General features: G+C 40.0%; 2 protein-coding genes across 2 annotated transcripts in view; both read right to left on the bottom strand.

The window, feature by feature from the left end:
• Positions 1-34,168, bottom strand: part of LOC137148011 (mucin-5AC-like) — a 56,951-nt gene extending 22,783 nt beyond the window's left edge. The window contains exons 1-29 of the mRNA XM_067540419.1: positions 34,159-34,168; positions 23,006-23,077; positions 22,264-22,525; positions 21,749-21,863; positions 20,825-20,915; positions 19,613-19,719; positions 19,158-19,374; positions 18,376-18,501; positions 17,716-17,833; positions 17,121-17,259; positions 16,371-16,481; positions 15,336-15,405; positions 14,502-14,639; positions 14,249-14,413; positions 13,586-13,680; positions 12,809-12,935; positions 11,693-11,948; positions 11,093-11,145; positions 10,517-10,617; positions 9,503-9,654; positions 6,554-6,692; positions 6,346-6,459; positions 5,584-5,763; positions 4,010-4,249; positions 2,772-2,928; positions 2,369-2,497; positions 1,666-1,810; positions 601-644; positions 302-499 (exon numbers count right to left, since the gene is read on the bottom strand). Coding sequence (XP_067396520.1) covers positions 302-499; positions 601-644; positions 1,666-1,810; positions 2,369-2,497; positions 2,772-2,928; positions 4,010-4,249; positions 5,584-5,763; positions 6,346-6,459; positions 6,554-6,692; positions 9,503-9,654; positions 10,517-10,617; positions 11,093-11,145; positions 11,693-11,948; positions 12,809-12,935; positions 13,586-13,680; positions 14,249-14,413; positions 14,502-14,639; positions 15,336-15,405; positions 16,371-16,481; positions 17,121-17,259; positions 17,716-17,833; positions 18,376-18,501; positions 19,158-19,374; positions 19,613-19,719; positions 20,825-20,915; positions 21,749-21,863; positions 22,264-22,525; positions 23,006-23,077; positions 34,159-34,168 — 3,871 coding nt within the window. The remainder of the gene's footprint in view (positions 1-301; positions 500-600; positions 645-1,665; positions 1,811-2,368; positions 2,498-2,771; positions 2,929-4,009; positions 4,250-5,583; positions 5,764-6,345; positions 6,460-6,553; positions 6,693-9,502; positions 9,655-10,516; positions 10,618-11,092; positions 11,146-11,692; positions 11,949-12,808; positions 12,936-13,585; positions 13,681-14,248; positions 14,414-14,501; positions 14,640-15,335; positions 15,406-16,370; positions 16,482-17,120; positions 17,260-17,715; positions 17,834-18,375; positions 18,502-19,157; positions 19,375-19,612; positions 19,720-20,824; positions 20,916-21,748; positions 21,864-22,263; positions 22,526-23,005; positions 23,078-34,158) is intronic.
• Positions 34,169-78,164: 43,996 nt separating this feature from the next.
• On the bottom strand, positions 78,165-134,225 carry LOC137148068 (mucin-5AC-like). The gene is given in 51 exon segments (XM_067540562.1): positions 78,165-79,609; positions 80,305-80,410; positions 81,044-81,101; positions 81,940-82,065; positions 83,037-83,135; positions 83,243-83,365; positions 83,801-83,841; positions 84,043-84,147; positions 84,944-85,121; positions 85,923-85,957; positions 86,902-87,002; positions 87,344-87,413; positions 88,128-88,306; positions 89,070-89,271; positions 89,686-89,869; positions 91,573-91,823; positions 92,011-92,185; positions 93,647-93,879; positions 94,090-95,874; positions 95,877-96,869; positions 96,872-104,491; positions 106,097-106,300; positions 106,401-106,444; positions 107,599-107,743; positions 108,111-108,239; positions 108,951-109,107; positions 110,165-110,404; positions 111,258-111,437; positions 111,706-111,819; positions 111,924-112,062; positions 112,663-112,814; positions 112,961-113,061; positions 114,449-114,498; positions 115,091-115,340; positions 116,015-116,141; positions 116,902-116,996; positions 117,888-118,052; positions 118,740-118,877; positions 119,927-119,996; positions 120,655-120,765; positions 121,988-122,126; positions 122,989-123,106; positions 124,159-124,284; positions 124,634-124,850; positions 125,081-125,190; positions 125,624-125,714; positions 126,405-126,519; positions 127,485-127,746; positions 128,032-128,106; positions 129,960-130,025; positions 134,127-134,225. Coding segments are annotated over 51 exon segments (16,917 nt in total). The 5' UTR covers positions 134,200-134,225; the 3' UTR covers positions 78,165-79,359.
• Positions 134,226-144,179: the final 9,954 nt, after the last annotated feature.

Below are 144,179 nucleotides of genomic sequence, written 5' to 3'. Positions count from 1 at the left end.
GGGATCTCCAGGGCATAAAGATGCACTAGCCACACCAGCTTTCTTCTGGGAGCATCCTGTGCTGGTGTTACCCATGGTAACAGTGGGGGCTAAGGGAGAGAATTTGTAGAAGCTGCTGTTGTATCTCTGCACCAGCTGTGCAGAGAATCCTCAGGGGCCAGATCTTCCAGCTGAGTTTCTTACTGTTTTCATAGAAGTTACCAACTTACAGTACAAGCATGTGCAATTAGAGGAGTAAGTGGCCCTTACCCCCAGGCATGCAAAGATTTTTTCAGATATTTTGAGGAATGCACAGAAATACCTGCAGTACTTGTAAGTAGAACTGTACTAAATGTACTAAATGGGGTTGTGGTTGCAATTCCACTGCATTCAAAGAATTTTCTGGTTATTGTTCCGTTGCTGTCACAAGTTGCACTCAAACATCCTCCAATACCATCTGTGGTGTTATAAATTACATCCTTATATTTATACTTGTGTCCTTCATAATAGCAATTACATGCTGTAAAACAGAAGAGGTGGAATGACATTGTCAGTCACCTGTCAAATGAAATAAAAGCCCACGAATTTGTTTTCATTCATAAATCTTCTTTACCAACTTACCTTCAGCATCAAACTTGCATTCTGTGCCTTCCATTGTGCATGTACTGAAAGAAATGACAGAGAGGAGAAATGTGAGACTGAAGATTCATGAAGGGTGATGAACTCATTTTACTACTGTGGTATTTTCACTGAATTTCCAGCAGAAACAGAGTTATTCTGAATTAGGGTGTGACTGAAATTCAGATAGGTGTTTGTCTAGATTCCAGCTAATATTCTGATAGTGAGCTCTGATTCAATTACCTATTTCAAATTGAATAGTTAGGAGGAGGTGCTGCTCCATCTCCACAGTACCTGCAGCATGTCCTGCTTAGAGGCTGCTTCTTTCTTCCTCCATAAGGCCAATTCTGCCATTGGAGCAGCATGGGTCAGAGGGAGGTTAAGAAGAGGGAGGTCCATTCCTTCCCCATCCCTTTACTGTCAGACTAACCTCTTCTTATGCCCTCCCCTTACAGCCAATTCACGTCAGCTCCTCTGACTGCCATTCTTTTCCCAACCATCTCCCTGATATCAGACTACAGCTCCTGCACAAGAGTGAAGTCAAAGACCATGCAAAACTGCAGAAAGAAGACTTTAGGGAAGCTACTTGTCACTTTCCTCACTCTTCCAATGATTTTTGGCCCTGAGGTTAGAAAAGGAAAAAAAGTCTGAATATTGGAAATTATATGTGGATGTAGAATAAACCTCAGAAACAAATCTATATTATATATTATATAACTAGGTTTATTCTATTCTATATTCTTATATCATGGTGATGAATGACCTTACAGGAATATCACCATGATATAGGAGCACAGAATAGAACAAATCTGGTTATAAAGTACATAATATTTTTTTCTGGGCACTAAGCTGAAGAATTTACTGTGAAACTGAGAACAAATTCAACAGAATCGAAAATTGCTTCAACAGAATGGAATTGCTCACTAGTCATATGAAAATTGGTACGTGACAATAAGGGATCATTTTTTGCACAGGTAACATGAATTCACCTCACTGTGGGACTGCGGCACATAACTTTCAAACACTGCTTTGATCCTTTCCCCTTAACATAGTCAGACTGTACATTACCATGACTGACAGTTGTCCCGTGAGTAGAAGTTCATTCCTGGTTTGTGGTAGTTTCCTTCAGCATCATAACAGCCACAGTTATCAACACACTTCATCTCATCCTCATTGAAATATGGCTTGTTCGCTGGACAGTTTGGATAACAGCCTGAAGCGAAAAAGAGTTTAAGCTGGAAGAGTTTAAACTGGAACTTTATATAGAAGGTAATTCTTTTTTATTTTTCTACTTTTAGCTATCAATTTCTTGGGCACAAGGGTTTTCAAAACTTGTACTCCTTCCCCTGGCTCACTTTCTTTGGCTTGCACTCTTTATAATATGATGAGTCCTTCCAAATAAACTACTGCTTCTGGATTCTTGTTAATGGCTCCTTTGTTGGTTGGAACGAGTTATTATTTAGCAAACGAGGCTCCCCTGACCCCTAAGCTTTGGATGTGATACTAGACTATGAACCAAGATACTAATACAGTTCTCTGTTGTGACACTGACTATTACTATTAGCAGAGCCCACAGAGACTGGTCCTACAAATGTTTTCAAACCCAATGGACCAAACTCTACCCTTATACCAATGCAACCCACTGAAGAAAATAAGATTGTATGGGTGTATCTGAATGGAGAATTTGATCCAACAAAGTCTGAGCTGGAAAAAAAATGGTAACTAGTTGTCTATTCTACAGCAAGAAAAATATACCGTCAGCTCTTTTTACCTTCTAGACCTTGTAATTTATGAAGGCATCTTCCACTTGGATTCCTACAGGTCTTCATGCAGGGAGCTCCACAAGGCTTGTAGTGCCACTCGCATCCCCCTTTGGGGTTGTAATAATCACAGAACATAGCTGAGAGGAAATAGGAAAACAGACATGTTCAGAACAAAATGCCTCAGTGTTTTTTTCATAGCTCTGCATTATATCACTACCATATTATTTGGATAGTCTTGAAAGTCATGAATCAAGAGCTGAAACAACATAATTGTCAACCCAGTTTAATATGAAACAAAGGCTTGAGAACAAATTGTTGTCATATATTTAATAACATTTTCAATAACGTTCTCAGAACAATTGCCTTAAAACTGATGCACCATTCTTTCAATCTCCATTGGCTAATACTCACGACAGATAGATGGGGTTCTCCATGCAACACAGATGCCAGCCTCATTACATGCTTGTGCATATGCAGCTACTGCTGTACAGAAACATTCACAATCTCCCCCAGTGTCACAGGCACAAGCATCAGTCACACATGCTTCATAATATTTAGTTGGTTCAACCTGTTAGACAAAGAAGACAGTAAATGTAAGTGTTACTTTCTCTGGGGTCATCTTGCTTTGCCAGAGCAATTCTTCTAGAATCTTAACATGCCACAAGAAGGCAAAATCTGTAACTTTCGTTTTCTTGTATTTGCATTGCTAGACAAACTAGGCCCAATTTTCTCACGTGGATGCTGAAACAGTATATCTAAATCATACATTTGGTCATGCACATCAGCAAATTTGCAAACAATTGCAGATTTGAGCCCCAAAAGGTGGGCTTCAAACAGTTAGGCACCTAGCTATGAAAATTAGGGTTTGTATCTAAGGAAAGAATTAAAATATAAAGAACAGAGTTAGGCTGCATTGTTTTACATATGCCTTAGCAATGGCTGCTCATATCTAAATTGAGGTTTTTTTCCCTTCTACCCCAAAATGTTAATAATTAACTCAGGGACAGAGGTTGTATTCTGTACATGTCAGATGAGGAAAATATTAACTAACCCATATTAAAAAGAAAACTCATACTGACTTGAGATTATCCTTCTTTTACACAAGAAAAACAAGGATGCTTCCTATAAAATAAGCAATGTTATATTGTTCTACAGGCCCATTCCCGTTGAGTAGAATAATCCAGTTTGAAATTTACCTGTGACAGTTCAAGATGAAACATTTTAACTGACGAATTGTGTAACTGTCAGAATATATGAGAATAAACTTCAGAGGGGGTAGTTCTTTTGGAATAAGGAGAAAATGGACCCAAATGAAATTTCTGGATAGTCAGAAATTTGGTTAGCAATTAGTTCTGACTCCCATCTTCTAATGGATGGGTTTCTTCAACAACCTAGTGTATATATTAGAGATGAGCCTGAGTTGTAAAATTCAGGGCTGGATCCAAACAGCCAAGGTTTGAGGTGTGGGACTGTATCCAGTTGCTCCTATTCACACCCATGTCTAGGATATATACACCAGCATGCTAGCAGACCACTTATAGTCAATGGAATGTAGGGAGTGACAACTCAATGTGAAGTGCACAGGCATCTATGGAATATAAAAATATAGTCTTTATTTAGGAGAATTTCACTCTAAGGATTTGTTATACCTGAGAGTGACAGGCAGCGAAGACTTCACTGTTGATGATGCTGCACTGTTTCTGTGACCACGACTTCCTATAGGGGTTTGTAGAGCATGGGTCCTTTGTCCTGTTGGTATCAGGACAAGTAAGAGACGCTTTCCAGCTGTCTCCAAACTCCAGCACGTCCCCTACCACAGACTGACTCCTGGTGGTAAAGTCATTAATGGCGTTGCCATCGTAGTTTCCACACAGGCCACAGACCTGACCCTGCACACACACACACAAAAAGAGGATGATAGAAAGTTTGCAGCAACATTGCAGACTAAAAGAATGTCTGAAATTCCCTATTTTCCATGGTCTCTGTAGCTGTTTGGTAACATCCTGACTCTATCCTGGAAAGTATGTTATCTTAGAAAAACAATCTGCTTTTTTTCTCTGTAAAAGGACATGATGACTGGTCTGAGGGCTATACTCCTAGTAATTTTTTTGTTTAAGTTTGAAAAATAAGAAAATTGCATGGTTATTGTGCCCCATCACTGGTGAGTTATGACACCACCATGGAAATGACGAACCCACAGTTAGCTAACTGTATATACTTTTGTTAGCTAACTGTATATTCTTGTGTTGTACAGGTATACAGTAGACCTACATAGATAAATAACCATAGAAAACTATCATGAAAATGACCAGCCTAGGCACAAAACCTACCCACTTGCTCTTTATTAAAATGAATGACACTGATAAAAAATGAATATTTTGCTTGCCCATCTCAAAAATGTCACCCTAGGCAAGTGAGCAAGTAAAATTTAGAAAGGCTGACATAAATACTATGCTGTATGTATGAATCTAAAACACATATATTCCATATTTGTGGGAAAACTATATAGTAGAACCTCAGAATTATGAACACCTTGGAAATGGAGGTTGTTCATAACTCTGAAATGTTCGTAACTCTGAACAAAACATTTTGGTGGTTCTTCCAAAAGTTACAACTGAACATTGACTTAATACAGCTTTGAAACATTACTATGCAAAAGAAAAATGCTGCTTTCCCTTTATTTTTTTAGTAGTTTACATTTCAGTCCTCTACTGTATTTGCTTTTTTTTTTTTGTCTCTGCTTCTGCCTGATTGCAAACTTCTGATTCCTAATAAGGTGTATGCTTGACTGGTCAGTTCATAACTCTGATGTTCATAACTCTGAAGTTCTACTGTACTTGTTTGATTCTGGTATGCTACTTAGGTAAAGAACTCATGGCATTAGAACATACTACATACATTTCTGAAGCTGGTTGAACCACTCCTTGATACATTTCCCTAATGGAAAAGTCAGTGCGGTATGCAAATAGGACGAAAAAGTTCCCATTTCCTAGGTATATAATATCTTTCTCATACATCAATAACTCTAGTATAGTACCACACACTGCCTTTAACATCTGTATTTGAAACATGATTAAAAATATTTTGTATAATTTTACAAGAGACTTTCAGACATATTCTCGTTTCATTTTAATCAATGTTGCTTTCTCACTGAAGAGCTATGATAATTCTTCATTTGTGTCAATGACAGTTAGCTGCAAACTCCTGGCTTCTTAAGCCTTACCATGAAATCAGGGCTGAGTTTGATGAAGATGCTAGTTTTCTTATCCCACATGAGGATCAGTCCATTGTTGGTTTCAATAACCAGGTACATGCCCATGTAGCGGACTTGATATGGCATTTGTCTTCCATTTTTTCTTTCTACCACTTCAAGATGTTCCTCACTGAGTATCAACTCATAGGCCTAAAATGAGGAGAAAAATCAAAGAAATGATGAAGAATCAGCTTTTCAGTAACTAGTTTGATTTGTTATAGGAGGCACCTGCCAACAACAAATGTACGGGAATAATATTAATTATGTATATTTTCCATTTTAAAAATAACAATACTTATTTATCCAGCAAAAATGATGAGTAATTATTTATTTTTGAGGCAAATGAGATAAAGCTAATTTATATTGTTCAAATCATATGACCATGCAACCATTTTCAGAACATACATTTTAAAATGTTTAAGTTAATCAAAGAAAAGAGTATCTACAATTATAGAGGCCCTATAGGGTGTGCCATAAGATGATTTATTTTACATAACTCTCCTGGATAATTGAATTTGGCCCAAGTACTACATAGGATAGCTTTGCCACCAAATAAGTAAACAAATAAATAAATAAAGCTCTGAACTCTACCAAATATTTTGTTTGCTTTTGACTTTGCGTTTTACAAACCTTGGAAAGTCTTCTCTTTAGAAGTTTCTGGCTACTCTTGAGTCTCAAATGGATACACAATAAAACTGTTCTTTTCAAACAAGTACCAGAAAAGCTACTCACCCCTAGGAAGACTTTAATAGACTTAGAGCATGTGGTGCCGGTAGAGCCACAGGGGATGTTTTCAGTGACAACTCGGAAGGTTCCCTCAACTGTGCTGTTTTTCCCACAGTAGTCCTGAAGACAGAAATGGAGTTAGCAGATGGATAATTGCCATATCGAGGATATGGGTGACTCCACAAATAATAATGCAAAGGGAAAAGCTCAGTACCTGGATTAATGTGTATTCACAATCTCCATTGAAGTTAAACCGTTTGTCATCAAATGTAATGTAATGCCCATCTCCATAAACAGCACATGTACCCAGGCATTGTTCACTGGAGCATATCCACATTCTGTTCTTACACACGCTAAGAAGAAGAAAACTTTTTAATAATAAAATTACTCACTTGAGGTACAAATTCCCACCACACATTTATTTAATACAGGATATATCAGTCCTGGTAAATGTTGTGTTTACTCTAGTGTTAAAGTTAGAATTTCTCCATGCAAACAATTAATGCAAAAGCTTTATACCATTAGCATGACGAAGTTAATCGGAATATAAAAAATACTGCATGAAAACACAAGGTCTGGTAGTAATGGGGGAACTTTAACCACCCAGACATCTGCTGGAAAGGTAATATGACAAAACACAAAATGTCCAATAGGTTTTTGGAATGTATTGGTGACCGCTTTTTGTTTCAGAAGGTGAAGTAAGTAACCAGGGGTATAGGTATTTTAGATTTGATTCTGACCAACAAGGAGGACCTGGGTGCAATTTGATGGTTGAAGTCAATTTGGGTGAAAGTGATCATCATGACATGATGGATTTCATTATTCTAAAGAATGGAAGGAGGAAGATCAGCAGAATAAGGACAATGGACTTCAAAAGAGCAGACTTTAACAAACTCAGAGAACTGGTAGGCAAGGTCCCATTGGAAGAAGCTGTCAGTTTCTTGAGGAGACAATATTAAAAGAGCAACAGCAAACTGTCCTGATGCAAAGGAAAGATAGGAGAATAGTAATAGGCCAATTTGGCTGTATCATGAGCTTTTTAATTAACTGAAAATCAGAAAGAAATCCTACAAAAAGTGAAAACATAGACAAATTGCTAAGGATGAGTACAAAAGAATAGCAGAAGCATTTAGGGACAAAATCAGAAAGGTTAAGGCACAAAATGAGTTACCCCTGGCCTGGGACATAAAAGGCAATAAGAAGAGGTTCTATAAATACATTATGAGCAAGAGAAAGCCAAAGGAGATCCTCTAGTTTGCAAGAAAGGAGAGCTAATAACAGACATCATCAAGAAGGCTGAGGTGTTTAATGACTATTTTGCTTCAATCTTCAGTAAAAAGATAAATTGTGACCAGATAGTTAACATAATTAATATTAACAACAAGGAGAAAAGAATGCAAACTAAAATAGGGAAAGAACAGGTTAAAGAATGTGTAGATAAGTTAGTAATATTCAAGTCGGCAGGGCTTGATGAAATTCATCCTAAGTACTTAAGGAACTAATTGAGGGAATCTTGGAACCATTAGTGATTATCTTTGAGAACTTATGGAAGATGGGTGGGTCCCAAAGGACTGAAGAAGGGAAAAGGGGAACAAAGAGGACCTTTTTATTGAAGTCAGCCTGATTTCAATACCTGGAAATAAATTATTAAACAATCAATTTGCAAGCACCTTGAGAATAATAGCGCTATAAGTAATAGCCAACATGGATTTTGTCAAGAACAAGTCATGCCACATCAATCTAATTTCCTTTTTGACAGGATTACTGGCCTTATGGATAGGGAAGAAGCTGTAGATGCAATATATCTTGATTTTAGAACGGCTTTTGACAAAGTCCCAATGATATTCTCATGAGCAAACTAGGGAAATGTGGTCTAGATTAAATTGCTATAAAGTGGGTGCAAAACTGGTTGAAGGACTGTACTTTAAAAGTAGTTATGAATGGTTCGGTGTCAAACTCAGGGGAAGGAATCTAATGAGGTCCCACAGGGTTCTGTCCTGGCTGTGGTACTATTCAATATTTTCATTAATGACTTGGATGACGGAATAGAGAATATACTTATAAAATTTGCCCATAACACCAAGCTGGGAGGAATTGCAAGCACTTTGGAAGACAGGATTAGAATTCAAAATGACCTTGACAGATTGGAGAAGTGTTCTGAAATCAACAAGATGAAATTAAATAAAAACAAGTGCAAAGTACTACATTAAGGAAGGAAAAATCAAATGCACAACTACAAAAAGAGGAATGAGTGTCTAGACAGCAGTATTGGTGAAAAGGGTCTGGGGGTTATAGTGGACCACAAATTGAATATGAGTCAACAAGGTGATGCAGTTGCAAGAAAGGCTAAAATCATTCTGGGGTATATTAACAGGACTGAAATAATTTTCCCATTCTACTTAGCACTGGTGAGGCCTCATTTGGAGTACAGTGTCCAGTTCTGAATGCCACACTTTAAGAATGATGAGGACAACCTGGAGAGAGTACAGAGGAGAGCAGCAAACATGGTAAAAGGTTTAGAAAATATGAGCTATGAGGAAATGTTAAAAAAAACTGAGCATGTTTCATCTTGAGAAAAGAAGATGGAGGGGAAACTTGCTAACAGTCTTCAGTATGTTAAGGGCTGTTATAAAGAGGACTGTGATCAATTGTTCTTCATGTCCACTGAAGATAGGACAAGAAGTCATGGGCTTAATCTGTAGCAAGGGAGATTTAGGTTAGATATTAGGAAAAACCTATTAACTATAAAGATAGTTAAACTCTGGAATAGATTATCAATAGAGGTTTTGGATTCCCCTTCTTTGGAGGTTTTAAAAAGCAGATTAGAGAAACACCAGTCATGGATGGTCTAGGTATACTTGTCCTGCCTCAACACAGGGGGATGGACTAGATGACCTCTCAAGGTCCCTTCCAGCCTTATTTTTCTGTGAATCTGTTTCTAAGAAAACTTTAAACCTAAAAATTTCCTGGCTCCCACTCTTTCCTTTTACCATTTGCCTTGAATGACAGAAAACCAGCTTGTTATGGTTAATATACTGAAAAGTCCATCTGCCAACCCAATCCACAATGGAAATTTCTTTTCACTGTTGTGCTGCTTATATATGCATCTTTGGAAAGGGAAATGTGATGGCTCCATGAACCATGCAGGTCAATGAATACATACCAGGTGTTGCAGTCAACTTTGATCTCTTCCCCTGGTTTGTAGGTAGCCTCGTTGTGAATACATGGACATTCATCTTCAGTAATACAGCCACCATTACCATCTGACACTAGCCCAGAAGGGCACAAGCAGCCAGACATACACTGTGTGCTGTACTGTAAAGCCAAACAGAAAATATAACTTACTTACTTGAGTACAGAGAGTAAGGTTAGGTTCTTAGAACCTGTTTTTGGACTGGGTTTATTTCCATCCAGTTTAAATCAGAGGAAAATATGGATTGCTAAAACATAAAGTTGGTTGCTAAATAAAAATTTAGTGGAAGATAAAACCTGTTACAAGTAAACTTTTCATGTGTCCCAGTTTTAATAGGTGGTCATGGATTGTGAAAGTGTGAAAGGTATTGAACTGGGTACCAGCCTGAATTGCTGATTGAACTGTGGAATTTTTTTAGGTGATCTGTGTCTGAGCAGATGGAAAGTTAAAAGAAATGGTTTAATACATTTTTTTTCTGATGCATTTGTTGGATTGCCATTTATCTCATGTGATACTGTCTCATAAAATGACACAGCCAATCAGGCTGTTATCATGGTCCTAGCCTTCGTAATATAATTGGATGTGTAAGAGATTATTAAAAAAATGCATTATGGCACAAAAGATATTAACAGTTTCAATCAAGACTACATCCAATAATTGTCTACTGAACAGATTGTGTATATGACAGACCTCTGGATGTTTTGCTGAGAACTAGTTCTTGCTAGGTATTGTCTGAATTAGCTCTACAAAGTCTGATGCATCTCCAGTCAGTACCTCAAGTAGAGATTCAAGTAAATTTGGCTTTTTTTTGCTCATGAACTTGACCTTTAATTATCCCATTGTTAATGCTTCATAACACACTTCCAGGGTTTTTTTGCAGCTTCAGGACTAAATTTATGAACAATGAACACTTCTAGTCTACAGGAGTATGAACAAATATTAGTTTTCTACAAAGGCTATCCTGTCCAGCCACTTCATACTTACACATTGCATATCAAGAGTTTGGCAGCTCTTCTGGCATTCGGCTCCAGTGGTGCCTGCAGTGACATTTCTGCAGTCAAAGTAGACCATGGGAGGAGCACAAACTAGGGGAGAGAATGATATGAGAGATATGAGAAAAGGCACCAGAGTTTCAATAGCAATAGAAACAAGGTGAACCTTCTGATGTTGTGGGTGCTTTGGGTTCTACACATTTTCAATTTGCTATAAGGAGACGAGGCTCTTCGTATGCAGTACAATGAAAAAAAGAATGCAGTGGCTTATGTGACAGGATGCTGTGAATTCTATAGGAAGTAACGGTTTTTAATTTCTATAATCTTTTAGAAATTACATGTAATTTTTATTGCATTATTTTTGTGTTAATTTTTGTGTGCTTTTTTACTAGTCACACTGTATAAACTGATATTTTATTTAAAAAATAATACATGAAATTAAGCAACAATTTCCATTCTATTGAATTTCCTGTGTGTTTCAGGTTTGTTCTGTTGCAACAAGAGGGAACACACACTCATAACCAAGGACAGGCTAGAGAACAAAGACAAGCTAAAGAAGGGTTTTTACCTGGCATTTGGTTCACAGGTCCAATGCAGCTCAGCTTACTCTTTGCACAAGTGCTATAAGAAATGGAAGGGAATAATAATATTTATTATTTTGTATTACTATAGCACCTTCTGTTTTAAGTTACACATATTAAGACTGAGAACAGCTTCTTTTCTGCTGTTTCAGAACTTTTCAAGAGGACATGGAATTCTAACATGCTACCTTGTGGTTTCAGAAAAAATGTTCTTGTCAACACAACTGCTAGTGGTATTAGACTATGATCTCAGCTATAGATGTCGAGGAAAAATTGTGACTGAAAATGGGACGATGTCTTTGTGAGTCTGATGTTTATTATACTCTAAAACCTGTCTCTATTCGTGCATTTTTGTATTTTATGCTGAGAATAATCACTGAATACAATAGAAATCTTACCTAAATACAATAGTTTTCATAAGCCTGAAAAAATGCACAACTCTCAAAGACTAACAAAAATATTCTGTGGACAGAGCATTGTACTGAAAATCAGGCAGGGCTGGGTACAGCCAGCTTAACTGAGGTGTGTTCTTTTATTAAGAAAGTTTATACAATGCAGCTTCAGTGTTTTATAAAAGAATCTCTTACCATACAAGGCCATCCTCATGAACAGCTTCCCCAGAGGGAATGGGAGATCCTTTGTAATAACAAGGACATTTGCTAGCAGGCACACATTTGCCATATTCATCCATGTACGTTCCTTCTTTACAGGTGCAACCATCAACTGGAATGAATCTGATGTCACATGTGACATCAGTCTCACTCAGAGACCGGCAAGTGGGTTGACAGGAACTGATGTCATAGCTGTAGCTCAGGGATTTAGGACATGAGGTTGTGTATTTGGCTTGACAAGGAAAAACAAACAAAATTACATTAACAGATTTGTTATTTCCAGATAATATTATATGGTGGGGGGAGAGAGGGAATATGTAGAATGTAGAATATATAGAGAGGGAATAGCAGATAAACAACAATACTAAACTATTTTTTTGTGTATCACATTTTTCATATAAAATGTATCCCTGAATGCTTTAAGAGTTAAATAATGCACAGTATTATATATTTTTAAAAAGTAACAGGAGATGGGAGACAAATGAAGTGACATATGCAACTGACAAAAGATGTGTTTTCATATGACATTTGGAAAAAGAAACCACACATCATGCTGGCAGTTATAACAGATACCTATAAACTTTTGGTGCACTCTGAGGCATGAGGCCTCCTGAGGTAGGTCGATATTCCTGCTGCTACATTGGAAACAGGAACGTTGGATCAAAGAAAACAGCTTGGTGACTTTAAACAACCCTTTGTTTAAACATTTGCCATTTTTGAAGTGTTCTGTTTAGAACTAATATTAGTTCTGTGATCTGACACATTCATTTCCATGGCAACTGGTGACAGAGGAAACCCTAGTTAACTTCAAAGCCTCTGCAGAGAGAGACAGAGCCACTTCAGCAGCAGTTGTCTCTTTCCTAGCCACAACTGTGTCTTCCATCTGTTTACATTTACCATAACTAACCTCCACTACATTATTAAAAAAATAGGGAATTATTGCTAGAATTTTACTTCTTAATACCTTTCCCTCAAAACTTACTGGGAGAGCCCTGGATTGGCTAGACATTGATATAAGATAATATTTGATTGATAAATTCTACTGCTGGTTCTTTCAGAATAGAAGACCTAGGGATTGGCTATAACACTTACAACAGACATCAGTCCTCCATCCCTCCAGCTGGATTCCTTTGGCAGCACAGGCTCTCACATAGGAAGAGAGGGCAGCACACATGCAATCCTCACTCTTTCCACAGTTGCAGGTGTCAAAGAGACAGTTCTAGGAGAGCAGAAACAAACTAATTAAGAATCACAGAACTGCCCATTCAAAGACCGGTCCTGTGAACTTCTGGTCTTATGTATCAGCTTCTTCTCTGTATGCATTCATTTGTGAGGCTTGCCAGCCTACCTTTAATGTTTTCCCACCTTCTTTTAAGGTTTTGTTCATATGGCGATAATAGAGACCCCCCAAATATTGGCAGTTATTATTGTAAAATAAGAATCAAAGAATCTGCTGTATGTTTAGTAATCTCCCATTTCCCCTAAATATATGGATTATTCTGGAGATATTATACTTCAGTAAACAAAAAATTATATAGAATTAGTGTAATTTATATGCTTATATATAAACTTCCTATTTAAATGTTTACATTTTATTAGTTTTCATGCTCTGTGGCAAATAGCAGTTCTTGTTTAACAAAGAGTTTAAAAGCAATTCAGGATGATGAAACCAAGATTGCAGACTGAAATAAGGGTAAGAAATATACAAATAAAGTTAGAAACATATATAGAGAAAAAGGAGTGATATATTATGCAGATTAAATCCAGCATAATCTGGGAGACATGTCTGGGACATTTCTTTCCAAACAGTTGGTTTTAAGCATCCATCTTCAATTGGATTTTAAAGGAGAAAGAAAAGTAGCTAAGTACCATGTGGTAAACATTTGGATTGACTGTGGATTGGCAATTGGCAAAAGGTCCTGTGCTGTCAGTCAGCAATCCGCACCAGTGCTGGGCATACTTTTCTGTGAAGAGAGGAAATGAAATGAATCCATATTACTCTTTTTATTTCACTAGGTTCAAAAACCTGCTTCTAACGTGACCTTGTATAAATCAAGAACTATTGTAAACCTAATTCTGAAACTGTACCACAGCAACCACATTGTTTTGCTCACTGCACCTTGTGGCAAAGGCTTGTTAAAACCAAAGCCAAAATTATGAAAAAGCAGAGCTCACCATGGCTTGAACAAAGAATTCATTAAAGCCTTATAAATATATAGCTACTGTACACTCATTCTGCACTGAGTTGTCATCTTGTGCACTAAACCTAAATCTGTGCAGATTACAGTTTCCTATTGTTGGAAAGTTTCCATTATTTTTCAAGTTATTTTATTACTTATCTTCTCTCGGATTTTCTTCTCTTATGAACGTTTCTTTCTGATTCCAAATGTATGTTTTACTATGTTTAAAATCCTTAATTATTCTAAATTTTTCCTAGATGTCAAGTGTTTTCAATTAGCTCTATAGGGAAAAACTAGAAATCTAATTTCAAATTGCCTGTATGTCATGGAAAATTTTCTATAATACATTTACCATTTTCTACGCTGAGGGCACAAGGATTCTCAAAGTTGTTTTTGATGGGAAGGCATGAAGCTTGTGTTTTCCAGGTATTAGCAAATGAAGCTGCTGTTCCTTCCACTACACCACTCATGACTTTGAAGTCATCAGCCTCAACATTGTTGAAGTTTCCACAGAGACCTGTTGAAAAAGCACAAGATTTGAATCACTCATACAAGATCAATGTGGATTTCAGGGAGGTCATTAGTTTTCTGTTACATTCACTTACCACAGGTCTGCCCTTTGAAAGATGGATCCAATCGCACAAACACTTGCATGATGGGTACGAGTTGGATTTCCAGCTGGAGTCCAAAGTTTGTCTCCACAATGATGAAGAAGGATGAGGGTCTGAAAATGGTGACATTAGCTATGGACAAAGAACAGGATAATCAGTTTTCAGAAGAGATCAAATGCTGGAAACACCACTCCATTGTTATGGCTCTTCTTCTTGAATTACTGTTGTAACTACAGTGAACCCTAGTGTGGAGTAAAGTCAAGATATGCTTAAAGTTGAATGAAAAATACAATGCAAGGTTTGCTTGTGAATGCTTAGGAGCTAGCAAGTGAAGTTTGTATTAAAGTTACACAGGAAGAAAATGATCCTTCTGCCTACTCCTTCCCATAGAATAACTAAGGGGAAAATTGGTTTACATCAAGCATTAACAAGAATAATTTTATTTTAGTTTCTAGTCTTGTATTTTGATCATTGCACAAGTCCATTGTGAAAAGGAGAATGAGCAGGGTCTGGGTGGCATAAAAATCTTCAGTGAGGATCATTCGTTGGGAGGATAGACAGCAAAAAACCTATTACTATCTTAATGAGTTGGACAACAGACTGTAATGTATCATGACTCTTTTTGTACACCAGATTTTGGATTTTTATTGCTGGAATCGTCACTTGGGTCACAAAGCATGGTAGTGAGAATGTAGGTGTGAGCGTGCTAGGCTCTAGAATTCTTCATTATACTGACACCACATCACTCCTTTGAAGTTTAAAATAATAAGCAGAGATTTAGGTGAAATTTTGAAAATGTCACCCATTGGCCCTGGGAGAGAAACATACCTGCTGAGATGGGCAACTGAGTGTAGATCCAATTCAGAAACACGCTGCCTCTAGACTTGATCTCAACAATCTGGCAAGGAAGATAAAGATAAAGGAACATTATGTCATAGGTTGGTAATATCAGTATGATAATACCCCAATGGGTCCTGATGAATTTAACGGAAGGGGATTGATTTTCTGATTTTTTTGCCCTTCCTTTAAAAGCTTAATTTTCTTTCCTTTTTATCTTCCCTTGCCTTCCATACCAAAAAGGAATTGTTTTAAAGACTCATTCGCTGTCCTTTATAGAGCTGCAGCATTTGTCAGCCTATCTTGGTTTACAGGGAGGCAGGGCTTCTGTGTCTGAACTGACATACATCCACTTTTGTGCAGCTGGTAGTTTTAGCCAGAAGACAAGAAGATCATGGTCTCATTGTTTAGTTGACAGAAAGAGAACTTCTCTCCTGTTTTGTGAATAAAATATCTTTTCTGACTGAACTTGCATAAGGCTGAACATAATACTGATCTCACTATTATGATAAAGAAAGATAACTTTATTTTACCTTGATTTTAAAAAGTAATATGTATTTTCCAGACATGCAGATCTTTAGAAAGATAAATGCAACTCCCTGACTAGATGTGGGTGAAATTTTTTAGATTAAACTTTTTTTTTTTTTTGCTGAGAAATGCAGATTCGCATCTACGAACAATACATATTTATATTAATAAAACAAATAATACATTATATTTTCCAAATAGTTTCTGTTAAAAAAAAAGTTTAAACCTTTCTTTCTGACATGTGCACAATGAAATATTTAGACTTGTCAACTCAAAATGACTTTTTAACTTCAGTTTTATTAATTTTTTTCAAAGATAAAAATCTTGAAAATTAAACATTTTTCATTTTGTCTCAAATGAAGCATTTTACAATCTGAATAAAAAAAATCATTTATTAACATAGTTCTGCCCCTGACTCATTCTGGCTTAAACTCTTTGCTCCCCACATTTTTATAAAGTATTCCTGCAGCATTTTCACCGCTTGTTTTGGATACTTACAGTTTGTCCTCCATTAATGTTGAGGACTACTGTCTTTAAGCATGTCTCAGTGTCTGTCAAGCCACAGTTACGCAGTTCTCCCAGAACAGTGAATGTGTCATTTTCACAGAGCTGGAAAAAAAAATACCAACAACTATTGCTTTAAAGACTTGTTCCCGGGTCTGAAATATAATAATTTTGTAGAGGTGGGTCCAAAGTTTCCCAAAACTCATGGTTACCTGTAACTAGTGTTATTGTTATAGAGACTAGAACTAGTCACTGAATTTGGATCTGGTCTGGTGTTTAGATTAAAAATTTTGATTGAACCCCTTCTCAAAAATGTGCTTCAGCTCCACTCTCTATCACCATCTTTTCCTGCCTGACCTGTGATTACCAAGGATTGTAACATGGCAAAAACAGTTGCAACAAAGCAACTGTGAATTGTATCACAGTTATGAAAATAGATCCAATACAGCAACTGCTTTTAAAAATTCAGCATTTACCAACAATTACCACATCCTGGAATCTGAAATACATCAGTATTTACCTTACATCTCAGGACTCCCAGTATCACAACCAGTTAATACATTTTGCATGAATTGCTATGTATTCTTGCTCAATACAGTACTCTCCTGCTTTAACAAGAGACTATCCAATGTTCTTTCCTAAGTGTGGTTAGCTTCTCCAATCCTGACGGAGGCAGCCCTTCCACTCCTTCCTCCACATAACTGTACAGGACTTTATGACCTATTAAAACCTGATGGAGCTTACCTTAGACAGAATATAAGTACAGTCTCCATGGATATTGTATTGCTTTTCATCATATGTGGAGATGTGTGAACCTCCCTCTACCGTACAAGATCCACGGCATGGAATGTCTTTGCAATTCCACTGGCCTCCATTGCAAGTACTGGAAGAAAGCAGAGAAATTAATCAAAATCAATGATAATAGCTTGGAGGAAAGCAGTTACAATGCCATTAAGTTTTGTTGTTTTGCCACTGATGTTCCCATCATATTATTCTTGGCTTCTTCAGAGGAAATAAATGTTTGCAGATATGTGAGTGGCTGCAGTTTATTTTGTCTTGGAAAAGTCAAAACACTTCCAGGAAACAAACAAAGAGAGAGAACTGTAAGTTAGAGGTAAGAAATCTATATATCATACTTCCTTATCTTAACTTGAGTCAGAATGCAAAACATATTAAACAATGACACTAAAGGAGACAAACGCTGTTTTTCTGAGATGGTGTTAGAACTGCAGTGAGGTCAGTAATATGCACTCAGAAGCTGTTAATGATAAAAATTGTGTATAATGAACCATTACATTAGTTCATGCCACAAAAAGAAACAGCAAAGTAGGTAAATTACCAGGAACGGCAATGGGTTGCAAAAGATGTCCCTGGAGCATAAGAGTTTCTATTGTAAGTACAGGAGCACTCCTGAAGAGGGATGCAGCCAGCGTTGTTAATGTCATCAAACACAGTTCCTAAATGAAGAAAGACACTAGTCAATTAAAAAGATATTTTACACTTATAGACGATATGCAATTTTTCTTGTTGACTACAAATATGAAATACAGGCTTGGAGCCAGATCCTCAGCTGTTGTGAATGGTCATAGCTCCATTGAAGTCAGTGGAGGTATGCTGAATCATGCCAGCTGAGGATCATGCCCTTGGAGTCTTAAAATTCCATTGGTCTTTCAAGGGATTTCCTGCCCTGTAAAATGAATTCAATTGAATGATACAAAATTGCTGTAGAAAAGCCACCTATAAGACAGGCAGCATTTTATGTTGTATTTTGGCCCCTGATTGTTCCCCAGTACTTTGCAGATATTGCACATCTACAGGAAATTAATTATTCAGTCATGTGTTTTGTCACGTCTTGTGCATCGGTAAAGGCCTACCACTTGAAGCCGTGAAGAGTGCATTTGGAGAAGCCCTGACCTAAGAAAACTGCTAAACTCCTACACGTAAATCTGCTATTGCTCTTTTTTGAGACTATGAAAGATGGGAGTAAATGAAAACTTGCCTGGGGGGCAGAAGCAGCCATCCATACAATGATCTTCACAGACTTGAGATCTTTCAGGGTTGGTGCAGGTGTCAGTGCAGGGGGATCCACATTCCTGGTACTGCATGTTGAAAGGACATGTCTTGGCTAGAATTTTAAAGGAAGACAGATTTCTGAATTCAAATTTAATCCCCATTTGCTATATATTAGAATGCATATTCAACTTTAGCCACTAGAGATGAGGCCGCACCAAACCCGAGGTCCCAGAATCCCTGGGAGTTTGGAGCTCAGTAATCCCAATCCATATTCTGTAGTTCAGGTTTGTTTTTCAAAATCCTGTGCATCAGATAGAACTGTAGGATGCTGAGTTTGTGACTTGAAGTCTGGAATTCTATGGATTCGTTAGTAACTGTCTCCTAGGGCTGTGAGACTTATACTCTGGCACATTTGTGTTGCTATCCTCCCTTTTCAAGAATCTAAATTTCTAGTGAAATGTGGAAGAGTTAATTTTCTAGTGCATATGCATATTTGAGTTCTGTGGAAATCACTGAAGTACCCAATTATATCCTGGGGAATTTAACTCAGGAATTAATATTGATAAATATTGGTGTCCCAGGTTTAACCCTGAGGAGATCAGCTGCACCCCATGATCAGGCCCAAAATATGGAATTCATATTAGAACCCTCTGGAAACCACGTCAGTACTTAATAACATTTAATTCCCATGAGTCCCTAACAACCTACAGGAATCTATTGCTAACTAATTGGCAAGCACAGATGAAGGCCAGTTCCAGAGACACTTACAACACTGTTCTGGGGTTCGCCAGTTCAGAGGTTTCCCACCGGCATGGGCGCATTGCCGGGAGTATTCACCAAAGGTGTTACAAATACAGAAGGCATTCTTAGACTGGTCACAGTGGCACAAGTCTTGTTCACAAGACTTAATGTACTCTCTAACCTCAACTAGTGCATTACATTCTGAAAATGCAGGGCCAGTCAATATTTCATGGCATATGTCATCCTAGGGAGAAAACAAAATAAAACCATTTATTAAATCCACAAATTCCTCAAAATGGAGAGGATCACTTTTTAATACTGTTATCCATTTGTTAAAATGATTTTTTAATGATATCTTATATTCCTCTTCTTCATCCTCCAATCCCGTCATAATTTTCTCCAAGTGTCCCTCCTGAAACAGGAGACGAGAGTGGACAGATTTAAATGAAAGACACATGAATAAACAAAAAGATCCTTACAACATTGTCAGTGCAGTTGTATAGGGGGGATGCTATGGGATCCTCACAGACTTCTGTTGGTCCATCCATCTTCTGCATATTCCCAAACTGCATGGCAGTCAGGTTGGCATCTGCAATAAATAAATTAATAATATATAGGATTTTTTAATGGAGTTGGTTTTCTTTGAGTCCTTTCATGTAGACATAATTTTGTCCAAAGTAAACACTGTGACACCATAGACTCAATTTACTTTGAATGACATCCTCCTTACAACAGAAAACAATTTCAGGAACGTGTAAACTGAAATTTGTGTTGGAAAATGACAAACTCAATCAAGGTTAGATGGGCCCATGGCTAGATAACAAAATAGAAAGTTTTAGACAGGTTATGTATAGATGAGACTATGAGAGAATTTAGGAGAAAGGGTGAGATTGAATATATTGCCTAAAAGTTTTGTAAACAAATGATGTTACTGACAGTGGGAAAAGAGAGATGGATAGAGACGGATAGAGAGATAGAGGCCTAAATCCAACTGATTGGAAGAATATATAGGAGAGGAGGAAGTGAAAGTCAGAAAGATCGGATGGGAGAAGATAGTGTAAAGATTATGTAAATCAGTAGGCAAATCTAGAATTACACTGTGGAATAAGATTGGGCAACTCAGGATTGAGATGTTGTGTTGATGCTTGCATGTTAATTATAGACAAAAATGTGTTTGTGAGGCTTTGCAAATATAGTTGCATTTAGAGGTGACATCTTGTAGCATATTAAAATAGAACATTCTTGACCAGAAATTGTTGCGATTGCTTTACTTGGTATTATTATTATTTTAGTCTTTTAGTTTGTGGGTGTATTTCTATATTTAATCATGCTTGAAAATCAGAATTTGGCTCACATCTAACTGGGTAACAAATGAAATAAATAAACAAATGGCATACAGGGAACATACAGTCAATTTTAACATCAGTACTATATATAATTCACATTTTAAATACCATTTAGCCAAATACATATGCAGGTATGTTTGTACTTGATCAGGTTATCCCCGCTCTGTTCTATATATAATTCAAGTTACTAAAAATCCAAATGCGCTGATGGTCTAAGCAAATCCTTAAGCAGAATGGAAAAGAGTAGTGCTGAAAAGGGTATTGCCAACGGAACACAAAATATGGATGATGTAGAAATTGGAGCTATTAGAAGCCAACAATCAGTCTGTCATTATTTTTAACACTTACTGTTTGAAAAGAACTCATTGTAAGTTGGAATACCATTGAAGTCCCCACAAAGCCCACAGGTATAATTCGCATATTTGTCATTCAGTTCCAGCTAAAATTATGGGGGAAAAGTTGATAGAAGTTAATATACACATTCCACAATGTATTCAAAATCAGTGAAAGCAGCTGTGCCTGCTACACCTAAATAATTTTAATCAGTGCTGTGTAAATGTTTTAGCAAACCAATTCAAACCTGGCTGATAGGATCTGGACTGGGTTTGGATTTGATTTCTGCTTCATAGAATCAAAGTAATTTATGTAGACCTATTTTTCACTGTAATATCTGTATTATATCCAGCATTTTTCTATCTATTTTTTCTTCAGAAAGAAAATCAAATCCACTGTGAAACTGAAGTTCTATGAAAATGGAATTCTACTGGAAAATAAAATTTGAGGAGGTGAGTGGCATCTGATGTAATGATGCTAATATGTTAATGAAGTGATGGAAGTGCTTTTTCCCATTTTAAGTGGGGGCCTAATTTCCACTAGGAACACAGCATACTTGCTTTCTTCAGGATTTCATGAATGCAAACATAACTCTGTAAAGGGAGAAATGATCAGCAGTATAGCAGGGGAAACAGCGGCTCCCAAGCTGAAGTGGGCAAGTATACCCAAGGTCTAACCATATATCTTCATACCACCCCTCAAGATTTAAGGTTAGGGCCAAATATTTAAGCAGTTTCTCTTTTGTACACATTAACCTACTTGATTTGCATATGCCATGGCTGTTTGTGTGCACAAGTGTGGAATCAGTGCATGTAATGATGCCCAAACAAATTCTGTGATCACATAAAAAGGAGGCCAGTGGAAACTTTGAGTCTAAATGTTTTAATAGACTGTTTCCTATAGTATGAATTCTCTGATGCATCTAGAGCTTATTCTTACCAGAATGCTGTCATCTTCATTCCACATGAAAACCAGGCCCATTTTGGCAGTCACTTTCGTATATGTGCTGCTTCTCTCGGCCATGATTCCAGATTGACTATAAGTCAGTTGAACCCTGGAGAAAAAGCATCAGGGATGCTAAGTATTTTTATGCCATGCAGAAGAAGAAGAAAAGGTTGCTTGTGTTATCACATATTCATGTGGGTTCTTCAGCAATGCAGTATTGTGGAAGAAAAAGTATTTTAAAGCAGCTGGGCCTAAGCTACAAAATATGGATCTGAATCTGGATCCAAGGTTCCTCAAAGTTCAGGGGTTTTTGATCTGGCATTTAGATTTGGGCCCATCTCCGAAGGGAAAGAGTGTGACATCTTAACAGAAGAATGGTTAGATGGTTGTATGATTAAAGTTACATGGTTTATGAAAATACACAGAAGTTTTTCTAAGAAGATGTTGAAACATATGCCTGGTTTGACAATACAGCTATGTTTACCACATAGTGATATGCCTAAACCTACCTGTTGCCATTGACAACAACTAAGTTCTTTTCCATTTCAAAAACCACCCCATCGAGCTTCATGGTGATATGTTTGATAGTAGGAGCATTTTCCACCACAGCGCGCCTGATCTGGATGTTAAAGTCCTCATAGGCAGCATTGCAGTGGGATGCAAAGACATAGTTGCAGAGCCCGGGGAAGTGAAAGATGTCCCCATCAAAGGTCTTGAAGTGGAAGTTGCCCCACGTGCTGCACACGCGTCCATTGTGGGCAGGGTTGAAGGCTGTGGATTGAAAACAAGCTGTAAGAATTTACTGTGAATTCCCTGACTTAACATGATTATTATTTCAGTCCTGCCCAAATCTTCATTTCTTCAGTTTATTCACTGCTCTGTCCACTTCCATTTATTATTTTCTGTCCATTTATCAACTGCAACACTCTACAGAATCAATTTGTCTACCTATCCACCTACTTATTTAATCTATCTCTGTTCCTCCATCATCTACTGTCTGCCATTTACCATGTAACAACCTATCTGTATATCTGTTTCTACTTATCTATCATATGTCTGCCCACCTATCTATCTCTACTTATCAATCGACTCATTGTTTTACCATCCTATCATGTTTATCCAGCTATTTGTTCCCTACTCCATTAATCTACTCATCTTTTCATTAATCAGTCTATTTCCCTATTTATTTTAGCTTTCTGACCAGCACTTCATAAAGATGGAGAAATTATTGAGACTATTTGCTTAACTTACATTTTATTACTGGGTTTGTTGTCAATGGCGGGATAAAGTTCACAGTTCCAGATGGAGTATTAGTAGTAAGAGCTGCAGACAAATAAGAAATACCCCCCCACCACAATTAGTGTAAAAAGTTCATAAATGTAGTAGGTAGAATCCATCCACCTTAAATTTTTCTAATTGAGCAGGATTACACCCTTATTTTGTAGTAACTCTACTCAAAGTATGTGAGAAAGAGGCACTTGCTTAATAGTAGGATGCAAGAGAAAAGGAGTTTGGTCACCTCAGCTTTGCCTCGATCTGTCCATATCACAAAGCCACTTGTCAAGTTATCATTATCCAGTAGAAATAACTTTCTCTGCCCAGAAGAGGCCCTGGGCCAGAATAGCAAAGCATTAGTGCTGAGATACTGAACTCTAAATGAAAGCTAGCACAATTCCTGCCTGCTCTATTTTATGCCTGACTCAATTTGCTGCCTCCTCTTACTTTTTATGAAAAACAAAGTTCACTGAAAATTATTATATTTACACTTGTCAGTGTTTAGAGAATGGTAAGCAAGAAAGAGAAAATTTACATTAGCACAAAGGATTATAGGAACATTTCTCAAGAAGCTAACTGTAGGATTTCTTGCACTTTCCTCTGAAGCACCTGATGCTGGACCATAGGATACTGGACTTGATGGACTATGGATCTGATCAAGTATAGGGTAAGTCCTACATTTTTATACAATCATAAGTATAAAATTCAACAACAGTTCTAGTGTAAAATTCACCAAAAATAAAATGTTTAAAAATTTTTTAAACTGATCGTGAAATTGCAACATTTCAAGAGATGGATAGTTATTCTGTTCGATTTGATCTTCAAAGCTATTTTCATCCAAATGTTATTAATTGTACTGGCTTGAAGCAATATGAAATTAAATCAGTCCAGTTAATACGCAAACATTAAATATTTAATGGAAATGGTACAAAAGTAAAAAGGCACAAAGAAATCTCATTTAAATGCAATCATTTAGAAGGCTTGCAAAATGAAAGAAATAAAACTGTTTAAAACATATCAATAGAGCCAATTATATTAGACATTTTCTTTTCTTTTCTCAGGACAAAATGAAAAGTTAATGAATTGTTACCTTGTAGTTGGGCACAGCAGACACCTAACATAAAGGCCCATATTGAGACCAATATCCCCCTACCAAACCCCATCTTGAGTGGAGTTTGGCACAAGGAGGCTGAGTCAGATGTTGGTCAGGAGAAATAGTTCACCTGTGCTGGCTGGGTCTTATATAGCAGGAGACTTTGGCTTTGCTCCCAATTTGCTCACAGGGTCTGGCAAGGTGGGGTTTTGGGGATTTTAGCAGATGCATAGATAAACAGAGGATGCTCTTTCTTTCTCAGGGGCTGACCAAGCGTATTTGCATTTTGGGAGGAGTATTATTTTTCTAAAGGTTCTGTCGAATAAAGGAACATAAAATGAATGGCAGTAGAACAATTCCTCCCACATTAACAGTAGATCCTGGAAAAAATTCAAAGATCTTTTGAGGCACTTTGTGGTTTTTTGAATGACAGGCAGGTCACCATTTAGGTTTCTAGTTACTGTAAATGATACCACTCACCTCTCTGGTGAAAACTAGTTCTTCCTTAACTCTCAAGAGGATGCAACATTTCAGGGTGGGGGACCCTCTTTGCATTAGAAACAATTCTGTGCCTCATGATGTGGATATTATTTTTGTGATAACGAAGAAGCCTATAGCCTTAAGGGTCCTGTGTTTATCAGAGGGCAGGTTCCTTGTGAGCACGTATAATGAGAATTTCTACATGCTGCATAGCCAACAAGCATTACGTACATTCCTGGGGAGCTTCAAGCTGTCTTTATTCACGCTTTACCCTGATAATATTGAAGATTGGCCCAAACCCTGAATCCAAACTCTTCAGATTTTCCAGTTGTGTGACCCAGGTCTATCTACCAAGCTTCTCGAGCCCATAAAAGGCTAATTTCTGCTGCCAAGGTTTGAAAGTAGAAATTAGGCTCTGCTTCTGCTAGGTTATACACTCAGTTCTGCCCAGCACAATTTTCCCAGTGCCCCATTTCCACCGTAGCCCTTGACTCAGGATTGTTGTCTTGTGGGAGGAAGCCCATGGGCCTCCACCCCCATCGTGGACTGTTGAGGGGCATTAGTTGGGCATCTCCCCAACATATTTCCTAAAATATGCCTCTTTGGTACATGGAAATTCAGGCCACTATCACTATCTCTCTAATTTCTCATTGAAGATGGAACCTGACCTGACCTTCATATTGACATGGATGGTGAGAAGCATCGCAGTCCACCCGCCCCTGCTATTGCCACTCACTGGATCTTCAGGTTCCAGAAACACTTGTGTGGGAAGTGGACTCCCAACCCAGCATACTACAATGGTGAGAGGGAATTCTGAAAGAGTTGAAGTGAATGTGAGAGACATGAATACTTCTCCACGTGGGCACCAATGACACTGCCAAGAATGATCTTGAGCGGATCACTGCGGACTATGTAGCTCTGGGAAAAGAGATAAAGGAGTTTGAAGCGCAAGTGGTGTTTTCATCCATCCTCCCTGTTCAGGGAAAAGGCCCAGGTAGGGACCGTTGCATTGTGGAAGTAAATGCGTGGTTACGCAGGTGGTGTCGAAGAGAGGGCTTTGGATTCTTCGATCATGGGATGATGTTCCAGGAAGAAGGATTACTAGGAAGAGATGGGATTCATCTAATGAAGACAGGGAAGAGTATCTTCGCAGACAGGCTGGCTAACCTAGTGAGGAGGGCTTTAAACTAGTTTCGACGGGGGACGGGGACCTAAGCCCCAAGGTAAGTGGGGAAGAGGGACACCACAAGGAAGCAGAAGGAGGAGGGTGCAGCAGGAGAGGCCTCCCGATTCATACTGTGAAAGTAGGCCAATTGGCTGCTTATCTCAAGTGCCTGTACACAAATGCAAGAGGCCTGGGAAACAAGCAGGAGGAACTGGAAGTCCTGGCACTGTCAAAATACGACATGATTGGAATAACTGAGACTTGGTGGAATAACTCTCCCGATTGGAGCACTGTCATGGATGGGTATAAACTGTTCAGGAAGGACAGGCAGGGGTGAAAGGGTGGAGGAGTTGCACTGTATGTAAGAGAGCACTATGACTGCTCTGAGCTCCAGTATGAAACTGGAGATAAGTCAGTTGAGTGTCTCTGGGTTAAGCTCAGAAGCAAAAACAATAAGCGTGATGTTGTGGTGGGTGTCTGTTACAGACCACCAGACCAGGAGGATGAGGTAGATGAGGCTTTCTTTACTCAACTAGGGAAAGTTTCCAGTTCACAGGACCTGATTCTCATGGGAGACTTCAATCACCCTGACATCTGCTGGAAGAGCAATACAGCAGAGCACAAACAATCCAGGAAGTTTTTGGAGAGTGTCGCAGACAATTTCCTGGTGCAAATGCTGGAGCAACCAACTAGGGGCTGTGCTTCTCTTGACCTGCTGCTCACAAACAGGGAAGATTTGGTAGGGGAAGTAGAAGTGGGTGGCAACCTAGGCAGCAGTGACCATGAGATGGTCGAGTTCAGGATCCTGACAAAAGGAAGGAAGGAGAACAGCAGGATATGGACCATGGAGTTCAGAAAAGCGGACTTTGGCTCCCTCAGGGAACTGATGGGCAGGATCCCCTGGGAAGCTAATATGAGGGGGAAAGGAACCCAAGAGAGCTGGCTGTATTTTAAAGAGACCTTATTGAGGGCACAGGAGCAAACCATCCCGATGTGCAGAAAGAATAGCATATATGGTAGGCGTCCAGCTTGGCTTAACAAAGAAATCTTTGGCGAACTTAAATGCAAAAAAGAAGCTTACAAGAAATGGAAGCTTGGTCAGATGACTAGGGAGGATTATAAAAACGCTGCTCGAACATGCAGGAATGAAATCAGGAAGGCCAAAGCGCAATTGGAGTTGCAGCTAGCAAGGGACGTGAAGGGGAACAAGAAGGGTTTCTACAGGCATGTTGCCAACAAGAGGAAGATTAGGGAAAGTGTGGGCCCCTTAGAGAATGAAGGAGGCGACCTAGTGACGGAGGATGTGGAGAAAGCTGAGGTACTCAATGCCTTTTTTGCCTCTGTCTTCACAGACAAGATCAGCTCCCAGACTACTGTAATGAGTGGCACAGAATCGGAAGGAGGCGAACATCCCGCAGTGCTGAAGGAACAGGTCCAAGATTATTTAGAAGGATTAGACATACACAAGTCCATGGGGCCAGATGCGATGCACCCGAGGGTGCTGAGGGAGTTGGCTGATGTGATTTCAGAGCCATTGGCTATTATCTTTGAAAGCTCGTGGCAACGGGGGGAGGTCCCTGAGGACTGGAAAAAAGCAAATATAGTGCCCATCTTCAAAAAAGGGAGGAAAGAGGATCCAGAGAACTACAGACCGGTCAGCCTCACTTCAATCCCTGGAAAAATCATGGAGCAGGTCCTTAAGGAATCCATTTTAAGGCACTTGGAAGAGAGGAGGGTGATCAGGAACAGTCAACACGGATTCACCAAGGGAAAGTCATGCCTGACCAATCTGATTGCTTTCTATGATGAGGTGACTGGCTCTGTGGATGTAGGGAAGGCGGTGGATGTGATATACCTTGACTTTAGCAAAGTTTTTGATACTGTCTCTCACAGTATACTTATCAGCAAGTTAAAGAAGTATGGGTTGGATGAATGGACTATAAAATGGATAGAGAACTGGCTAGAGGATAGGGCTCAACGAGTAGTGATCAATGGCTCCATGTCTAGCTGGCAGCCAGTCACAAGCAAAGTGCCCCAGGGCTTGGTCCTGGGGCCGGTTTTGTTCAACATCTTTATTAATGATCTGGAGGATGGGGTAGATTGCACCCTCAGCAAGTTTGTGGATGACACTAAGCTGGGGGAGTGGTAGATACCCTGGAAGGTAGGGATAGGATACAGAGTGACCTAAACAAACTGGAGGATTGGGCCAAAAGAAATCTAATGAGGTTCAACAAAGAAAAGTGCAGAGTCCTCCACTTAGGAAGGAAGAATCCCATGCACAGCTATAGACTGGGGACCGACGAGCTAGGCAGCAGCTCTGCAGAAAAGGACCTGGGGGTAACAGTGGATAAAAAGCTGGATATGAGTCAGCAGTGTGCCCTGATTGTCAAGAAGGCTAATAGCATATTGGGCTGCATTAGGAGGGGCATTGCCAGCAGGTCACGGGAAGTGATTATTCCCCTCTATTCAGCATTGGTGAGGCCGCATTTAGAATATTGTGTCCAGTTTTGGGCCCCCCACTACAAAAAGGATGTGGACAAGTTGGAGAGAGTCCAGCGGAGGGCAACAAAAATGATTAGGGGGCTGGAGCACAGGACTTAGGAGGAGAGGCTGAGGGAACTGGGCTTGTTTAGTCTGCAAAAGAGAAGAATGAGGGGGGATTTGATAGCGGCCTTTAACTACCTGAAAGGGGGTTCCAGGGAGGATGGGGCTAGGCTGTTTTCGGTGGTGGCAGATGACAGAACAAGGAGCAACGGTCTCAAGTTGCAGTGGGGGAGGTCTAGGTTGGACATTAGGAAAAAGTTTTTCACTAGGAGGGTGGTGAAGCACTGGAATGGGTTACCTAGGGAGGTGGTGGAATCTCTATCTTTAGAGGTTTTTAAGCTGAGGCTTGACAAAGCCCTGGCTGGGATGATATAGCTGAAGTTAGTCCTGCTTTGAGCAGGAGGTTGGACTAGATGACCTCCTGAGATCCCTTCCAACTCTAATATTCTATGATTCTATCATTCTATGAATTGTCTTCACAAGATTTCCTTCCATTTTGTTTTAGATGATGGATCTAAATTCAGAAATGAGTTACTGTGAAAGTTCAGATAAAAATCTGGACCCCAAATTTTTACTTTGGAAGCATACTGATCAAGATTCACACCCATATACAGCTGATTCATCCCATTGTCAGTTATGGATCAGAATCTGCTCTCACTTACTCCTATCTAAATCAGGAGTAATTCCACTGAACTCAACAGCCTAACACCAGTTCAAGGGAAAGGAGAATAAGGATGATTATGTTTATGGAATTCAATCTCAAATGTGTCACTCCACTTTTACTCCAGCTTAACTCCATTCACGTCATTGGAATTACAACAGCTAAAAGTGGCGTCATAGTGTGTTGACTCTGGCCCTGGATGTGTATGTTGTGTGTTAACAGAAATCTGTCAGGACCTATTCATGTATTTATCATAGATGGGACCTGTAAATCCTTTCCACAATTGTTATATTCAATATTAATGATTTATCATTTTAAAAATGTGAATTAATTTATATTTAAAGAGACAATGCCAACATTTCTGGGCTCCTGCTTTGTGTCTTTTAAATCTTCCTTTTTAAAATTTATTCTTTTTATTTAGGGGAAAATCCTGTCAATCTTCAAAATTAGGACTTTGTCATTTTTTAAAACCCTGATGAACCGGGCAAAAGCCAACACACTGCCCAGTACATTGTGTTGGTCAGGATCACAGATCTGGTTATATATCTGCCAAGTATAACACAAACAGTGTAACATCATCTGTAGTACCTATTTGCTGTGTTTTTCTGAGCCAACAGAAGAGTGAACTGATGATATTCCTGCTCAGAGAGCATATTAGAAAGTGATTCTCATCATTTGCAGTGTCCTGCTAGTTTATAAGACTGGAACTGGCAGACAGAGCCAGGAGTCAGCACCATGTGCATGTAATCCCTCTTGCCATGTGCACGCATGTGTTTGTGTGTTCATTGTGTAGGATGGGGTGCGAGGACTATTGCACCAATGAGAGACTGAGTTGGGGGCAGCTGAATTATCTCATCTGTGATGTATGTAGGGGGAGAGGAGAAGTCACAAGGATGCGTATAACTTCCAGGTGGCTGGAGGAAAATCATTCAGATGAGGATTTATGGAAGTGGGATATTTATTAGATGTAATTTATTACAGCTGAGATAGTCAAAGGAAAATAAGGAAGTTAGGTGCTGAATTTCAGTCGGAGTTTCAAAATTCCTGCTTACAATTATAAATTGAAACACATTCTCCCTAATCAGAATGCTTTCAGTTATAACACTCTGCGTGTTACTGCATTGCATCTTGGCTCCCTTTTACATTCCATTAAGTGCTGTTAGTATAACTCTTTTATAAAACAGTTCCATGTAATGCGAAGAACACAGATTCCTAATGGAGGCACTTAATGGAACATTTTATTATACTAAAATGAACAAAACAGAATAACAATTTATAACTTATTCTAATAGATTTTTGGACTGAATTCCAGAGGATGTCCAAATGGGCCAGGGTTAGTCATAAGGTCAACATGCTAGCCTTTCTATTATACCACGGTATCTGATCCCTATCGAGACATCCAGGATGTATTATGAAATCACATCTGAAGAGTCAGTAATACATTGTTTAAACACCCCAGATTTACATCTTCATGGTTCAGAAACCCTGGAAAATGGAATAAAGAAAAAAAAAAAAAAAAAACCAACCCTGGACTTCCTGCCCATAGCACATTAATTTACTCTGTGCCAGTACCTATAATTAATGTAAATACATCTATGTGTGGACAAGGAAAAAGCCATCTAGTTTTTGTTCCAGCTCAAGCTGGTTAAATGTTTTAGATAAATATACTTTAGGCTTGTTTAGACATTTGAACAAGATATGTACAGTATGTCTATTAGGCATCCTGCTACTGTTGAACATATAGTTCTAGTTAATCTAGTGTTCCATGATATGCTCAGAAGTGGCAAAGTTGACATTTCTGTTTGCCTTCTTCCATATTGGTACCCCATGCAGCTTCTTATATTATTGATTACTAGGGCCAGTCCTGTGTCTGATACACTGCGGTCTGCTTCTCCGCTTGTGCAATCATTTATATTTGTGAAAGGGGACCAGAGGCACCACTACATTACTTCAGTTTTAAGACACTATCATTCCATTGAGTTCAATGGAATTACACTGGTCTAAAAGTTGAATAACATAGTGATGAATCAGACCTGGGGAGTGTGAAGTGGATGTAAAAGTCTTCCACCTACATATAAATTCTAACGGGGGTAGTATTTTTCAGCTGCTTTGCATAGCTGTAAATGACTATATGAGGTACATATCAGTAGAGAATCAGGACCATTGTTCTGCAATTAGATGTTTAGGGCCAAAATCTACTCATATTGGTGTAAATATGGAATAACTCCATTGACTTCAGTGGAAGAGCAGAATTTTCAATTTACTCAGACACACACAGAAATAGAGGGTCAGACCCTCAGCTCTTCTATATTTGTTTCTTTTTATAATAAACCTTTAGTTTTAGTTACTAAAGGATTGGCTGGCAGCATGGTATTTTGGGTAAGATCTAAATTTATATTGATCTGGTACTGTGGCTGACCCTTTGAGGTCAGGAGAAACCTTTTTGGTAAAGAACATAGAGTTTTAAATAACTGGTCTCTTTACTGGATCTAGTGGCTGATTGGGAGCCAGAGACTGGAATGCAGTAAAGGGGGCTGTGTTTTTGTTTTGTCTTCTTGATAACCAGTGTGGGGAAACAGAAGTGTGGCTAATTGGGAAGTCTGACTTCAGTGTCATCCACCAGTGCTGGGAGAATCTACTCTCCTTTTACAGCCTGCCCTGACCTTGGCATTTTCAGGTGGCTACCCGAGGCACGGAAGGGTCACAATGATTTACACACACTTTGTGGTCATTTTGCTTGGTGTAAAGGACTACACAAGATGCAGGTGAGTGGAGAATCTGGCTCAATGTCTTGGCAAGAGAGAAAAAGAGTGGCAAAAAAGGCAAAACCAAACGTTAAAAAAGTAAAGAATGCTGTCTGTAGACCTCACCATGTCATCACCAGACAGAAAAATCACAGTGGCCCATTCTCCTCTCATTTACACCAGTTTTACACCGGTGTAAATAAGAATAGAAAGAGGCACATAGTCTTCTGGAAGATTCATCTATTACTTTAAATCCTTGGAGACAGATCTTGTCTTAGTGGGTGGAGAAGAGGTGGTGGGGACACAAGAGAGCCCTTCCTTCATTGAGCAGGAGATAGCTAAAATCCCACAGGGTGCATGCTAATCTCAGGTGGGGAATGCATGGATGAGAAGGGTGTTATTTACAAAGTATTTTGGCTTATAAACACCAGCTCAAACAGTCATTGGCCAATGGAGTGCCTTTGACTAATAGACTATTCAAAAATAAATCTTTGCTCTTCAATACGGTAACAACATCCAAGTGAAATTCCAATGTCCACCCCACCCAGTTGCATAGACCTTTGTTTCCAGTCTTCTCTGCAATAAGGAGTCAGGAACTTGTTACTCATGACTGAGAGGTCTGGAGAAATTTCAGTTCATTCCATCTGATGGAAAGTTAAAGGCAAAAACTGTCAGGCTGTAAGAGTTGACTGATTGTAATGGCCTCAGATCAAGTAAAGAGTCTGCAGCAAAACAAAAGTTTATCAGCCAAATGGGTAGTTGCTTAAAGTCATGTTTGTAGGTTAAACAATAAGTTATCTTAGATGCTCAAAGGTGCTCCATTATTATGGTGAGCAGGATCATAAAAAGCCTAGATAGATAGATATGGTAGAATAAATTACCAAGGAAAACACCCTGAAAACAGGATTGAAAGTGTGCTAGTAATAGACGTTTACTCTGTGTTTATAAAGATCTTATCTTGTTTATAATTGAGGTACTCTGAATCCCTTTTTCAGGGGCTGCCTTCCAGTATTACAGCCAGCCGTGAGAAATAAGTGGCTTGTGTGAGGGAAAGTTACTTGTTCAGCCAGGTGCTGATAATTTTTCCTTTTCTTTCTTGTATTTTCCATTTTTCTCATTTTAATGTTTCAAGAAACCTAGGGCCTTAGAATAAGATTCTCATTGTCAAAATAACATGTAAGATTAGTTTGTGCCAGGTCGTTGGTTGGTATAAATTAACATGACTCCATTGAAGCCAATGGAACTGAGCCCAGATAGTTTTGACCTTTTAAATCTAGACCTAACCTCTAAAACCTACAATAATAGCTATTGATCATTAACATTGTCTTGAATAACAATAAATATAACATTATCTGTTCCTATCTGATCAGTAGTTCCAACACCTGACATACTCTTTCCTACTTGATTCAACTTTACTTTTTTCTCTTTAGTTGAAAACATACAAGATAAAGGGCATAATAACTTAATACAAAAGTTCAAAAATCACTTAAGGTGTTTATATCACCTTTAAAACCATGTATAGCACAACTACTTCCCTCATCTAATCATATGTAAGTATAATGGATAAAGACCCATTTATGTCAAGCCCTCTCAAATATGAAAATTTGAATAAATGGGGCTTGGATTCTAGGTTTCACAAAATCAGCACCAGCTCCATGTTTGACCATCTTTATTTTTCTGAACTTGCAGATGCTTAAAGGAATGTATTTAAAATGGGATCTGCATTCAATCCAGGTGAATTAGCAATACCCAAACGTAAGCCATTTAAATTTTGCAAAATCAAACCACACCAAAGTTATGATTGTTTCTTATCCTGGATGTGTGGTGGGATCTTAGTGAAACTTGCTGTGTGGTTGATCTTGGAGAAAGAAGAGGGGAGCTGCTGCCCAGATGTTGTGAAAATCATTTGGCTCCCCCGTCTACTGCCTCATCTTACATTGCCCCTGCAGTCATTTTGTAAAGAGAAAATTAGAAACTGCTATGCTATGGTTGGCAAAACCACACAAAGAAGTCAAAAGGTCTTCTTTTCTGAGTGTTTTCATTAGGAATATTAAATATTATTAGCCCAAGAATAGCCTGGACTCTCCAACTTTGTTTGCACTGAATAAGGTTTCCCAAGCAAATAAAGATGAGCAATTCATGGTCCACCCTTGAATACTTCATCATGGTGATTAAAACTGTAAATCACAGACAAATATACACCCTTCTTTAAAATAAAACTATTGACAAACCATAAAGAAACATTTATACTTAACAATGACACATTCACTGTTAACATCGGACAGCAAAGCTGGTTAAATTATTCATTGTATAGAAATTATCCGACAATTGTAGCCCTTTTAAACAAATGTAGCCATTTTTTTTTCTGTTTGGAAATCATTTGGTATCAGATTCTGATTTCATATATATATGATAGTCTATTAGCTAAATACCCTTACTCACTCTGGGCCATATTACCAGAGTTTACTCACACAGATTAACATTTAGAGAGAGATTTGCCAAGATGCACAGGATTGGCCTAACTCTGCTCCCATTGAAATCACTGGTAAAACTCCCATTTAGTTAGACTAATGTTAAGTGCTTTAAAAAGTTTCATCCTTACTTAAGCAGTCTCAGTGCAATCAGTACTATTCATGAAAGTATCTGCTCACCAATGATAGCTAAGATTTCACAATTTGGCCCACTGAATAGTATCTGACTCCACAAATAATCTGAATGAAATCAATCAGATTATTTATGAAATAAGGGCAAGAATTTTAAAGATATTTAAAAGCACCTAAAAATTCAATAAGAGTCTAGCGGAATTTTAAGAAGTGCCTAAGTCCCATTGATTTGACATTCACAGACATTACTCTATACATAATGTGGCGAAGTGGGCCTGTTTGGCCTTGTGGGTCTGCGCTCCCTTCGGCTATGCTAGTGGTGTAGGTCCATCAGGGGGCTGGCTCTGGAGTCGAAATGCGGGATGAATCGCCGGTAGTATCCCACCACACCTAAAAATGCTTGGACCTGCTTCTTCCGGTTAGGCTGGGGCCAATTCTGGATAGCCTCTATCTTATTTAGTTGGGGTCTCACCACACCTCTCCCTACGATGTATCCGAGGTATCGAGCCTCAGCTAGCCCTCTGGCACACTTGGTGGGATTGGCGGTGAGGCCGGCCTGCCTCAGGGTGTTCAATACCCCTTCTACATTCCTTAGATGAGTTTCCCAGTCTGGGGTGTGAATGACTATGTTGTCCAGATAGGCAGCTGCATAGTCTTCATGGGACCGCAGCAGCTTATCCATTAGACGCTGAAAGGTAGCTGGGGCCCCATTTAGTCCAAAGGAGAGGACAGTGTATTGGAACAACCTGTCTGGTGTAGAGAACGCAGTCTTTTCCTTTGCCTCTTTGGCTAGAGGGACCTGCCAATATCCCTTGGTCAAATCAAGGGTGGTTAAGAACCGAGCCTTGCCCAATCGATCCACGAGCTCATCTATCCGGGGCATGGGGTATGCGTCAAACTGAGAAACTTCATTGAGCCAGCGCAAGTCGTTGCAGAACCTCGTAGTGCCGTCGGGTTTAGGCACTAACACGATTGGGCTAGACCTCTGACTATGGGATTCTTCTATGATCCCCAGCTCCAACATTTTCCTGACCTCAGCCCTAATTTCCTCTCTCTTGGCCTCGTGTATTCGGCATGGCCTCATTGTAACCCTGGCTGTGGGGTTTGTGATAATGTGAACAACCTCCGTTGTTCGTCCTGGCCTAGTTGTGAAGATATCCCGGTTTCGGGCTACCGTTTCGGACGCCTCAGCCTTCTGGTTTGGTGTTAGGTCCGGGGATATCTTTACTTGTTCAAGGGGTTCTATGTCCTGGGTTAAGGCTACACATACTTCCCGGGCCTTCCAGGGCTTTAATAAGTTGTTGTGGTAGATCTGTTCTTGCTTGCGACGCCCTGGTTGCCGTACCTTATAGTTAGTCTCCCCCACGGGCTCAACCACTTCATAGGGCCCCTGCCACTGGGCCAACAGCTTGCTTTTGGCGGTGGGGACTAGTATCATTACCTGGTCCCCTGGCTGAAATCGTCGCACCGTGGCTTGATGCTTATAGTGGACCTGTTGGCCCGCTGGGCTTTTTCCAAATGTTCCCGTACAATGGGGGTGACTCGGGCTATCCGGTCCCTCATCTGGAGTACATGATCAATTACGTTCTTCCCAGGTGTGGGTCCCTCCTCCCTAGTTTCTCTGGCTATGTCCAAGATGCCCCGGGGGTGACGTCCGTATAGTAGTTCAAAGGGAGAGAACCCCGTGAGTGCCTGAGGAGCCTCCCGGATGGCAAACATGAAGTTTGGCAACAAGACATCCAAGTCCTTTCCGACTCAGCTCACCACCTTCTTTATCATGTCCTTGAGGGTCCTATTGAACCTTTCTACAAGGCTGTCTGTCTGAGGGTGGTAGACGGAAGTCCGTAGGGCTCGCACGTGTAGGAGAGTGCACAAGTCCTTCATCAGTTTTGACATGAATGTGGTCCCTTGGTCCATTAATATTTCCTTGGGTAGCCCCACCCAGGCAAAAATCTTCACTAGCTCGTTTGTGATTACCTTAGAGGTGGTATTCCGCAAAGGGACAGCTTCCGGGTACCTGGTGGTGTAGTTGAGGATGACGAGTATGTGTTGGTGGCCTCGAGTCGTTTTCTCCAAGGGACCCACTAGATCCATGGCAATCCGTTCAAACGGGATCTCGATGATGAGGAGGGGTACGAAAGAGGCCCTTAAGTGGGGCTGGGGGCTGTATAGCTGGCATTCGGGGCATGTCGCACAGTAGTGCTGAACCTCTTCATGTATGCCCAGCCAAAAGAATCTCCTTAAGATTCGGGCCAGGGTTTTTCTTGGAGGCCATTGTGGGAAAAATTTTAGCTAAAAGATTATCAGCCCAGACATTGAGAAGGAGGCATAAAGAAAAGTTAATTAAAGGGGCCAAGAAAATGAGTTGGAGGAGGAGGTGCTTAAAGAGATTTGGGATATCAGAGAGTTTTATTGATATTGTAAAGGATTTGTATACAAGTGCCCTCCAAAGAGATGGTGTGGGCCAAGCTCAGAATGGCTCTTTGGTGTTTCTGGGGTACCAGGAGCTGGAGCACCTTCTCTCCGTTCATTTCTGTAGCCCAATACAGCAAATCCCCCTTTATCATAAAATACGGCCCTGGACCCCGAGTTTTCCTCTCCACAGGCACTCCATCTATTTCTGCCACATATCTTCTGGCATTGACGTATCTTGGGTCTTCAGCTTGGTCTCAACCGAAGTTCTCTCGTGTTGATCCGGGCTTTCCAAGCTCCAAGGGACCCACTTCCACCTCTGCTTCTGGGTTGGTGCGATTTGGTTTGGGGTCCGCTTTGGGCCCTTCCTCTCTCAGGGCAGCTTCTCTAGCTGTGGCTTGGGTCTGCCTGCTTACCATGGCTGGCTTCAAACCCTGGGCCAAGATCCCCTCCTTTCGGCCCTGGTCTTGTCAATACAGCTTTTATCATAAAATACAGGGACCCCGAGTCTCAACCGAAGTTCTCGGCCCTTCCCTGGGGTCGGGAACAGATCCTCAGCAATCTCGGAGAACATTGGGGGGTGGCCATCTGGGGAGACTAGTCTATTAGCTTCAAGGCCTTCCGGGGGAAGTAGGGTTCCAAACCCCGGGAAATCTCGTCCTATGAGTACTGGATACGGAAGCCTAGGAACCACTCCTGCTGTCACCCTGGTGACACTTCCCAAAACCTCGATATCCACTGGGATGGTTGGATAGTAACTAACGGCCCCATGAACACAAGTTACCCCTGTGCGTTTAGCCTGTGTCAATTGGCTGCGCTTTATAAATTGCCCAGAAATGAGTGTAATGGCACTCCCTGAGTCTACCAGGGCCAGAGTCTTAACTCCGTTTAGCTTCACCGGCCTCGTTTACCTATGTGGGGTTAGGGTGACCCCCACGAGGTGGATTAGGCTGCAGGAGTCTACCCAGGTCCCCAGGTTACATTGCATGGGTTCCTCCACATTGGGGCATTGGGCAGCTGTGTGTCCCCACTTCCCACATGCATAGCATCGGTAGGAGGCCCTAGGCACCCCTTTATCCTTTGGGCTAAGGGGTCTGACCTGGTACTCCCTGACTATGTCACCCTGTCCTTTGGTGGCCTCTAGTGGGCCCTCCATTTCCCTCATCTTACGCCTGATCTTCCCTGGGTTCTCGGGTGTCCGGATCCCAGGAACTGGGGTAGGCCTTTTGACCTGGGGAAAGTCCTCTCTGGTGGGTCGGGTAAGACCCCTGGCTGTTACCCACTTCTCTACTAGGGCAATTAGTTCATCGTAAGAAGACGGGCCATTCTGGCCTACCCAAGGTCTGGCGGTAGTCCCCTCATGTACCGGTCAATAACGAGAATCTCAAGGACCTTCTCTGGCCGGTAGATCTCCGGCTGCAGCCACTTCTGTGCAAGATGGGCCAGGTCAAATAGTTGTGACCACGGAGCCTTGCCCTCCTGGTACCTCCAGTCATGGTATTTCTGGGCCCGCACAGCCGTTGTTACTCCCGCCCGAGCCAGGATCTCGGTCTTTAACTGGTGATAGTCTGCTGCAGCTACTGCAGGTAGGTCATAATAGGCCTTTTGGGCTTCTCCATACAAAAAAGGGGCGAGACTGCCAGCCCACTGGGCCTAGGGCCAAGCCTCATGGGTGGCCACCCTCTCAAAGGTGAGGAGGTACGCCTCCGCAGTCATCTTCTACAGATAGCTAGTGGCCCGTAGTGTTCGCATCCCATCCGGCCCAGGAGTGTGGGAGGTCAGGGTCTTCAGGTGGGTCACCATTTCTCGCAAGAGGGCCCGGTCCTAGTTGGCCTGGCTGATCAGTAACTGGTTAGTCTCTTGCTGGAGTCGCATTGATTCCTTCTGGGTGGCTATCTGAGCCTGGGTGGCCTCCTGCTGGGCCGCCGTGGCTTGTATGAGTGCCTTGACTACGTCCTCCATTATGGCAGGGTTTTTTTTTCTCTCTCTCTCTAGCCGCTGCTCACAATATCCCACTCCTTACACCAGTTGTGGTGAGGCGGGCCTCTTTGGCCTCGTGGGTCTGCGCTCCCTTCGGCTATGCTAGTGGTGTGGCTGGGTGGGAGCGGGGAGAGGCCTGATCCCGCCCTCTACCCCGGGCCCCAACCCAGGGACCCTACGAGGAGTAGCCTCAAACAGCTTAGTCCATGGGCTACTACCTTCCTTGTGTCGCTCGTCTGTAGCCCCTCCCCCCGGCTTGTGGTCCTCCTTCAGGCTGTTTGGGGCCGGTGTCCTCTGGTCTTGCCAGGACGGGCTCCTTCTTAACTCCCATGGCTGGGTGCTCTCACAACACCCACACAGCTCCTCCACTGGCTCCATGCCTTGCAGCAACTCTGTTCCGCTCTACTCTGCTCCTTCACTGACTCCACGCCTTGTAGCAGCTCCACTCAACTCCCTCTCAGCTGCTCCCATCTGCCTGACAGGGAGGCTTTTAACTGCTGGGGCAAGCTCCTTGATTGGCCTCAGCTGGCCTAATTGCCCTGGAGTAGCCCCAGTTGGATCACCCAGGGAACAGGGATTTGCTAAGCCTGGGCTGATATATATGCCTTCCAGCACCCTCCTATAGCCATCAGGGCTGGCCCCGTCACAATAAGCAAGTATATGAAGTGAAGTATATGAAGTGAAGCAGCCTACTTGATTTCACTTCTGACTAATTCCCCAAAACTCACCTCTTATATATTGTTCAGAACAAAAGAAAATCGTCTCTCATGCTTGATCTTATTTTGAATAAATAAATCAATGATGTCTGTAACTAATGTATCACTACAATGACCATCTGTGGCCACAATTAGCTCTTAATGCTTAAACATTAATCCATACATCAATGTTTTGCTGATACACTGAGTATAGAACACATCTGCCGTATCTCACGTTACTTGTTCATTTTATCAATTATTGATTTTATCAATTACATAGCTTATATAAGCCCCCTTATCAATGACACCATTTTTTCCATTACAACACGTATCTATAATAACAGGCATCTTTTTATATACTATGTGTATTCACAGAAAAGAGACAAAGAAAATGAACAGTTGACCATGAACTTCTTTCCACGGTGTCTGATTTACATAATAGATAAGCTAATGAACATCCACTTTTTATCAATTACAAAAGATACCTGTAACCCAAGTCATTATGACAGAAATCATCTGTTAGAATAATTCCTGATAAGCTAAAAGCATCTTTTGATAGATTATCATCTTATTAATTACAGAAAACATCTGCCCCATATCAGTTATAAGTGCAAGTCTTTCTTGTGATGAGAAGAGACTGCTTTGCACTCGGTTCTTCTGGTGGTGATGTGTTTTGAAAGCCTGTTCCAACATGATTGGTCACTTGTCAGCATGTGTTCCTTGCATATTCTGCTGATCAAGTCATAGTGGAGAGTGTATTTTATCCTCCTCCATGTCCATGTTTATGTCTTATGCTCATAGTAGGTGAACATATTTTCAGTTTTGGTGAATGTATGCTCATACACTGCTGTGTTATATGAATGAGGATTTATGTATTCAACATATGTAGCTTGCTTCCAAGTCCATGATACGTCCTGAGGAAATAATTTGATGCTGACACGGTCTCCTGGTTGTAGTTCTGGGAGGTGTTTAGCTTGTCAGTCATAGTAGGCTTTAGCTTTTATATTTCTTTCTTCCTTTTTGTTTGTTACTCCTTCCCGATTGCTGGTGGTAATAATGCTGGGGCTATAGGCACCAAGGTATGCGTCTTCACATTAGGGCCAAGTTATTTATATTTTCTGTGGGAGTGTATCTCAGTTCAAGAATGGCATTTCATTTATTTTCTTTGCTTTCTGCAGCTTTGTTTAATAGAGCCCAAGCAATTTTAACTGCTGATTTGGCTTTGTCATTTGATTGGCTGTTATATGATGATGATGGGCTATGAGTGAATTACCAATCCCAGCTACATGGCACAGACTCACTGCAAGTAATCTAGGGCCTGGTGTCTGAAGTTAAACGGTTTGTGATACCACGCCTGTTGAAATACTTCATTGATTTGTCTTTGATGGTCACTGTGATAGTTTCTGGCAGATTGTCTAGTTCCCAGAAGTCAGAATAGTAGTCTGCAATAATAGTTTGTAGTTCGGAGCCATTCTGCAAACCACATAATGTATTCTTCAGACAGTTTCTGTTCTCAGTCACCTGAGTATTGTGATTCAGCTGCCTTTATATGTAATGTTATCTTGTAAGCTCATCTCATCTCAATAGTTACTGTGTTCCTTGGCGGCCAGTAGGAATTCATCTCTTGTGTCCGATCATCCTGACACAAAGATGGACATGAGCACTTGTACATCTTTGTCATATATAGTTTTTTCTTGGATTCTTTCTAGCCTGTCCCTTGAAACTGGCACATAATGAATTTAGTAGATGCTTTCTAGCTCTTTCTGTGTCGTCTGAGGATTTCATATTCTTCTTCAGTTACTATATTTTCAGGCTGCGAGGTTGCTCTGGATAAGAAGTCAGATATGCACATCTCCGGCCTGGTCTACACTGTCGCCGGCATAATGTAGCTTGCATATCTCCCGTCGACTTACTTACAATGCTATACCACAGCATCTCCACTACATTGTGTCGATGGGAGACGTCCTCCGGTCGACTCAGTCTTACTCCTTTTGGGGGTGGATTAATGGCGTTGACCAGAAAGCACTTCTGGGATCAACTGAGCTGGTCTCCACAGCCCGCTCAGTCAATCCTGCTGCATCAATCTATGCAGCCCCAGCAGTGTAGACGTACCCCTAATCCCTTTCTTATAGCATACATCTAAATTATATCATTGCAGCTTCAGTAGCTGATACTGTTTTTGGTCTACAAGCTGTGGCTTTTAAAAAGTGTTCTCAAATGGCTTACAGTTACTTTCTACTCAAAGGGTTTCCTGTTGTTCTGCATATTGGTTGAATTTTTCACATGTGAGCACAATTGCTAGAAATTCCATTTCAGTTTGGGCATATCTTTATTCCATTAATGATAATGGCCTTGATGTGAAAGCTATGTGCTGTCCCTTTTGTTGGAGTGATGCCCCAAGTCCCATTTCACTGGTACCCCACTGCAGGGTTGCCTTTTCATTGGCATCATAGAGATGGGCTAGTTAGTCATAGATCCTTGCTATGTATGATAGCTACATCATGTTGAGAATACATGCTGCATCTTTGTCCAGTAGTCACTTCAGTTTCAGTAGAAAAATGTATGGAAGAATTTTTGTCAGTTTACAAAATCTAATTTCTGGACTGCTTTAATGTCTTCAGGTGTGTGCAACTGCAATATTGCTTTTATCTTTTGGGGTTTAGGCTGTAGCCTTTGGGAGGTCAGCAAGTGTCTCATGTACAGGACTGCAGTCAATTGCAATTTCATTTTGTTTTATTTTTATTCAGTATTAGATTTATTTCCAGGGCTCTTTCTAGCAGACAGATGAGGTTGTGATTTTGATCTGCTACAGCTTCCATCGTGCTCTCTCTGCATCTGTACACCAGAATATTCTCAGCTATCATGCTAATCCCTGAAAGTCCTGTTAGTATGTCTTCCTGGTGGCACTGATACCCTTCCTCTGTGTAAGGTACCAGGGTATAGGTGGCCTGGCCTAGGGTCGTAGCATAAGTCAAGGATGGCCAAGAGGCAGTAGTCAGGGAGCAGGGCTCAGAGTAATTGCTAGAGTTGGGATCAATAAGCAAGAGTTAGGATCAAAGTCAGGCTGGGGTTGAAGAATAGAGATCAGAAGTAGTATGAGGCTGGAATTAGAAGGCAAGAATCAGGGCCAAAGTCAGGCTGGGGTCAGAGACTGGAGATCAGAAAGTAAGATGAGGTCCAGTCAGATCAGGCCAGAATTCTGTGTGGTTGCTCAGACTACTTCAGGTGAGAATGGGCCAATCAAAAGGCCTCAGGGTGCTGTCACTCTGCATCCTTTGGCCAGTATTTTCTGCAGCACCTAATCTCTACAATGTTTTTTTTATATGGCAGTGTGGGCAAAATCAGCTGTCTCAAGCTCTGTGGACCTGGGTTCTAGTCCCATGGATCTTTACATTACTTCCCTTCCTCTGGGTTGGTGCCAGGCCTAGTTTGTCTTGAGGGAAACCCCTTTTACTGGGTGAGGGACATGGACGTGGGTAGCCGGTTCCCACGAGTGCTCTTCAGATCCATAGCCCTCCCAGTCAGAGGTGGTACTGTCCTCCCCCTCTGCAGTTTAAAATCAAGGCTAGCACAGACTATATATTTCTCATACCCTCGGACCTGGACTGGCAGGGGCAGCAGTTGGGACCAGTTGGGAAAAGGCTTCTTCATGTAAGGTTTCAGGAAGGATACTTGGAAAACAGGATGTATCTTAAGGGATTAGGAAAGCTGCAAATTGAAGGTAACAGGGCTGATTTGCTGACAAATCTGGAATGGTCTGAAGAACTGGTGGTCTAGTTTGCAGGAAGACCTGTTCGTATGGTGATGTTTTGTTGCAAGCCAGACTTTTTGGCCCACTGTGAGAGATGAATCTTTTTGGCATTACAGTCTGCATACTGCTTGTAGTCCTTTTTTGCATCTTCAAGGTGGCCCTTAAGGTCCACCTGGTTATGATACATTTGTTGGATCCAGTTAGCAGCTACCAAGTTAGGGGAAGCTGCTGGCAAGGTCAGGTGGAAGTGAGGGTGGAACGTGTAGCTTGCAAAATATGGACTCAGCTCTGTGGTGGCATAGTCAGCGTTGTTGTATGAGAACTCGCCATAGGGCAGGAGGAAGAAACAGATATCTTGATGGAGTTGACACAGCACCTTAGGCATTGCTCTAGTACTTGGGTTCACCCTCTCTGTTTGCCCATCTGGCTGGGTGTGGTACGCAGAGAAAGGAAAAGTGAGAATGTTCAGTAACTGGAGAATTTCAAGCCAGAAGCATGAGACAAACTGCAAGCCTTGGCCTGAGGTGATATGCTTCAGAAGCCCTTGAAAATATATAACATGCACCCACAGCAATTGAGCCACTGTTTCGGCAGAGGATGGGTGGTCATAGAAGATGAAATGTACCATTTTGGTCAGTTGGTCTAAAAGGTCAAGACCACTGTGTGACTGTCAGAGTCAGGGGGTTCCACTATGAAATCCAGTGTGAGCAAGGCCCAAGATCTAGGTGGGGTGCCCGGGAGTACTAGGGTGCCGAGGGACTTAGTGTGAGGTGTCTTGGTGCAAGCTCAGAGATCACAAGAATCAATGTAGTTTTGGACTTTGGCTTGCATATTGGGCCACCAGAAGAAATGGAAAGCCGTGAAGAAAGACTTATGGTGGCCAAAATGGCCTGCCAACACAGTGTTGTGCCAGAGATAAAGCACTGCTAGCAGGGGGTGCCCCAGTGGAATGTATATATGCCCATCGAGATATCTGATCCCGGGTATTGGGCTCCCTTGAGGTGATGATGCCACTCTCCAAAGGTTAATTTAATTGTGAACAATTATTCGTCTAATATTTCATAATTCCATTCAGCAGGGTTGAGTTTTTGGGAGTAGTATGTGCAGGGGTGCAGCACTTGCTGTGATGTATGCCTCTGAGAGAGTATGGCCCCAATGGTTACATTGCATGCATCATCTTCCATTATGAATGCTTTGGCTGGGTCTGGATATGCTAGAACTGGAATGGTGGTGAAAGCAGCCTTGAGCTGTTTGAAGGAATTGTGAGCTTCAGACATTCAAACACATTTTGCGGCTGTGTGGAGAAGCTTTTCATGGGTGTTATTTGCCCTGAGAAGGCCGGAATGAATTGTCATAAACAGTAAAAATTCATGAAGTGCTGTAACTCCCAGAGGGACCTGGGCACTACCCAGATGCAGATGGCATTTACCTCCTGTGGGGATCCATCTTAATGCCCTCTGGGATGTGGCGTGCCAGATGAAGCCCTTGGCCAGATTTTCCCAGATGTACATGTGAAGGGCTGTATTTGACATCCAGTTTCCTATTTGTTTGTGTGCTTCTGCCTGGTCTGAGGCTAGTCTGAGATTTACAAACAATTTATTTTTGCTGTTTTGCACTTCATTAATATCATAAATAAGCAAAATTTTGTTCTCTGAGTCTCTGCTTGGTTCCTCGATAAATTGCATTTTTCCTTTTGTTTCCCATTGTGATCTAAAAAATGTCCAGTTGCCTAAACATGTCCCCTTTTATTTCCCTTTTATTTCCCTCTGCTCATGGACAGGAATCTGGTATGCTGACATGATTATTGTTTTCCCTTTGTTTTTGTTTTCAGTATTCTTTGTTTCTGATTTTACATATCTGGAGGAGCTGACTCACTTCTGATACCATGTTTAGTGCTCAAGCATAAAAAAGAGAAGAGAGCCAAGGGAATGCAACATTTAGGCTTTATTCTGCCTCCACCTCCCTCTACTCTGTCATCAAGGACTTACTGAAAGCATAGTTCTGAAAGATCCTAGACATTACTCTTATACATAAGGATGTTATCATAGTATCACGCCCCTTTTGGAGAAGCTATCTATTGCAACAGGAGTAAGGCCCATCTACCCAGAACTTAGTTCCAGATCTGTTGCTGAGCACAGTTCCTGCTCTCCAAATACTCTTCACTGCCAGCAAGTAGGAGACGAAGGCCCAGGAAGGGCAGAGAATGAGTGGAAACTTGGTTCTGCCAGCCACCTCCACACATGCTAGCTGGAGTAATTGGATAGGTGTGATGGGAAAGTAAGCAGCCCTTCCAAGGCCTGCAGTAACTTCCTTCCTTTCTGGAAAGCCGAGATGTCTCTGCGGCATGATACCTCCCAGGATTATTGATGGTGCAGCTTATGCATCACCCCATGCAAACAACTGTCTATTATAGCCACAACCTAGCCCCGTGGTTCTCGACCCGCGGGCCGCTTGCACCCCAATCAGCACACAGCTGCGGCCCATGTGACATTCTCAGGGCCAGGCAGATAGTATATATATATATTGCATGGATGTGGCCCACATAACATAGAGAGCTGCATATGTGACCCACAATGGTAAATAGGTTGAGAACCCCTGACCCAGCCCTTCATGTTTTCAAAGATCTTAGTATCCTTGGATGAAAAGTGGTATATAAAGGTAACTGTATTATTAATTATTATTATGTAAGTATGTGAGCTGATTTTTAGCTGAAAAGTCTTTGTCAGCCTTATATTTCAAATAAAAAACCTTAAGGCAACTGATGCTAGGTTTAAATTAATTAACATACTGCATATAATATTTCAAAGCCTGATAAAAGATCCGTACATTGTAAACAGGATCTCACGTGAATATAGTTTGCTTTTGGGTGGAACTGTAATCCATCCAAATAGTATTTTCGTATTGTAACCTTTGTGTATGTGTGCATATGAATGCCGTTCTATTAGCTTAACTATAAATTAAGACATTGCAAACGGCTGAAGCAAATAAACCTAATAGCTGTGGGGGGAGTGTTGGTTTCTCCAATTTTATTTGCAAATCTCCAGAGAGCAACAAATTTGAAGTTAGTTCTGATAACAATTGTCCACTGTAGTTAGAGAGAGAGAAAAACCCTCAAGATATTTAATAATAAAGTTTCACCCAAATCTAGCTGTGTCTTATATTTTAGGGCCACGCTCAATAACAATGTTGACAATCTCTCCCTAATAAGACAAGTACTATAAAATAACACATTTTCATTCTAAATTAATTCTTTAAAAATTATGTATTTAACTATATATTTGTATTTAATAGTATTGAAGAATGGATCCAATCCTGCTTTACTTGTTCACCCCAGAATCCTACTTGATCTTTTGTTTGTCATAAAGTGTAGTGTCAGTTCAATATCTGACATATCCTTGTTCAGAAGACCACGTTTTTCTTCTGCATCACCATGGACTCAGCCTAGTGAGCTTTTCCATTTCTAACCGCTAATATCCTACATAGAGTTTGCAGTGCTGTTGTAGCCATGTTGATTGTAGATCAATACAGGATAATGCTGAATATATGCCAAGGCCAAAGAAAGCATTTTTATAATAATAATTTTAATACTTTAGGTCTTACAAAGTACTTTTCATCTGTATATTTTGAAGTGTTTATAAAGGAAGGTAAGAATAATTGCCTAAACATAACATGAATAAGAACAACAATATTAAAAATGATTAATAATTAATATATACCTAAGCAAACCCAATAGTCCAGATTCGTTTTCAGACTAGAAGGGATTCATCTTCCGATTCTGTAATTCAATTACATTTTCTTTATTTGTTTTGTACTATTGCCTAATTGCACTGTGTGCCTAAGGGAACAAGAGCGACAGTTGTTCACTGTACCATTACTGACCTTTTGTATTCTGATTCTCTTGAAGAACTGCTCTATGCTTCAGTCAGTCGGAGCTGGATTTAAGGGCAAGTGACCGCCTAGGGTGCTGGGCTTGGTGGGTGCCACGCTCTGGGCGCTGTTTATGTTGTTAGCGACAAAAGGGAAAATAAAATGTTCAAAGTAAAATGTTTCAGATATTCTTTATGCGGATTCATTTTTCTCTAACCTCCTAGAATGTTCTGGACCTATGTAGAATCTCGTGGAACCTTCCAGCCTTTATTTGCTTATATATGGCATGAATAAATACAGATTTACAGATCATAGCATGCAAATGTATCATCTTATATGACAGGGATAAATCATGCATGCAAATCGTGCATCAAAGTCGTGAAATGGGCTACATATGCAATAAAAATAAGATATTCAAAAGTTTAACAAATGCGGGGGGGGGGGGGGAGGAGGAGGGGGAGCACTGAAGATGCTCATCGCCTGGGGCACCATTTGGTCTAGGGCTGGCCCTGCAGCCAATTACAGACACCAATACACTTATAGTTTTATAAGTGTATATTTATGCATCAGCTGTTAAGTGACCAAAGTGTTTTTTAAACCTTTTATCAATGGGATGCTATCCTTATTCCATTTGATATAAAATAAATATATGTTTCATTAACAATAGTAACAGAAGAGACAAAAACTAAATAGACAAGAAAAACACGCAACAGTATGTTAATCATAGATCCAATATATGATCTGAAGCAGTGGCTCTCATCCTTTTGTATATCAGGTTCTTTAATAGCATTGTAAGGGCAGGGGTGGTCTTGGCACACATGCTGAGAATCAAGATTTTGAAGCACAGGACTTTACATGTAACTTTACATGTTACATTTTTGCATGTGGATTGTTCACTGACACCCGAGCAAATACCCAACATCACCATTGAAATTAAATGGAATATCTGTTACAAACACTGACTAAACAAACACAGCTAATGTAACCCCATTAACTCCTCAGACAAATGTCCAGGGATACCCAGCAGAGGAAACCCCTTGCTACCTAGCACAACTAACTATTTTCTTAGAATTCTGTGGAAGAGAAACCATAGCTCAGTGCTGCTGAATTTGATTCCCTAATAAGGGAACTCAAGGGAATCCAAACAACTACTCCCCCTATTATATTTTACTGCAAATATGAAAGATAAGAAAAACTATATGGGTGATTTTGACCAAGCGATACCTATCTGTAGCATGCCAGATGTAATGCTGTGGTTTTTGACTATAGCAAAATAATAACATAATAACAGAATGGGCATTAGTCAATGGGTGAATGCCTGGGCTGCATTTTGAGGCATAAGACTGAAAACTGAGGTCCCTGTTCAGGAAAGCACTTAAGTACATATGTAAGTCCATCCCTATTCAGAACAACACTTAAGCACATGCTTAAAGTTAAGCACGTACATAAGTCCTATAGAGAGGCTTTCCTGAATTTTGTCCTGAGTGCTTTCAACCACTCAAGAAGTGCACACAATAGCAACTAATTTTTAAGCAATAAAGTGTCTGGCACCAGTTCTGGGTAGTTTCTAGTCATTCTGGAGATATGTTTACTTAATACAAGAAAGTTAGCATTTTTAAAGCTTGGGGGGTTATCTTGGCATGGTCATTTAGCAAAAGCGGGATCTTTAACTCAGGTGTCAAAGTAAATAGCATTTTATGTCCCATTTAACTTCTTTTCATATTTTGACAGTGAGTGTCTGGGTGCCATCAGAGAAATAGCTTAGTTTTACAGGACCCATCTTCACAGGGCCTGGAGCCAAGTTTGGAAAATGTGTTTAAACACAGTTCTAGCTAAAGTGGTTTCTGGTGCAGTGTAGCTGACTGGTGTGTGTCTTTGTCAGAATTGAGACTGGGAAAATGGCTTTTGTCTCATTTAGGAACTACTAGAAAATCTTCAATTTGAAAGTTTGACTTGAACTCAAATACTATTTGGTTCACTGTGAAAAAATGAAAAAGGAAAAATAAGTTAAATAAAATGGAAATGGGGCAGTGGAAAACAAATACAGAGCAATTGTGAAAAAGGAGCAGAGAGAAAGACAGAGAAATTCTAATGAAAAGTAAATATGTTATATATGTTTTATACAAGGTCCCATATGTGCTACTGTAGGTTGCATTGATTTCTTCTACCCAAATAGACACCACACACTTTAGCTAGGAAGATGTAATTTTGTTTTAAATTAAATCATATTTGAAAAATAAAAGAAACGGGTTGAAATTACAAGAAAAAAAGGCTTGTGACCTTAACCTAGTTTTGTGAACCCCACCAAAATAGTTTTGTAAAATAGTTTGTAACATTCTCAAAATCTTAAATTCCACAAGTTTCTTTTATCTCTAGTTAGAACTATAGTTGTAAACTGTGTTCTAGCCTTTGTTCCTACCTAATCCCCTACGTAGGCTAGACATGATTCTAATAAGGATTGGGGGAATAACGTTAATGAATAATTTCTTCAAAAAGTTTTGCCTCATTTCTATTTAGAGAATTATCCTGAACAATGTTGGAATGATTTATATGAATAATGATTGATTTGTAGATTGTGTGCAAAATTTGAAAAGGGTCGTGTAGTTTTCATTAGACATGTCAATGTCAATGTTATGTTTGATTGCTTGTTTCTGTCCCCAGATTAGATTATTCTTAGATCTTGTCTAGACTTGGGATTCAACAATCAGTGGTCAGCAACAAGTGTAGCTCCACTGATGCAAACCCCAAGTGTAGACAAGGAAAGCAGTCATTTACACTGGCTGAACTTTATTCCCTGGTTGAAACTGGTGCAAACTCAACTAGGGAAATCATAGCTTTCCTTGTCTACATTGGAGGCTTGCACTGGTGTAACTATACTAATGCAATAGAAGAGGTTTTGGAACAAATTGATAAATTAAACAGTAATAAGTCACCAGGACCAGGCGGTATTCACCCAAGAGTTCTGAAGGAATTCAAATATGAAATCACAGAACTACAAACTTTGGTATGTAACCTATTGCTTAAATCAGCTTCTGTACCAGATGACTGGAGGGTAGTTAATGTAATGCTGGCAATTACAGGCTGATAAGCCTAACTTCAGTAACAAGCAAATTGATTGAAACTACAGAAAAGAACAAAATCATCAGACACACAGATAAACATGTTGGGGAAGAGTCAACATAGCTTTTGTAAAGGGAAAACATGCCTTTACAATCTATTAGAATTCTTTGAGGTAGTCAACAACCATGTAGAAAAGGGTGATCCAGTTGATATGGTGTACAAGGACCTTCAGAAAGCCTTTCACAAGGTCTCTCACCAAAAGCTCTTAAGCAAAATAAGCAGTCATGGGATAAGAAAAAAGGTCCTCTGATGGTTCAGTAACTGGTTAAAGGTAGGAAACAAAGGATAGGATTAACTGGTTAATTTTCACAGTCAAGCTAGGTAAATAACAGGATCCACCAAGGATCGGTACTGGGACCTGTACTGTTCAATGTATTCATAAATGATCTGGAAAAAGGGGTGAACAGTGAGGTGGAATAATTTGGAGAGGATACAAAATTACTCAAGATAGTTAAGTCCAAAGCTGTCCATGAAGAGTTACAAAGGGATCGCACAATACTGGGTGACTGGGCAACAAAATGGTAGATGAAATCTATATTTATAAGTACAATGTAATGCATACTGGAAAAAATAATCTCTACTATAATGGGGTCTAAATTTGCTATAACCACTCAAGAAAGAGATCTTGGAGTCATCGTGGATAGTTCCCTGAAAACATCCTCTCAATGTTCAGTGGCAGTTGGAAAAGCTTACAGAATGTTAGGAACTATCAGGAAAGGGACAGATAATAAAACAGAAAATATCATAATGCCACTGTATAAATCCATGGTACACACACACCTTGAATACTGCACACAGTTCGGATCACCTCATTTCAAAAAAGATATATTAGAATTTGAAAAGGGGCAGAGAAAGGCAACAAAAATGATTAGAGTTATGGAACAACTTTCAGATGAGATATTAAAAAGACTGGGACTGTTCATCTTAAAAAAAGAAATGAGTAAATGGGGGAGGAATATGATAGAGGTCTATAAACTCATGAATAGTATGGAGAAAGTGAATAAGGAAGTGATATTTACCCTTTCATATAACACAAGAACTAGGGGTCACCCGATAAATTAATAAACAGCAGGTTTAAAACAACAGAAGGAAGTTCTTCCTTACACAATACACAGTCAAGCTATGGAACTCATTGCCATCGGATATTGTGAGGGCCAAAAGTATAACTGGTTTCAAAAACAAAATAGATAAATTCATGGAGAACAGGACCATCAAAGGTGATTAGCCAAGATGGTCAGGGATGCAACCCCATGCTCTGGGTGACCTTATACCTCTAACTGCCAGAACCTGGCACTATAAGGGATGATAGGGGAAGGATCACTCAAAATTGCCCTGTTCTGTTCATTCCCTCTGAATGCCTGGCACTGGCCACTGTGAGAGACAGGATACTGGGCTAGATGGACCATTAGTCTGACCTGCTCTGGCCGTTCTTATGTTCTTATGTTATGTTATGTACAGCATTTGCTGGCCACTGATTGCTGTGTTGGGGTAATCCCAAGTAGAAATGAGATCTCAAAATTGAGTTTCCAGTGTGACTACTGATACAATTTTACTTTCCAATGCTCCAAGAAAATTTGCTATTTCTGTGAATATTCCTGTCACTAAACTTACTTTCTAGATATTTGCAAAAAGCAAACAAAGGAAGGGTATGAATACAGTAGAAGCAAATTTATTTAAAATTTTTAATTAATAATTATTTTTAAATTAATGATCTAGCTCATTAAGTGTGATCCTCTCTATCGAACTGATTTTGCTGGAACTGTGTTTAAATTGAGTTCACTCAGTACTTGGTTGTTCGCCTATTGTGAGTAGGGCCTAAGTTATTTTATGTAACATTTCAAAACTCGGGAAAATTAATGTAGAACGTAAGGGAGCTTTCACCACCGGAAGATTGTTCTTTTGGGTGTAACCATTGCACAGCCATTATTTTAGCTAATATTTGCTCACTAAAATGTGTTTGCATTTATGCATAATATTCTGTTAGTTTTAATATATATAGATACACCAAAATTCATTAAAGCAAATAAGCCTGGTAGAGAATTGTTTCACTCTTTGGTTCTCAAACACTAATATATGGAGCCCTTTTTAGTGGTTCATAGACAGAAACATTTTCTTAACCAGTTTATGGAGATTTATGGGGTTAGGAGAGGCATTTGTCTACATGAGGACTTTTCTCTTACAAAGTGATCAACAGAGTGAAAAGTGATGACATAGGTGGACAGATGTATGCATACTATCTTTTTCCCTTGAAGGGTGGTACCAGTTTGGTAAAATGTAGGAATTCATATGTTTTTTAATCTGCATCTCCACTGTCCAGATAGTGACTGCTACTGGGTTTTGGTCTTCACAATTGGATAAGAATTCTGTCCACCCCACATAGGACTTGATTCAAATTACACTGAAATCATTGGAAAGATTTCTGTAGAAGTTAATGCAAATTTGCTCATCCCCTTAATGATCTACACTTTGGTGGTGAACCTACTCCTTTTGCGAAGTATTTTACCAGATCAAGTGGATTACATAGTTCCTATGTACAGTGAAGGACTGTGGGAGTTCAATGACTACATACCTGCATATTGGATAAGAGTTCTTGTCTCTAACTATTAGTTATCTAATATTTTGGATAGATCATTACTGACTGGTCTCAATTTGTTTGTAGATTTTTTTTATCATAGGCAGCGCTGGGAGCACCTCCCATTATTAAGATTGCCTGAAACTTCCCCATTATAAGAACCTATTTCCAGTTCTTATAACTTTGCCAAACTGAAACAATCTGGATAAAAATTTCTATGCTGGGTGTCTTCTGTGGGCTGAATTTTTTTGGGAAAATTTCAGCCAAAACAGTTTAGCTCTTTTTGAGATCAAGGCTAGAGAAAAAATATATTAAGTTGTCAATATTAAAAAATTCTGATGACCTTTTCTTTGAAAAGTCCTAGTGCTAGTTCCTGCTTTGATAGAGGAAATGGAGTGATGGAAGGGAGAATGGAAAGAAAAGTGGAACACGGGATTTGGTGATAGGGGAGTGGGAAGATACAAGGAGAATGGGTGAGGAATAGATAGTGAGGAGGGGTATATGAGGGAAATGTGTGTGTGAACGGAGAGAGTGTATGAGAGAATGTAAAAATGTCAGAATGTAAAAGACTGTTGATAGATATTGAGAACAAATGAGAGTGATATTGAGATAGATCGATATTGAGAACAAGTGAATGTGGGGAGATGTAAAGCATTTACCTCTTGCTAGATAACCACCTCCACCCCCTGGCCCTCAGTTGAAGCTATCAGTCAGCCCTCACCACAGAAAGAGTTAAACCCCTTTCTGTAAAGATTTCTATTCTGTGTTATTGTTCTGGGAAAGCCATGGAAAGAATGTCAAGCTTTTGTGAATTTTATTTATCTTGAAGGTGGTTTGCGGATATCCTTGTATCTTGGAGATTCCTTTAAATGACACTTCTTTATAATTGCTAAGAGTTAAGAAGCAGTTCTGTTTATAATTTGAATTCTTCTCCTTTGATCTCCCAAAGTTTGATGAAGACCATCTATTCTCTGGCACCATGTCTTGTTTTCCACAATCAGCCATTGGAGAACCATTCAGTGACAAAAAAGACTTGCAAAAAGGGCATTTGTTGCCACACTGTACATTAGCTAATAGCATATGCAACCTTATGTTCCTGTTAATGTTACCCTTATAGTCTGTCTTTCACCTTCTCCACTCCACACTACACCCCTTTTATCTCTTGTCCTTAGGAACTGTCTCATATTTTATGTTTGAACAGCAGCTAGCTCAACGGTCCTTGATCCTGACAAGGACTCTGGGTACCACTATAAAACAATAAATACATAATTAAAAATAGTAATAATAGGGCAATAGACAGGGAGGGAAGCAAAATTAAACCCCAATCTACTATTTCCCTGTTGAACAAAGCATTTAAGTGTATGCTTAAATATATCCATGGTTACTTCAATGAGACTTGAATACATGCTTGAAGTTAAGTAGATGCTAAAAGGTTTTGCTGAATAGGGGTGGACTGAACCACTGATTTTAACTTTAAACATGTGAGTATTCCCAATGATTTCAGTGGGATTGTTCATGTGCTTGAAATTAAACACATGCTTAAGTTTTTTTCTGTTTCAGGGCCTCAGACAGGAGGAGGGTTACAAATTTTGAAAGAAAGCAAAACTAAACAAAACACCACATCCAACAGAGAGAAATGAGAAAAATTCTTAATGAGTCAGGCACAGAAATCTGGAAAATAGTAATATAAGAAGAAATTTTAATCAAGCTTTCTATCTTTACCAGAGATGTGTCCAAATGAAAACCATGGATCCACCTTTAATTTAGCTCCAGATCTGATGACCAAGCCCCTCTCTAGTGGTTAGTATAAAGTACGTCTCTATTATTCATAATGTGATCTTTTCATCTGACAGCTGTATTTTCATAGGGATTTACTTTAGCTGCCAGTGATTATGTTAAAGCACTCAGACTTGACAGCATGTGCATCATGCTGGGAGACAGCCAATGCCACACCTTAAGTGTGGTATTACACATGAGCCTGAAAGCTGATACAGATCAGTCCACAATAGCAGGGTCTGTCTGACTGTTTGCTTTGTGTGCATTCTGTTTGTGTGAAGCCTTTTAAATATTTAAGCCGTTCTGCCACTGAAGAGGAGATTTATTAACAGGAATACATTGACAGTTTTTCGCCCCCTTCCCCTTTTGGAGTACTTGAGAGTAAAGCTGTTTTTCCTGTTAGGACTTCAGCCATTAGTATGGGCTAAATTCACCCAGGGCTTACATCAGTTTTATGTCATCACAACTCCTGGCAGAGGTTCCTGAAACAGAAGAACCAAACTGCGGCAGGACAAAGTTACTGAAACTTTCCCAGTGGTAATGCCAGAGGTTGTCAGCACAGCCCCCAAAAGGAGCCTGCATTGTCTGGGAAGGGAGCATAACCCTGGAAGAAGTGTGCTGATTCAATGCCTGATCTCAAGGCGGGTCTGTAGGGGAGTGACTATGAAACCCCATGGCAAGAATTTAAAGATGCCTCTCATAAGAAACCCTGAGACAGAGCAGCAGTGCTAACACTGCCAATTCTCCCTTGGGAAGAATCCCTCATGAGAGGCCAGAGGCCTTGCCAGAATATGGACTCAGAGACTTTAAAGTCAGAAGATCAGATCTGATATTGTGCTGAGCACATTTTTAGGGCTTGTCCACAGTGAGGCTTTTTGCATGAATGTAGATGGACCCATACCACTCCTTATGGCATGTCTACACTGGGTGGCTCGATTGGCACCACAGCCATCGATGCAGCAGCATCGATTGAGCAGGTCTGGTGAAGAGGGTCTCCTGTTGATGTAGTATAGTGAAGACAGCACAACTACTCGATGCAAGGTACATCAGACATCAGTAACCTGTATACCTGGAATCAATGAAGACATGCAGTTCAGACTAGGCTATAGTGTGGACATGCTGCACCAAGGTAAAAAGTGAAGTGCATCAATGCAGCTAATTGGAGTAAGCCGCGCTTATGTGAGTCACTTTTCACACCAGTGCAGCATGTCCACCCTTTAGGGTTGCAGTAGTGCAGTACATTAATGTATCTACAGCAGTGGAAAAAACCCTAGAATAGGCAAGCCTTTAAACTCATTGTTAAGGAATACGCAGAGCTCATCTTCAAAGTGTAAAAGGAGGAAGCATTTTCCTACAGTCGATTATCTTATAGAGGCATACTATGGACCAATTCTGTCCCAGTTACACAAGTAAGCAGTGAAATACAGAATTTGGCTCATTTTATCGAGTTTCTCAAATAACCAAGTTTGAGAAATAATTTGCTCTGATTTAGGAAGACATGAGTTGCCTATGTCTGGGCAGTACAGGGTGGGTGGATTTTAGTGGCAGAAGATATGGTAAAAGTAGTTCAGATTAAGTCTGTTATTTTGAATAGCTAATCTCTTTTATCTACAGTAATCAAAGAGGTATCAAATATTTATATTCTCTGTAGACTCCTTCCCCTTTGGAAAATTCACTATATCTTTACTCCAGAAGGCTACTAAACTATTTCTAACTTAAAAGGTTATACGTTAGAGTATATTGTGCGACATAACCAGAATCTCTGATGTGTATGAATCATTATCTAGATTCTACAATATTCTTAGGGAGACTTAAAGACGTGATCCAAGCTTTCATGCTAGGCTTTGAGTCTGTTTTCTTAATCTTAATATTTTTGAAGCCATAATACTCATATTTATTCACATTACACACTATGGCCCAGATCCTTAGCTGTGCCAGAGTTCAATTCAGCGTAGTTTACTGAGGGGAAAAAAGTTCCCTTAAGCCTTCTTTGCACTCCCCCATTCCAAAACATGCCAGGAGCTGATTCAGCCCCCTGTGCAACTTAGACCAGCCTCGATGTTGCTTTACGGTCCTGCCTACATTAGATAAATTTGCACCACTGTAGCAACACCAATGAAGATGGCAGTGAAGACACAGTGCACTGGTGTAAAATGGGACTTGCACCAATGCGCTTTAACCTGATAAACAACTTAGGGTAGCACCAGGGTTGCTCAGAAGCCCTGTCCATGTTAGGAAAATATGCACCAGTGTAGCTGTATTTGTGAAAAATTCTCTAATGTAAGGAATTACACCTGCGGGATCCATCAAGGTTCCATATTATATCCTCCTCTTTTCAATAACTACATGAGACCACACAGAGAGAGAGATACCATCAGCTCAGATGCCAAAAATATGCCAATGACAGTCAACTATATATCTCATTCTCAACTGGTGGAACCACCACTGCTACTTCGAAAATTTCTGGATGCTGACAAGAAATCGACTCTTGGATGAAGCTGAACCCAAGCAAGACTGTGAAGTGATGTTGGTTGGAAAAAGTAAACAGTTTGAAGAACTAGCCAAGACATTGTCTCCACTTTTTATTGAAGGCATTCAGTCCCATCTATCAATGTGCTACAAAACCTTGGGTCCTGTTTGATGCCCTACTATGCTTGGATTACTAGGTAGCATCGATATCTAAAAATGCCACAGTGATCCATGCATTGGTCACCTCTAGAATGGATTACTGTAGTTCACTGTATCTAAAGCTGAATATGAAGATAATGACCAGATGCCAGTTGGTACAGAATGTGACTGCCCACCTTCTCTATGATTTAGACCACTCTGAGCACATCAGGCCTGTGCTCAGGTCTTTCCACTGGCTCCTAGTTAGCTTCTGATGTCAAAGCAATTAATGGATCAAGCCTCAGCTACATCAAAGATTGAATTTAAATCTGTGAACCACCAAAACAGCTGTGCTTCTTTGGGATAATGCAACTCACAAAGCGAAGGGCAAAACATGCAAGAGCAGGGGACAAAGCATTCTTAGTCATAGTTATTCGGCTATGAACCAAATTCCCAGAGTTTGTGAATCCAAAGTCTGACTGTCTTTAGGAAATGCTGCATATGCTTCCTCTTCCAATAGGTCTTTCCACCATAAAAATGTCATAACACTAGTGTTGAGCTATGAATCAGACTTTCATGAGGCCCTATAGCTTGCCCATGAACCGAACTCCCATGACGCTTTTGGAGTCATGCTAAGAAGAGAAAATGCTAGCTTACTAAGAATTACCAGAAAGATATAGCCTTTACAAGAATTGTTAAGTAAGGAATATTATTTTTAGCTATGTCCTTACAAAAAAGTAACAGACACTTACATTTACACAATTTGATGGACTTACCAAAATGATGTTAAGTAAATAACAGATGTCTGAATTAGAAATTTATCCAAAAATGTGCTAAAAATATAATTTGACTGTATGTGAAAAAGAAGAAAATCTGAAGATGAAATCAACTCCTTTTGAAGATTATTGAAGTATCAGCTAAACACAGAATCAGACAAGAGTGCAAACTCACTTTCCCCAGCTGCAGGGAATGGGTTCTAACAGGTTGTAGTGATGTATATCCCTTTCTGTTATGTGCTGCCTAATTAGCTAAATACTAAATAAATCAAATCAAGCTCAATTATTCTGAGGTCTCTTTAATTACTAAATAAATTTGAACCTTGCTAAAACCCTCGTAGGTAACATTAGCATCCCTTTGCTAAATGCCAGTTACAAAACAAAACAAACAAACTAACAAAAAAGGATAAAAAGCAAATAAATGAATAAAGTCTAAAAAAAAGGAAAAACCCTATCCCAAGCAAAGATTTTACTTTCCCAAGCAAAGGGAGGATGCCAGAGGCTCAATAAAGTCCACTAGGAAGTTTGTTATTTCTATCAATTTTACATGGAAGGTGCTTAGGCTTACTGACATCAACTGTCACAATATCTATCTTATTCTAGCTTGTAATGGTTTCTGAGGGGTTATGGGGAACTTGCGAGCACAATGCACTCCAGTCATCTGCTTTTCTACCGCCAGCACACTTCCAACATGCCCCCATGCCAAGTATAAAGGACTACACAAGATCTGAAGTGCTGAACATTCATATTCCTGGAATTACTTAGACACATCACTCTCCCTCAGATCAATCCTATAGTCACAAAAGAGAGGGGAAAAATGTCTTAGAATGTAAGAACAGCCATACTGGGTCAGACCAATGGTCCATCTAGTCCAGTATCCTGTCTCCAGTAGTGGCCCTTCAAAAGCTTCAGGGGGAGTGTACAGAATAGGGCAATTGGAGTGAGACATCCCTGTCATTCCTGCCCAGCTTTTGGAAGACAGAGGTTTAGGGTCCCCCAAGCAAGAGGTTGCATACCTGACCATCTTGGCTAATAGCCATTGATGGACCTATGCTCCATGATCTTTAAAATGTTTAATGTGCTGTCTTAATTTTAAATTCATTTACAGCACAATTTATGAGCCAATAATACCCATGTAATCCTAAAGCCAATCCAAAGCCCAATGAAGTAAAAGGGAGTCATTCCATACAATTCTATGTCTAGTGTATATAGGTTTCCATATTGCCCTCCTCACCATAGTCCAGTTCAGTGTTCTATTGACTTCAGTGGCCTCTGGATCAGACCCTATGACTTCATTCAATTTAACTGCCCAGAGAAATGTGCTGCAATCTCTATCTGTAGCATGTTTTCAGCACATTTGTAACTGTAATTGTCATATTTTGAACTAAATCAGCTCTTTAAAGAAACTAGAAGGTTATTCCCCTCTGCCACAAAATAATGGTTTGTATCATGAGCAAAGCTATTATAATACATTTAAATAAATTAATTCCATTTTATTCTATTGATTCAGAGCCATTGTAACAATGCTGTCAGTTTCAAAGAATGCCGCTGGGCTTAATAAGTGGCTTGATTCTCTGTTATTTAATGGAACATCTGACTAAATAAAATGAGAAGAGAAATTATTTTTCATGCATTATAGTGAGTTTATCCACGATGCAAACTTTCAAAAACATAATCCTCTGATTGAAGCAATGTGCTAATAAGCAACTTTGTTACTGATAGCTTCAGGATTCTTCGCTTCCTGAGGTCACCACTTTTTATATTAATTTCAAATTATTTACAATTTGTAAACAATAGGGAAAAATCGTTCTTTAAAAAGTTGGCAGTATCTTTAACTATCATTTGCATTTAATAAAGAGCACATATTATCATGTGTACTTTGAATCATATATGGGCCTGATTCTCCCCTCATTGATGCTGGTAGAATTCAGAAGCAATTCCACTAACGGCAATGGAATTACATCAGTGGAAAACTGGTGTACATGACAAGGGAATTTATAATAATTACTAACAGCCTCTTAGAGGCTATTATGTCTCCTGGGGATCTCAAGTGGTGCTCAATTTGCAAAGAGGCCCTGCTCTTTTGCGAGTTGCCATGATGATGATGATCTGACTCCTGAGGGTAACATTCTGCTCTCATTTACCTGGTGTAAATCTGTACTCCAGCCACACCACATTCCACCCCTGCCATGTCCTCTGTGCTTGCAGTGCTAAGAAGTGGGTGGGGTAGAATTGGTTACATTGGCTGTTCATCAGTCAAGAACTCCCCCATGCCAGGGAAATTCTTAGATGCCAATTTAAGGCACCACAAAGGAGTTTTAACATGAACCAGGATCTGACCAGAATGTGACATATTCCAAAGGGACTGTTAGCGTGTGTCTAGTATGAAAATCCACTCACTGAAAAGTGTAATGTAAGCTATTCTGGTAGGGAGGGCTCCTTTATCTTACACCTTCTGTTAGTTGCTGTTGCTTTCTGACCCCTCAGAACACCGCGTTCTGTCAGCACTGTTGTTCAGTATAGGCACTGACTGGTTGATGGATAAGCTTGAGAAGGCAGTTATCGGTGGCATTGAGCTCAACACCATTCTCCTTTGAGATCTTGAATACACCAATGACATGGTCTTGTTGGCTTGGGTTGGTGAAATGCTGCAGCTGACGGCTGATCTGGTCCGGGATGAAGCAGTGCATGTTGTTCTGATTATTAATCGGGATAAAACTAAGTCCCTGGCTATTATCATCAAGCAGCCTCTTGCTTCAGATTACAACCAGCTCAGTATTAACCTGTTTGGATGGGACATCAAGCAGGTGGCAGCTGTCAAATATTTGGGCAGTATCACAGACAGTAGTGGAGGATGCTTGAAAGTTGTGGATGCTTATATATCAGTGGCTGCTGCCTTATTTTGGGCACTTCATGGCTTTTTTGAGGTCATTATGACATCAAGCTTGTTATGAAACTGCAGATCTATAGAACCATGGGTATACCAACTCTACTGAAGAGAAGTGAAACAAGGGTGCTGAGGAAGGCTGAAGAAAACCAGATTGACTTTTTTTTATTCTTGTCATCTTTGTCTGCCGGCTGCTCCATATCAACTGGCAGACCAAAAGCAGAAATGAGCGTATTAAAACTGAACCTAACAACCGCCCCATCAGCACTGTTTCAGCATTAGCAGCTTTACAGGTATGGGCATATTAGAAGGGAAGAATTCTGAAGTTGTGTTCCAAAGGAATGCTGCTGCCCAACCATCAGTCATGAGGGTGTTCAAAGCTTTGTTGGTGTGACACAATTGCCAGAATATACAGCCAGAGCACTTTAAGCACCTTGCCAGAGATCTATCCAGATAGTGCACAATTTTCAAGGAACCCATGTCCCTTTGGGATTTACAATGATGATGAGCTGATCTCTTATAGTAAAATTCTCCTGTCATTTACCCTGGTATATGTCTTCACTAACAGTGCTAGTGGCAGGGGAATTACTCTGATTTTACACTGGAATTAGGAAGGCTCAGATCTTGCAATCCTATGGAAGTGCCAATGTCACAGGTTTCTAGAGAGCAGAAACCCCGTGAGGAGCTCCATGTAGTGGTTTCCCAGAATCATGCCTTTGGAGGACATGATTTACTTCTCTACAGAAGAGGCGGTGGTTAGACCCCCCAAACTCTGTGGAACTGTGCTGTCTGTTGGTTTTCCCAACATGTTTGAGAGACCATCTGCCCTGTCCTTGGTTTTCCTCCTCCTGTTCCCAGACCACCTGTTTCCAGCCATGAACTCTGGACCACAAGATCAAAGGTGGGGTAGGGCAGGGATGGTGCCATGGAGGTTGATGATACACAATTCTGCCCTCCTGGGAAAGGTGAGGATCGATGCAGAGGAATTCCCTGTGAGGGCAATAATGATAGACAATCTTACCCCGAGATGTTTCCAGAGGCTTTCCTCCCACTTACAAGCAGGTTTGGATTTTGTCTAATGTACAGTAGAGTGTGGATACTATTGTATAACCTGGTCATTCTTAAAAAAAAAAAAAGTCAAAGAAAAAAATGACCTTTTCCCAACCACCTAGAGCATGTTGTTCCTCACTGAGCTCCTGTGTGAATTTCTCAGTGTATTCTGTCAGAGAGATGTTTCTTCTGAATTCATATAAAACTTTCTGAAGAAGAGGGGGAGCTATTTTCCCAAACACGCCATATTGCTGTAACCCTCACTCAGAATCAAAGGCTTGCTGAGTTGCTGAAAAGTCAAAGGCTTTTCTGAGCTCGATGACTCAGATACTTGGTCTTTCTAGTGGATGTCAAGGAACAGGTCTCTGTGAGGTTACTGGCTCAACATCTCTAGCTTTCTGGGTTTGCACAAAAGCCCAGAGGTCCATGACTTCTCTGGATCAGCACCTCTAGTTTACTGGGATGATATCAAAGCTCAAGCCTTTGTGAGATTGCTAGGTGAACCCTTCTAGTTTGCTCAGATGATGTCCATGCAACAGCCTTTGTGAACTTGCTACAGTAACGCAGCACCTCCAATAGCATCTCTGATGTGAAGGAACAGACTGGCATGAATTAGCACCACTAACTTGATGATAAGATGTTAAGGTAAAGCCTCAGTGAGGTCTCTAGATCAGCAACTTCATTGTGTTGGGCTAAACTCAAGCTTACTGGTTCAGCATATCTAGTTTCCTGAGCTGGTGTCAAATCTCAGATAATTGTTACAGTTCTCAGAGAGGTTACTGGCTCAGCAACACTAGGGCTATGTTTATACTGGCGGCGCGATTCGGCAGCAGTCAACGGGAGTTACGCAAACTACACAGAGTAGTTTGCGTAACTCCCGTCGACTGCTTCTGCGCACTGTTCACATTGTCGGCTCAGCGCTACGCTAGTTGAGGAGGTGGACTTATTCAGTCAACTCCCTCATCGATTGAGCGGGTCTCACTGACCGCTCAATCAATCATGAAAGATCGATATGGCGGCGGCAAAATTGCAGTGTAAACATAGCCTAGCATGCTGGGCTGATGTCAAAGCACAGGGCATTAGAAACAAACTAGGGTAATACAACCTGCAGGGAGCTGCTATAAGGTGGGTGCATAACTGTTTGGTAAACCATTCCCAGAGAGTAGTTATCAGTGGCTCACAGTCAAGCTGGGAGGGCATATTGAGTGGGGACCTACAGGGAATCAGTTCTGTCTGTTTCTGGTCAATATCTTCATCAGTGATTTATATAATGGCACAGAAAGTACACTTATAAAGTTTGCAGACAGTGCCGAACTGCGAGGGGTTGCAAATGCTTTGGAGGACATGATTAAAAATCAGAATAATCTGGACAACTGGAGAAATGATCTGAAGTAAATAGGATCAAATTTAATAAGGACAAACGTGAAGCACTCCACTTAGGAAGGAACTATCAGTTGCACACATACAAAATGGGAAATGATTGCCTAGGAAGGAGTACTGCAGAAATGGATTTGGGGGCCATAGTGGATCACAAGTGAAATATGAGTCAACAGTGTAACATTGTTGCAAAAAAAGCAAATATCATTCTGGGATATATTAGCAAGAGTGCTGTAAGCATGACTCGAGACGTAATTCTTCCTCTCTACTCTGCACTGATCAGGCTTCAACTGGAGTATTGTATCCAGTTCTGGGTGCTTCATTTCAGGAATGACGTGTACAAATTGGAGAAAGTCCAGAGAAGAGCAACAAAAATGATTAAAGGTCTAGAAAGCATGACCTAGGAGGGAAGATTGAAAAAACTGCATTTGTTTAGTCCAGAAAAGAGAAGTTAAGGAAGGGACATAAAAGATTTCAAGTACATAAAAGTTTGTTACAAGGAGGAGAGAGAAAAATTGTTCTCCTTAACCTCTGAGGATCGGACAAGAAGCAATGGGCTTAAACTGCAGCAAGGGCGGTTTAGGTTGGACATTAGGAAAAACTTCCTCACTGTCAGGGGTAGTTAAACACTGGAATAAATTACTTAAGGAGGCTGTGGCATCTCCATCACTGGAGATTTTTAAGAGCAGGTTGGACAAACACCTGTCAGGGATGGTCTAGATAATACTTAGTCCTGCCATGAATGCAGGGGACTGGACTAGAAGACCTCTCAAGGTCCCTTCAAGTCCTACGCTACTATGATTCTATGATTATGAGTAAGGATATGATTCTGTCATGGCGTTCATGGATTCCTTATCTTTCTGGGACCTCTGTGAATTCTTCTGGGGCAGGGCTGGAGCTGCTGTCAGCCCTGGGGCTGCCAGGGAAGCGGCTGCTGGAACAGATGACCGGCAGCCAGCTCTGGGTCACCGAATAGCTGGTCAGTGGTCAGCCCTGGGGCTGCCAGAATAACTGACCTGTGGGCAGTCCTGGGGCCACGGAGCAGTCCCTGCTCCAGGAGCAGGGGTGAGGCTTGAGCAGCTGCAAGTCCCAGTAATGCTCTGCTTGTCTCCACCCCCCAGGTATTTTTAGTAAAAGTCAGGGACAGGATGCGGCTTGCAGAATCTTAACCTTAATTATGAGCTCACTAGCTCAGCACCTCTAGCTTGCAGATCTGACACCAAGAGATAAGCCATTATGAGGTCACTGGCTCAGCAACTCTAGTTTTCTGAGTTAATTTCAAGGCACAGATTACTGTGGGTCTAGCTTCTTGGGCAGAAGCCAAGGCACAGGCTTTGTGACAGTACTGATTCTGCACTTGCTGGCCTTATGTGAAGCTCCGTACTTTTTCAACTTTAGCATGTTGTTGGATGTCAAGACATCAGCTTCTGAGAGTTACTGGCTAACAGATGTAGCTTGATGGGCTGATGTCAAGGTTACTGATTCCGCATATCCAATTTTCTAGGCTTATTGGAGGTGATTGTAACATTGCCTCCACCTTTGGGCTTATATGAAGGGCCAGATTTCTGAAGTCTCTGGTAAGCACCTCTGTTGCGCTGGGATGATGTCAGGAAGCTTAACTTCTGTGATGTCTCTTGTTCAGAACTGCTAACTTGCTGGGCTGAAGCCAAGACACAAGCCTTTATGAAGTGTCAAATCATCAGTCACTCTAGATCGACATACTGTGAGTGACCAGTGCTGCTCAGGAATTTTTAAATGAAAATTTTTTTTTCCAGTCAGAAAATATGGCCTCGTCAAAACTGAAACATATTATGGGAATGTATCAGGTTAGACAAACCTTTATTGGAAAAGATGTCTCAGGTCCAGGATGAACCTTCTGGTCAAAACAAGATCCAGAATAGCCAGTAGGTCAGTGGTTAGGACATTAAGCACGGAGGTGAGAGACCTGGGATCAAGTCCCTTCTGATTCACAAATGCTGATTCAGAGAAGGGACTTGAATCTACCAATCCAGCTACGTGACCTAATCATTTGCCTATTTCTTATTCTGTCTGTTGTATTTTTGTGAAAAATCTTGAAGGGCCTGGGTGTGCTCCCCATGCACAATGGAAATTTTGAAAATTTTTGTGGTACGGGAAAACCATTTTCCACCTAGCTCTATATGCGACGTTTCCAGTGCCTCCCATGCAGCTTGCCATTTCAGACTGACAGTAAAGGAAGGGATAGATGCTTGACAAATTGCAGGGAGAGTCTTTAGAAAACTGACCCACTATATGTAATTGCGCTGGTCTTGAATTCTACCCCATAGCTACTGCCAAATTTTTGCCTTTATAAAAGCCAGCAGTGCATTGAGAAATGGAGAATGGTTGATGCTGAAAAATTACCTTTCTTGGAAAAGAAAGTACAATCTAAGATTACCCATTGTGCTTTAGAAACTCTGTATGGGAATATTGACAAAAAGAGCTGTCTTTAATTGTTGGACCTATCAGTCCAGTAACTTCCTTGCTAAAGACAAAGGTTTCTTAAACTTCAGGATCAGTTCAGGCAGAACTGTGGAGATGTCTCATGCAGATATGCATACTGCTTAACTGTACTTTGTCACAAGGTACGTCATTCTCTTTAGACTCAGATTTATCTTCATTCAGCACACAGCAGATATTATTGTGCTGTTTATTTCCTATAGTAACTGAATAATGGGGCTAAAATTCCATTAGGATGACTCATAAAATGAGAGCGCTTACAGTTAGATAAGGTTAAAATGCATAAGGAAAAGTAATCTCATACTTCAGGACGTAAAGCAATTACTAACTGATGGGGATTGGGAAAAAAATTCCCTATGGCAGGTTATGCTGTAACTGTCTATTATGGTGTTTCTTGCACCTTCCTCTGAAGCATTGGTACTGACCACTATTATAGTGATGTGTATGGACTAGATGGATCTCTGACCTGTTCTGGTCTAGTAATTCCTGTGTCCCTATGGCTTGAACTGGGGCTCTCAGGGTGCCTGCCATAGAGCCAGAAACCTGATGTCAGGAGACCAGGGCACAGACAGTCTGGCCTGGTGGTCAGAGCAGGATTCAGGTCTAGTGGTCAGAGCCAGATGTAAGAATCAGAGTCTGCATGTCAGAGTCAAGGATCAAGACAGAGTCGGAACCAGGAACCAGGGCTGAGTGTGAGAACAGTAGTCAGACTTCAGATGCCAGAGCCCAGGAGTAAGGGTATTCTGATGTGGCCCCTCCACTTCAGTCACCCTCTAGCTCACAAATGATTTGAAGACCCTCCGGTGTAGCAGTCACCAGTATAGTTTATTTACAGTACATTTGTGCATCCACCACCTTCATGCAGTGCTTCGCTGGAGCTAGCAGCCTCTGGGACTTCTCTGCTCTCTATGAGACAGGTAGGGCCTCTTCACTCCCCTGTCCCATCCCCCCTGGCATATAAACCCTATTTAGTCAGCCTGACAGCTGCCTTCTATCCTCTAATCCGGTACAAGCATACTCTCAGCCCAGTTAGGCAGACAGCTGTCTCCCATTCTCTAATCAGGCACAGCTCCTCCTAACCAGCTCTAATGCCCTTTAGTTAGCTGGGGCTGGTGAGGGAGTTTCCCCCCTCCCCCATCACAAAGGGTTGAGCTAGTGCCAGGAATTGGAGCCCAGGATCAGAACTGGAGTCAGGGAAGGCAGGAGCAGGGCTGGTTCAGAGGCAGAAGCAAGGCTGGGACAGGACTGGAACAAGGCCAGGTACAGGGTAGGGTCTAGGCTGGAGCTAGTCTGGGTGAAGGTTAGCATCTAGGTTGGAGCCGGGGCTTGGAGTGCAGAAAACATAGGGGGCAGAGAGTCCATGGATGTGCGCAAAGAGCAGCCGGCATGGTACGACTGCTGCTGGTCTTAAGAACCTGCTTGCTAGCTTCCTTGGCCAATCAGGCAGGGTGGTTCATCATGCAGCCAAGCTGACTTCTGAGGCTGTCAGGAGACCGAGGAGGCACAGCTTCAGGCCTTGGTTCTAACACCTGGTAGCCCTGGGGAACCTCTCGCAAGCTCTGGCTTACAGACTTCCAGATTCCTTGCTCTGAAGCAGGGAATCTGGGAGCCCCAGATCTCAAGCTCTGAGGCTTCCAGCTCTGCTATGACTCCTAGGGCTTCTAGAGTCCTGATTCCTCACCAGTCCACTTTTTGTTATGAACAGGAACTCATTTTTTCCACAACTTCAGAATTGCCCATGAATGGAAACTCCAGCTTTGGTTTGGACACATATACAGTTAAAATGTTCTGGGCTGGATGTCATTCACACCAGTGTAAATCAGGTGCTTGGTATTCAAGATTAATTGTCATGTTAATTTAGCTGGCTGAAGCATTTTGTGGGACTCCATTGCTTCTCACATGTCTGAATGCATGTTTTATAATTTGATATAAGATTTTTGTGTAATTCACAGTTGTCAAATGTATTTTTGCTGATGGGCTTTTGTTTGCCATTGCACCCATGTATAGTTACTAAAACAAATAAAATGGGGGAAATTAGTTTTATTTTATACATATGGCTATATCTGCAAGAAAGAGGAGAGTAATATGTAAGAGAGAAAATCAGTCACTGAACCTGTAAATGTTATATTCTAATAATTTGGGTAATGGTTAATATTATAGGTGTACATCGGCCTCCAGTGGCTGTAAATAAGAGCTACAGTCAAGAATTGGAATCAGGAGAGTGTGTGAGATGGAGAGTAAGGCTTAGTACATACTTACCAGAAAATTCGGTGGCAGTCGATGGGAGTTACGCAAGCGCCTCTGCGTAGCTTGTGTAACTCCCATAGACTTCCTAACTTCCCTTTAGTGTGCTGTCTCCACTGCGCTGCACCAACACAACGCTACGCCTTTTGAGGAGGTGGTTTAATTGAATCAACTTCCGGATTGATTGAGCAGGTCTTCACTGCCGCTCAATTGATCCGGATAGATTGATCTGATGGTAGCAAATTTGCCGCCATCCGTGTGCACATACACGAAGAATTGGAGCAAAATAAAGCTATGTTTGGGTGCCAAAGCTTTTTCTAGTAGAGTTTCATGTTTAGTGACATGCTAAGTATAAAAAACAAATAGTGCCAAAGTCTGTTCTCAATTACACCTGTGTATATGTACTCCGCCGATATGGAGGGTTCGTGGTTTGAGATCTTGGTGGCGAGAAAAGAGCAGTCAGGCAAGCCAGTGCCCACGAGATCTGTTTATTTAAGCTGCTAGCAATACAATTCAGGTGCTTACCACAATGAGGGAGGGAAGCCCCATTTCTCCCTATAAGCGAGCTGCACCAGGAGCGGACCTATCCGCAGCACCGTTCGGCCGACTGGTCTACGGAGAGCTTCAACTAGCCCCCTCTATTTTAGTTACAGATATACCTTTACTGATCTTTTCACGCGGTGATCATACACGCTGTGATAGGTCAAAATGCTCCCATTATATGCAATCATGCACCACTCCTATTCCACATATAGTATACACATGCATTCTTACCATATATTAAAGGCCAATCCGCCAAAAGCTGCGGGTACTTGTTTACATCTTTAGCTGCTTTAAGCCAGTTTTGTGGTTAGTCTACTTTTGCTTTATCTCGAGTTCATATCTGGGTCATCGGGCCTAGACTTTACCACTTTTGCTGCATTCACATCACAATATCTTCCGGACCCTACAGTGTATCTGGATTAATTCAATTGAAGTGGAGTTACTCTAGATATATAATGGTGTAAATGAGTGCAGAATCTGAGCCATAGTATTCCAAACTCAATTCCTATACCTGTGAATGTCTTTTCTTGGGAGTTATTAAGATAGAGTTGATCCTGTTCTTGTTCACTTCCTGATCTTACTACCCAATTTATTACAGAAGCCCCTCAGAATCTCTGCTTACCTGGCTTCCGCTTTAGAGTCTGTCCCACATATGATCACATCCTTGGTATGGCTGGATTAAACGCTAGATTCAGTAGGCTCTGTGTGTAAAGCTCTGGGATAATGTGATATACAAGATGACAGGACAGTGTATTGATGCAGAAGTGCTAACGCTCACACTACTGTTCAGAGTATTGCAATTTTGGATTATTTTTAAAGCTGCTCATAGTGTCAGGAGAAAGCTGGACTTCCTTGTGTTTTTGCCTTGCTAAAAATGGACACCATCTTCAGTTATCTATAGAACTGAAGCCAGCAGCTGCCCTCAGCTAAGATGATCTCCCTTTGCCTATAGCATTGCAACTGGAAGTGAGGTAGCCTCTAGTGAAGATGGCCCTTGTCTCCCATTATTTCCATTAGGACTGAAGCCAGGCAGCCCTCAACTAAGATAGGAGCCACCTGAGATTGTGAGGAGACAAAGGAACATGGAAAGAGAGACGACAGGAAATGTGTTTGTTTAAGGTATGTGGAGGTAGAGAAGCTTTGAGGGTCAGGGCGGGAGTATATGAGGGTGAGAAGAGAATGCAGAGGGAGCACTGGGAGACAAGAAAACTGGAGAAGCAGAGAAGGAGAATATAGGGGTAAAGAGAAACAGGGATTCTGTAGGAAAGGAGCAGCGTGGGAGAAGGCAGTGAGAGCAGGATGGAACAGGGAGACTCATGACAGAGTAGGAGATTCAAATAGAGGAAAAGGCAAGGATGTGGCAGAGAAGGGGAGGTATGGGTAGGAAACTGAGAGGAGGACCTGAGTGGGGAGGGGTGATTTAATTAAATGTCCCCTCCCAAGGAGGTAGCAGAGGGTAAGTGGAGGACCTCTCTGAGCAGTTCTGCAGGTGGGAGAGGCCTGCATATCTGTGGGTGCATTTAAAGTTGAAATTTCAACCCCAAATAATCGCATGCAATTAGGACTGACCCTTTCCCCTAAAAGCTAAAAAATGAGGCAACAGACAAAAAACATAAAAAATTCATTGATTATATTTAAAAATCTCATGGTTTTAAACTATTCTCACAATTTTTTGGTGGGGTCTAACTCATGATTTTTTAACTCCTAGGGCTGGCATTACGGGCGATATCATCATGACCATCCTGGAGAGCACTACTGTGGAAGCAGACTGCTGGCTGCAGAGAGGCGGCCAGCTAGGCCCTCCTCCCTGTTATAGAGATGGATCATCCAGACCTACCCTGGTAAGTATCGGTGGGTGCCCACGACTGCAGATCTCAGTGTTCAGCCAGGCCAAGGCGTCTCACCTCCCTTGCCGGCCACAAGTTTCAAGGTTTGGGCGGGCCTTTGACCCAGGAGATGGTGGGGGTGGTGGTGTCCTGTACCACTGCTGCCTTTGTTATATCTCTTTGGATGGGCTGAGGATCCTCCAACTCCCCAATTCGCTGCTGCTATTGCCACCCCTACTGCTCTCCTGAATAACCATCGTTCCAAGTGGAGGGGTCTTTGTGAATGAACTCTGTCTATAACCTCTGAGCTGGGCATGAGGGGACTCCAATATTTTACTGTTCCTAAGTCGGGATTGCCTTAATTCAGGCCAGGGATACCTGATATGTTCCATGGTGGAGCCTGGGGTTCCTGCAGAAAACAGATAGTGGAGTCCTCTGCCATTTCCTCATAGCTGAGGAGACACCGGTAATGTCTCCTGTGCACCCCCTGTGGGCGAACCACTGGCCACATGGGGTGACCTACATAATAGCTTCAGAACAGCTCCTCTGTTGTCACTCTGCGAATTTGAGAGACTCCAGGGGAAGCTTAGGTCAAAGGATCTGTTCTCTTGCCATTCTGCTATACATGGTGAGAGAAATTTGGGAGCAGGAAATAAACTTTACCTCATCCCTGAGCAATGCTACCCCAGGCCCCCTAAAGAGAGGGATTCTGCAGAGGGATTGAGCCTGCAGCCACCTTTCCCCCTCCATCATACCTGTCTCTAAAACAGGGAAGTGCAGAGCACGTGTAATGTATTGCACGCCTAAGAGTTCAATAATCATCAACCAGGCATCCCAAAATAATGAAGTTGGCTGAAAAATCATGAGATTTTTAAAGAAACAATACATTTGGGGTTCTTTTTATTTTTCTTCTGGTTACTGAATCTTTAGGGGACACCTGGTTCATATTTTCAAGGTTTTCTCTCTCACCATGAGGGCTAGAAACTATTTTTTAATGAAAGCTAAGATTCTCAAATAATCACTTGACTTGGTTGGCTGGGGTGTTAAGGAAAACACTTAGAAACTGTGTGGTGCATTAAAAAAATAAAAGTCATGAGAGGTGACAAAACTGTAACAAAACACTTAATAGCTCATCCTCTACCACTTTTCTGGAAGAGAGGACCAGCTTGTTGTAGTGGTATTTAATGACCTACTCTGCTGCCATCTTGCGGTGCTTTAAGACATAGTAAATTAATTTAAAGGCTAATGTGTTCATGCTTCTTTATTGTGTGTACTGTAGTGAGTTATCCAAAAGTTGTTGATGGTTAATAAACTCTAAACAGGCTAATGAAATGTTAGCTGGGCCTTACATTTTACATCCTGAACATGGTTCTAAAGAGGAAATAATGGTTATCAAAGATTATTTGGTTACGTTTTATATTTCTGGGTGAAAAAGAACTACAAAAAATTGGCCAGTCATTCTAATGAATATCAAACAAGTACACTTTATTGACGTGGTTCTCAACCAGGGGTATGCTTTACCCTGGGGGTATACGGAGGTCTTCTGGTGGGTACATCAGTTCATCTAGATATTTGCCTAATTTTACAACAGGCTTCATAAAAAGCAATAGCGAAGCCAATACAAATTAAAATTTCATAGTGACTTGTTTATACTGCTCTATATACTGTACACGTGAAATGCAAGTGCAATAATTAAATTCCAATTGATTGATTTTATAATTATATGGTAAAAATGAGAAAGTAAGCAATTTTTCAGTAATAGTGTGCTATGACACTTTTACATTTTTATGTCTGATTTTGTAAGCAAGTAATTTTTAAGTGAGGTGAAACTTGGAGATAATCAAGTCAAATCAGATTCCTGAAAGGGATACAGTAGTCTGGAAAGCCTTTAGAGGAAGCTTAGCTACAAAAGTTCTGGAGAAATTGAGGGAGGGTTCTGTGTCTAGAGAAATTTCTCCAAAATAGACTGAAATTAAAGCCTCCTCTCCAGCTGGAATAACTTCTTTCTTCAATGAACAGTTTTCTGACCTGATTTCTTTGTGTTCCAAAGATCTTTTCATATGACACAAATTATTGATAGCTGATAAATTGTGCCAAATTCTGCCCTGGTATCCACAAGCAGAAGTGCCATCGTCCTCAGCGTTACTTGTGCTGAGCACAGTCAGTATCAAGGGTTAATCAAGGTCAGAATTAGACCTAGTGGCTTTAAACTACATCATTGTAATTCTCTCCAGTAATTCTTTCCTTTTCCTAAATAAAACAGATTTCAGGTTCCTAAACTGTTAGCCTGGTGCCCTCTAGTGTCAATGCCTGTGTATTACATATTCATCAAGCACCAGGACATCCTTTCCAAGTTGCCATGTCTCCACTTTATTTTTAGTTGAATTTTGCATTTAATTTCATGATTTTGAAAAAAACAACGGATTATATTTTGAATAGTGTTGTTCTGAATCTGATCTTACATACACTGACTTTATACAGGAGTTACTCTGTTGATTTCAGTGGAGTTACTCCTCATCTGCACCAGCATTTTTGAGAGCAAAATCAGGTCCTATGTAATGAAAAATTAAAATGTGTAATTGTCTGGTTAAAATTTCACTTTAGATTTTGTACAGTAGTCCTTGGTTTACTAATTTTTAACTTTCTCTTAAAATTTGTGTGGGTGTTTATGAAATCATCATTGCATATTAGAAGTTTAAGAGAAATCAGTCAGGCATTATGTAGGTACATAATAAGCTATTGCTTTCCAGAATTCTTGGCATATAATTTGTTTGTGTTCCTTGCGGTCATCCAAGCAACAAAAAATAAAAATAGTAGAAGGCATATTGTTTTAGATTAGTTCACTATAGAAAAGAAAATATTCCAAAATATGTCGGGAGAAAATTCATACAGCGACTGAAACTCCATCTCTGATACATAGAGTGTCAAACTGTAGTTCTGAAGATTATTGTCCATAGCTCATGGAGAAAACAAAGCGTCAATGCTATTTGCTCCCGGTAGAGCTTGCTCTCCAGAGCTACAATCTGACCAAAAAAAAAAAAAAACCCCACTAAAGGGAAAAACTAAGGAGCAATTCTGAGCAAGGAAGTCCTTGTACAGTGCATGTCTAAAGAAAATGGCTGTAACTGTCTGGTCTCACAGATTAGCCCAGAAATTCAAAGAAAAAATACTCTTTTCCTTTCACTGAACCACATCAGTTCTACAGTGTTTTATTTAGCAACATAGGTAATCATTTAAATAAAAGAAACAAAGCATTATAAACCCATTCATCCATTTAAATAAAAGAAACAAAGCATTATAAATCCATGCATCCATTACACCCTGTCTCTAAAATTTCTGACCCTGATTTTTCTCTTGAAAAGACACAGCAGACATTGGACTGGATTCTAAGCCACCTTTTTTAATCTTGGTAGCAGCCGAGGACTGAATAGACCAGCAACAGGTTAAGTTAAATGGGAATAGGCCACTGCTAAAGTTATCTTCCTTGCCTGTTAATTTTAAAGATGTCACTCCCATCTTTGAACCTGTCCCACTGGCCTCCCAAGGACTTCAAATTTAAGCTTCTTGGATGAAATCCTGGCCCCACTGAAATCATAGGAGTTTTGCCCTTGACTTCAGTGGGGCCAGGATTTTGCACCTTGTTTCTACCTTCAATGCCTGGTATAACTTTTTTGCTTCTTTACTCATCTCAGCTTTTCTAACTTTGTGTCATACTCTGTCCCCTCTGCTTAAGCTGTTCCCATCCTTGTCCAACCATTTATTATTTTCTCACTTCAACACCATTTTCACTGCAGCCTCCTATGAATAGTACAACATCCTTGACTTCCTTTTCAATGCCCATAGTCCCTCTAAAGAACCCACTTCTTCTGTGCAGCCTACAATCAGACAGACAGATATACAAATTCTCTATTTTCCCCCTTTCCCAGCTATCTGTCTACTTGTCAATGTCCTTGGGTTTTGAGAGCCTGAACAGAGATCATCCCTCCTTGAATGTGAGGGAAGCACCTAGTAAATTGTGAGTACTATCATAAATAAATAAAAAATAAATAGACAGTAATAACAAATATTGGCACAGCATAAGAGAAAGTGAGACTGTGGAGTTTGGTGTAATTGAAGGTGAGTAAGCTACAGTAGCTGTACATGTCAAAAGTCCATGTGGGATAATGGTGCAAGGCAGTGTATTTGACCATTATAAACACAATCCATACCAGTGAATTACCCACAGAATGGTTGAAATAATTACCAGAATGATAAAGATAAGAAGAGCAGTAAAGGATGAGAGTTCATAGGAAAGAACCATTCCAGAGACTGGAGCACTGATGGTTCTGAAGTGTGAGGACCTCAGTAATGGAGAAAATGTCCAGTAAGGCATTGGAAAATGGGAATCATAATAACGTCTCAGACAATGGATCCAGTTGTCTCACAGTTGAGACAATGTAATAAGGTTGGATGAATGAATTTCCCAGCACAAGCCAAAGAAGACCCCTAATGTCAGGCTTTAACTACACTTGCCAAAGGACTTTTAGTTAAGAGGCTAAGGACAAAGGAAACAAGCATAGTCCATCACACTCAGTCAGTGGTCACAATATGGGGTGAACCTCAGAATGTAGGGTCAATGTTTGGTACAGAATAAGTAGAAAAAGGGGAATTTGCTAAGGCAGTCCAGAGCCTCTATTAATGGCCTAATTGGCACAAATCTCTCGAGGCCTGGAGCAAGTCCTGCTCTGCCAGCAAACCTTATGAAGTTGTCTGTGGCACACTCAGAACACACACACGTCTCAAGTAATGAGTGAGGTTGTGTTGCTGAGACTCAGGCTTTGGATGGAGAAAGGATTGAAGGTCATATGGCAGCCCTGCAGGCACAAAGCTGTGCTGGTGAATTAAGTTTGGATATGGGGTAGTTTCCCCTCTTGAGGAGGGTGAGTGTAATTAACCTACTTGTCCATTGCTAGGTATCCTTTCTCTCCTCCCCAGAAAGAGCTGGAAGAGAAGCATCAGGCCACAGGTTATTCTTGGAGGGACAGAGACCCAGGCCAACATCCCAGGCCAGTAGAGAGAGAACTCTGTGTTACCCAAAGCAAGGTTCAGTTCACAGTTCAGGGCAACAGCACCTGTATTCCCTTTAGTGATCTGCTAAGGGCACCCACTATTCCCAGCCATCACCTCTCTTGGGAGGAGACCTGTGTCTCTCTCTTCCCTGGCTGGGATTTTTCCAGGCTACACAGTTTCCTGCATACACTGTGAATTTCTCAGCAAGATAGACTCCCTAAGCAGGCCTGCTTTGCCTTCTCCTCAGAAGCAATAAACAGCATAATTTTTAAGTTACCACACTGCTCTTTCTAAGCAAGTAAATTTATTGCTGAAGTAAAAGCATAAAGGAAAAAACATTAAAAACAATAACAGAATATACACACATGCTAATAAGCCAGAGATCATCCTGACTCCAACAAGGGGTCAGGCCAGTGATCAGACCTTCAGATCCCCACTCATCTAAAAATTCAGTCTTCTCTGGCCCATTGTTTTCAAAGCCGAGGTGTGTGCAGGAATTTAAATTTGACCCCTTTTGGAAGGGCATGTTCTGTGCTCCTACTTCCACCCTGAGCGGAACTTGCTCTTCCCTCCACCTTGTGGCCGGGAGGAGCTTGCTCTCACCCCTGCCATTGTGGCCCTGGGGTCAGAGGAGTTCTGTGCCCCCAGTGATTATTGGGGGGGGGGGGAGGAGGGAGGGAGTCTGTGCCCCTGTTTGCCCCCTCCTTGTGCATGCCCCTGTTCCAAAGGGTCTTTTGAAGCTCATAACACTTCCCAGGGTTCCCTTAGTCCTGTCTTCCCTTATAATCCCACGGTAACACACAAACATTTGCGTTTTTAATACAGTAAACTCCTAAAATACTTAAACTTAATTCAAAAAGGTTTGCGTAGGACATTGCAGGGAATTGCCACATGTGTCACCCGGAGTAACAGCCAGAGGGCACTTGGATTAGGCCCAGGGAAAGAGGCTGTGTGCTGCTTTGGAAGGTGACCCAGAAGGCTGATCATGGAAGGAAGGAAGCCTGCACATTGAAATTAAGAGGTTGGGTGAAAAATAAATGCCAGAAAAAGGGATGCAGGCATGTGACTGGCGGGGAGCTGGCAGCAGCAGGCTATGCAATGGGAACAGTTTGAAAGCAGGTGTGAAGCTGCCACAGATCTGGATCACAGCAGGAGAGAATGCTGAGGGGTCCCTAAGGATAACACAGGACTGAACTCTGACTGGTTGGATCTACAGGCCAATATTTATTGACCTGTAAAAGAGAGATGGACTTGAGGAGCAGCCCAGGTACTAAGCCAGAGAAGACTCACAGAATCATAGAAATGGAGGGCTGGAAGGGCCTTCAAGGGGTCATCTAGTGCAGTATCCTGAACTGAGGCAGGACCAAGTATACCTAGACCATCCCTGACCAGTGTTTGCCTAATCTGTTACCCTGGTGCTCCCTCTGTTGGACTGCCCAGGAACTAAGTTAGGGACTACTCATTATCTCTTATTGTTGCTGTTTCAGGCATTGATCCTAGTGCAGCAATTCTCAAATTGTGGTGCATGAAACACTGGTGTTGCCTACTATGCAGGTTGACTTCAATTGTAGTGTCAGAATAAAATCCATTCAAATTACCCAGGTGACAAGGCGAGTTTGTTGGGTTTTAGATGTGGCATGCAGCATTAGGCCTTGAAGTCTGAGAACAGGGGACATTTGCACAATTTCCATTCCACCAGCCCTAGTAAAGAATCTTTTGTTACTTACAAAAAATATGTGTGTTTATTGCAGCAAAGGCTGGAGTCTGTAGAAACTAGTGCTTGGTTCCACCTACAGTACTTGCTGTTCACAAAGCATGCTACTAAATCTCTAATAAGTAGAGCCCTGCACGGATACAAAAATTTGGATACGCAGCCACAAGAATCAACTTGCATCTGATCATGATCCACACTCCGTCTTTTATTTGTATCCACACCACACCAGCAAGGGACAGGGCTACAGTGCTTAATTTGTGCCGGGGCTGAGCAACTGACAGGTCATTCTCTATGCAGCCATAGTGGGTTGTGAGGGGGGAGCAAGGAGCCATGACAGGTGCTCTGTGATTCCCAGTCAGTTTCCCCACATGGCGCAAGGGGTAGGGTGCAGGGGTTAGAGACGAAGGGGGCACAGTGCAGGAGTTAGGAGTGCAGGAGGAGGGTGAAGGTGCTTTCTGGCCACCCAGCCAATTCTTAATAGGTCAACATAGGCAATAAAATCCCCCATGATCCTATCGCTGCAATTTAAGCAGCCAAGCAATTTAGGAAACCTCTCCTGACATCATTATTGCCATATCAAGTCAGTTGGCGAGGGAGGCAGCTGCTTCTCCAAAGTAAGACAGGAAGCCATAGCTGCTTCCCCGCTTTCCTCGAATATGGTGATAGGAGCATGGGGATTTTGCTGCCTGTCTTGATCTATCATCTCCTCTTTCTCTGTATGGGGAAGGGGAAAGAGGGGGGAGAAGAGAGGGAATATTTAATATTTTTTTCTGAGGGAAGGGGGTGAACTTTGCTGTGTGTGTTGGTGTATGTCACACTTCTCTCTCTTTGGGGAGGAGGGCTTAGTGTCTCATTGAAGTACATGCAGGAATCTCATTATATCTGCATCCGATCTGCAAACAAGGTGAACAGTACAACTGCATCTGCGTTATCTGTAGATATAAAGCAGATATCTGCAGATTTGCAGAGCTCTACTAAAAGGACTGGGATATCACGCGGTGACATCATGAATTGGGGCTGGTTAGAAAAGGCTACAGTAAAGGGGGATGCAAATATTATCTTGGGCAAGCAAACTGCTTGTGAAGGATTCAGCAAAATGAACAAAGCAAAGGGCACAAAAGTTGCAAAATGCTAAAAGTTTATTAATCATCATAACTTTTCTTCATAAGAAACAAACAAAACCCAAAACAAAATAGAAAAAGAAAACATCCCACAACCAGATACCCACCGATGCTAGAAAATGGGGGCAACATTAATTCTGGAGGAAATGGCCCAATAAACGTATTTTCCCAGAAACAAAATAAATAGCAATAGTACAACATTAAAAAATATCTCAGCTTCCTAGGAAAGAATTCATATTACTATTATTATTACTTGTGTTTACAAAAATCCTTCATATACCCCTTTTGGCAAAATATATATTTCTTCTGTAAACAGTTAACCAAAAACAAATAATACAAACATCCAAATTGTCATACATTTACTATGCTGATGATCTCATGTAAACATAGAATATTCTGCAGCAGCCTTGTATGATAGGGTTTCTTTCTTTCCTACAATAACACAAACCCCCCAGTATCTTTAAAGTTTGAAGTTTGAGAAGATGCAGTTTCTACAACCTTATCTCTCTTTAATGCAAAAACAAACACACACACAAACAAACAAACAAAAGAAGTAGGAAGGTGAGAGTGATAGTCTGTGTTTTTCCTGGACTTGAATTGTTGCACTGCCTAACTGAACTGGAATCAAAGTGGATTTTAAAAGCAGTCTACTTCAATGCAATGATTAGTTAGTGTCAGGTGGGTGTGGAACACACTGTAATGGCTTTGACTAGTGAAACCTTATTAACTAAACAGTGATGTTTATTCTATGCATGGACCTGCACAGTCAGTATCAGAATCACCACAGGGAAAATTTAAAGCCCAAAAGAGATTATCGTTTACATCAAGGACTTTCTGTAAGTGCTTTGGAAATAATTACAGTATAGTTCCACTCACCCCACCCCATTGAAAGAAAAGCTCTCAGTCATATAGTAAAACATCACTGAGAAAAAACAAACCTCAAGATTTCCTAATTCTGCACCTCTGAAGTTAAAAGGAGAAGACATTCAAAGCAATGAGACCCATTGATAATGGAAGCTGAAATAATTAGGCAATAGAAATGTTTAGCATGTATACAGGAATTTCATCCATATGTCCAAGATTCTATCTGCTTTGGATACTTGTTTATTATTGGGAAAAAAAGTGAAAAGATTAATTTTAGTCTATATTCTACTCTTCCTGGTTTTGGTTCTTTCTTCTGGTTCTGTTCCCGGTTCTAGGACTGCCCTTGTTGCTGCTGGATCTGTTCCTGTTGCTGCTGTTCTTGCTCCTGCTGCTGTGCTGGAGTGGTGGGAGAGGTTTGTGGGATGCACTCTGTGCCCGCACAATCACACTTCTCCACGTAGATATATGAGTAATCAGTGGTGGTTCCATCAGGGCAGCTCAGGGTCACCTGTTTTTTGCTGGTCTTGGCCTCCTGACAACACTTGCATGTGTGTTGCATCATATTCGCCTCAGCAGAATACCTGATTGGCCACAAAGCAACAATAAAGAGAGATTTAGAAATACTGCTGCAAAATCTAAAACAAAATACACACCCATTGCTAGATATCACCAAATATGGTATATCTTTTATTGGAAACGATCTGTTTTACATTACTATGGTTACAATACTGTGATGAAATATAATGTCAGTGGGACTATTTGTAGAAGAAGTTACTACTCTATGTCAGAGTGGCAGAATCTGACCCTACATGAATACTGTGCATTTATTAACCAAAGATCTCAAAGCACTTTACAAAGGTGGCTAAATATTATTATGTACATTATACAGGTGGAGAAATTAAGGTACAGGGGGGCTAAATGACTGAGCCAAGGTCACACAGCAAGTCAATGCACAAATAATGTCCAGGATGAGACTTGCAACCTCATTTTTAAATGGGCAAGAGTTCAAATCAGAGGTTAAAGGCATTTGTCAATATGTCACTGAGCTTCCATCTAATAAAAACTGATGGGTCTTAAGGTAACTAACCTATTGTAACATAGCAGGTGTCAGAAATTCAAGTCAACACCAGAAACAAACACCTACTTGTTAGGTGGATGTTGGATGCATTACAAATGTACATTTTGCTCCCTACCACCAATATAATGAATGGATGCCAAGAGGCCACAGAGACAATCAAATACAAGGAGAATGAGTAATGAGCTTGCAGCTACTTACTTTGCAGAAGTATCACAGTTGCCTTCACAGTATGTTAATTCAACAGGCGCAGAAGATATGCATTCCCCATGTCTGATGACAGTGGCATTCTGGTGCCGTTGACAAACTGGACCGTTAGTAATAAAAGGGAAAATAATTGAAGATGTGTTTATATTTACTGCATACAGTTATTAATAGAAAACTGAGAGAGGTGGAGCTGAAATGGGGAGTTATGACATCGTGTGTTCACCTGTGTTAATTACATATGGCCAAACTGTGGCTGTTGCTACTTCTGTTTTCAAGGAGGAAAGAAGCCTCCTTCTACCTTAAGCGCTGGTGCACGATCTAGACTGAATTGTGCCACTGGCACCTGTTAAATGCATGGCCAGCTACCATGTTTGCTGTATCACTCTATCTTTCGAAGAGAACGCGTGCAGGTATGTTGGAGAGTGACCATGGCTCTGTCCCTTGCATATAATGCTAGCATCTAGCAGTAGGGAGGGAGAAGCACATGCTATGCATCTTCAAAGCCACTGTACAGTGTGCTGAGAATGTTCTTTTCCCAGCCACTCCCCGCTCCCCTCTCTTGCCCCAGCAGAAGGCATACTGCCCGAACGTACCCTTCACAGGCATAATGCCTCAGACCACGTCAGCTCAGCCACTATGTTTGTGCACCCGCCAGCCAATGTGGCTAATATGCTTCAAGGCACTATTTAGACCGTGTATTTTGTGTTTGCACCACAAAATTAGCATGACTTACCTGTTTGTGTTTCTTTGCAGCTTTTGCAGCAGCCATCTTCATCTATCTCGACGTAAGCCTTGAATGCAGAAATAGGGGGAAATGATTCAGTATTGGAGTGTACCTACCAACCCGGTGGCTTTCCCTGCTTCCCAAGTTTCCTTGGTGCCAGCAAGAGAGCTGCATTCAGATAGATGCTGATTCAAAGCAAGGCTGGGGGAGCTTGATGGTATTCCAGTGTGGGGTAACTTCTATATCAGTATACCATTAATAGGCAGCTTCTTTACAGGCTGGCATTAAATGGCACTCATTTTCTCTTTCAGTCCTCAGAGTGAAGCATTCTAATATTGTATATACTAACCCAACTTTTAAATACTGCATGCTGCAGATACATGAAATTCTGAAGCAGCTGAAGTTAGAGTGTTGCAAGTAAGGGATTGAGCCAGAACTGGTCACATAGATAATAAAATACTGACCTTCCACCTATGTGGCCCAGGTTCCAGTCCATCCCAAAATCTAGATTGAGTTGGATGGCTTTATTTCAATCAATTGCCTCTTCAAAATAATGTACTCTCCTTCACCTTACTTAGTCCGATCGGTGGGATTTTCAAAAGCACCAAAGTGATTTAGGAGTACAAGTCCAAATAACTTTCAGTAGAACCTGTATCATTTAGCACTTTTGAAAATCCCACTCCTTTTTATGTGTTCTGCCTTCTACTCCATGCTCTGTAATTCAGTGCAGAATATAACTTTGGCTCAAGTCAAATTCTAAGGGACCATAAGCTATACTTAGAATTGCATCCCACATAATACTTGGATCCAGCTATAATCTTTGGACACAGTGATCCTGCTGTTCTTGCCTATCCTTAACTAGGGCAACAAATATGAGAATTAGAGGAATATTTAGTTATACTTACAGGATTGCAGTTTGAGTTAAAGTATGGACAGGCTTTCCTTACAGTGACAGGAATAAACTGATCCTCAATTTGTTCACATATGTAGGAGGTGCAGTTATCACCAGGCTGGTGCCAGACTTTTCCAACCTGTAAGTAATTCACATTTGTAAAAAGTTAATAGAAATCTATATATTATTTATTTAAACAATCCTTTGTTTTTTTTAAAAAACAAACTACAATGTGCTTATTCTGCAAAAAGCTAATTTACAGTCCTTGAGGGCTAAATCAGGGGGATTTCTGTTGAGGGCTTTTGTAATGTTAGCAGCGTAGCTACTATTGTGTAAGTAATAAAGCCCAGTTCATTAAAAGTATGAGGAGACTATAAGTCTATCTATACACTTTCAAGTTCACTATAATTATGGAGTCACCTATCCCTACTCTGAATTACTGTCAAGCGATAATTATACAATAAGAATTAGTGATACCAAGAAAAATGTAATGAGTATACAGGTTTGTTTGGATGGGAGACAAGCTGGCTGTGAACAGTGTCTTTGTTTTGCCATCAGTTATATCATGAAGTTGAATTAAAGTGTATTCATGTAGGATCTTGGTGTTGATGTGTCTGTCTGTCTGATGGTAATGGCCTATTCTGCACATTGTAAAGATATCAGCATACTCATTCTCTTGAGAAAATAAACAGTGGAGCAAATCCTAATACCATTAAAGCAGTGTCAAGATTTCCAGTGACTTCACTGCCACGGGATTTGTCCCAGTAACATTATAAAGCTTCCCATTGCAATTGGCCAGTTGTAGCCAGATTCTGCCCTCTGATACAAGACAGCAACTCCCGCTGAGAGCAATGTATACTCTGTTTTCCTATCCAGGGCAAAGCCTGGCCCAGTGTTTTCATCTACATTGCTTTTAACATTGAATTCTGAAAGCTGACATTATTATCGCAGTAGCTCCTAGAAACCTCAATCAGAATGGAAGCCCCATTGAGCCAACCACTAAGTGAGATCTAACATAACAGCAGACACAGTGAGTGAGTGTGATAAACACAAGGACGGAAAGGGAAAGAAGGAGAATAGAGTTCACAAAAACTTAAAAGCAATAGTTACCTGGAGCACATGGACTGTGTTATCCTCCATCTTCAATATACAAGCCTCCTGAACACACTCACCACAGCACTGTGCAGATTTCATCTTATATACATAGCCCTGTTTATAAAGGAATACAAAAGAACTTGCACTGAGTCAAGCATGCTAATTTCCTCTCAGGCATGTTTTTAAATTGTGTGTGCGGTGGGACAAAAAGCGGCACTTACCACTGGGCACTTTGTGTCACATGGAATGGGCTGGCAGAAAACAATGTTTCTCTGGCTGACTGGCTCTATTTCAGCAGAGCAGATGCACTTTTCACAGGTACCTCTTGGAATGACAGCTCCAGGCTAAACAAAGTCAAGGCAGGGCTATTAATAGTCTATAAAAATAAATGTCTTCATGTACGTATCTCACAGATACAAAATACTGGGCTAATCTCTTTAACCACACTGGAAAATTTGGCCCACTTTATTTAATCCGAGGCCCAGTGTTGGTGACACAAGTACGTTACATTTCTTGTAGAAAATTACTTATGTTTATTCAGAGGGTGATGGAATGTTGTTTTTAATGAAGTAATGGATAATGTTTAACTCAGCCTTTGTGCAAAGAATATACATTTCAGGCTCCTGCTAGGATTCTGAAATAGTTTTTGTTCTATTTCATTGCTGTGGTTACTTATTCTTACTATAGCATGCTGGAGCCCCAGTCATGGGCCAGGACCCCATTGGTGCTCGGTGCTGCATAGTAATAAGTTTTAGAGTAAGTAACATATATGTACATACCATGTAGAAAGTTCCATTGGTTACACAGCCTGGTATTAGCTCTTTAAGGGGAAAAAACAAAACAGTGTGATGCAAATGTAATTTTTTTTTAAAAGAAGCAGAAAGACATGAAAAGCTATCAGTTATTTTGTTGATTAGATAGAATCACAGAATGTAATTTTTTTACATTATGTTGCTCGGACTGCTTTCTTCAATATCTTGATAGGTGTGGATAATTCACAAAAGAAGAACCTAATACTTACTGCATCTGAAAATAGTACAACAATTTCCATTCAGTACTTCTGGGATTAACTCGTATCCTGGTTCACAAGTGTGCACTGATTTGGGGCATTTGCTGGTGTCGCATCCTATGTAATAAATGTCAGACAGAAAACAAAATATTTAAACATAGTTAAGTACAGAAGATTCTTTATTGTATGAACAAAAGGTTCTGAAGTTTCCTATTGGGCCATAATTGGCCCCATAGTTGTGTGAGCAAGCCTGGGATGGGGTAGCCTACTACATATCTTATGCAGATTGATTAGAAGAACCTCTTTAAAGCCTCATTTAAAGTTAATGAGCTTTATTCTTAAACTTAATTCTTAAAACAAGTAGTTTAAGGTTGTGTCTCAGAAGAGTGGATTAGTGGAAATTTCTCTTTCCAGTCAGAGACAAGTTTGAAGAGGGAAATATATAGGGATGGCGAATCTGGTGACTTTTAGGAATTTGTGAAACTTCTACTCCAGTTTGTAAAAGTTCTAGAGATTTTGTGAAATAGCTTTGAACTTTTGGTGACAGTGGGTTTTTGGGAGGAGTTTGGGAGGATGGTGTTGTTAAAGAGAGTTTGTTTTTGCTGGTGTTATTTACTCATTGGGGCAGTACAGTTTGCTTTCTTCCAACAGTTAAAATAATTGGAAATTTCAAATGACTTTTTGGCTGATATGTTTTCCCTGTGGTGGTGAAATACTTTTTTTTCTCTCTTGGAAGGGAAATGTATTTCTTTTAAAAGGTGCTCTCTTCAGATATCTCTTAAATGCTATGCAGAAGATGTGGGGTGTTGGGATAGGAACAAAGCAAAGTCCAAATTAAATATTGAAAAGATGCCTCAAAGATGCCACGATATATACAGTATTTTCTACATGGAAGAGCTGAGAAGATTCTTACGGCATTCAGTCTGGACACAGCATGGGTCTTCTTGTGTTAGCACCTGATCAGGTACAAACCCTGGGTCATCACAAGAGACTGGCGGTAGTGGGTGACATGTGAGTTTTGTACACTGAACTGTAACACTGTGCTTGTCACAGATACAGTTTTGGCAATTGCTTTTCCACTGGTCTCCAGGCTGTAAAAATAAAAAAAATATTGTTTAGAACTGAGTCAGACTATTTGCCCTAGTTTGCTTGTTCAGGGCTAAAGCTGTATCAGTTTCATTCACGTTTATAGCATTTCTAGACTAATCTTTAAAAGGGAACCTCAAACTCTGAAAATCCTTAGAAGAGGACCCCATATATTCCTGAAAGTATTTGAACATGACTACCTTTCCTTGCAGGAATCTGTTAATTCCAAGATGTTGTGTGAAGGATACAAGAAATATAATTGAGAGACCATAGGAATAGTCATGTGTGTTCTGAATGTGTAACAAAGTTCTCATATCAGGTACTGGATTATATGTCAGGTTATGGAACTAACTAGAAACTAGATGGAAATAAAGAACTGGGGTTGCAAAGTTTTCTGGCTATAACTAAATTCTCCTCCATCCATCTCTTCATTTCTAATAAACTTTGCATGCCAAATACCAGAAAATAAAGAAAACCAATATGCTAGTCCTGTAGGACTACTATTTGTCTTGTATTTTTAGAGTATAATGGAAAGAGAAGAAAGAGAAGAACCCATTATCTATAATTTAGTCACTCATAAAATTACATGGGGTTCCAGAATTCAGACACTTGCATACATTTGTTAAGATTTAAGAGGGACACATATTTTTCCAAAAAAAAAAAAATATATATATATATATATATATATATATATATATCTCTCAAACTCTGTTAAAATGTTTGGCAAACTCAGTGTTCATAAACCCTCAAAGTTCCTTGGGCTCACCAATCTATATTTAGTAAAACATACTGATTGCAATACTCACAAATTTGGGCATTCCATCTGGCCCTATACAGATACCTGAAATAAATGAAAGGATAGATGTTAACATTAGTGCTACTGAGATGATGTGGAATAAACCTGATGGGAGTGGGTCAGGCTATTGCAACCAGAACCAGCCTGCAGATAAATACTACAAAAAGAGGACTGATTTATTCAGACAGTGATGCAGTTCTTCAAAGATGAAAGGGGGGCAAAATTTCAGATAAATACTGAAAACATCAGAAATACCTTTTTGTCCATTTAAATGTTTCATGGGATCATAATACACTGAGGACACTTTACAATTAAAATAACTAATAAGGTGTGGGTAGGGAAGATGGCAGAACAAATGTAATGAATTTGTTCTCACATCAGAAGACAATGGTTGTAATTAAGGTCATAAAAGTGAAATGAATTCTCAGCCCAGTTATCTGTTCACATGTAGCCACATCGTAAAATGACCAGACTGGCAATTATCATGATTGTCAGTCTGTGCTGAGAAGAGGCAGAGCACTGTGAAAGGAGGAGTGCTACAGGACCAGGTTGAAGTGCTTTGGTAAAGTGGCGTGTGGGAAACTTGCATGGGCTATAACAGCAGTAGGTCTGGAACCAGCCAGCATTATTAGTTACTTGCTTTCATAACCAATAATAGTTCACCATATTCTGCAGTCATTATAAACTATTAAGGGCCCTATCCAATACCCATTGAAATCAGTGGAAATACTCCCACTGATTTCAGAGGACATTGAGTCAAGCTCTAGATACATCACAGGAATGCTCATCTCTTATATAGAACTTTTCATCAGTAGATCTCAGTGTGTTTCACAAAGGATAACTATTATGATTCCCAGTTTACAGATGGGGAGATTAAAGAACTGAAGAGACTTGCCCAGTGTCAGTAGCAGAGATGGGAATAATACTCAGGCCTTCTTACTCCCAGTCAGGAGCCCTATCTACTCCTAAATAAAGAACATAATACTTACCGCAGTCAGGGATACAGACATTGCTGTTTGGATTGAGGAGAAACTTTCCTTCTGGGCAGAAACATCCTTCAGTTAGGCCCGCGCCATTGTGTTGAACAGTCCTAGCATGGAAAGAGGCATATGTTAGAGTACAGCTCCCTTACAGTTAAACAGCCAAGTGCAATCCATGCAGGAAGTCACAGTATTTAGATGATGGAAACACGTGAAGAGGGAAAATAATTAAGTTTTTAAAAAAGCAATAGGGGTTTCAGGTTAAATTCTTTATTAATTAATCAATCTGGCTGAATAATGGTGCATTTTATTCAAGAAAAATGCCAAAGTTCACCAGATAAATTATTCACTATGGATAATTTGATTAGCTCTATTTATAAAGGAGCCTAAGTAACAAAAATGCATAAGGACACATAGAATTAAATGGTTTGCTTGTACAGTCTTTCCATACCTTGAATCACAGGTTTCAGGATTAAGAGGCCCACATGGGTTATACACTTTGTTCACTGGACAGTTATATGCTGTATGGGAAGGGAAAAATATAACAAGTTAAAAAGATGATTTTGGTTTGAGTTATATTTTGCAGCAAGACCTCCCATGCATATAAGGTGCCAAGTTTTTAAGTGTTCTTTCCAATCCCTCCCCTTATTCATTCTGGGTTTCTGTCAATAGGGCACTCACTGAAGCAGTGAGTAAGGATCATGACTAGCTTGAGTTGGGATGTTTATCCCTTGTATCATTTTGTATCATTATTTTCCACCAGTAACTTTCCAATCCTCTCTTCCCCTCTCTGAAATCTCATGTTACTCTCCTGTAACAAGTAAGCAGGTGCTATAATGAAGCGAATTAATAGTTTACCCTTTCACAAAAGACAGCTGGTCAGATTCTAGTCTCAGTGATACCTGTGTAAATCCACAATAGCTTCAATTGCTTCACTGAAGCTATGCTGGATTTACATTGGTCTGAGATGAGAACCTGACCCTCACAGTATCACCTCTGTAATGTTCCATGCTGACAACAATTTGTGAATTAGGTATCTAACATTTGTTCTAAATCTGGATCATCTGATTAATGTTGCCTTATTCAATCCACTAAACCACTGAGACAAACCTATTCATGTTTTTATAGAGACACTAAATACATTGAATAAGTGTGAGATGTAGGACCAACTTACTGAATAAGCCTCCAGTTATCACTTCATTAACACATGTCTTTGTTTATGGTGCACTACTTACGGCATTTGCCTTTGGTCGCTCCTCTCCAGTCAATACAAACATTTCTAGAGGCACACAGAGTGGCATATATCTCCAAGCTGGAACACGGCATGGAAGTATTGGTCATGTGACATGCATCAAAGACACAGCCCTGGTAAAAATCTTGTGGTGGTATCACCTTGTGGCATTCTTCAAAGACACTTCAAACACAACAGAGAAGACAAGAAGTTTCATTTCCCACAATTGCTATACAAAATCTATTCTTGTCAAAAGAGGAATCTCACAGTATGAGCATACTATTCTTCTTCTTTGAGATGAGTTTCTGACTGAGGTTTAACTCAGCTTTGTTCTAAAAGTGAGCCCAAATGTGGGAGAAAGACTCCTGAATGGAAAGGCTGAGAAGTCTGAAACCATGATGTAGAACATTTTTTATGCACAATGTGCACAAATTTTAGACTTTTTTATGGGGAACTGCATCTGTCTTTCTGTGTAAGTTTTCATAAATCAGGCTCATCAGGCATCTTACAAATGTAAAGTGCTCTTATTGTTCGAAAAATATAACTGGGCATGGGTAGATATACCCTGGAAAGCATGTGGGAGAGAGATGATTTTGTGGTTAAAGCTCATAACTGCAAGTCAGGCTATTTGGGTTTTATTATTGGTCAGGCACCTGACTTGCTGACGTTCTCCAGACCCTATCAGGGAGCTGTGGAATCATCATGGAGATCTCCTTGGTATAAACAGGAATGTGATTTTCACTTTCAGAGGACTTCTATTGCATTTGCCTCCTCGTGCAACTGTCACACAACTGTTTGGCCTTCAGATATGTGCATAAGGACACCTTAGATATGGCCCTATATTTGTTGATAAGGGGATCTAGTTTTTATCTCCATCCTTTTATAAGATTTTTGGATACTTTTGCTTAGTTAGGGAAGAATAAATTAGTTCATTTTTTTATCTTACTCGCTCAGAATTATCTTGCAAAGAGCAGGAGGGACGCAGTGGGGAGGTGGTGTAGGAGTGGTGTGTGGTGATATTGGTGTTCCAATGCAGTATTTCTTCTTGCTATCATCAACCTTCCAGTGGGGAGCCATTTGGGAACAAGAGGAAATGATCTTACCACTTGGCAAGCGGCATTCATCTGATTTGTTATTTGTGCATGTCCCTGGAAGACATCAAACATAACCAGATCAGAAGGGTGTGAGCCACTGACAAAGTGCACAACATATTAAGTTAACATCATATTCCAAACTGGTGTGCATAGTGAATGGGTCAAACACCTTGTAAGTTCAGATTGCTTGATACTGAGAGTGCATCATTTGAGTTTGCTTAATAATTGTTTAAGTAAGATTAAAAGTATAAGACAAAAAATCAGGTCATGGCAATATTAAGCATTTAAACCTATTTGTTAGAAGCAGCTTGAAATGATATAAAAAAGTAACAATGGCCAAGACCCAAATTCTCACTAAATCCATTTACTTTTGAGGAATTTCAGTCTATAGTGAGCCTGAATGACTATCTGGCTCAGAGAATAAATATAGGGAGCATAAGAAGAAGGAGATTAATGCATCTATCTTACCACACTGTCCTTCAGTGTTGTTGTGAAATTTGCTGAATGGGATTTTCACTGAGAAGATCATCCCGCTGAATGTGACGATAACTTCAATTTCAGGTATTTCAACAACCATGTTAATGCCACGCATGTAAACAGAAATGCCATTTTCCTGGAAGCCTGGTTTCACAATCTCTTTATTGAAGATAATCTGCATATGGGGTTACAAATTATGCCATTGCAGGAGTCACTTAGGTTAGACATGTATTTTAAAATAATTTGTTTACTAATCTTTGTAATCATTTCATGATGACATATCACAAGTCCCTCATGACCCACATCAGGTTTTTATAATAATAACTCATATTGTTTTATTTTCCTTTCTGTGCTGCTTTACAGTCCCTGAGTAGTTTAGTTGTGGGATTAGTTATCAGAGTGGTCTTATTCAATTAGCACTGTTATGCAATTGGTCATATTCCAGCTGGGCAAGGTCTATGCTAATACACATTATTTTAAAGCCAATATAATGTGTGAAAATATCATTTGCATCTTTTTGAAGGCATTTTTCCTTATAGAAAGTGACTAGGCCGTAATTTTTTAAGCTGCAGAAATATTCATGCCATTATTCTATTATAACCCTGTAATTATTGTATAATCACAATGGGACAAACAATGGGGGGTGTCTAGCACAGGGAGAGCCCCTGGAATTCACACTGAAATAAAAATTTCACCCATCGTTTTTCTATGATGACTTTTTTTCCTTCTTTAAATTAAGCCGTTGCTCACATTTGCCACATATGAACTCCAGGTGCTAACAATAATGTGGATGTTTGGTTGGTGATATTATGCTTCAGGAATTATTGCTATATGAGGAACTTTACTCTTTTCTCATTTGAATGGGCTGGAGGAAGGATAGTTGCAGATTCTGCAAGTACCATTATTTTTTTATTGGGAATCATTGGGCTACATTTTACAATATGTCCTATCTTATCCCTAGTGATTTATGAGTGCTTGGCACAGCTCTGCAGGGGGAGGACACACACACCTTTGCATCTCCCCTCCGACCACCCTGGGCCATTTGAGTGCCTTGTCAGTCCCCAAAATAAAGCAGGGCAGCATGAGGGCACTTCTAATTTTCACCAACAGCTAATAGCAATTTAGGATTACTAGGGGTAAACAGATACTCTAGTTCATATCTTCTCTTCAACCACATCTTCTGTGCCAGCAAGTAGGAATGGAATGGAGAAGGAGCTACTAGAATGGCTTTGTGCTATTCAAAGATCCCCATACTCAGGGGGCAATCCCCATTCAGCCAACTAACTTGGACTGAGTTCTGGTTTGTGGAGAATTGGTCTTCTAGTCTGTATTTTTGCACCCTTGTATATATGTTTTTTCCACACAATACAAGAGTTTGCATGACACTGAAGTGCCCCAGGAGCAATGCACTTCCACACCAGCCCTTACAAAAGACTGTGTCTAAATTGGATAAAAAATAGGATATCTTGCTTCTTTCGCCTGCATCAATAAAGTATTCCATAGGTTTGTGCCTCTTGCTGGAATTCCTAACCTTATCTTATACTTTACAATACCACATGTCCCCTAGTTTTTGAACCTCCTTACTCCTGAGAATTTATCTCTGTCAAATGCATCCATCTCTTTCATAAATTTCTATTTTTCCAATAAGGATAGCTCTAACTCCCTAAACCTTCTATTACGTTTGCGTCTTAAGAATTGGCATAATCTTTTTTGCCCTATGATGCCCTTTGCCTAAGTAATTTCTGTGCTACAATGAACACAGATGGACTCAGTATTTCACACAAGGTTCAGACAAATGCCTGTACACCTTATTTCTGTTTTGCTGAAACAGAAAACTTAACAGGAACACTGCAAAAACTTTAAAGAATTATATTTTACCTTATTAGCCATCACTCCATTATAGAGTTCACGCGTCAGCACTACAACTGTGGAGTTGTAATAAACAATAATTGACTGAGGACAGGAAAGTCCATCTTCTGCATTGCAGAAGTAATTATCAATCTCAACACGGAAGTTGTCATATTTAGGGGTAATCTGCTTCACCAGAACATATGTGCAGTTGTCAAGGAATGTGTAATAGGTTCCATCAAATGTAATGTAGTGAGGGTCGCCCCAGCCACTACAGACACCTGGTAAAGAGGAAAAATGTAGATGCTAAGACTAAAATAAGTTTACAAGAAAGAATTTAGAAAGTTAAGCCAGTAAACACAACCTTCTAGGTAACCCGGGCACCATGAAAAACAAATCCCCATATATTTCTTTTAAATGTTTTGTGTATTTTCAGTGATATTCTTCCTTAATTCAGTTGTCACTTACATTCACATTCATAGTGGTAACAGCAGCCATCCTCACTGAAGACCTTTATTGGTGGGTATCCATTCGTACAGGTAATTTTCTTTACCGGTGGGCATTTCACTTGCTGTATAACAACTTTGTTGTTTCCCTCGCATGTTGCAGTGGTGCAATTGGATAACTTCCATGTTTCACCCGTCTGTTTAAAAAAAAAAAAGAATTGGAGTCACAAGTGCTTACTGTTAGGTTTGAGTTTTATGAAGATTTTAAGTTCCAAAATGTTACAATGCTTGCAATGTTTGTGGGGTTAGGTTTCTTATAGTATATTTCTTCTCTCTAATGTTTGACTTCCATGTTTTGGAAATTTTGATGACAGTTATTGTGCAGTACATTTTACAGTACAAAATGATGAACAGTATTGGTACCATTTTTGCTCAAACTTTCTAACACAATTCAACCAAAAGCGGCTAATCATGGAAAATGTCAAAGTTATAAAAACCTGAAAACAGACAGTTATAATGGAAAGGGTTAGATAGCCTTGTCTACAGGCAAAAAAACCTTAAGACTATACCCTGGTAGCATGGTGTTCTATGGCAATGTACCATCTGGTGTTCAAAAGCATTGCCAGGTTTCTTGGACACACAGTGCCACAGGAATTCTGAGGAGGGCAAGGGAGGCTGTGTAGCTTTTCTGCATGCCCCAAATCTGGACTGTGGCAAGGGGAGGGGAGTTCATGACCTTACACATTTCCTCACAGACTTCTTGCAGATGACACCAGTGCACTGGTGCATGCACAGAACTTCCATTACTTTTCATATGTGAGAAAAAGGTTCTGTTGAGACTCAGACATGTGTGAACTTGAATGAGCAATGAAGACTGAAGATCTCCACTTCTTTATACCTCAGAAACGGAGTTGTGAGACAGGATAGGCGCAACCCACGTCAGCATGAGAGATCTCTCCCCAATGGTGATCAGAGCAGGGGGAAGTGACATACCCCTCCTCAAACTCCCACCTACACCAAAGCTGCAGAGGTAATTTTTGAAGGTGTGTTTTAACCTAGAGGAATCATATTGTTCCCTTGGTGAAGCTGCTCCATGTTTGCTACTACAGCCCAAGATCTTTATGAGAAAGAGTGAGAGACTGGGTTATGCAAAGGGATGCTGGTGAAGGCACAGGGGAGATTACCACACCCTAAGCATCTCTGTGGGTTACAGTGTAGAATAGGCCCAAAGACACAGTTTTCCATAGTATCTTGAGCATACTCAAGATTTATCAGTCCAGTTTAGAGGTGGCATATCTAGGAGTAAGAGGCATCCCCATCCCTTACTTTAGTTTAAAGAAGGGGCAAGATCAGCCATTACAGATTGGAGAACATAAAGAGCTATACACTTGTGTTGCAATAAAAATATTTTGGAAGATTAAATCTCTTTGAAATCTGCAGATACCAGATTGCACAAATTAACATGTAATATCCAGATTGGCCTACAAGAGTTCTATACCAATTTTGCACAAACGGGGGCACATTATCTACCACTAGAATTGTTTAAAAAACATATGTGGTTTTCAGTTTTAAATAATTTATAATGTTCTTTCCTGTGAGTCCCATTATTATTATTAAACGTATTTTCAAGGCTGCATAAGAACATAACAGAGAAATACCTTTCTGGGAGGTTTAGCATCAGGACACTCAATTATAGTGGTTGAACTAACTGTTGTAGTGGGAGTTGTAGTTGGTATAGATGTTGAAGTTGTAGGTTTACTTGTTGTTGTTGGAGTTGGAGATGAAGTTGTTGATTTACATAGTCCCCTCCTTCGCTCCACTGAACATGATTTACTACAAATGGCATAAAAAATACATCCATCCATGTCTACTGTCTGGTAAATCGTTTCACCTATAAAAGAAAACACAACCATTAGAATGACACAGAATACAAAATACAAAGGGAAAATATAAAATAATAATTTAAAAACTGCATTAGTTACATGTGATTATGTAAAATGTAAATATAATTTGAAAATATCAATATATACTTTAATATACAATTTAAAATGCTGTAAAATATCTATTTAAAATATATTCTAATGGATTGTTAAAGACTTACCAACTGCAAAAACATCGTCCCCAACTTGACAAAAGCAGGGTGTAGTTGTGAATTCGGTGGTTGTTTCTGGGACTGGAGGTGATGGTGTCTGTGTGGTTGTAGTCGTGATACTTGTGGTTGTGGTTGGGCAGTTGTGGTTTTCTTCACAGCACAAAACTCGTAGCTGGTAATTGTAACATGTTTTAGATTTCCCAGTTTGATCTTCATTTTTGCACACCAGCCCAAAATTGACATCACACTGCACAACTTGACCAATGCTGTCGATGCTTATTTCCGGAAAATTTTCTGCCCGACACTCAATATCTGAAGGCTTTCTGCAGATTTGATGTCCTGCTGCCACTATGTTGTTATACGTTTCAATGTCTCCTTCGTTAGGCCCAGAGGAGGGGAAATCAACATCAAACCAGTCGGACCATGTGCATGTTGGTTCACACCCTGGAACTGAAGAAGTTGTTCCTGGAGTTGTGGTGATGGGTGATGTTGTGGTGGTTTCCGCTGGAGGCAGAGTGGTGGTACCTGTTGTGGTTGTGCTTGGGGTTGTTCCTGTAGTGGTGGTTGCTGGCGATGTTGTGGAGATTGGTGATGTGGTGGTGGTTTCTGATGGATGCAGAGTGGTGGTACCTCTTGTGGTTGTGCTTCTGGTTGTTTCTGTAGTTGCAGTAATTGGAGTTTTTTCAGAAGTGATTCTTTCTGTTGTTTCTGTGACTGTTGGTTTAGTAGAAGCTGTGACTTTGGTGGTTGGTTTTGAGACTGGAGGTGATGGTGTCTGTGTGGTTGTAGTCGTGATACTTGTGGTTGTGGTTGGGCAGTTGAGGTTTTCTTCACAGCACAAAACTCGTAGCTGGTAATTGTAACACATTTTAGATTTCCCAGTTTGATCTTCATTTTTGCACACCAGCCCAAAATTGACATCACACTGCACAACTTGACCAACGCTGTCGATGCTTATTTCTGGAAAATTTTCTGCCCGACACTCAATATCTGAAGGCTTTCTGCAGATTTGATGTCCTGCTGCCATTATGTTGTTATACGTTTCAATGTCTCCTTCGTTAGGCCCAGAGGAGGGGAAATCAATATCAAACCAGTCGGACCATGTGCATGTTGGTTCACACCCTGGAACTGAAGAAGTTGTTCCTGGAGTTGTGGTGATGGGTGATGTTGTGGTGGTTTCCGCTGGAGGCAGAGTGGTGGTACCTGTTGTGGTTGTGCTTGGGGTTGTTCCTGTAGTGGTGGTTGCTGGCGATGTTGTGGAGATTGGTGATGTGGTGGTGGTTTCCGATGGATGCAGAGTGGTGGTACCGCTTGTGGTTGTGGTTGTGCTTCTGGTTGTTTCTGTAGTTGCAGTAACTGGAGTTTTTTCAGAAGTGATTCTTTCTGTTGTTTCTGTGACTGTTGATTTAGTAGAAGCTGTGACTTTGGTGGTTGGTTTTGAGACTGGAGGTGATGGTGTCTGTGTGGTTGTAGTCGTGATACTTGTGGTTGTGGTTGGGCAGTTGAGGTTTTCTTCACAGCACAAAACTCGTAGCTGGTAATTTAAACATGTTTTAGATTTCCCAGTTTGATCTTCATTTTTGCACACCAGCCCAAAATTGACATCACACTGCACAACTTGACCAATGCTGTCGATTCTTATTTCCGGAAAATTTTCTGCCCGACACTCAATATCTGAAGGCTTTCTGCAGATTTGATGTCCTGCTGCCATTATGTTGTTATACGTTTCAATGTCTCCTTCGTTAGGCCCAGAGGAGGGGAAATCAACATCAAACCAGTCGGACCATGTGCATTTGGTTCACACCCTGGAACTGAAGAAGTTGTTCCTGGAGTTGTGGTGATGGGTGATGTTGTGGTGGTTTCCGCTGGATGCAGAGTGGTGGTACCTGTTGTGGTTGTGCTTGGGGTTGTTCCTGTAGTGGTGGTTGCTGGCGATGTTGTGGAGATTGGTGATGTGGTGGTGGTTTCCGATGGATGGAGAGTGGTGGTACCGCTTGTGGTTGTGGTTGTGCTTCTGGTTGTTTCTGTAGTTGCAGTAACTGGAGTTTTTTCAGAAGTGATTCTTTCTGTTGTTTCTGTGACTGTTGATTTAGTAGAAGCTGTGACTTTGGTGGTTGGTTTTGAGACTGGAGGTGATGGTGTCTGTGTGGTTGTAGTCGTGATACTTGTGGTTGTGGTTGGGCAGTTGAGGTTTTCTTCACAGCACAAAACTCGTAGCTGGTAATTTAAACACGTTTTAGATTTCCCAGTTTGATCTTCATTTTTGCACACCAGCCCAAAATTGACATCACACTGCACAACTTGACCAACGCTATCGATGCTTATTTCTGGAAAATTTTCTGCCCGACACTCAATATCTGAAGGCTTTCTGCAGATTTGATGTCCTGCTGCCATTATGTTGTTATACGTTTCAATGTCTCCTTCGTTAGGCCCAGAGGAGGGGAAATCAACATCAAACCAGTCGGACCATGTGCATGTTGGTTCACACCCTGGAACTGAAGAAGTTGTTCCTGGAGTTGTGGTGATGGGTGATGTTGTGGTGGTTTCCGCTGGAGGCAGAGTGGTGGTACCTGTTGTGGTTGTGCTTGGGATTGTTCCTGTAGTGGTGGTTGCTGGCGATGTTGTGGAGATTGGTGATGTGGTGGTGGTTTCCGATGGATGCAGAGTGGTGGTACCGCTTGTGGTTGTGGTTGTGCTTCTGGTTGTTTCTGTAGTTGCAGTAACTGGAGTTTTTTCAGAAGTGATTCTTTCTGTTGTTTCTGTGACTGTTGATTTAGTAGAAGCTGTGGTTTGGTGGTTGGTTTTGAGACTGGAGGTGATGGTGTCTGTGTGGTTGTAGTCGTGATACTTGTGGTTGTGGTTGGGCAGTTGAGGTTTTCTTCACAGCACAAAACTCGTAGCTGGTAATTTAAACACGTTTTAGATTTCCCAGTTTGATCTTCATTTTTGCACACCAGCCCAAAATTGACATCACACTGCACAACTTGACCAACGCTATCGATGCTTATTTCTGGAAAATTTTCTGCCCGACACTCAATATCTGAAGGCTTTCTGCAGATTTGATGTCCTGCTGCCATTATGTTGTTATACGTTTCAATGTCTCCTTCGTTAGGCCCAGAGGAGGGGAAATCAACATCAAACCAGTCGGACCATGTGCATGTTGGTTCACACCCTGGAACTGAAGAAGTTGTTCCTGGAGTTGTGGTGATGGGTGATGTTGTGGTGGTTTCCGCTGGATGCAGAGTGGTGGTACCTGTTGTGGTTGTGCTTGGGGTTGTTCCTGTAGTGGTGGTTGCTGGCGATGTTGTGGAGATTGGTGATGTGGTGGTGGTTTCCGATGGATGCAGAGTGGTGGTACCGCTTGTGGTTGTGGTTGTGCTTCTGGTTGTTTCTGTAGTTGCAGTAACTGGAGTTTTTTCAGAAGTGATTCTTTCTGTTGTTTCTGTGACTGTTGATTTAGTAGAAGCTGTGACTTTGGTGGTTGGTTTTGAGACTGGAGGTGATGGTGTCTGTGTGGTTGTAGTCGTGATACTTGTGGTTGTGGTTGGGCAGTTGAGGTTTTCTTCACAGCACAAAACTCGTAGCTGGTAATTTAAACACGTTTTAGATTTCCCAGTTTGATCTTCATTTTTGCACACCAGCCCAAAATTGACATCACACTGCACAACTTGACCAACGCTATCGATGCTTATTTCTGGAAAATTTTCTGCCCGACACTCAATATCTGAAGGCTTTCTGCAGATTTGATGTCCTGCTGCCATTATGTTGTTATACGTTTCAATGTCTCCTTCGTTAGGCCCAGAGGAGGGGAAATCAACATCAAACCAGTCGGACCATGTGCATGTTGGTTCACACCCTGGAACTGAAGAAGTTGTTCCTGGAGTTGTGGTGATGGGTGATGTTGTGGTGGTTTCCGCTGGAGGCAGAGTGGTGGTACCTGTTGTGGTTGTGCTTGGGATTGTTCCTGTAGTGGTGGTTGCTGGCGATGTTGTGGAGATTGGTGATGTGGTGGTGGTTTCCGATGGATGCAGAGTGGTGGTACCGCTTGTGGTTGTGGTTGTGCTTCTGGTTGTTTCTGTAGTTGCAGTAACTGGAGTTTTTTCAGAAGTGATTCTTTCTGTTGTTTCTGTGACTTTGGTGGTTGGTTTTGAGACTGGAGGTGATGGTGTCTGTGTGGTTGTAGTCGTGATACTTGTGGTTGTGGTTGGGCAGTTGAGGTTTTCTTCACAGCACAAAACTCGTAGCTGGTAATTTAAACACGTTTTAGATTTCCCAGTTTGATCTTCATTTTTGCACACCAGCCCAAAATTGACATCACACTGCACAACTTGACCAACGCTATCGATGCTTATTTCTGGAAAATTTTCTGCCCGACACTCAATATCTGAAGGCTTTCTGCAGATTTGATGTCCTGCTGCCATTATGTTGTTATACGTTTCAATGTCTCCTTCGTTAGGCCCAGAGGAGGGGAAATCAACATCAAACCAGTCGGACCATGTGCATGTTGGTTCACACCCTGGAACTGAAGAAGTTGGTCCTGGAGTTGTGGTGATGGGTGATGTTGTGGTGGTTTCCGCTGGAGGCAGAGTGGTGGTACCTGTTGTGGTTGTGCTTGGGATTGTTCCTGTAGTGGTGGTTGCTGGCGATGTTGTGGAGATTGGTGATGTGGTGGTGGTTTCCGATGGATGCAGAGTGGTGGTACCGCTTGTGGTTGTGGTTGTGCTTCTGGTTGTTTCTGTAGTTGCAGTAACTGGAGTTTTTTCAGAAGTGATTCTTTCTGTTGTTTCTGTGACTTTGGTGGTTGGTTTTGAGACTGGAGGTGATGGTGTCTGTGTGGTTGTAGTCGTGATACTTGTGGTTGTGGTTGGGCAGTTGAGGTTTTCTTCACAGCACAAAACTCGTAGCTGGTAATTTAAACACGTTTTAGATTTCCCAGTTTGATCTTCATTTTTGCACACCAGCCCAAAATTGACATCACACTGCACAACTTGACCAACGCTATCGATGCTTATTTCTGGAAAATTTTCTGCCCGACACTCAATATCTGAAGGCTTTCTGCAGATTTGATGTCCTGCTGCCATTATGTTGTTATACGTTTCAATGTCTCCTTCGTTAGGCCCAGAGGAGGGGAAATCAACATCAAACCAGTCGGACCATGTGCATGTTGGTTCACACCCTGGAACTGAAGAAGTTGGTCCTGGAGTTGTGGTGATGGGTGATGTTGTGGTGGTTTCCGCTGGATGCAGAGTGGTGGTACCTGTTGTGGTTGTGCTTGGGGTTGTTCCTGTAGTGGTGGTTGCTGGCGATGTTGTGGAGATTGGTGATGTGGTGGTGGTTTCCGATGGATGCAGAGTGGTGGTACCGCTTGTGGTTGTGGTTGTGCTTCTGGTTGTTTCTGTAGTTGCAGTAACTGGAGTTTTTTCAGAAGTGATTCTTTCTGTTGTTTCTGTGACTGTTGATTTAGTAGAAGCTGTGACTTTGGTGGTTGGTTTTGAGACTGGAGGTGATGGTGTCTGTGTGGTTGTAGTCGTGATACTTGTGGTTGTGGTTGGGCAGTTGAGGTTTTCTTCACAGCACAAAACTCGTAGCTGGTAATTTAAACACGTTTTAGATTTCCCAGTTTGATCTTCATTTTTGCACACCAGCCCAAAATTGACATCACACTGCACAACTTGACCAACGCTATCGATGCTTATTTCTGGAAAATTTTCTGCCCGACACTCAATATCTGAAGGCTTTCTGCAGATTTGATGTCCTGCTGCCATTATGTTGTTATACGTTTCAATGTCTCCTTCGTTAGGCCCAGAGGAGGGGAAATCAACATCAAACCAGTCGGACCATGTGCATGTTGGTTCACACCCTGGAACTGAAGAAGTTGGTCCTGGAGTTGTGGTGATGGGTGATGTTGTGGTGGTTTCCGCTGGAGGCAGAGTGGTGGTACCTGTTGTGGTTGTGCTTGGGATTGTTCCTGTAGTGGTGGTTGCTGGCAATGTTGTGGAGATTGGTGATGTGGTGGTGGTTTCCGATGGATGCAGAGTGGTGGTACCGCTTGTGGTTGTGGTTGTGCTTCTGGTTGTTTCTGTAGTTGCAGTAACTGGAGTTTTTTCAGAAGTGATTCTTTCTGTTGTTTCTGTGACTTTGGTGGTTGGTTTTGAGACTGGAGGTGATGGTGTCTGTGTGGTTGTAGTCGTGATACTTGTGGTTGTGGTTGGGCAGTTGAGGTTTTCTTCACAGCACAAAACTCGTAGCTGGTAATTTAAACATGTTTTAGATTTCCCAGTTTGATCTTCATTTTTGCACACCAGCCCAAAATTGACATCACACTGCACAACTTGACCAACGCTATCGATGCTTATTTCCGGAAAATTTTCTGCCCGACACTCAATATCTGAAGGCTTTCTGCAGATTTGATGTCCTGCTGCCATTATGTTGTTATACGTTTCAATGTCTCCTTCGTTAGGCCCAGAGGAGGGGAAATCAACATCAAACCAGTCGGACCATGTGCATTTTGGTTCACACCCTGGAACTGAAGAAGTTGTTCCTGGAGTTGTGGTGATGGGTGATGTTGTGGTGGTTTCCGCTGGATGCAGAGTGGTGGTACCTGTTGTGGTTGTGCTTGGGGTTGTTCCTGTAGTGGTGGTTGCTGGCGATGTTGTGGAGATTGGTGATGTGGTGGTGGTTTCCGATGGATGGAGAGTGGTGGTACCGCTTGTGGTTGTGGTTGTGCTTCTGGTTGTTTCTGTAGTTGCAGTAACTGGAGTTTTTTCAGAAGTGATTCTTTCTGTTGTTTCTGTGACTGTTGATTTAGTAGAAGCTGTGACTTTGGTGGTTGGTTTTGAGACTGGAGGTGATGGTGTCTGTGTGGTTGTAGTCGTGATACTTGTGGTTGTGGTTGGGCAGTTGAGGTTTTCTTCACAGCACAAAACTCGTAGCTGGTAATTTAAACACGTTTTAGATTTCCCAGTTTGATCTTCATTTTTGCACACCAGCCCAAAATTGACATCACACTGCACAACTTGACCAACGCTATCGATGCTTATTTCTGGAAAATTTTCTGCCCGACACTCAATATCTGAAGGCTTTCTGCAGATTTGATGTCCTGCTGCCATTATGTTGTTATACGTTTCAATGTCTCCTTCGTTAGGCCCAGAGGAGGGGAAATCAACATCAAACCAGTCGGACCATGTGCATGTTGGTTCACACCCTGGAACTGAAGAAGTTGGTCCTGGAGTTGTGGTGATGGGTGATGTTGTGGTGGTTTCCGCTGGAGGCAGAGTGGTGGTACCTGTTGTGGTTGTGCTTGGGATTGTTCCTGTAGTGGTGGTTGCTGGCAATGTTGTGGAGATTGGTGATGTGGTGGTGGTTTCCGATGGATGCAGAGTGGTGGTACCGCTTGTGGTTGTGGTTGTGCTTCTGGTTGTTTCTGTAGTTGCAGTAACTGGAGTTTTTTCAGAAGTGATTCTTTCTGTTGTTTCTGTGACTGTTGGTTTAGTAGAAGCTGTGACTTTGGTGGTTGGTTTTGAGACTGGAGGTGATGGTGTCTGTGTGGTTGTAGTCGTGATACTTGTGGTTGTGGTTGGGCAGTTGAGGTTTTCTTCACAGCACAAAACTCGTAGCTGGTAATTTAAACACGTTTTAGATTTCCCAGTTTGATCTTCATTTTTGCACACCAGCCCAAAATTGACATCACACTGCACAACTTGACCAACGCTGTCGATGCTTATTTCCGGAAAATTTTCTGCCCGACACTCAATATCTGAAGGCTTTCTGCAGATTTGATGTCCTGCTGCCATTATGTTGTTATACGTTTCAATGTCTCCTTCGTTAGGCCCAGAGGAGGGGAAATCAACATCAAACCAGTCGGACCATGTGCATGTTGGTTCACACCCTGGACCTGAAGAAGTTGTTCCTGAAGTTGTGGTGATGGGTGATGTTGTGGTGGTTTCCGATGGATGCAGAGTGGTGGTACCTGTTGTGGTTGTGCTATTGGTTGTTCCTGTGGTGGTGGTTTGTATAGTAGTGGTAGTTGGTGGTGTTGTGGAGATCTGCAATGTTGTTGTGGCTGGAGTTGTTTCTGGTATTGTTGTACTCATCAGTGTAGTTTCTTTGGTTGTACTGTGTTTTGGTGTAGTAGTATGTTTGTGTACACTTTGTGTCTGAGGTTTTGTAGTTGTCTGTTTATAGGTAATAATTTTTTGTGTGGTTGTTGTTGTCCTTGTTGTTACTGTAGGTGTAGTGACTGGAGTGCATGGTACAATTTCATTTCTGCAACATTCAATTTTGATCTCGTAATTATAGCAGATTGGTGGAAGTTGATTCTTATTATAACATATCAGCCCTTCTGTTTTGCTGCATATTACATTTTGCTCTAGTTTATCTAATGGTGTGTTAGGGAATCTTTCTGCTCTGCATTTTACAGCCTTTGGAGTTTTGCAGACTTTGTATCCTTTGGCTCTTATATTTTGGAATGTATCAAAATCTCCATCATTGATAGCAGACCCTGGGTAACTTATATCATACCATTGTGACCATTCACATACTTCTTTAGTGCAAGCAGCATTTGTGGACACAGTTGTATATTCTGAGGTTGTGGTTGTTGCTGGAGTAGTTGTTACGGTTGTTCGTAACATAAGTGTTGTTAAAATAGTTGTAGTAGTTGCAGGCATGGTAGTAGTTGCAGGCGTGGTAGTAGCAGGCGTGGTAGTAGTTGCAGTCATGGTAGTAGTTGCAGGCGTGGTAGTAGTTGCAGTCATGGTAGTAGTTGCAGGCGTGGTAGTAGTTGCAATACTTTGAGTGGTTGGTGGTATAGTTGTTGTAGTTGTAAAAGTTGGAGGACAACAAAAAGTTACAGTTGGTGTTGGTGTAGTAATGTAAGGAGTTGTAGTGCCTGAGATTGTTGTGGTTGCTGTGGTTGTGGCAGTTAAAGATGTAGTTCCTACTATTGATGTAGTTTCTGTAGTTGTAGGAGTCATGGTGGAAGTTTCTGTTAACACAGTGGTTGTGCCTGAAGTTCTCATAGTTTCTGTGGTTGGGGTAGTTAAAGGTGTGGTTGGGGTTGGTGGAGTTTCTGTGGTGATGGTTGTCAAAGGAGTAGTTGTTATAACTTCTTTGGTTGTGGTTTCTGTTGTGGTGGTGGTTGAAATTGGAGTTCCTACTGTTGATGAAATTGTAGTTTCTGTAGTTGTAGGAGTCAGGGTGGAAGTTTCTGTTAACACAGTGGATGTGCCTGGAGTTCTTGTAGTTTCTGTAGTTGTGGTAGTGGAAGGTGTAGTTGTGATTGGTGGAGTTTCTGTGGTGGTGGTCGTCAAAGGAGTTTTTATAACTTCTTTGGTTGTGGTTTCTGTTGTGGTGGTGGTTGAAGCTGGAGTTCCTACTGTTGATGAAGTTGTAGTTTCTGTAGTTGTAGGAGTCAGGGTGGAAGTTTCTGTTAACACAGTGGATGTGCCTGGAGTTGTTTTAGTTTCTGTAGTAGTGGGTATGGTTGAGCAATGACTAAAGTCATCGCAGCAGAATACTTTTATTTGATAGTTATAACACATTTGGAGCTCTCCTTCCTGATCTTCATTCCTGCAGACAAGTCCAAAGGATACATTGCACTGAACAATTTGGCCAATTTTATCAATTGATTTTTCTGGGAATTTCTCTGCTCTACATTCTATATTTTCAGGTTTGCTACAGATCTCTTTTCCGGCAGCTCTAATATCATCATATGTTTCAGAATCTCCTTTATTGTCCAGACTGGGAAAATGGACATCATGCCATTCAGACCATTTGCATTCTCGTTTACAAGGTGTTATGGATGTGATTTCTGTTGTAGTATGTATCGTTTCTCTTGAAGGGCTTGCAGTTGTTTCAGGGATTGTTGTTGATGAAGCAGTAGTTCTAAGAGTTGAACTTGACACAGCAGTTGTTTCTGTGACTGGAGTCGAAGCAGTTGTGGAGGTTGTGGTACTTGTTGAAAGGGTTGTTGTTTTAGGTACTGTGATGGTAGGTGGTGCTCTAGTTGTTGAAGATGTAGTGGTTACAGTAGTTTCCGGGGTGGTAGTTTTTGTGATGGGTGTTGTGGTAGCAAGAGTTGTATCTTCACATGGTACAAAGCTACAGCATAAGATTTTGATCTGGAAGTTGTGGCAGATCATTGGATGCTGATCCTTGTTATAACATATTAGCCCCACTGTTGTACTACATTCTACTTTTTGCTGTAGTTCATTTAATGGTGTGTTAGGGAATTTCTCAGCTCTGCATTCAACAGCCTTTGGAGCTTTGCAAACTTTATAACCTTTGGCTCTTAAATTATCAAATGTGTCAAAATCTCCATCGTTGATCCCAGACCCTGGATAGCTCACATCGTACCATGGTGACCACTGGCATGCTTCACGAACGCATACTGGTGTAGTTGGTGTCACTGTGACTAAAAATCAAAAAGAAGGAAAATTCAGTAGGAAGCCTGCAATTTTAAATGAAGTATACTAAGAAGTTCCAGAAAATATTCTCCTTTCTATTATACTATATAGACTGAGTGTGATGATCAGATATCAGCTGTAGGAGGAGAGGCTTGTCTAGGCACTTTCCTAAGGGCATGTGCTAGCATATTGAGCTAAAAAATATATCCATTTATTAGGTTAGTTAAATTATAATTAATATACATTAAAATAGTGAAAATAACACCCAATATATCGTTTGTTGGTATGCCTGGATTTATCACTTTTAAGGGTATGTCCATTATTTCTTGTGATGTGCTAGGATAAAGGGTAATTATGAAAAATTCAAAAATAGTTGCCTAAGTTACACCATGCATAATTTGCATGCTCGGGAAAGACATGTATTTGAATATAATTTTCAATGTGCCAGCATGCTTATATATTTATGCACCCTCTTATGAACATTAAGGCCCCGATCCAAAGCCCACTGATGCCATGGAAAGACATAATTGAACATTATGTTCCTTTATACATTCCAAACATTCGACATTTAACATTTCAACATTCCAAACCTGAACATTTCAAACATTCCATAACTGAACAGGGAAAGACATAATTGAACATTAAGGCCCCGATCCAAAGCCCACTGACATCATGGAAAGACATAATTGAGTTCAGTGGGGCTTTGGATCAGGCCCCATATGCACCTAATTTATTTGTTATATACATTTACTGCTCATGAATGTGTCACATTTTCTGCACTCCTCTGTTTATTCATAGAACAATTACAGCGGAGTTGAATCAGGGGTATAAGCTTCCTATGCCGCCCTCGTGTGCTTCAAGTGTGTTCTTAAGTGACCATCTCTTGGGTGGACAGAGTAGTTCACACTCCTTGTTGATTCAGTCCAGTCCTCTCTGTGAAACTTCTGAAAAGTTGCCAATATGCTGGCCGTTTCTGTAGCATTATGAACTATACTAAAATGACTAAGTAATCTCACATGTACTTCCAAACAGCCATCAGATGGTCATGATTTTCAGGCATTACCAACCTGGGCTAGATTGAACCAGAGATCTAGAGGTGACAAGCATAGTATTACAGTCTGAGCAATCCATTTATTAACCTCGTTTTCAAATTATTATGATATTGAAAGGGATTTTAGGAGAAATTAGTCATTCTGCAATTTAATAAATGAAAAATAGGGAATGATTCTATGACTGCAGATGACGTTTTAGTTACTAGCTGTGGAAATTTTCTATAAAGGAGTTTAACAAGAATGGTATAGAAACAGTTTCCACAACAATTTATAAAATACCCATGACATTGTTTTCTAATGAATCTGTCTGAATTTGAGCAAAGCTAATATCAAACCATGCATAGTGGTTTTATTTTCTGTATTTTCATGTTTCAATTTGTTTTCTAGCTATGATCAAAACTATATAAAATATACAATATGTAAATAAAGAAATAGGTCTTAATAGTTTTTGAGTTTCTGATCTGTTGGTTAGAGTTATAAGCATGCACCTGGTTAGGTAGGCAAATTTCACTCAGTAGCAAGTAAGAGTAGAGTGAGCTCATATATTCATTAAAAATGTACCTGTAGCGGTGGTTATAGGTGTTGAAGTGGAAAATACAAATGCTGTTGTTGTTGTGCCTGGGGTCGTAGTACATCCAAAGATATTTCTATCAATTGTTCCATTGTGGCCACAAGTTGCAGTGATACACCCGCCAATACCATCTATAGTGTTGTAGATGACATCCTTATACTTATATTTTTTTCCATCATATATGCAGTAGCATTCTGTAAATCAAAAGAGAATGTCATCATTAGATATCCTGAAATATGAAATAGATTGTTCCAAAAACTTCATGTCCAGATAAAAGCTGCTTTGTCAACATACCATCTTCATCATATTCGCACTTAGTGCCATGCATTGTGCATTCACTGGAGGGAAAAAAAAGAGAAAAGAAATATGGGACTGAAGATGCATAAAGGATAACCACATAATTTTACTGTTTTAATTGTTTCTGTTGAATTTATATCTCAAGGAACAAAATGAAGCTCAAGGAGAAAAGTTGTGCGGTTAAGCACAAAAAGACCCAATTTTTCTCCAAGTCATGTCCTCATACATCCTGTGATAGAAGGGCCCTGAACTCTTAAACCAGTGCAGTTCTGCTGCACAAAGAAAGGATGGGCAGGATCTTTTCAATCTGCAGACAGGATTTGCAACACCTGTTTGCCTACGAACAATACCCTAAACAAAGTCCTTTCTGTGATGCCACAGAAGAAGGCTCTGGAGGCTGGGGGAAGAGATCCAATGACCACTCCCCCTCAACCCCCATGGAGGGGAAGTGCAGCAAGGATGGTGGTGGAGGAGTTACTGTGGCTCTGATGTTAAAATGGCTGCCAGAGTATCTCTGCAGCTGCTCTGCAGCCTGGCCAGGAGAGTTCCATCTTCCCAGACCTCCATGGGACACCCCCATCAGAACACAGTCTGTTCGCTCAGGCTGTGCACAAAGATGGGGATTTCTTTCTTATTAATGAAGGGCTAGATTCTGGTACCTTTGTTCATACTGACTAACAGTGTATTCCACAAGTAGTCCTATTGACTTCATGGAGTAAACTGCTATTCAGCATGAGAAGGGTATCAGAATATGTCCCTAAGTAAATATCTGTGTAAGGAAGAAATCAGTGACAAAAAATAAAACATGTAAGAATATTCAAGGACTCTAGCAGACAGATAAATGTCAAGATACCAGCAAAAATAAGGGAACAGAATTAAGCTATAGAGCAAATTTTGATAATGATTTCAATAACACCTTGTCAATTTGTTTTCTAAATGCAGTACAAAGAAAAAAAATTCTTTTTTTCCAGGATGATACAGAATGTACAAAAAAAACAGTGAAATATGCTTCAAGAAAATCACTCCGAAGGAAAGAATTTCACACCGAGATCCTTTCCTTTCCCATCACAGAACTAAAAGTGGTTTATGTACTAATTTATGCATGGTAGGCACAAGACGGTTAGCAAACAATGAAGTTTAATGGTCCAAACATTATGTTAGGATCCTCCTAAAATCCTTACACAGCTAATCTTACCATGAATGACAGTTCTCTTCTGAAGGAATGGGTGTTCCTGGCTTGTAATATTTTCCTCTGCCATCGTAACAGCCACAGTGATCGACACACTCCATATCGTCTTCATCGAAATAGGGCTTGTTCTCTGGACACTTTGGATAGCAGCCTGCGGTAACAGAGAGTTACATTAACCCTGGATCTCTTACACTGGAGGTGACTTTAGCCCCTGCAACTATCTAAGCTCTGCATTGATTTCTTGCAGAGGGGTGGAATTTCATCCTTACTGGCATGTTATTTGTCATTGCCATAGCATCATTTTCTCTCAGCGCTTAAAGGCAATAATTTGGATTTTAATCCCAAACAAGTTCATGACCTCTTTAGAGAATTACACACAATTCAGAAAACTCCAAAATCCCTAACCTTGCTTTGTCCTTTCTAACAAAAATATTAAATATATTGAGAAGTAGGAATTTTAGTTCACCGTAGTCAGTTATCTTTTATAAGTAGAGTCTGATATACACAATTCATTTTACCTTCCAAGCCTTGTAACTCATGAAGGCATTTTCCACTTGGGTTCCTGCAGGTCTTCATACAAGGGGACCCACAAGGCTTGTAGTGCCACTCGCATTCCCCTTGAGGGTTGTAGTAATCACAGAACAGAGCTGGAAGAGGGGAAAATGGGAGAAAATATACATTTAAAATAAAATGTTCAGAAAGTGCTTCATAGCTATCCATAAGCTGTGTACAAATTCCATAACACCAGTATAATCATGCAAGTAGTGAACAGTAGGTTATCCTGTTTCTAATTCTGTATGATTATCTTACTTCTACAGTTGTACTGAGCACAATGATGTTACAAAACATCTACAAGACACACACAGAGAGCATAAAAACTCAGTTAACTGAAACATAAATTTTTTAGTTGCTAATATGCATTGCTATTTATTTACACTATGACAGACGATAGCAGCTGGATATATATATAATGTAATATATATATTATTATACTATATATATATATATATCACATAAAATACAGTAACTTAACTTACTAGGATGCCAGTGGTGTATCACAATCAGTAATTAGATAATACAGTAATTTAACAACTAATACAATCACTAGAGCACAGTTTTATTTTACTCATATCTAAAATTAGAGATGTGTGGAGAGATTGAAAAAGGAAGACGTTTTGTTGTCCTTTGATAGTTCTATTGATAATTTACTGTTTGTTTTGGGCTATTTTGCTATTTTCAGATTGTCGTGCATCTCACAAAGTGTACTTTACTTTTCATTTCTTCCTATGTTTTTTTCCTTCTTATTCTTCATTTCTTTTTCTCCCTCTCCCTCCAATAATTTATGGGGTAATACTCACGACAGATAGATGGGGTTCTCCATGCAACACAGATGCCAGCCTCATTACATGCTTGCGCATATGCGGCCACTGCTGTACAGAAACATTCACAATCTCCCCCAGTGTCACAAGCACAAGCATCAGTCACACATGCTTCATAATATTCATTAGGTTCAACCTGTTAGAAAAAGAATGCATGGAATTAATTCTTATTTCATGCACTTGTCATCTCGCTTTGCAGTGGTGATTCCCCTCTCCTCCTAAAACTTCAGTCAAAATGTTTGAAATGAACAGCTTTCTTTTCTTTTTCATCTTTATCATTCACTGTAGCAATGGAATTACATGCAAAATGGATGATGATTTTGGGGAAAAAAGAAACTGTAAACTGGGGGGAAATTACAAGAATAATTTTTTTATAAAGTCAAATGAAACATCAATTTTTAGGACATGCCTACCGTTAGTCATCATAAAGAATGTGACTACCCTAAGATCTATGAAACATTATAAATTAATTGGAAAAAATAATACAAGTAGATTAAAAACAACGAGAGTTCTGTGGCACTTTAAAGACTAACAAATTTAATATTTGCAGGCATAAGCTTTTGAGAGACTTCAACTCTCTTCTTCAGATGCAGAGAGCTGAAAGTCTCTCGAAAGCTTATGCCTGCAAATATTAAATTTGTTAGTCTTTAAAGTGCCACAGAACTCTCGTTGTTTTTGCTGTATACAGACTAACACAGCTACCCCTCTGGAACTATTCTACAAGTAGATTAGTACATCTTATCACAACAATTGTAAATGTATTAGCAGGAGATAATTCTGCCGGACAGAATAACATATCCTATGATTGTCCTATATAAAAAGGGTTACTTGATGATATCTGTACATGTATCACATACTCCTTTGTTGTACCAGCTTACTTGGCAAAAAGAGAAAATGAATCTCAATGAAATTTCTGAATAGTCCACCTGGAATTAGCTATGACCCCATTATGGTCTTAAAGGACCTAATCCAGCTCCCATGGAAGTCAATGGAAAGATTTCCATTGATTTCAGTGTGGAGCTGGATCAAGCCCATGATGCTTTTTCCTCAATCAAATGCACATATGCATTAAAAAACTGGTAGAGCATCCTTATGTTTAGTGCATGGAGTGGCAACTCAATGTGAATCACTAAGGTATTCTATATATAATATTATCCCTGCTTAGAAGGATTCTACCCGAGGATTTGCTATACCTGAGAATGACAGGCAGCGAATACTTTGCTGTTGATTATGCTGCACTGCTTCTGTGCCCAGGAGTTCCTGTAAGGGTTTGCAGTGCAAGGATCCCTGCCGCTTCTGGCATCTGGGCAAGTAGGAGACACCTTCCAGCTGTTTCCAAACTCCAGCACATCTCCGACCACAGACTGACTCCTGGTGGTAAAGTCATTAATGCCATTGCCATCATAGTTCCCACACAGGCCACACACCTGACCCTGCATGGAGAAACAAAGAAAATAATGAGTGCTAATAAATGTGTTTGTCGGCATCTGGGATTAACCGACACTTTGACTTTTCAGATTTAATGTGGACTTTGGCTGTTCAGTGACAGCCTCACACTTTTCTCTGCCTGAAGAAAGAAGTACAGTAGAACCTCAGAGTTACAAACATCAGAGTTATGAACTGATCGATCAACCACACTCCTCATTTGGATCCAGAAGTACACAATCAGACAGCCACAGAGAGAGAGAAATAAAAAGCAAATACAATACAGTACTATGTTAAATGTAAACTACTAAAAAAATAAAGGAAAGCAACATTTTTCTTCTGCTTAGTAGTGTTTCAAAGTTATAGGAAGTTAATGTTCAGTTGTAAACTTTTGAAAGAACAACCATAACGTTTTGTTCAGATTTGTGAACATTTCAGAGTTACGAACAACCTCCATTTCTGAGGTGTTCGTAATTCTGAGATTCTGCTGTAAACTAGATAGAATGATTTTGTTCTTAGGATTAAAAAAAAAGAATTAACTATTTTTATTTTCTTTTGAACATTTCTTATTAGTAATGATCTTTCATGAGTGTTCTGCTACTAGTTAGTTATGAAGTCATTAGGTAATATGTGGTCAAGAATGATGTAATCAGAGGCAGCCTATCACTGTAGTACATTGTCGCTCTGATGGATCTATTTTGAGACACCACTGAAAGACTGAAAATATGCAACAGCAGTTCTTTCAGTTTTCCAGTTACAGCCTCACTTTTGTTTCACTACACTTCCATTTTCTTCTTCAAAAGATAACACCAAAGTGTGTCCATGAGAGTTAACCGTAGTCACACAGCTTCTAAAACTCACCTTAAAATCTGGGCTGAGCTTGATGAATATACTGGTTTTCTTATCCCACATGAGAATCAGCCCAGTGTTGGTATCAATCACCATGTAGATGCCCATGTAGCGGACCTTATATGGCACTTCCCCTCCAAGGACCTTTTCTATCACTTCAAAGCGTCCATCACTGAGTACCAATTCATAGTTCTAAAATAGGAAGAAAACTCAAAAGCCAGTTAAAAAGCCAACAGATTTATATATCATTGTCCATAACTATCTGAATTATTCTACAGCATTTCTTCCTAATATATAGCACAGTTGCTGGCAGAAAGTTTGGAAATCTAGAAAAGGTGATGCTGTCTAACTGGATATTTTTACAATGAGATCTACCTTGGACAGTCTATTGTGCATCCTACTCATATCAGAGACCAGGTACACATGTTCCTTCCCCCAGTTTATCAAAGAAGCTACTCACCCCTAGGAAGACTTTAATGGCCTTTGAGCAGGTGGTCCCAGTGGTTCCACAGGGGATGTTCTCAGTGATAACTCGGAAGGTGCCAGCGTTAGTGCTGTTTTTACCACAGTAATCCTGAAAACAGGAGTGATATTTAGTGTTAGTGATGCAAGGTCAGCACATGTAGGAACATAGAATACTTTTAGTGGTGTCATAATCCTAGGAAAGAAGCTCAGTACCTGGACCAGTGTGTATTCACAATCTCCACTAAAGCTGAAGCGTTTGCCATCAAAAGTAATGTAATGCCCATCTCCATAAACAGAGCAGGTTCCCAGGCAAGGTTCATTGGTGCATTGCCACATTCTGTTTTTACATGTGCTATGAGGAAGGGAAAAAAAAGTCCAAATGTAACAAAAAATACTTTAATGTATTCATTTCTACTTGTATAGCCATATGTCAATTTGATTCAGGATTTGTCTATCCCCAAAATATATTGCACCTATGGTTTTGGGAAATAGGGCTTACCCATACTAAACACTACTGTATTGTAGCTCTGGACCAACGGCACACAGACCCCATTAACTCCCAAAGATTAATTTATTTTATTATTAAATGGGTGATAATTGTTGCCCTGACCCTTTATCATCTATTTTTGTTTGTCTTTGGAAAGAATGAAGAGAGCCTGTTTTTTTTTTTAATGATAAATATTAGATTTCAACATTAGATACCAATGGTGAACTAACTACTAACCCTCTTGCACTGAAGATCCCTTGCCAACCAAATTCTAGTGCACGGCTATGTGTGTATCTATCATCACCTGTTGCATGGAATATGAGCCCCACTCAAATGTGTGCTGTAAGTCTTAATTCTGCTACAATACAATGAGATTCTCCTTATAGTTTAAGCAACGTGGACCTGTACCTATCCCCTTTTAGGACTATGAAAACCTCTTCAACATACTCTTCAACATATACATACCAGGTGTTACAGTTGACTTTGATTGTTTCTCCTGAATTGTAGGAGGCCTCATTGTGAACACATGGACAATCCTGCACAGTTACACAGCCACCTTCGCCATCTGACACTAGATCGTTAGGGCACATGCAGCCGGAGACACACTGTGTGCTGTACTGTAAAAACCATAGTGAAAACATCACTTGATAAATCATGTCGGTGGAAAAGAAACATTCAACTACAACAGCAAAGTGTCTGAGAGATTTAATTTTGGTCAGGATACAAAAATGTTTTCAAGTGGACAAAAGGAATTGGCACTTACGCATCCCATGTCAAGAGTCTGACAGCTCTTCTGGCACTCAGATCCAATTGTGCCTGCAGTGACATTGCTGCAGTCAAAGTAGACCATGGGAGCTGCACAGACTGCAGGAGAGAAAAGCCATAAGACATTTGGGATCAAAAACTGAGTTACCAGTTATTACTACAGTAATTATTTGTCAGGAATATGCCTCCAAAGATCCCTGATTTTAGGGTTAAGCCCAGGAACACAATCTAGTTGGAATGTTCGAGTTACTGGTAAATAACCTGGATTTGCTCTGCCACATGTTTTAGCTCTCAGTTGAAATCATTTTAGCCATGTAACTGGGCATAAGGCTTTGTTTAGAATTACCTCAGATACAGGGTCTCATTGCCTTTGGTTGTAAACTTGGAACACAACTCTTCATTATTGTGAATTGTTAGTTAAGAAAATGTGCAACTAATTTACACATTACTTTGGAAAAATCCATTTGAATCTTTATTTTATATATTACAATTCAATTAATTCTGTATTAATTGTGGTATAATTAATGGGCAGATTTTTAGAATAGCATATGCATAGTTTTCACATGCAATGTAATGGTATGCACAAATGGCCAGTTAGTTGCAGAACTGATCATTTGCATGTTTAATTACCATCTCTGCAAGCACAGATGTGGTAACTGTGGCCCAGATCTTGCAGTCTGTATTCAGTTAAATCTCTCACTGACACCAGTGGGTATTTTTTGTTTGAGTAGAGACTGAAGGATTGGATAAGTAGCTGATAATAGCTGTAGTATTAAACATATGAACCAGAAGGAAGGCCAGAGCCCTGGCCAGTAATGTCATTTAAAAAAATTGGTTGACATAAGCCATTGGCACCTGAGCAATACTTGGATCTTAATGTTTTTTCTTTTGCTGTATGGAGAATGGAGTCTGTGGTATGTTATACTTTTGTGTTTAGTGAAATATGTGATAAATGCTTTGAATCCCCCTTTCAGTTGTTAAGAAATACATTTTACCATGATTTCTTTGTTCAAAAAAGAAACTGATTATTGTTACTATATTAAAAATTGTGTAGTTTTTATTTATTTTTGTCTTCCTTTTGCTGATTTTCATTTTAATAAGTCTCATGGAAATCTGCCTTTTGGAGCACAATTCACAAAAGATACCCTTCACCCTATATTTCTCAAATTACTGGCTTCCAGTAGTTTTTGCTTTTTAGGAAATTCAGTGGTTATTTTGCACTCCCTATAGGAAATTTTGTTTTTTATATGTAACAGTATGATCAGATCTTATCTTGCTCTGAATTAGATCCTTTATTTCTTGTCATATTTTGCTTCCATTATGCCAAAATATAAACAATGGTACTTTGCATTTCAAGAATTATATCCCCGCTAGTAAAAAAAACCCCATTTGCATAGAAGTTTTGTAGTACCTTTATCATTGTAATAAAACAGAGTTCACTCAGAAGTGTGAGAGGGAATTAAAATAAAGCTTAAAGGAGTTTTACCTGGTTCTGGTTTCATTCTAACACAGTCCAGCTTTCCATGTGTGCAAGAGCTGTGAGAAAGAAAATTATGTTTGCTTCAAATCATAACTAGTTACATTGAGAGCTGCTTCTATCTTGCCATGCATCCAACCTTTCCTACGGACTCTGTAATATTGAAATGCCACCTTGTGGCTAGAGATAGAAGGTGTACTTTCAACAGAACTGCTTGTGTTGTTTGCATATCATTTCTGCTATCGCTGTCCAGAAAACAAACAAGATTGTGCCTTATGCTAAGAGAATGCCACCCACTCAGTTTATCTACATAAGATCATTACACTTAAAAAGTTTCTTCCATAGTATTATTGGTTCCAACAGCATTCCTCATTTTAAATACAGGGAATATCAAACTGGTAGAATCTTTCAATCGGGAAGAAACCTTTTAAATTCAGGGAGAAAATGTGGCTCATTGCCTTAGTTGATTCGATTAAAGAAAAACTTTTAAACAAAGACAATCCTAAAAAGTTCATGAGCAATTGTGATTTTCATACTGGAAATTCTTTAATGGGGCAAGAAATTCATTTGACTTGACTAGCCTCCCTAAAATGTATGTGATTTCATGATTGCCAATGTCCAGCCCCAATGTTTTGTCAAAGAACCTCTTACCATATGACTCCGTTGTCATGGACAACCTCTCCAGAGGATAGCACAGATCCTTTGTAATAGCAAGGACAGCTAGTAGCAGGCACACATTTGCCATTTTCATCCATATAGGTTCCCTGTGCACAGGTGCAGCCATCAACTGGCGAGAACTTGATGTTGCATGTGACATCGGGCTCACTCAAAGACCGGCAAGTGGGTTGGCAGGAATTGACAACATAGCTGTACGTCAGGGATTTGGGGCATGAGGTTATGGCTTGAGAAAGAAAAAATAAAGTAAGTTACATTCATAGCTCATTTACTTATTGCTACAAATGCCAGATTTTGGAGAAACTGTATATGATAAAATAGATACTATCTGTACACAGATTAAAATGGAATGGATCAAATTCTGTTGTGAGGTTAAGAGTAATGTAATTTACATGGCCTTTGCACTTCTATTAAAAATTTCCCCCCCAAATTACTATCTCGATTACACTAGAGAACCCCATTGCCATCAATAAGTTTCCTCCAGTTTAAACAAGAGGAGAATTTAACCCATATTCATTTGTACTGTTTATTTTTTCTGTTTGTTTATTTTCCTCCTTCCACCATCAGTATATTAAAACAATGAAACTGGAAGCACCTTAGTTATATTAAATCCACAGTAAAAGCCTCAAGATCCCTGATATTTCCTTGAGACTGCCATTCAATGTAGGCATGATTCTCATGAAACATCTTCTTTAAGTAACTTCCTAGTTACTGCTTATCTTTCATTACATTCCCCATCTCTCAAACCCCTTAGAATCTGTAAGACAGAAGCGATTGTTGCTAGGACGTCATCAAAATTTTGTTTAAGATTTGACTGGGAGAGCCCTGGATTTCTTGGAAACTGGTATAAAGGACCCACTGGCTGATCATTTGTAACCAGTGAATGGTTTTAAAACTTACTGCAGACATTGGTCCTCCAGCCGTTCAGCAGAACTTCTTTGGCAGCACAGGCTTTGACATAAGTAGAGAGGGCAGCACACATACAATCCTCACTCTTTTCACAGTTACAAGTGTCAAACATACAGTTCTAGGAATAAAGATAAGACGTATTAGTAATCACTGAACTGCCCGTCCAAAGACATTTCCCTTTAAGCTTTTACATTCACATGCCAAAATTACTGGCTCTATTTAGTCTTATAATGGATTATAGAGCCAAATTCTATCTTGATTCTCTCACTTGATTATAGGAAAAAAATTGTGCTCTGATTTACACCAATATAAATCAGAAGTAAATCAATGGGTTATTCTGGATTTTCATCAATATAACTGAGAGCAGAATTGGCCCATTAATGTCTGTGTATTTATATCTGTATAAAAATCTAAGTATTTCTTTCTTTGCAGTCACAGTTATCTAAGAGTGTTTCAGCCATGCAAATTGGGATAACTTCCCTGCAAGGGAAATTACCCTGAACAGCTACAAAAAGGACACAATCCTTTACAGGGAAGTAAAATAGATTCCTGCAAATGTATTTTTATGTTCCTCTTTTTATTTGAGGAAAAAATAGTTTTACTATTTACATCAGATGTTTACAATCAATGCAGTGTCATATACAAAGTGAAACAAGTAAACTTATCTTCCTGGTAGTGTAAAGAAAAATACCTACAGAGAAGGAGTAGATTACATGAAATCAGATTACAATTAAACATTATTGCAGTCTGATGACCTGTCAGAAACAATTCAAGTGTTTAAACCTGCTCCTCCTCTTTGGTGTGTGTTTCTCCTGGCACTTGGTATCAGACTCTTACTGGTGCTATTGTAAAGGTGAAAGAAATAACTAGCAAAGTACCGTGTGGTAAACAGTTGGATTCACTGTTGAGTGGCATTCAGCAAAAGGTCCTTGAGTATCAGTCAGTAATCCGCACCAGTGCTGAGCATATTTTTCTGTAAAAACAGAAAATTATATGAATTCATATTTCACTTTATGGGTTAAATTCCTCTTCCCAGCTACATCACTGTAACCCCATTGTGTTCAGTGGAGTTGCAGAAGCATAATGGAGAGTAGAATTTGGCTCTGTATTTCTTCAAACACAAAAAATGACCCACTCGCTTTGTACCGAAATATGAATGTGTCATAAATTTAACTAAACACAATGGCTGCCTTTGATTAAGCTGTTAAAGCCTGAGCTTGTGGTTTGAAAAAGGAGATTCTCTGTATGGATTATGCATGCCTCAATTCAGATTAGCAGCAGAAAGAATGGCTTGTGGATCTTAAAAATGTAAGTGCTTTATTGGTTAGAAGACTGAGAAATGCTTAGAATTCATTGCTTCATGATTCCTGATTCACTGTGTGGCACTGTGCAAGTTACATATAGTCCAAACCTGCAAAGTTCTAAGCATAGCACACCTTCCAGAGGGCACTCAGCATCTTACATGCTGGACTGATTGCCTCTTCTGTGCCTCAGTTTTCCCGTATGCAAAATGGCAATATTAACACTTAACTTTATAACTCACAGGGCGATTGTGAGACTCTAAAATACTATATTAGTCTTAAATATTATTATTATTTATTAAGAGAAAACCTCAGTCTTATCCTACTGAAAATGGTGTGGGCAAGATTGGCTCAGTTAAAGTGAGTCACAGCATCTTGTTATTGTTTCTTGCAGTTAAATAATTGCTTTGTTTTTCAAGCTAATCTTCATATAAGATTTAATTTTTAAAACCATCTATATATAATATGGAATTTAGAATCTGAATTAGTTTCTGCCACCTGTTTTTGTCAGTTTTAGTTATTCTTCTAATTATCGAAGACAAATATTATTATAACAAACATACCATTTTCTATGCTGAGGGTACAGGGGTTCTCAAAGATGTTTTTGACATTAGGGCAATCAGCCTGGGTTTTCCAGGTATTGGCAAAGGCGGCTGCTGTTCCTTCCACTACACCACTTGGGACTTTGAAGTCATCTGCCTGGACTTTGTTGAAGTTTCCACAGAGACCTTAGTGGGAAGCAGAAAGATTTTTGAATTTCTCATAACAGATCAAAAGTAATTTCAATGGGTAGGGGTCACAACCTGCTCCTTCCTGGTTACACACTTTGTTCAAACCCATGTCTCTGGATTGCTGGTACAAACCTTTTAACTCTGAAAATTTCCCCTGATGACACTTGCCTGGTGAATATCACAAACCTGGCTACTTTTCATATGTCTATTTCAGGGACCCTGCAGAGCTCTTCAAAACCCACTAAGTGGCTTTGCTTTTGACTTCTGGGTCTGAAAAAACACTAAACTTTTATCTAACCAGAATAAACATAACATAAACTTAAAGATAGCATTCAATGACCCTTCCACTTCTTACTCCCAGAGAGAAAGCTTAATCTTAAAAGAACTCAGCAGTGCTTCCCTTCCTGATCACAGTCTAACTCTCTGACTGCCTCTGATTCTGCTCCCTGTCGCACACCCTAACAAGCAGTATGGGTGGAGCTTAGGTCTAGGAGTCCAAGCCTCTTTGTCTCTGTGCTCCCAGTGAAAAAAAAATGTTTTTTTTGGTCTTCCTCCAACAACATAAAACATCATACAATTTTGCTATACAATTATAATAGCAACTCACATCATACAATTTCAAGATAAAATAGTCCCATCTCCACAGTAGGAAAGACACTTGTTAGATATAATAAGTCCACTTACCACATGTCTGCCCATCGTAGGATGGTTCCAAGTGTACAAAGAGTTGCATGATGGGTACAAGCTGGATCTCAAGCTGAAGCCCAAAATTTGTTTGGACAATAATGAAGAATGATGAAGGCCTGAAGATGGTGACATTGGCTATGGACAAAGAACACAATAAACATATATTTGTAAGAGTTAAAAAATTGCAACAATTGTCCATTATTTATGAAGAATCCCTTTTTACTAAGTTCCAGAGGGATAGCTGTGTTAGACTGTTTTTAGCAAAACAATGAGAGTCCTGTGGCACCTTAAAGACTAACAAATGTATCTGGGCATAAGTTTTCATGGGCAGAAACCCACTTCGTCAGATGCATGTCACCAGATGCATCTGACAAAGTGGGTTTCTGCCCACGAAAGCTTATGTCCAAATACATTTGTTAGTCTTTAAGGTGCCACAGGACTCTCGTTGTCCTTTTTACTAAGCTGCTGCTACATGTAGTATGAATCTATCACTTGGAGAAAAAAGTAGAGTTAATTTGAACTGGGATCTAAACTCTAATACAAAGTTAGTTTATGACTATTTTAGATGGCAGGCAGGCAGAACACTCCTCCAGTTTGGTAATTCCTTTGGAACAAGAAGAAGAACATGAATCTTTGTGTTCATCTGAAAATGGACTTTTGCTCTGCGAGAATTCCCTAACATGGTTTTCTCCTAATCCAATTCCAATATCCTGGAAATACTCCATACACATACAGTACCTGTACTTCCTGTAAATGTGAGGAAGAAACTAAGGAGATCTGGATAGAATGAAAGTCTTTAATGATGAACAATCTTCATGAAAACAGTCAGAAGAGGCACAGGGCAACTTAATGACTCAGTAAGTTGTAGGCCTGGTTTTTGGGTCCCAGTGTACATCAGAAATTTGCTTTTTACTCCTGCAATACTACTTGGGTCTGGAAATATCAGAGTTATATTATATGTCTGAATTGAAAATGTTCTCTAATGGTTACACAACAATCCAATTATCACTAAACTCAGGAATGCTGAATGAGCAAAAACAATTATTTTAAAAATAAGAGGTTGCTCCATGATAATTGAGAGCAGAATGTAACTGAGAGTAAAAGTTTTCTTTAGAGGAAGCAAAGCATTAGGCTAGCCAAGTGAAAGTCCACGAATACCACAGATGTCTCCTAGAAGAACATACCTGCAGAGATGGGCAGCTGAGTGTAGATCATATTCACAAACACGCTGCCAGAAGGTTTGATCACAACGATCTGGCAAGAAGAAAAAGACAGTGATTGGCAGGCAGGTTTAGGATTTGAACAGCACTTTCCAAATATTTCACATCTAGTATTGTTCAGGATAAAGAAAAAGGTCGATGGCTGGATATAATGAAAATCAACTTTTCAACACAACTATTTTTTTGGTTTCTGTAATATTTTCTATAATGTTTATAACTAGCAATTATTTAGAAAATCTGTACAAAATGTAAAATGCCAGAGAACTACTCGTGCCTTGACTTCCATTGTGTGCACTGCAGTTTATTTTTGTTTGATCAATGTTATATCTTATTTGAACAGAAATCAATGCTGACTCTCTGCACTGCTCTTTTCTGTGCATGTATCTACCACAAATAGTACATATGTCCATTCTTTGGTACAGGATTTGGGATCCAGGATATCCATGTTCAAAATATTTTTCCATCTGGACACAACGTAAAGCTGAACACAGTTCCTGCTGCATCAGGAACAGAAGTTGTGGTGAGTGTAGTTAGTGATATGTAAATAAACACTTTTTGCAAGCTGCAGATCACTAAGGCTTTTCTCTGGTCTTCAGTGTAAGCCCACCCTCCCCACCCAACCCTACCTACCCAACAACTGTCAAATTTAAACACATCCAGGAAAATACTGGGTATCTGTTTTTACTACTTACAGTCTGTCCTCCACTTATGCTGATGGCTACACCTTTCAGGCATGTCTCGGTGTCAGTAAGGCCACATTTGCGGACTTCTCCTAGAACAGTGAAGGCATCACTGTCACAGAGCTGAAAGAAAGAAAAATCAAACCCATTACATTAAAAGGGATTAATATCAAATAACATTCCAGGTAAACTGGGTCATTGTAAATTTTGCTAATTCCTTCTTTTTGTCTCTCTCTCATGTACACACCCATTTACACTCACCAAAGTAAGCTGGAGTGAACACATGCAACACAATGAAAAGCAGCAGCTGATCTTGGCATTAAATACTTGAGGTACCCATGGGGAGATTTCAGAGGCCCTTGTGTTCAAACATTCCTAGATTAGCAGCAGATATTTTTGTGGCATTTTCTTCTCAGTTAAAATTTAACTTGACCTCACTGAAAGTGAAGTTGTTTTATCTCATGAAAATGGTTTCTAGCACACAGCTGTTAGATGAGAACATGTAATTGTTTGTGTGTGTTTTATTTTTAATATTAAGTCTTTACTGAGATTTTTTTAGAAGTTATTATATGTAATTCAGTGATAATAGTATATAGGGCCTGACCTCTACAGTGACTCTGGGGGAGTTTCATTCAGGTGCATAATCATTTAGCAGCCCTGTTCACACCCACATCCCCTACTCCATACAGCCCCCAGTTACTAATTTATCTAAAAAAAACCCCACACATTTTAGATTGGGTTTGCAACCTATACATTTTTGTTCTAGGTGTCAGACCAGAGTAGGGGTTCTTAGTCTTTTGCTCTGAGACTGAACAGTTATGCTTGTTTATTGGAAAAGGGTAATAGGAAGGTTGATAGTCATTTTGCATGAGAACTATAAACAATGGTTCTGATATAAAGAATGTTTAATCAAGGAAGGCAAACTGGGTACAAACTGGATTAAGGGAGACAATGAATAATCCCAAAGGAGGCAGAAAGGAGGGTTAACTTTACCCAGAAAGAAAAAATTGCAAAGCACAGGACAAGGGAGATTTATTTGAAAATGTATGGTAACCACCTGTAGGTTATATTGAGGGGGCTGGAAAATGCAGTGTAATTTATAAGCAATCCCCCCCTATAGATATTCCTAATGTATTCAACCACCTGAGTAAGTCTTTGCATTCATTTATTCTGGTCTTATCCAAAGCCCATTGAAGTCAATGGAAAGAATCCTATTAATTTAATTGTTTTTTGGATCAGGCCCCATGCTGAGACTTCCAGGATCACTAATTAAGTTGCAGCCTCTCTAATGAAAGAACCTTTCTATCCTACGTTGCTTTAGCAGTAAATGCCCAATTATATTTACCTTCGTCATGACATAGCTACAATCGCCAAAGAAGGAATAACGTTTCTCATCAAATGTGGAGATGTGGGAACCTCCTTCAATAGAGCAAGTCCCAGGACATGAAAAGCTGACACAACTCCACTGGCCTCCAGTACAGGTACTGCAATAAAAGACGAGAGATGTTCATTAAGCTTGAGTGACAGAAGCTTATGGAAAATGGGAGAAAATGGGGAGGGATGACACCTTCATTTTTCCCACCTGCTGTTTTGATCATTGGTTCTTCAGGGGAAAAGAATGTTTGCACTTAAAGTAACTGACATTGCACTAAAAACTCAGAATGAGTAAGGGAAAGGCATTTCTGTCTTCGTGGTGATTATGTTTCAATATAAAGCTATTCATTGTAAATCCTTGGACCAAATTCAGCCCTTGTGAAAGTGGAAGCAATTCAATTGAATACCAAGGAATTTCTCCCACTGAATTTGGCTTCCTACCTTCTTTAGCATGAGTCAAAATTCAGAGCATGTTAAATAATTCTTTACAAATAGCAGACTGTATTTTTATATATGTATACACGTATACATACACTAAAGTATTAGTTAAGCAGCTATGGGGAAGCCATCAATTCACATCCAGAAGCTGTTACATGTATACATATAATCTCGCTATCCATGCAATACCCTGTGTCTTCAAATTTAAAATGGTGGTTATATAGAACATACATATTTCATGGTGGAGTCCACCATTGGATTTATGTTACTAAGGGCTGACTTGAGCATCCAGTGACTGGATTTGGCCATATTGTTAAGGTGCCTGGGTTTAAAAATGAGATTACTCTTGTCTAAATTCAAGTTTTTGTTCAAGAAAACAAGGAGATAAACAACTTTAATAAGTATGTGAAGCCAGAGACTTCAGACAAATATATTCATTCCCAGGCCCTACATAATCAGTGATTTCTTCACCACTGCCAACAATTACTAGGTAATGCACAAAAAGGAAAAGATTTGACAAAAATAGTAGGTTACCATGAAGTGCACGCGGATGCAAAAGAGACACCTGGACTATACGTTTCACCTTTGTAGGTACAGTGGCACTCGCTAAGGGGGATACAGCCAGAGCTGTTAATGTCATCAAATACGGTTCCTAGAAAAAGAAACAGCATGTTATTCATTTTCATGGTTTCCATAAGTTGTTTCAGAGCCCACCTGTATCAGGTGTCCTAAAACATGTGTTTCTTTTTTATTACTGATGAAATGCAAAAATAATAAGCATCTTAATAATGGAATCTCTGCTATATACTGACTGCTGTGACACCAATGCATGGGCTAAATCCTAGGGCTCCTTCATTCTAGGATACTCCAGTAAGTGCCTTTGTGAAATGGATTTGAATTTTCAAGATGACTGAATGACAGGATGTAACAGAGCAAACATCTACAAGATCACATGGGGACCTATATGTAATGTAAACACCATACACCCTAAAGCATATAGTAATCTCGGAGATGTTAGTTAATTTGTTCTGACAAGAGGTGAGGATGCAAGGGAGCACCTCATGTGACTACACATGTAGCATGGGCTGAAGAGCAGTAATGGGAAATACGATGAAGAAGGAGATAAATTCACTCCAGTCAGCAAAAATTCTCAGCGCCAGAATTTAGTTTGCATGAAGACAGCAGGCAGTTACTATACAGCTTAATATCCATTTATCATGCATAATTCCTACAGGTGGCCTGTTCTTACAAACTGTGCAATGCTCCCAACTACTGATGTTTACAGAGGGAGATGAGGACAGTCAGCACTCCACAGGAAATGTTCATCACCTTGAAGGAGCAGGCTCAAAGTTGCTAGTGTCAGGAAACATTTTTGTGGGCAGAAGGTGACTAAATGTGACCTACTTGATACAAACAGTGGCTAAGGAAGTTAGAGAGCTCCATCTAGTATGCTGTCATATACTCATTTCAGTCACTTTGTGGCATGTCAGATGCATGTCCTGAGTAAACCCCTGTCATCTGAAAGGGTATTTCCATTAACATGGATAGAAACTATACACATGTATCAACGAAAAAACATAGATCTTACAGTAGCTCTGGGAAGAGCATTGAAAGGTAAAATGTATCCTAGGAGAGCTGCTAAACTTGTACATGTAAATGTGCAGGGGATTTGATTATGAGAAAAAGAGATGAATATAAACTTGCCTGAGGGGCAGACGCAGCCATCGGTACAGTGATCTTCACAGAGCGCAGATCTTTCAGGGTTGGTGCAGGTGTCAGTGCAGGGGGAACCACACTCTTGCTGCTGCATGTTGTAAGGACACGTCTTGTCTGAAAGTAGAAAAAAAGGATAAAGAGTTCTTAAATGTAATCACCATGTATTGGCTTTCCCATTTAAACCTTGGAGAGGTGACATCTGTATCTGATGATGAAGTCCTTAGGAGATGTGTTAATATCTGCAATTTGTTACCGAGTCCTTTGAGGAATGCTGGAATCCCTAGTCATTGTAAAATGTTTAAAACTTTTAAATCCTGTAAATCCCAGGTTGAAATTGACTTAGTGAAAATTATGGTGTATACGTCTTTTGAAGGCCGTCTGCACAGGAGTAAATTTCACACTATTGGAATTTGTTGGTGACTGGTTGCAAGCATAGGAGAAAACCTCTTCTTGAGATACTTACCACACAGTTCTTTAGTTCTCCAGTTCAGAGGCTGCCCACCAGCATGGGCACACTGCCGAGAGTATTCAGCAAAGGTGTTACAAATGCAGAAGTCAGTCATAGATTTATCACAGCGGCACATGTCTTGTATGCATGAGTCAATATAGTCTTGAACTTCAACCAGGGCATTGCAGCTCACAAATGCTTCACCAGTCAATACTGTCTGGCAGATAGCACTCTAGAATAGAAAATAGTGGTGTTAAAGCAACAGAGTTTACAAAATGCTGAAGAACTAATTTTTATTTAGATATTTTAAAGCATTTTGTTTCAAAGACATCCCATTGTCTTCATTTTGATTCATGTTGTTTTCCTACTCTTCCAAATTTTCCCGAAATTAATTCATTGATGTAAGAGGAGGGAGCACATATGTTTCAATGAAAAACAAAATACTACAGAAAAGATTCTTACAAATTCATTAGAGCAATTTGTATGAGAGGAAGGTGAAGGATCCTCGCATTGCTCTGTGGGTCCATCCATCTTCTGCATATTCCCAAACTGCACGTCAGTCAGCTTGATGTCTGTAATAAGCAGTTTTAAACATTATTTTAATGGTGTTTTTATTGGCTTTGAAAATGCAGTCCCAATTTTATGTGGAGATTAGTGTTCTCATACTACTGACTCTTATGATATTACCAGTGGTAATCACTGCAATAGCAAAAGCAAAAAGAGATGAAGAAAGTATGAATAGCTGGCAAGTGTTTGGTGCTGAAATATCAAAAAAACAGGAAGACACTTGTGACAGCTTTATACCCTATGCCTACTACGAAAGTGTTAAATCAAATGACATCAAAAATAGTGCATGTCAATATTAGACATCAGTGTAGTTCAGTATTAACCATTCGTGTAGTTTCACAACTTATCTGTGGATCAGTGCCCCATTCTATATGTAACAAATACTATTAATGGAAAGAAAATCAAACAGCAGTGCTTAATATTGTTGTTGTTACTTACTGTTTGACACGAACTCATTGTAATTTGGAATGCCGTTGAAGTCCCCACAAAGCCCACAGGTCTGATTGGCATATTTCTCATCTAGCTCCACCTAAAAAAATGGGGAAAGTGAGTTAGAGTTAAAATGTACAGTACATGCAATATTAAGGATGAAATTCACCACTCTCCAGAGGTGCAGCACTAATTTTATCCCACTTAAGTTTTCAAAATAAATGATGCATAGACATGGTGCTGGCCCTGGACGTGGGGCTGAATTTCATCCTATATCCATTCTGTGGTTTGGTTGGACAGGTTTTTTTCATTAGGGATGGGTGATTGGGTGAACAATATGATGGATTAGACTAAATCTGGTCTCTTTTATAATCACTGATTTCTTATGCTCACCCCCTGCTTCAGGATGGGAGTTATGGATACTTTGCTTCACTGCAGTTTCTTCCCATGATGCACTTCCCACCACTGGAGTTCTGTACCATTGTTTATGCCACTGAATGCCAGTAAAAACTTGGGCTGAATCTAGCTCAGGGGCTGTGAACATCGAAGCAGGGGTATGTTTAGTATCTGAGGAAGACTGCATTTCACTAAAAGGGTCTATTAGTGGCTTGGGAGAATGGTGATAATAAGCTGAGCTCCGAGAAAAGAAAGGAAACTGAAAGCATAGTAGGGTAACACAGTGCAATGAAAATGGATAAAAACCCAAAATTACCTAATCTCTGGCTCACAAAACCCATTAAAGGGAATAATTTAAAATTAAGTGTTTGCAACATCTAAAATGTATTCTTACCAGAAGGCCATCCAGTTGGTTCCACATGAAGACCATGCCCAACTTGGCAGTGATTTTCAAATAGCCGCTAATTCTCTCAATCAGGACTCCTGACTGGCTGAAAGGCAGCTGAGTTCTGGAGAGAGATCAAAGTGCAATTAAAGGGGGAGTACAGAATTTGACATCCACTCTTTGAGACATTTTTAATGCAACTTGATAAAGAATTTGCTAGTAATGCCCATTGCTAAATATGAACTGAACAAGTTCATAACAATCTGGAAACCTTCAGTGATGGGGTGGCTGCTTTCCAAAGTGCTGTGGGGCCCGTGTTGCTTGTTGGTTCCATTCCTTTTCAGTACATCTATAAATGATGTTTTAGTATATAAAATGCTGGTCTGTCTACTACATGATACAATTCAGAGCATGGCATACCTGGCTGTTGTTTAGCAAGTGCACTTCAAGGCACTACTATTAGTATTTTAAAGCCTTAAATAATATAGGACTAGCCTCGCTGTAGGGAATTTGTTGGGTTTTGTTCTTTCTTTGTAACTAAGACTAGCTGAGCTGAACCAGCAGAGCTGGGATTGCTGGACTTCCCCATATACAGTCTTGAAGGGACAAGATGAAAGGCATTGTCTAGTGTGGAGCTGGAATCACTGAGATTCTTTTCCCCTCCACATTTACACCTGTGGCATACTTCAGGAAGCAAGGCTGTAGACTTCTTTCTTTCTTTCTTTCTTTCTACTGTGTCAGGTTTCTTGTATGCCTGATCTTGGATTTATTTAGGTGTTTTGCTCTATTTGTTTTTATTCTGTCTTTATTTTATGGCACCTAGAGGCCTCTAAATTACAACAGTAGGGGAGGATCTGGAGTGCAAATGAACTGCATGGTACAAAGATCAGGAGGTAATGTATAGAGATGAAATAAAGATCAGCTCTGCACTCCCCTGTTTCAGCTGCTGCTCTAAGAAGGGCGTATCCCCTTATGCTGTTTTAGAGCAACTTGAGGGAATGAGATTGAAATATGCATCCTTTCAAACAGACCATTAGGGGCAATACGCATGGTACCAATTTCAGCAGATAATGAGACATCTGAACTTACGGGTTGCCGTTGACCACAATGGAGTGTGAGGTCAGTTCAATCACCACTCCGTCAAGCTTCATGGTGATATGGCTGATCACAGTAGAGTTTTCCACCATAGCGCGCCTGATCTGGATGTTAAAGTCCTCATAGGCAACTTTGCAGTGGGATGCAAAGACATAGTTGCAGAGCCCGGGAAAGTGAAAGATGTCCCCATCAAAGGTCTTGAAGTGGAAGTTGCCCCACGTACTGCATACGCGCCCATTGTGAGCAGGGTTGCCAGCTGTGGATTGAAAACAAGCTGTAGGGCTGTACTGAGATTTCCAGTGTAAGTTGCTATATTCACTCACTCACTACTCATTTACTTATTTATCCATCTATCTAAACAAAAATCCCATTCTCTGTTTTGTCTTCTTATCTAGCTATTTATTTATTTGTGTCTATATTATTCATTCAGTTCACTTTTCTCTTTAGTCTGTCCATCTTTTCACTTACTCCTCACGCTACAGTTCTGATCAATATCTCATAAAAACATGGGAATCTGAGCTAGGACATTTGTTTAACTTACGCTTTACTGCCAGAGTCGTTTTCAGTGGTGAGATGATTGTCACTTCTTGCGGTTTAGTAACCGGTACAGTAAAATCTAAGAAAAAGACATACAATTATCACTAATTTAAAAGGTTCAGTAAACAAGATGGCAAATGTAGATATGGATCTTCTAGACTCATTAGTGGTTACAGTTTTTTACTGCAACTAAAAATCACTGGAAAGTTTCCAAGGGATTCTACACTGCATCGAGGTCTGGCTTCCAATGTGAACTGTCACTAATAGCCTGATCCTGCCAACCCTTCCTCAAGTCAGTTGTCCTTTCTCACACAGCCCAGCTGAATCTGACCCCACCTGCCCGCATTAAAAGTAGCAAGCTGATACCAATGTAATCCGTCATCTTTAATAGGAACTATACAAAATACCTCAGGCAACACAATGGAGATTAAAGTTGTTCAAGACCTTTGGCTCCCAGAATATGTTGAAGTGGAGAACTGTAGGAGGGTTTCAATGGTCGGTGTTGAGAAACCACAGCACAGCTTTTTTTAGTTCTCATATTCCTTTCTTAGCTGAAAGTGCATGTGTGTACACACCCTCCCACACAAGCAATTTCAAGCAAACGACAAATACTTGCAAAATTCTGTAAACTCTTAATCATGAACATAATGCTTTTTCGCACAAGGACTCCCGTTTGCAGGATCTGGCCCTAAGTTTGCCAAGTTCAACCCCAATATTTCTTCTTTGATTGCAGTACTGAATGGATTTGAGATTCAGGGAAACTGCAATGTGGTTTTTCAACACTCACTGCTGAATCCTCACTACAGTTTTCCACATGCACATATACTGGGAGGCAAAAGTCAAGAATGGTTTTAATCTCCCTTAAAGCTCCCGCTGAGATTGTTTAAAAGTTCCTTCAGTAAATGAAGGATGATATTTGTATTCATAAATTCATTTGAAAGCCAGAGGGGACCTTTATGTTCAGGTAGCCTGACCTCCTGCATAACACAGGCCCCACAGTCTCACCCAGTGAGTGCTCTATCTGGGCCAATGTTTTGTAGTTGAAACAGAGCATCTCTTTTAGAAAGACAACTGGTCTTGATTTAAAGACTTCAATGGAGAGAGAGTCCGACACCTCCCTGGCTCTCTTGTTACAATGGTTAGTTACACTCAATGTTAACAGTGTTTGCTGTATTTCCAGTTTGAAGTTGTCTACCTTCAGCTTCCAGCCATTGGGTTTGTCATGGCTGCTAATTTCATCTGAGATTATGGTTCACATTTTCAGGCTGATTAGCTAAATTATATTGTAATAAATTTCTTGGCAAAAGGAACAAGGGGCATTTTGTCAGAATTTTTATATCATGTAGTTTTTGTGCTGTCATCCAGTGTTATACCAGCAGCCAATACACATCCCTTATCTTATTACATGTAACTACTGTGTTCCAGCAAGCAGCATAATATGTAGTATACACAAATCTGTACTATTTATAGTGCATATACTGGAGTACTTTTCATTTTCTGCCTTTCAAGAGTGATTCAGTTATCTCAATAGAATGAAAAAAATAGTACTTTTTATTACCTACTATTAAATATCTTTGTGATACACACACTCACCCATGTAAAATGCACTTGTAAATATACATTATGTACATACTATATAACTACAGATTAGATAACTGTGTAGCTTCAGTGGGCCAGATCCTCAGCTGGTGCAAATCAGTGTAGCCCCACCAACTTCAATAGAGCTTCACTTATTTACACTAGCTGAGCATCTGGCCCTACAGTACCAATTCCAGAGAGCTGAACACTGTCTATAGGGAATTGTTCCACTCTCTTTATTTAAAGGCACAGTACCCTTTAATCACTCCATGTCCATCGCAATGAGTTTCTAAGACAACACGGACTGAATTTAGACAGTCAAATAAATAAATAAAATAAAACAAAATCACTTACAGTCTTGTCCCTGCTGGACTTGTGAATAGTCATAGTCTGTTTGTTGCTCCTCATACTGGGCTTGGACTGGAGAAAAAAAAAGTTACTTTGAGGGATTGTGCACATAAATTCTTTGGTCATATCTGGCTGAACAATACAATCTGTGAAAATAGCATTCTTTTAGGCAGGGACACCGAGTGGCAAGCGTGGTTTGTTATCCTGTGGCAAATACAAATGCACTCTCACACAGAGACCAGCATAGCTAGTAAGGATGTGAGGGTGAAAATATTTTAAAAGATGAAAATGGAGGGCTTTTCTCCTTAGTTACAGTTCAGCTCTAAAAGTCCTTTGGGCCTCTGGTAGTATGGTGGCTGATATTCCACTTACTAATCCCTTTTTCCCCTATGCTTCTCCTGAGGAACGTACTAGTTGGTCACTTAATCTCCACTAAACTTTCACCTTCTCCTCCAAATCAATTCTAAAAAACATGGACTTGTCTACCAATTATAGGGTCAGCTCCTTAGCAGTGTGGTATAGCTCTATAGATATAAAGGAGCTAGCCTTTGACATTAGCTGAGAACCTGACCCATGATGTCAATATATCACTCCCTGAGCCAAATTTTTCTTTTGATTGTAATAATGAAAATTCTACTGAAGTCACTAGGATTATACCAGTGAAAACTAGAGCTGTGTTTATACTGACGGTGGCAAATTTGCCGCCACCAAATCGATCTTTCTGAATCGATCGAGCGATCAGTGTAGACCCGCTCAATCGATCAGGAAGTCGACTGAGTAAATCCACCCCCTCAAGAAGCATAGCACTGCGTCGACAGGAACGCTGTTCCCGTCGGCGTAGCACAGTGTGAACAGCACGCAGAAGGGAAGCAGAGCAGTCGACGTGAGTTACGCAAACTACTCTGCGTAGTTTGCGTAACTCCCGTCGACTGCCGCCGAATTGCGAGGTAAGTGTAAACCAGCCCTAAGTGGAGAATTTGGCTCTTTCTTTGTTACTACACTGTACCCTTTATGCCCTTCTAAGCTATTTAGAGCAAGGGCTCCATTTGATTCTCTTTTTCTGAATTTGTACACTTGAACCATCTGTAAAGCCCTATGTATGTCTTTGGCACTATAGAAATAATAACAAATAACAATAAAAGGGTATAGAGAAGGCTGTTTTATACTGAAAGAGCCCTTTTTAGAACTTGAGGGCCAACATATGCACTGTGTTACTGGGAGCAGCATTTGACCCATAGTAGCTGATTTAGAATTTCAATCATCAGTAATAGTAACTAGCAAAAGTCTGAATCAAAATATCCAGAAGCGATGCCAATAGAATTGGGGAGTTGATAGATATATTTCAGAATGTTGATTGGACCCCAAATTGATTCTTGTTCAAAATAATGAAAACAATCCCAAAGATATTCCTCTGCACCATCACTTCAAAATATAAAGCTGCACTCAATCTCTGTTTAAAAAAAGTATTTCTTAATGAAAATGCAGATACTGAGGGCACATTCTGGTAGTTCTTGAGCACACATGGGGGCTCCTTCTCAAAAGGCAGCCAGAATTCTGTATTCCCTGAGTGCAGAACAACTGTTAGAACCATGACTAAGGCTAGTCAACCCAAATGGGTGAGGCTGACATGGGCTGAGGTTGCTATGACCCCATTTGCTCTAGCTGTATATCTGAGGTTGGCCCTGGAGCAACCCACTCTGCACCTTTTTAAAGGGTGTATCATTTGATCCTACTGTGTGCCCTTCCCTAGCTTTCCAGCCAAAGGAATCATTCTGCTTCCCTCTCAGCACATATGCAGCACGATGTCTGTGCTGTGTCACATTCCCATGCCCATTGGCAGTGCTGGTAATGTCACAATTAATCCCTTGGTGTACTAAGGTAGTTAGGAAGAAGTAAAATTATTCATTAGGATTTGTGCATCAGATCAGAAAACATTAGATACTAACATTTTATTAGTTTAGTCATGGAGTGAATTAACAAAGGGCATAGTGAATAAAAGATTACATAGGATGTGAATGTAAAACATCTTCTTAGACAATGTAACGCTAGACCTGTGCACTATGCATCCTGGTTTCATAAATTCATTAAAAATTCTCCTTTGAAAGACAAACTTTGCTCTAATCCCTTTCAAAACTCTTGGAGTCAATAAAGGGAGAACTTTGTTACAATTGGTGTCAGTCACTTTCTTTTCTGGAGCATTTTTTTTTATTTCTGAACTGAGAAGGAAAGTTGTGGGTTTGGGGGTTTTTTGTTTTTGTTTTTTGTTTTTATAAGGGAAATCTTTCAATCTCTTAAATGCAGCTACATACATTAGAAGCTCTATATTATGAGCACATACAATACTCTGAGAAACTAGTGCTAGAGCTGAAAGTCCCCAATAACCTGTTCTTTTCCATAACAATTTTCACATCTCCCAGCCTGTAGAGATTTAGAAAATGATACAGATTGGTAACTTGAACCCAAAGGGCTAGATTCTGATCCCAGGGTACAGTGACATAAATACAAATTAGCACCACTGAGGTCAGTGGAGTAATTCCAGATTTAAACCAGTGGAAATCAGAGCACAAAATAGCCCAGAGTGTGTGCTTTGAAGTTATTTTCATGAACCAGGGAAAGAAGTTGAGTCCTATATACTATGTGGAAACCTCAAGCTATGTGATCTGCTTCTTTAACACATTAGACATACTTTGCTGTTGCCTTTTTCATTTGTAAATACTTTCCTTCTCTTTTTAACTGAGAAATCCCCTCCCATTTTACACCAGTTTCTCACCATATATTTTTTTCCAAAGTGTTTTTTTATCATGGGGGAGAAGAACATTGTACTGGTGATGTCACCTTTACCAGAAGTGTCAAATGATAATCATGACAAACAGCAATGTCAATATGAGCTTATTTTGCTGATAGGGTGACAGTTAAAAATTAACAATAAAATCCTAAATGCTTTTACTTGGGGCCCAATTCAACTCCCCTTAAAATCAATGAAAGACTACATTTGACTTCAACAGGACTTGGATTGGGCCCTTAGTTTTTACATTGATCTTATGCAGGCAAGCTGACATTGAACCAAATTCTTTATAGGCATTGGGTAGATTTTAAAAGTAGATCTCACAAGATGGCATTGGGCAGGAATATTGTCCTTGATTTATATATTTATTTGTTCCATAACAGCCTTTGGTTACAACTAGAATCTTGGTATCTATAGTCTAGTGCTAGACTTTATACCGGCTCTTTTGTGTAATCTTTCCCATTGCATCCTTTCCCTCCATCACAAGAGGCTTTTCCACTAAGATGATCTATAGTATTAAGTCAAGTTTATATTTCAAATGAGTAATGTTCTTCCTCTTCACTGTATGCTCTCTGTAGTCTACAACTGTGCTGTTATAGCTAAATTAATCACATTTGTCGTTATGTCTTTAAAAACAGGCTTTATTTATTGTTGGAAATTAGGTTTCAATATGACTATTTATAATCCTAATATTATTATAAATTTGCCTGGTTCAGAGCTTTAGAAAATAGAAAGCAAAGAGAACAGGTGAGATTGGTATTTATCCAGTCATAAAAACTCAGGGATATATTTCTCCAGGAAATGTTTAACTTTAAGGAGTTGAAAGCACCATATTGTCTATTTTAGCTCTATTTTGTGATATATTAATGAACACAACACTGATACAAATAGTTTTGCCAAGTGATGGAATGTGAAGCATCTTAAATTAATGCACTGGAAGAGCAGCAGAAAAGAAAAAGCTGTGCATTTAGGTTTAATACCAGAACACATACTATCAGAAGGAAAGCGTGCAGTCTGCTTTGTTAACTTTTCACATTTTTAGCAGCTTTCAAACTTCACAGTTGAAAAAAAAGATTGAGACTGGTAAAAATGACTAGCGAGAATAATTTCATGAGTAAATTCTACTCTCGGTATGCCAATGCAACTCCATTGACCATGGTTTTTCAATTTATCCAACTGCTTTTGCTGGGCTTGAGGGCAATATGAAATCAGTGAAGCAATATTAGAGAGTAATAGAGACATAGAAAAAGACAGGGAAATCTCATTTAAAAACAAAAGCGTATTAATTTCATAAAGCAAATCAAAATCACTGAAAAGTCTTTCCAACTGCAAAGCAAATTAGAAGTTGTCTAAAGTAATAAAAATAAAAAGCAGCTACAGCCTCCTACCTTTGTTCTGCATGAAGGTGATCATTAATATTGGTATCCATAGTGGTATTTGCACCCCCCAGCCTATGCCCATCTTTGCTGGAGTTCGGTAGAAAGTACCGAACTATAGGCTTCTGAAGAGGCACTTGTCTTTTTACAAGTCTTATATAGCAACAGAATAGGCTTTGGCACAGTTCCCAGATTATTTCACAAGGTTTTAAAAAGGTGGGGCTTCAGAGATTTTAGCTTTTCTTTGCAGGTGCATAGGTAAACAAAGGATGCTCTAGCTTCCTTAGGGGCTGGCCAAGTGTATTTGCATTCTGGGAGGAGTGTTATTTTCTAAAAGACTTTTTTACTGAAGCATTTCCAAGGGACAAGCAATGAGGAACGTTTTTTCTCAGTCTGACTGTCTCCAGTTATTGCAGATATTGCAATAAATATAATCCAATAATGACTTTTGGGGGTCATGAATGGGGTTTAGAATGAGAGACGGGCAGTTTTTTATGATCCTGGTTACAGACGGTGATTTCCATCTAATTTCTTCAGCAAGCGAAACACAAGCTCCTTCTGATCCAAGCTGTGGCATTAAGCTTTTCATGTTTGGGACCCTCATCTTTTGAGAAGAGATTTTTGTGCCTTGGTGTGTGACTATTTTGCTTCTGAAGATGAAGAGACCAAGATCACTGAAGGCCAACAGTTATCCACAGGCCAGGCACAGTGTAGGAACATGCACTGAAGCTCTTCAGTGCTGGGTAGTCAAAATTTAATACCCTCCCTAGAAGGAATTCTTATCTGAGAGGTACTTCAGTTCAGTGTTGGACCAGATCTGTATCCCTTCTAAGGGCTTGTGTACACAGGGAATTATTCTAGAATAGCTATTCTTGATTAATTATATGTGTTGATGCTCTTATTTTGAAATAACAATTTAGTTTAATAGTTTAATCCACTATCTAAATTAATTTTTAAATTAGCACCTTATTTTATTTATGTGTAGACAAGCCATAAATAAACATAGCTAATTGAACAGAAATATTTAGGTATATGTCTATTCATATTGAATTTATGTATTTCTCTTGCCCCATATAAAAAGACAGTATATTCTATATAACTTGGTGTACATTTCCATGTTGCATAAAATAAATATTTTATCAGGAATGCATTTAAGAAGGTTCCATTATATTGGGAACAATGTGAATGTGAACAATAAGTTTTTGTACATAACTCAGGACATTTATTTAAAGATCTATAACTATTCCAACTATTATCTTTTTCTTGTATTTTTACTTCTTGATCTTTCAATAGGGCTAGTATTGTAACAGGCATTCTTTCTAGTGGACTGTGCATATATTTGATGAATTAGTTTCAGCAGTTAGGGGACAAAGGTAACAGGCTCATATTTTATCCATTTCCAAGGTGATAGATTAGAGGTGAACCACTGCTTTCCCTGCACACTTTTAAAGTTTAAATGGTATATTGGTGTTATAATAAATGTACCATGGGTAAATAAACATAGAGTAGTGAAGAAAACAATTGGTCAAATTCTGCCATGAATTATACTCTGTGAAATTCTATTCAGTGGAGGTTATAAATCAGCATAGCATTTGGCCCAAAATCAAATGGGCAACAAAAAAATGACTAAAGATACTTTCAAACAAGAATAGTACAGTGAAAAATCTCAATAAGTATTATCATTAAATCAAGCATGTGTGTGTGTGTGTATGTGTATATATGTATATATATATATATAACTAATAAGAAAGCACAAACAGTTTGCAAGGCAGAAAATTATAACTGATATACAGTAGTGGTAAAATAATAAGATAAACCCAGTCAAACACTGGTCTCAGATATAGGCATGTAAAGCTATTTCAATGGGGTTGCATATGTTAATGAGAGACAAATTTGACCTTTTATGAACCATTACACTGGTTGCCATTAAAAAGTCAAATCATATCAACAGCTACCACATAGTGGTTTCTGAGACATCAAAGAGATTTTCAATGGTATGTGCAGGGAAATGCTGTGATGTCCTATAAACCATAGTGTGGTCATTGTTGATACGATGACTTTTTAAGGGTGATCATGAATGAGGACATAGCAGCTGTGTTTTACTAAGTGTTTGGATAGCACCTACCACATTGGAACACTCATCTCAGTTAAGACCTCTCTGTATTACTGTAATACAATATACATGATATTATAATAATCTATTGAGTTTCTGGCTACTGGGAAATGCAAACTTTGAGGTATGAATTGGGGCCTCAGTTTGGTAAAACATATACGCATATGCTTAACTTTAATGATGTGAGTACTCTCTCTGAAGTCAGGTGCTAAAGTTCTTTGCCAGATCACAGCCTAGATTACAGAATTTCTCACTACATTGGGGTTATAACATTTTAAATGAAAACTCCAACTGATATGGCTGTATTAGGCTAAATTCTCCTCTCATTTACAACATTGCAATGCCACTGGAGTAACTACAGTATGTTAGATAAAATGTTCATACTGTCATTTTAAAACAGAGAACTTACTTTAAAACAATTTTGAAATGCTTCAGTTACCACATGATTCTAATAGGTCCTGAATGTTCTATGTAATTATTTATTAATTTATATCACCATAGGACTAGGACCTCGTTGTACTAGGTGCTGTATAAAAAGAGAACAAAAAGATGGTCCCTGTCCCAGACAGCTTACAATCTAAATATAAGAAAAAAGGCAGCAGATGGATACAGACCCCCGGGGTGGGTTAAAGTACACGACTAGGAGTCAGAACATCTGAGTTCTATTCCTGGCTCTGCATCAGGTTCAGTGAGTGACCTTGGGCAACTTCCTTGATCACTCTATACTCTACTTTTCCCATCTGTAAAATGGGAATTGTAATACTCGTCACAAGATTATGATGAAGCTTAATTATTTAGGACCCAGTTGAGCAACACATTTAAGCAGGGGCTTAAATCCATCCCTATGTAGTACAGCACCTAAGTATCTGCATAAGTCCTATTGAAATCAATTAGATTTAAACATGTGCCTCAGTTAAGCGCATGTTTAAGTGCTTTTTAAAATGGTAATGGACTGCTGAACTGGGGCTTTAATATTTGTAAAGTTTTTTGAAATCCTTTGACAGGTGCTCCCAAAATATAAAATATTATCATGAGAATGTCAAGACAGCAGTTTCCTCTTTGATCACTAATTATTATTGTTTATTATATTTTAAACTTTACAAAAATTGTAACTAGATGTAGTGATTATAAATCTTTTACATCACATTGCAGTTTTATTTTAGGAAGGAATTTGGCCACAGATCTGTCCAAATGTACCTAAACCGGGAAATACCATTTTAATCAGCGTTAGTAAACAGCCCACATTTTTTTATTTGCATTTTAAATACACCCACACTCTTCCAATAACATTATTACTTTTTTTAGACTACTGGGAAGGATTTGAAATTTCATTACTGGCACTAACCTGGTCAAGTGGATCTTGGTGTTAGCACAATAATGTGAGATTACTATAAATTCCCAGTGTAACCCTGCACTTATGTCTAAGTGCACTACAAACTGGAATGAGATTTTTTTTCCCAGATGATTAAAACATGCCTAGCTTAATCTTCAGTGTTTTAGCCCATACATTACTTGCACCTTTCCTTTCCAGCAGGCCCAGTTCCAGATTTCTCTTAGGGTATGTCTACACTACAGTCTGCGATGAGATTGCCGCTGAGGTAGACATAGCCTCGCTAGCTCTACCCACACTAGCATGGCTAAAAATAGCAGTATATGTGCAGTCTCATGGGAGTTTGGCTCAGGCTGTACAAGCATGCCGGGGACCCTCGGAACCTCTCTGTATTACTCACACTGCTCTTTTGTGCATGCTAGTGCAGGTAAAGCTAGCATGGGAATGTCTACCCAAGGTGCGCACACACCTGATTGCAGCATAGGCATAACCTCTGTCATTCCCAGAAATCTTGCGTGCAAAAACCATTACTTTCCTCTCTGCTGATTGACTGCATGCTCCAACCCCCTCCCTCACAATCTTTTTACTTCAGCCTCACTCCACCTGCCTTCCATGCGCCTCTGTATTCTTCCTGTGCTGCTTCCCCAGGGGTACCCTGTGGTGTGAGGCACCTCACTACTACCTGTCACACTTCTCTTCCTCTTTTTTCCCTCTTTTCCTCCCCAATGCTGTTTTCCTTTCTTTCTTTAATGCTCCTTTCCCCTACCATGGTTTTTCCTTTTATTTAATATATTCCTGTTTTTCCTCCTCCTCCACTCCTCTGCTATAATACATTAAATAAGTATAATAAGTATAGATAAAATAAACAAAATCTCATTAAAATTATATTGCTATATACATATATCACCCCCGCCTAAAAACCATTTGCTGCCATCTGTCACCACTATTTGTCTTCTTCTCAGAGCCTGTCTATAGAACTGGTGCCTTGGGTGAGAGCACACTCTGGTACCTAATAAAGGGTCAATACAGAGAGATTTTTTTCAGGTGATTTTGACAAGCAAAATGAAATCCTCTGAGTTCTAGTTCAAAAACAAGATGTTAATAGAAGTCCATTCTTCTTGCTGTATTGGTAGGAAAACATAGGAAGCCAAATGGTAATGGGTAGCAGCTATTTTAAAACAAAGAGGAAAGAAACAGGGAGACAAAGAAGCAGCATTCTGTAGGTGCCTATTCCACCTTAAATCCTATTTATTGACTTGTTCCATAAGTTCATAGTACTGACCAGAATATCTGCAACATCTCTTGCTGCAGCTCTACCCTCAACATGTCCCCTATGCCAGGACTTGCAAGGGGGTCCTTTGAAGGCAGCCTTCTGACTGTCTTCCACAGTTCGTCCATCCGTCTGTCCCACCTTTGTCACCATGCTATCTGAATTGCCTCCATGATATCTGAACAAGTATCAGAGGAGTAAATGCATATACTTTTGTTTATTTTGTAAACATAGGTGCTGCAGTTGCAGGATACACACATGCATATCTAAGAGCAAGAGTGAGTCCTTAAAGATAATTGGTAAATATTTGTAGGTACAGAGAAGCGCATTGTATTTGTAGGTACATGGCTAAATCGTTATAGGAATATGAAAGGGCAGTAGATACTGTATACTCAGATACTCAGTGTGGTGTGTTAGTGATCAGCAATCCTCAAGAGTTTTGGAGGTTCTGTATGTTGTAGAGAAGTAACTAAAGGTTGGGATACTTTGCTAAACATTATTCTAATACACAGTTTTTAAAATCCTATACATAGTAATCTATCCAAAGGGGCTAAGACTGAACACCTCCTTCCCTGCAGTGAGGTAATTTGCTACCTGTGAGGAAACTACAGTACTTTCCTCTCCTGACAGTTCCTTCTGAAGGGGAAGATTTCCTTTCTCATCCTCAGTAGTGCCTGTTTGTAGTGAGAAGGGAAAGGGCCCAGCCAACTTTTCATTCCTTCTGGGCACCCCCACTGTGCTTCCCCCTCCTAGTATTATGGCAGAGTAATTCCAGAAGCCTTCTTTTAGTCTCTGCTTGTGACAGTTATACAGATTCCTTGGGACAATACAGTGGGGACCCTTAGAGTACCCTTAGAGAAGATTGAGTAAGCAGCTATTGGGGCCACACAGAGAGACTGCTGGAGCATTGGACACTAATGCACAATTTAGGAATGGTAAAGGCTTGGGAGTTTCATAGAGGAAGCTTGAGAATTGCAGATGGTCAACAGGGCCGGAATGTAGTGTCAAGGAGATAGCATGAAGCAACAGAGCCATGTTGGGACTTCCCCCAGTCCAGCTGTAGGGGTCCTTAACATAACTTTTCCAAACCCTAAAAATAAAGAGATGCAAGAAGAGTCAATTCAAGTCTTATTATAATCAAACCTGTTTCTCTATTGCTAGTGGATGGTAAGGATATAAAAGGACATGGAGGTACACAGTAGTTATGTACAGAAACAGGGCATGCTGGTTCGACTGAACTCCTATTATTTGTGAAGGGTGTATGTTAATTTTTCTTCTCACAATGTCTTGCAAATGTACCTGTTAGTATAAAGTACTAACCCCCTTGCCTTATCCTAAAAGTGCTTCATAGACAGCGTCAACAGTAAATGTAATCTGACAAATATAGATAAAGGAAGCCAGAAACTGAAGAGTGTCACAGAAAAATGCTGTATATAATTAAACAGTTTGAGAAATGTATTGAATTTTTAGGTGTGGTTGTGAGTATTAATGGGGTCCCCATGGAGCTTTTTATCAATTCTATTCAAATATTAGCCTTTATTATAATAAGTAAAGCATTGTACCTCTCTGGCATGCTCTGTAAGGGCAATCAGAGCGACTGCACTGGGTGGGTGAAATGGCTGTTCTTCATAAAGTTTTTGGTTTGTTTTTCTTCATTTAGCTATTCAGTTTACAGAATGATATAGTAAGTTGATACGGTATTGATAAGAAATATCCTCTGCATTCAGTTTTAGTTTTATATTCTTCTCCCTCTTTTGGTTGTGGGAACAGAAGAAAGAAAATAACAATTGTACAAACACAAGTCTCTATCCTAATTACTTCTTTTCTAGAGTCCTTATACTGTTACTGTGCATTCGCTTGAACCTCAGGGAAGAGCAGTGATATCAGTTTTGTATACACTTTTGAAATCCTCTCAACAAAACTGATTTAGGAAGCAGTAATTATAAGTATTCTGAAGAGCAGTGCAGTGCAGTGTAGTGCAGTGGCCTGTCACTGGTGTGCCTTATCTCCAGTGCCCAGAAGGACTATTTTAGTGAAAGACAAATAACTGAAGACTTCTTACAGAAGTGAAAGGAAAATCTGAGAATTGCTCTGGATGAGACAATAGTCAGACTGCAAAGGATGTAAAAGAAACTAAAATAAAAGAAGAAATGAAGAAGCAAAGCTTCCATATTGAGACGATAAATGTTTTGTCATGAAAATCTTCTGGTCAGTTTTCTTTATATTTTGATCTATTTCAAGTGGGAATGAATGACTATGGGAATTGGTACTGGCTTCTATTCGTCACTGGCCCAAATCTGCACTAAGGGCCAATCCTGCAAGCACATATGAGTAACTTTGAAGCCATTAGCAATATTCATGTGGGTAAAGTTACTCAGGAGTGTAAATTTGTAGAACTGAGTTCCAACTCAGCTTGAAAGCTGTTACAATCTAATAGCTGTTTGATAATCTATGTGAATTTGAATTAGTGGTCTCAGTATAGTTCATCATGGACAGATGAATATATAATAAAAACTGGCATCCTTCTCAGCAGAGAAAAGAAAGAATAAACGGGCCTGTAGAAAGAACTAATTACTGCCTCACTCTAAATCAGAGCTGAGGCTCATAAGTACAATCGCTTGTGATATACTTGTTCTGTGCATAACCATGGGACTTCAGTTTTCAGTGATGTCAATTTAATACCTCTCATTTGAAATAGCGGTTCTTTATGGTTTTATCATGACACAGCTGTTAAATTGTTTCCACCATGCTAAAACTCTTAAAACCACATGAGTGCAAAATGCGGGTCTCCTTGATTCCTCTTTTTGTCCAGTGGAGAAAAATAAGGTGCCTATAGTGACAACTGCATGAAAGGTCTGTGATATCCTGGAGCAACCCAAACTTAAAAATAGGGAACAAATCTATAACTTGGAAGAACTGACTGAACAGGACCATCACCTGGATTTTCCAGTTAGTCAATGATGAGGCCTTTGTCTCATTTCTCATGCTAAAGCAGCACTATGACCTGCCACCCTCAGCAGTGTGGCAACACTTATAATTAAAACACTGGCAAACATAATATTTTGCTCTAGACACTACACAACTGCCAGAAGCCCCAGAACTACCAGTAACTTTAGAAATGCTTCATAAATTCCCCATACCCATGTCCTCTAAGTATACTTTGTTACTGAAGAGAAACGCCATTAGTCTGGAATTCTTTATGAAACCAAGGGAAAGGAATTTATCAGCCCTTAAAAGAATCCCAATGGCAGAGCAAATTATGTAATGTTAAAAATGCCCTTATGAATCTCAGGCTGTACTTTTCAGAAAATTTTATTCAAAATGTAATGGACGCCACAAAGGTTGCACAAGATATAGGCCTTATCCTATGATGTTTGTTCGCACAGTAATAAAGAAAAAAGGGACCTTGATGCACATGCTGGGACTGTCCAACAGCTAAATAGTTGTGGAAAGAGGTGGATACAAGAGTTAAAATGGTGCTCAGCTTCCACAGCTAAACCTCAGCTGAAAAATATATCCTAGGATATTTAGCAGCTAAGCTGGGTTTAACTCTGTCACAAAGTCTTTGGTTCTTGATGGCTGCAATTATCACCACACATGATTTTACAAAAATGAGAGAGTATGCTTATGCCCAGAATAGAGCAGTGGTATTTGGGCCTATCTGAGTTAGTAGCCAAAGAAAGAATAGCTTATTGCTATAGAGATCAGCTATATGAATCTGAATAAATTCGTACCCTGTTTCTGAATACTTTTGGATAAAAATATTGAGACAGCTCAAAGAGTGTCATGCCTCCATTCCACCTAATTCTTCTTCTTTCAACATCCCTGGGTCCCCTCCTTCCAACCTTTCCCTATTCATGTACGTCTTATCTTATTTTAGTAGTGTAACTTCCTCCCTAACATGTTATATCTATGTAGTATCATTGTCTGCATGCAGTTCACAGAAATGTATACAAGCTGCAAAATATTCACCTTTTTGTACTTTTCATTGTTGTTTTTTTATGAAACTCAATAAAAAATTAATCAGACACAAAATAAATAGTTTGTCTAAAGAAAAGATACAAAAATGTAGACCTTCTAATGATCATTCACCTTACTTTTCCTACTCTAGGTATATGAATGCCTATTAGACAAATATTTGCAATTAATGGCAGTTCAGATGAACTTTACTCAATCATCATAGGCTTGAGAGTTTGATTTTAATGTTATTGGTTCCACATTTTGTCGTAAATTAGAAGAAATAAAATTTTGCAAACTTGAATTAGTTTTGTCAATCCTGAAAATGCAAACAAAACCAAAACTTGTTAGCAAGGTTTGCAATAAGTCAAATTCCATCGGTGTCATCCAACTATATTTTATACAGCTTCTGAATCAAGAAGTCATCATTGTGGTGCTTCTATCTGGGATCATATAGAACATGTGCTAAATTTTAAGCAAATCTTCTGTAATAACTCTCCTAAAATTGAGGTTCTTCATGGGTGAAATCCTGGCCCCATTTAAATCAATGGGATTTATGCCGTTAATTTCACTGGAGCCAGGATTTCATTCTACATATTTAGGTTTAGACCCAACTGTTCAGTATAAAAAAGCAAGTAATGTTTATTTCTATTTTTCCCAAGGTAAATGGTTTTTTAAAAGGAATCTAGATCTTTTCTGCAGCTGGCCCTGGAAAACCTGCTCATGATGGAGTTGGGGTTTTCATTAATGACCACAGACTACATGGTAAATTAGAAGAAAGATGTTTTTAAGGGTAGAGATCTTGCCCTTGTTAAGTGTTACACAAATGGGAAAGATTTATGTATTTCTAATGCAAAGCTAATGCCCGTTTATCCCAAAGCTAATCTTGCAGTCATTACCCATGTATGTAAACCTTCTTTATGCAAATAATCCCATTGACATCAATGAACCTAATTAAGAAAAGAAATATTTCTCATGAGAGCAAGGATTCTGGACCCTGTATTGGTAGCTATTTCATACTGTAGTTTTGAATATAGTTCTCTAAATATACATAATAAAAATGACTAGTTGGTCTGCTTATTTTACTAAGATATGCTAGGAGCATGCTTGCCATCTTGGAATGCTAAGGTATCATATAAAACAAAAATGTTGTCAGACTTGAGCAACTAGATTTGTACTTTATTAATCATCTCCTAATACGTCAGTGAACCAAACGTCTATTGATTTCTTTTATGCTCAGTTTCCTGTTTTATTGAATGGAAAACCACAGGAGTCCTTATTTACCTTGATCTGTGATCTTAATAGTGACTTATTCAGTATTCATATATTTTATAGTAGAATATTTATTGACTTAAAATCCCTCCATCAGGTTGGAATGACTACAAAAGTTATGGA

This window comes from Emydura macquarii, unplaced genomic scaffold, assembly GCF_026122565.2.
Source record: "Emydura macquarii macquarii isolate MOO-44397 ecotype Brisbane River unplaced genomic scaffold, CSIRO-AGI_Emac_v2 contig_587, whole genome shotgun sequence".
Lineage (NCBI taxonomy): Eukaryota > Metazoa > Chordata > Testudines > Chelidae > Emydura > Emydura macquarii.
This window is presented reverse-complemented; position numbering and strand designations above follow the sequence as displayed.